The sequence below is a fragment of the Stylophora pistillata genome, chromosome 1 (assembly GCF_964205215.1).
Source record: "Stylophora pistillata chromosome 1, jaStyPist1.2, whole genome shotgun sequence".
NCBI classification, from domain to species: domain Eukaryota; kingdom Metazoa; phylum Cnidaria; class Anthozoa; order Scleractinia; family Pocilloporidae; genus Stylophora; species Stylophora pistillata.
This window is the reverse complement of record NC_142519.1, coordinates 18,566,274-18,707,612: the sequence shown is the minus strand read 5'-3', so window position 1 is coordinate 18,707,612 and position 141,339 is coordinate 18,566,274. Positions and strand designations below refer to the sequence as shown.

At 37.7% G+C, this 141,339-nt stretch overlaps 14 protein-coding genes, 2 long non-coding RNA genes, 1 other non-coding gene and 2 pseudogenes across 30 annotated transcripts in view; 17 read left to right on the top strand and 2 right to left on the bottom strand.

Annotated features, from left to right (window-relative positions):
- Window positions 1–1,099, top strand: part of LOC148741518 (octopamine receptor beta-1R-like) — a 2,030-nt pseudogene extending 931 nt beyond the window's left edge.
- Window positions 1,100–6,823: 5,724 nt separating this feature from the next.
- Window positions 6,824–8,772, top strand: LOC148741517 (pyroglutamylated RF-amide peptide receptor-like). Its single transcript, XM_088741788.1, has one exon. It carries the CDS (start codon window positions 7,200–7,202, stop codon window positions 8,118–8,120), a length of 921 nt encoding a protein of 306 aa, XP_088597914.1. The 5' UTR covers window positions 6,824–7,199; the 3' UTR covers window positions 8,121–8,772.
- A 3,714-nt stretch (window positions 8,773–12,486) lies between these two features.
- On the bottom strand, window positions 12,487–13,313 carry LOC148741516 (uncharacterized). The gene is made up of 2 exons (XR_015994255.1): window positions 12,792–13,313; window positions 12,487–12,617 (listed from the first exon to the last, which is right to left on the bottom strand). It is a non-coding gene; the product is annotated as an uncharacterized LOC148741516 (long non-coding RNA).
- Window positions 13,314–14,551: 1,238 nt separating this feature from the next.
- LOC111336614 (histamine H2 receptor-like) lies at window positions 14,552–15,817 on the top strand. The gene has a single exon (XM_022942739.2). It carries the CDS (start codon window positions 14,767–14,769, stop codon window positions 15,670–15,672), a length of 906 nt encoding a protein of 301 aa, XP_022798474.1. The 5' UTR covers window positions 14,552–14,766; the 3' UTR covers window positions 15,673–15,817.
- Window positions 15,818–17,000: 1,183 nt separating this feature from the next.
- On the top strand, window positions 17,001–20,238 carry LOC148741515 (histamine H2 receptor-like; annotated as a pseudogene).
- Window positions 20,239–23,069: 2,831 nt separating this feature from the next.
- LOC111336638 (octopamine receptor beta-2R-like) lies at window positions 23,070–25,284 on the top strand. The gene has a single exon (XM_022942761.2). The coding sequence runs from the start codon at window positions 23,262–23,264 to the stop codon at window positions 24,204–24,206; it is 945 nt and encodes a 314-aa protein (XP_022798496.1). The 5' UTR covers window positions 23,070–23,261; the 3' UTR covers window positions 24,207–25,284.
- A 1,538-nt stretch (window positions 25,285–26,822) lies between these two features.
- On the top strand, window positions 26,823–28,369 carry LOC111336635 (octopamine receptor beta-2R-like). Its single transcript, XM_022942759.2, has one exon. It carries the CDS (start codon window positions 27,340–27,342, stop codon window positions 28,201–28,203), a length of 864 nt encoding a protein of 287 aa, XP_022798494.1. The 5' UTR covers window positions 26,823–27,339; the 3' UTR covers window positions 28,204–28,369.
- Window positions 28,370–32,824: 4,455 nt separating this feature from the next.
- Window positions 32,825–36,338, top strand: LOC111336644 (transmembrane protein 72). Its single transcript, XM_022942769.2, has 4 exons — window positions 32,825–33,059; window positions 33,613–33,676; window positions 34,050–34,115; window positions 34,371–36,338. The coding sequence occupies exons 1-4, from the start codon at window positions 32,978–32,980 to the stop codon at window positions 34,603–34,605; spliced, it is 447 nt and encodes a 148-aa protein (XP_022798504.1). The 5' UTR covers window positions 32,825–32,977; the 3' UTR covers window positions 34,606–36,338.
- Window positions 36,339–37,944: 1,606 nt separating this feature from the next.
- Window positions 37,945–50,971, top strand: LOC111336620 (CCR4-NOT transcription complex subunit 6). Its single transcript, XM_022942747.2, has 6 exons — window positions 37,945–38,527; window positions 42,640–42,705; window positions 43,222–43,379; window positions 44,685–44,839; window positions 46,324–46,637; window positions 47,509–50,971. The coding sequence occupies exons 1-6, from the start codon at window positions 37,999–38,001 to the stop codon at window positions 48,003–48,005; spliced, it is 1,719 nt and encodes a 572-aa protein (XP_022798482.1). The 5' UTR covers window positions 37,945–37,998; the 3' UTR covers window positions 48,006–50,971.
- Window positions 50,972–52,581: 1,610 nt separating this feature from the next.
- LOC111336621 (annexin-B12) lies at window positions 52,582–67,190 on the top strand. Its single transcript, XM_022942748.2, has 18 exons — window positions 52,582–52,923; window positions 54,072–54,235; window positions 54,726–54,837; window positions 55,690–55,817; window positions 57,435–57,518; window positions 58,811–59,008; window positions 59,838–59,928; window positions 61,005–61,099; window positions 61,969–62,082; window positions 62,749–62,839; window positions 63,173–63,252; window positions 63,366–63,422; window positions 64,327–64,373; window positions 64,474–64,540; window positions 65,523–65,598; window positions 65,972–66,030; window positions 66,546–66,668; window positions 66,877–67,190. The coding sequence occupies exons 2-18, from the start codon at window positions 54,092–54,094 to the stop codon at window positions 66,934–66,936; spliced, it is 1,626 nt and encodes a 541-aa protein (XP_022798483.2). The 5' UTR covers window positions 52,582–52,923; window positions 54,072–54,091; the 3' UTR covers window positions 66,937–67,190.
- A 153-nt stretch (window positions 67,191–67,343) lies between these two features.
- On the top strand, window positions 67,344–79,253 carry LOC111336622 (tubulin alpha-1D chain). 3 transcript variants are annotated; one of them, XM_022942749.2, is made up of 7 exons: window positions 67,344–67,975; window positions 70,972–70,996; window positions 71,638–71,860; window positions 75,260–75,408; window positions 76,066–76,458; window positions 77,555–77,842; window positions 78,157–79,253. In XM_022942749.2, exons 2-7 carry the CDS (start codon window positions 70,994–70,996, stop codon window positions 78,457–78,459), a joined length of 1,359 nt encoding a protein of 452 aa, XP_022798484.1. In that variant the 5' UTR covers window positions 67,344–67,975; window positions 70,972–70,993; the 3' UTR covers window positions 78,460–79,253. The 3 variants fall into 3 exon arrangements, with proteins under 3 accessions (XP_022798484.1, XP_088597859.1, XP_088597866.1); XM_088741733.1 differs by having other exon boundaries at window positions 70,896–70,996; XM_088741740.1 differs by lacking the exon at window positions 70,972–70,996.
- Window positions 79,254–80,209: 956 nt separating this feature from the next.
- LOC111336624 (endoprotease bli-4) lies at window positions 80,210–90,640 on the top strand. The gene is made up of 8 exons (XM_022942750.2): window positions 80,210–82,311; window positions 84,480–84,671; window positions 85,170–85,358; window positions 86,095–86,277; window positions 87,375–87,545; window positions 87,706–87,837; window positions 88,234–88,402; window positions 88,898–90,640. Exons 1-8 carry the CDS (start codon window positions 82,164–82,166, stop codon window positions 88,914–88,916), a joined length of 1,203 nt encoding a protein of 400 aa, XP_022798485.1. The 5' UTR covers window positions 80,210–82,163; the 3' UTR covers window positions 88,917–90,640.
- A 4,625-nt stretch (window positions 90,641–95,265) lies between these two features.
- LOC111336641 (furin-like protease 2) lies at window positions 95,266–101,505 on the top strand. The gene is made up of 8 exons (XM_022942765.2): window positions 95,266–95,520; window positions 96,773–96,952; window positions 97,322–97,489; window positions 97,589–97,729; window positions 98,408–98,569; window positions 99,234–99,380; window positions 100,088–100,246; window positions 101,000–101,505. The coding sequence occupies exons 1-8, from the start codon at window positions 95,388–95,390 to the stop codon at window positions 101,026–101,028; spliced, it is 1,119 nt and encodes a 372-aa protein (XP_022798500.1). The 5' UTR covers window positions 95,266–95,387; the 3' UTR covers window positions 101,029–101,505.
- Window positions 101,506–103,685: 2,180 nt separating this feature from the next.
- LOC148741514 (uncharacterized) lies at window positions 103,686–106,707 on the top strand. Its single transcript, XR_015994220.1, has 3 exons — window positions 103,686–103,815; window positions 103,966–104,022; window positions 106,555–106,707. It is a non-coding gene; the product is annotated as an uncharacterized LOC148741514 (long non-coding RNA).
- A 476-nt stretch (window positions 106,708–107,183) lies between these two features.
- On the top strand, window positions 107,184–108,883 carry LOC111336643 (beta-1 adrenergic receptor-like). Its single transcript, XM_022942768.2, has one exon. The coding sequence runs from the start codon at window positions 107,741–107,743 to the stop codon at window positions 108,743–108,745; it is 1,005 nt and encodes a 334-aa protein (XP_022798503.2). The 5' UTR covers window positions 107,184–107,740; the 3' UTR covers window positions 108,746–108,883.
- Window positions 108,884–109,305: 422 nt separating this feature from the next.
- LOC111336625 (uncharacterized) lies at window positions 109,306–122,950 on the top strand. 12 transcript variants are annotated; one of them, XR_015994203.1, is made up of 8 exons: window positions 109,565–109,579; window positions 112,802–112,975; window positions 113,084–113,172; window positions 113,481–113,608; window positions 117,107–117,412; window positions 117,623–118,503; window positions 119,357–119,446; window positions 122,718–122,950. It is a non-coding gene; the product is annotated as an uncharacterized LOC111336625 (transcript). The 12 variants fall into 12 exon arrangements; XR_015994215.1 differs by having other exon boundaries at window positions 113,388–113,608; XR_015994213.1 differs by having other exon boundaries at window positions 113,084–113,177.
- On the top strand, window positions 111,138–112,549 carry LOC148741513 (adenosine receptor A3-like). The gene has a single exon (XM_088741684.1). It carries the CDS (start codon window positions 111,138–111,140, stop codon window positions 112,101–112,103), a length of 966 nt encoding a protein of 321 aa, XP_088597810.1. The 3' UTR covers window positions 112,104–112,549.
- Window positions 122,951–136,537: 13,587 nt separating the features above from the next.
- On the bottom strand, window positions 136,538–137,756 carry LOC148741512 (uncharacterized). Its single transcript, XM_088741669.1, has one exon. The coding sequence runs from the start codon at window positions 137,638–137,640 to the stop codon at window positions 136,843–136,845; it is 798 nt and encodes a 265-aa protein (XP_088597795.1). The 5' UTR covers window positions 137,641–137,756; the 3' UTR covers window positions 136,538–136,842.
- Window positions 137,757–140,969: 3,213 nt separating this feature from the next.
- The window catches only part of LOC148741511 (uncharacterized), a 2,010-nt gene continuing 1,640 nt past the window's right edge, over window positions 140,970–141,339 (top strand). Inside the window, exon 1 of the mRNA XM_088741661.1 lies at window positions 140,970–141,226. Within this exon, the coding sequence (XP_088597787.1) occupies window positions 141,053–141,226 (174 nt within the window). The 5' untranslated portion in view covers window positions 140,970–141,052. The remainder of the gene's footprint in view (window positions 141,227–141,339) is intronic.

Sequence of the window (141,339 nt, the reverse complement as noted above, 5' to 3'; positions counted from 1 at the left end):
TAGAGTGGCTTCCTTTTAGCGAAGTTCTGCTCTTCAAAGTTCTGATATCGATTCTCATGGTTTTTTTTGGAATTTTTGCCGGTTGCGGGTTAATTTTCTGCTTCGGATCAATGTACCATGTTATTTATAAGCACGAAAGAGCCGCCCACATCTTACCAAAACAACTCCGCCTTAATCAGCGATTTTTGTTCAAAATCCCGGAGAAGGCTGCTGTAAAAATAATGGCAGTTGTTATTGGCTTGTTTCTTGTAGCCTACTCGTTCGTTTTACAGTATCCTCATATACATTTTGAACAATCACGAAAAACCGTGTGATGATCAAGAATACAAATTGCCACTGCTTGTATTAAACTCCGCTATTAACCCCGTAGCTTACGCCGTCTTCAAGAGAGATATAATCAAGGAGATAACACGGTATATTTGCTGTGTCATGTGTAAAAAAAGAAACCACATTGAACCAATTCATGAAAACAACTCTTTCATCCTACGCTACTATAATGCCTAACACGTCAGTCAACTGAGAACTGCAAACCTTTGATAAACTTCTTCTCAACCAGAATTAGTCCATTTACCCACAATCGTTCCTTCCACAAGTTAACAGCCAATAACTAGATGATGAAATTAAAATGTTTACGGATTTTCTCACAGTGCGTTCATGGTGAGAAGAGAAGATCATGTAATGGTTGAAAAAGGTTTTTTTAATCTTACTGATTCTTACCCATTCTCGCTCCTTTAGATTTCTTTTCTTTCGTATAATTTTGCTAGTTTGTCTGTTTCATCTTATAGTATTGAATGTCAGTCTATGAGTCAGTCAGTCAGCCTATCAACCAGACTTAAGTTTGCCGGCTGTGAAACTTGAACTAATGCAAATGTTATTGGCTTATTTCTTGTAGCTTTCTTATTCGCTTTGCGATGTAGCTTTATGTACATTTTGAACGACGAAGACAGAAAAGTTGCGTTCAACGAAAATGTATATTTATAGCAAGAACAGTATCTCCACCGTAATTAAAGAACCTGACAAACGGCGGCATGATTGCCCTCTGATATACTCTTATATAAAGGAGATTTCATAAATATGAAATTAAAAGCTGCCTCAGGGATTATCGTTTCTCTTGCTTTTGCTAACTTCTTTGTTGGATTGAGCACAGTCCCTTTATTATTTTTCTGCCCCGAAGGGAGCGATTGGGACGAGTAATCTAACGATTTTGGAACTTATTCCCGTTCGCCTCCATCGTAAAGCTGCGCATTTTAGTCCTGGAGCGCTATGTTGCTGTCGTAGTGCCTTTGAAATATTTGACTTTTGTCCAGCGTCACCGCGTTTTTCTGGTGTTTTTTATCTCTCGGGCGACTGTTTCTAGCCAGCGTTCAATATTTAAAATACTTATTTTAACGAAAATGAATTTTTTGGCTTTTCTGCCTTGCTGTGTTTCATCTTTTGCTTGCTTTAATGATGGTGTTATCAAACTACCTGCGTCTTAGTAGAAGAGCTCCTGTCGGCAGTTTACTCCGAATGGAAGAATTCTTGCCAATTTAACTCCCCTGCCGTCTTTGATCTTCAAGTTTAGGACGCGCCTCACAAACCATGCAACTAATAACTGAACCATGAAGAAATTTTGTTTCTGGATTAAAATCGTATGAAGGCCCGGCTAAACGCACGCAACATTTCAATGCAACATCTCGGAACATTGTTGCGCGCAGTTTGTTGCTCACGTTTGGCCACCCAGTACCAACACTGTGCAACATGTTGCAAGATGTTGGACCGAGTTTGAAATGGTCAAATTTTTGTTGCAACATTTTTGGAAGTTGCACGATTGAGATGTTGCGCGCGCCTCGGCCAGCTCCTTCACAACTTCTCATAACACGATCTAACGATGTTGAGAGATCATTGTTTCGTTGAAGTATTAAGTGAACTTGACCGGGCTTTAACTCTTCTTGCTATTTTTAGCTTTGAATTCGTAATGAGAGAAGCTGTTTCAAATTTTCTTTGAAATTCGCTCTTACACCCATAGTTTCACTGTTTTTGCCATTCTCCCCATAGTTAATAGTATATTAATTCTTGCACCTTTGAAATTCCTCACATGTCAAATGAGTAGAGCTCATAAATGAGTAAAGCTCATTAATGAGTAAAGCTCATTAATGAGTGGAGCTCACAAATGATTATTAGCCGAAGCTGGCATCAATAAATTATTTCAAAGGTATAGTTTTAACCGGAAGGAAAAAAGCAGGAACAATAAGCGTTGAAAAAAATGCCAAGTTTATTGCACGTCCATCTTCTAGTTTTCATTCGAGTTAAGTCAGTCAGTCACCAATCAATCAAATCCTTTTTTTTTAACGATAATTGGTAAAGCTGTAAAGCTTGTGGGTTCGCGCGTTTAGTGTTACTTCAACTTTTTTCTCGTGCCAATCTTGACAGTTTATCATTGTACAGTCACCCTTTACAAAATGGAAATAATAATAATAATAATAATAATAATAATAAATAATAATATTTAAAGAGGATACTCCCATCACATTGAGTGGTTTTCAAGGGGGGTCCTCTGACAAAAAATACATTTAGATTAGATAGAAAAAAAATTACAAAAAAAATAATAATTTGTATACGTAGATGTAAAGAAGCATATAAAAGCACGAATATTAAAATACTAAAGTTAAGAATATGCTTAGGTTAAAAGGTAATTTTAAGAAATAATTATTTGAGTGTCTTTTAAAAATTAATGGTGGCATAGGCTTTTTCAACTCAGGCGGAAGTGCCAACCATTCGTTTGTTGCTTGATAAGACGTTATGCATCTTCCCCATTTCGTTCTGATTCTGCTAAGCCGTGGAAGGTGTCCATTTCTGGTGTTGTAACCATGTGAATTTAGTGTTGATTTAAAGTTCTCAAAGTGTTCAGGAATGTTTCCTTTTATTGCGTTCTGAACAAGTACACAACGATGCGCACGACGACGAAATTCCAAAGGCAACCACATTTATTCTTTCATTGCCTCTTCTGAGAGGAGGCCTTCTTGCCATAGACCTTTTTAGCAAACTTATTTTGGAAGGCCTGTAGCTGTTCCATTTCTGATTTTAACCCTGGTTGATCGCCCCATATTATATCCGCATAGTCTAAATGAGGTAGCACCAAACCATTGTAGTACGCAAGGCGAATCTTTTCGTCAAGCATATGGCAAATGCGATTAAAAACACAGATACGATGACCTAACTTCTTGATTAAATTTCAAAGTCTCAAAATAATTGAGAAGAATTTGCTACCTTTCTATAACATCAAGAAATGGTTAGATATTCTAGTCTTCTTGGATAGAGAGGAATAACTGGAGGTCCCGTCTCCTGCAGGGTTAGGGGACGTAGGAGACGTTAATTTCCCACGCAAGAGATTACTGTGTGATGGATGTCCTCCCCTGGGGTGGGATGGGTGGGTACAAAGGAGTTAGGTGTCAATTAGGACGAAAGTTCTGTTCCTTTCTCCTGCCATTCCCGTGGCGAATGAATTAAACTAAACTAAACTAAACTAAATATCAGGCCTCCAATTCCATTTTTCGTCAATTGTCATTCCAAGGTATTTAAAGGATTTCACACGATCAATGATCACATCATCATCAGATTTAAATTGAAAGTCCTCAAAAGATTTTAGTGCATTTTTACTTCCAGTCAGCATCAGTTTTGTTTTCTTAACATTCAAGGTCAGCTTGTTGTCATGGTACCAGCTGCAAATTTGCGTAAAACCAAGACTGAAGGACTCTTTGAGTTCAGCTGCAGTTGATCCCGCAAAAGGTAATACAGCATCATCTGCTTAGAGAATCATCCTAGCATCTGAAATAGCATTAGGTAAACTGTTAATGTAAAACTTAGTTTTGGATTTTTGGCTGGTCCCTTTCCATTCTGACCATAACTGGAAATGGATTTATCATTTTCCTTGTTTGTAGAAGAAGGCGGCTTCAAACCAAAACCAACGCGTTTGTCGCTTCACTTGCCGTGGCAGATGTTTGTGTTGGGCTGAGTACTGTTCCTCCCCTTTTCGTTTGAGAGAAGACAACTGGATGCGATCCTGAAGTTCCTTTTGCTAATAGGGTGGATTATTTAAGGTGGCTGTTCATGTAAATTTGCAAATTTGCAAATTTGTAAATTTGTGCAGTTCAGTCCTAGATCGCTACTTTACTGTTGTGCAACCTCTCAATTACCTATTATTTATTACGCGCGAACGTGTCCCCCAGATTATTTTTCTTTCTTGGGCCCTTTTCGTTCTTGTTGTTTGTCCCGATGTTGTAATATGGCTCGCTTTTAACGACAATCGTTCTAGATCTCTTCTGCTGTGAAAGTGATGGGAATTGTTATAGGCCTATTCCTTGTTTGTTCTGCATGCTCTCTGTGATGTAGTCTTATATACATTATGAAAGAAGAACAACCATGTAAAGATAAACAACTTAAATTGGCTCTGCTAGTTTTAAACTCTACCTATCATAAACCCCGTCGCTTACCGGCTCTGTTCAAGAGGGACATAAATGAAGAAGCAAAACGGCGCATTTGCTGATCTGGAAGATGAGAAACAACATTGAGCCTCTTAATTAATGATTCACGATTTTTTTCTAAATAGATACATTCCCTATTGTATACATTAATGTCGACAACAAGTAAACAAGTCATTGGGATCGATCGATCGATCGATCGATCGATCGATCCTAACGTCAGACACGCAGTCCCCTTGGGTTAAAATCATGTTGTCAAATAACATACAACTAAAAGTCGTCTAAATGTGGACGGAAATGTTTTTGGAGAAGCTCAAAATGAATTGCTAGCTTTATTCAAATAGAGTACGAGTAGAAATATTGCTGAGCTAAATTGCAAATGAAGGAGTTCGAGCGTTGAGGCTAGTTAAGATCAGGTGGTTTAAAAAAAAAGGAAACATTTCAAAAATTCTTTAGTGTTGGGAAAGCCAATTTTAATAAAGCTGTGTTTGAATGTTCTTAAGAAACAAGCCTGAGAGAGAAATTAATAGTAAACATCAAAAAATGTTTTCCAGAAAAATAAACTATGCTAAAACTAGCTTCCGAGCTGGCCCTTAATTTGAATTATAACATAGCGTGCGTGCTAGTCCTATATACTGAATTGCTATTGCGTCATTATGAACAAAATCTTTATGTACGCACGGCCGTGCTGACTGAAATGACGCGTGCAGTTTCAAACATCTACATCTACATCTATTTTAATACTCTTCAACGCTATTACACATCAAGAAGAATAAATAGCTGCAAAATTTCCGTCGTGTGAGTTTCTTGAAGTTTCGGAAAGCGATATCAGTAAATGGAAGACCAACCAAACTTTTCTTTGGCTTTCGACCTTCCCGCAAGTAGTCAAACTAAGAAGCACAACGAAAACGAAACACAACAGACCCGTTTCTCGAATTTATCGGAACAGGAGCTGGAGAAAATTTTAGCTGAAAGACATTCAGCAAGAACTAAGAAGACCACAAATTGGTCTGTGGCGACTTTTAAGGGTAAACGTCTCTGTTGATGACGTTTTTTTGGTTACCTTTGTTAACTCTACCGAAAACCATTTAATTACAAAATCAACAAAACAATCGGAGACGCTAAAATTTTCGGGCAACTTTCATTTCAAAAAACATCACAAAAACGTCATTCATCGCCCAAACTGTTTCGGTATGTTATAAAAGAATTTTTTCATGCTTTTAGTTGTGCGTATATCGAGTTATGGATGCACTTGGGAAGTTTGGAGAGCACTCAAGAAGCTAGAGTTGCTCGAGGCGTAGCCGAGAGCACCTCTTTCGCGTCTCTCGTGTTCTCCAAACTCCTCGCGTGCATTCATAACTCGATATACGCACGCTAAGCATGAAACAATTCTTAATTATATTATAACCGTTGTCAACATTATTATCATCTTTGTTATTATAATTTGTTATCATTTGATTATAAGTTGAATGTTACGTTGAATTAGACAATATATTTTCGAATAACCTTTCTCTTGTGGAATAGGTTACTCACACTGATGGGTGGAATGCGGCAGGTTTTCTGGCTTGCATGTGAGACAAATATTCTGCAACACTACCCTCTAGCATCATTATACATACGTCTAGTTCTTTTCAATGCCATCAAAATTCAAAATAGATAACTTTTTATTTTGATCGATCATAGTTAACATGAGACAGGCATTAACAATTGTGTAAATTAACGTTTATTAATTCAACTGTGTTGTGAAAGCTTACTTTACTATGCTGTTTAACTTTTCTCAGAAAATAAGCTTGAGAAACTTAGCAGTTGAAGCAATCAGCTCCTTATTTCTCTGGTTTGAGTGAAGCTAATTAAATTCAACAGAGCGCAAAAAAGGTTTGCATTAAACTGCACATGTTTTGAAAATTGTAAGAAATAAATTTTATTTAGTATCACCACAAAACAAAAATGCGTTTTAAAGTGATCCGTTATTCAGAGTAAAAATGTATATGATGCAAAACAGACATATTAATATTCTTCCGAGTTAAATTGCAAACGAGTGTTAGTTTTGATGACAGATGAGATCAGCTGGTTTATTTGTAAGAAACAGTTCTAACCTGGCATACAAGAAAACTTTGAATTTGCTGCATTTAACCCTCATAATATTAAGACTGACTAGCGTCAAATTGTTCCTTACAGTTTTACCGCTGAGTCAAAGTAAGTTGAGAATCAGAAGGGAATGAACCAAAGGAGCCCTTGATTGATACACAAATTCTCCTTCTCTTTACAATAGCAAATTATAGAGAAGAGTATGGAGAATGTTCATAGTTAGAATGCTAAGTTTTCAAGACCTGACAGTGTCCTCAAGCTGTGAGAGACAGGTTGTCAAATTCTCTCTCTAGCTATTCCTTTCGTTCATCAATTATATCATATTGACGCAAACTTTGGTAATTTGCGCGTTTTTAACCAGTGATGTACTGACGAATGTTTTCCTCGAGCTGGCCTCTCTTACAGTCAGTTTCCCTCCTTTATTTCAATTCTTACCAATGAAGGAATGGAGGTTGTTGACCTAACAGAAAGAGAGGCAAGAATTCATGCTGATTAATTAATTGTGATGTGTTTTTAGCGGAACTTGACACAAGGAAAAATCACCAGGTGTTTTCAAATTTCTTGTGAATTGTGGTCTGACATTAGTTTCTTACCGGAAGATTATCTTCTCAGCTTTCATTTGTGAAGTGACGGCCGCTTGAATATCGAAATATGAAAACGTGGCTTTGGATTCTTGGCTGGTCTCTTTCCATCCTGACCTGTTCTGGAAATGGATTTATTATCTTTCTTGTTTGCAGAAGACGGCGGCTTCGAACAAAAACCAACGCATTTATAGTTTCTCTTGCTGTGGCGGACTTTTGTGCTGGGTTGACAGCTTTTCCCCCGCTTTTCGTCTGTAAGGCGATAAATGGATGCGATCCTAAGGCCTTCTTAGCAAGCAGGGTGGATTATCTAAGGTGGCTGTTCATGTACTCATCTGTGACAAACTTGTGCTGTTTAGTCCTTGAGCGCTACGTTGCTGTTGTAAAGCCGTTAAGGTACTTGACTTTTTTGACGCGCAGACGCGTTTTCCAGATGATTTTTATCTCTTGGACCATCGCAGTGGTTGTTGTCTTAGCTTTTTTACTAGACTGGCTTGTTTTTAGTGAAATTCTGCTGTTTAAGGTTCTGACGTTAATTGTCATGGTTTTATTAGAATTTTTGCCGTGTTGCGGGTTAATTTTCTGCTTTGGATCAATGTACTATGTTATTTATAAGCGCGAAAGAGCCGCCCACATCTTAGGAAAACAACTCCGCTTTAATCAGCGATTTTTGTTCAAAATCCCGGAGAAGGCTGCTATAAAAATAATGGCACTTGTTATTGGCTTGTTTCTTGTAGCCTACTCGTTCGCTTTGCGATGTAGCCTCATATTCATTTTGAACAATCACGAAAAGCCGTGTGATGATCAAGAATACAAATTGCCACTGCTTGTATTAAACTCCGCCATTAACCCCGTCGCTTACGCCGTCTTCAAGAGAGACATAAACAAGGAGATAACACGGTATATTTGCTGTGTTATGTGTAAAAAAAGAAACCACATCGAACCCATTCATCAAAACAACTCTTTTATCCTACGCAACTATAATGTCTAACACGTCAATCCAGTGAGAACTGCAAACCTTGGATAAACTTCTTCTCAACCAGAATTAGTCCATTTACCCACAATCATTCCTTCCACAAGTCAACAATCAATAGCAAAACGATGAAATTAAAATCATGTTTAAGGATTTCCTTACGGTGTGTCCATGGTGGGAAGAGTAAATCACATAATGGTTGAAAATAATTTTTTTAATCTCATCGATTCTTACCTATTCTTATTCCTTTTGATTTCTTTTCTTTTGTATAATTTTGCTAGTTTGTCTATTTCATCTTATAGCTTTAAATGCCATTCTGTGAGTCAGGCAGTCAGCCTATCAATCAGACTGAAGTTTGCTGACTAATGGCAAATGTTATCTGCTTGTTTCTTCTAGCTTACTCATTCACTTTGCGATATGGCTTTAGATATAGTTTGAACGACGGAAAACCGTGTGATGAAGACTACAAAATACCACCATAACCACTCTCAGAACTTTGTGCATTTACTTTTTATCTAAAATTCACAAACGTAACAACCCAGGTCGACCCATCGTGTCGGCCTACAGTTGTCCCGCGGAACTTATTTCCAGATGTTTAAACAAAATTAAGTTATGTCTCCTATCGTCAAAACGTTGCAATCATACATTAAAGACAGCCAACCAACTTTAATTTCCTTGGCGAAGACGAACTTGTTTTTATCGTGGATATTGCATCTCCTTCTACTGTCATTCCTAATTTGGCGAAGGTGTCTTGGCCCTCAAACATTCTGAAACACTATACTCCGCCTAACCAAACGAGTGCTTACACTCAATTGCTTTTCATTCTGGGACTATTGTTACAAGCAAACCAATGGCGTAGCTATAGGTAGCAAAATGGGACCCAACTACGCCAGTCTTTTCGTAGGTTTTATTGAACACCAATTTTTCAGTCAATACAACGACCCCAAACCTGAACCCTACGGCCGCTACATTAACGACTGTACCGGCGCTACCTCCTGTATTATAGAGGAGCTAACTCAAGTTTTAACAGCAGTCAACTCCTTTCATCGGGCTCTAAAGTATACCTGAGAAATTTCCGACGATTCTATATCAACAGTTTGTGTACTAGAGTGTACTACAAACCTACAGACTTATACATTTACTTGTTCTATTCGTCTTCGCCGGCATCCATCACGTGTCCGTCTGAGTCCGTGTCATATTTGCCTGCCTCGGTTCGCACCTCAGCAACTGTCACTTCAACGATACAGTCGTCAACAATGTGGCATCTGTCACATTCCCACCTTCTGAAGTACCTTTAACAGCTCTTTTTTCGCTGCTGAGCCCTACTGGTTGATCTCCACAATTGAAATCGTTCCTTAGTCCCGCCAACAAGTCCACGTTGGTAGAATCTTGCTTCGAGAAGACGGCTGGTGGAAAAGCCCCTGCCTTGTCCTTGGTAGTTTCCTCCCGAACTGTCCTTTGTCCGACGGACGATACTTCTTCAAATATTTTTTCAAAGTACTTTCAGTCTCGGGGCTGATCTCTTCTGTTGGCATTTGCAAACTGCATGCTGGTCGGAGAGACGCAATAGTAGGATTTTCATGAGTAAAATACTTGGTTGCCCATTTTGTTACTCTCTTCAATGACTTTTTGGTAATTATTCCAAAGTATCGGGAATAATAAAAAAGGCGGTGAAGGTGTCACGCTTAAAATGGGAAACTGCAAATAGATTCTCCACAACTGTTTGATTAATGTGCACAATCCAATTTCTTCGAGATAATCGTTATTGATTGAAGCTATACTGTTGTGCTGTGTAGGCTGCGCATTCCATCTTCATGAAGTTTAATTGAGACTTGACTTTTAATAGACACGTTTCCTTCAGGAAAGCAGCTACCAGACTTAGGTTGTAATAGCACTTCAGTTTTCTTTATGGAGATCGAAAGGCCATATCTCTTTGTGGCATTACTAAGGCAGTCAACAAGAACTTGGACATCTTCTTTGGTGTGAGCAACAAGAACGCAGTCATCAGCGTAGAGTAGCTCTCTGTCCAGTATATTGGTCTTTGCCTTAAATCGTCGAAGGTTGAATATTCCTCCATCGTACCGCACATTGAAATTTATGCCTTTCTCGCAATTATAAAAGGCATCATAGATCACAGCGGCCATAACAATGCTGAACAGCAGTGGTGCAAAAACACAACCTTGCTTGACACCATTATCTACGTCAAAGGGAGCAGATTCCAGCCCACCGTCCACAACACGTGCTTGCATGCCATCATGAAAAGATCAAATGATGTTTATCACCTTTTCTGGGAAACCAACTCTGTGGAGGAGCATCCAAAGTCCTGTACGAGACACCGAGTCAAAGGCCTTTGTTAGATCCACAAAGACTATATAGAGGTCACGCTGGTGTTCTCCGCATTTTTCTTGCACTTGACGCGCGGCAAAAAGCATGTCCACCGTACTGCGGTTCTCCCTATATCCGCATTGGCTTTCAGGGTTCACCTCCTCCGCCAAAGCAGTTGCCCTTCTCCCTATTATACGTGCTAAGGTTTTTTCAGCAATATACAACAGCGAGATGCGACGATGATTGTTGCAGTCCGCTCGTTGGCCCTGTAAGGTTTATAATTTATGCAAATCAAACAGATTAGTACTTTTTTCGAGCGAAATGCAAATGAGATCTAGTTTTGCCGGATGTCCAGTTGAGATCAGCTGGTTTTCTAGACGACACTTCCTGATTCTCTGGCAAACGAGGAACTTTTGAATTTACTGTGCTCAACTATAAACCGTAAAACCGACCGACTAGCATATTGTAATTTCTCCTTACGGTATCACAATCAAAGTCATGAGAATCATGAAGGAAACGAACGTTAACCAAAGAAGCTCTTAATTGATAAACTAAGTCTACTTGTCATTTAAATAGAACAGCAAAGAGAATATTCATAGCAGTGCGTAGAATATTAACCCCTGATAGCAAACAAGATCGAGGGTGAGAGTTTATTTGTTAAATGTATACCTTTATGATTTAAACCGACAAAATGCAACAAGAAGGTAAACGTTTTCTGTTGGACATGTAATTTTAATTGAACAGGCAGACAGCAGCTGCTATGAACACCCCCGCAACTAGAATGCGAATGTTCAAAAATGACAAAAGGAAAAAAGAACTGCAATTTAAGCCATGAAATTCTGCATCTTCAGTGATTCTTCTGTTTCTCATTTCTCCTCTTTTTACATTTAAAAACAAGTTTTCACGCACGTGGTGACCCCGTTGATAACAGTACTTTTTACTGAAGGGTTTTCCTGGGTAAAAATTCGATTATAATTATTATTATTACTATTATTATTATTTTTATTATGACATGATGAGAAGTTCGTCTCATATCAGATAATAAGATCTAATAAATTTGCATAAGCTTTCTTGTCACATGACCCGGCCGGCCTATAGTAAAAGTGGGTGCGCCATCGGTTTTCAAATGCAATTTAACTCGGAATTCACGATTCAGGTAAAAGATTCTCCTTGAATCGCATAGTCGAATACAAATAAAAAAGAAAACAGCAATAAAATTGTTTGGTTTTATCCTAAATGTGCGCTCCAGTTCATTTAAAAACAAGGAAGAACCTCAGGCTCACTTTGAAAAACGCTTTTGTTTGTTTTTGGCTTCTTCAAAGGTGGCAATGGTTTTGAAACAATTTAAAAGGACATCTTAAAAAAATGTCTCCTGTTGTGGTGTTATAATTTGACAATAGTTTTTATGAATATGAGGACGCGAAACATTATTACTTGGCCTCGTTTTCAACTCGCAATTCTACGCGAAATACCTCGCTTCGTTAACCAATCAAAATGCGAGATTTTATTCAATTATGCGATTCTATCTGACACACCAATAGGAGTGCTGACAATGTCCTGGAGCTGTCAGAGAAAGATCATCAAACCCCTTAGTTAGCTATCTTTAGAAATTAATTTCTTGCTAGTCATCAAAATTTATCATGTCACCGCCAGGACATTATTATTTGTGCACTTTTCATCGATTAAAAAGCAAATGCTCGCAAAAACGTCTCCTTGCAGCGTTTCTCTCATGTAAATAGTATACCATTAACTTACCAAAGTAGGAATGGAGGCAGTTTGCGCAACAATAATGGTCCCGAGGCCTCTTAGATAATAACTGATGCGATGATGTTGATTAGTATTCAAATTCATGGTTAGCGTTATGAAGATGTTGTATTAATAATATAGAGCCATCCTTTCTTAGTAACAACAGATATGCTTATACAATAATGCCATTTCTTTTACTGCACCGTTATAAAAATTCTGTTCTAATATGAGACTGAATTTGTACAAAAATTGCTATTGACATACCCTGGCTGAACTAGCATGGAAGAAGTTATAAACCGTTTCTTAACAGCTGTTGTGCAAAAGTAAACTTTATTCTAGGATCTACCTCTCCCAATGCTGTTTTCACGCGCATGCAGCTGTATTCAAATTCGTCTCGCTTTCGACGAGTCGACGAATTCGTCTTAACAGGAACGACGATCGATCCTTGGGGAAAAAATATGTGTTCAAGAAAGACAGTTACTTCTCCCCTGATTAGTTAATAACTCCATAAGCTAAAATTAGGCATAAAAAAAAACAAACAAACAAATAAAAAACACGACAATCGACGTCATCAAACTTAGAAATGTAAATGTTATTGGTACATTCCTTCTAACTCACTCATTCGCCTTGCGATGCAGCTTTATATTCATTTTGAAAGACGAAAAACCGTGTGATGATAAAGAATATAAAGTTCCCCTTCTTAAATTAAACTCAGCCATCAACCCCGTCGTCTACGCCGTCTTCAAGAGAGATAAATATGGAGATAACAAGGCATATTGACTGTGTCACGTGGAAAAAAAGGAACCAAATTGAGCCGATCATGAATGAAAACAATTCTTTTATCCTACGCAGCCATAATGCCTAACGCGTCAATCCATTAAAGCATAACAGCTTATATGAAAATAAACCAGAATCTTTCTTCAGCTATAATTATTTTTTTCCACAATTCGACAATCAATTGTAAGGGCTGGAAAAATAATTGCATTTTGAGGCAGAAAAACGTTAAATGATGAAGAACATAATATTCCTCTCCTTCAACGGTTTTAACTGAACTCTGCTATCACAGTGACTCCACTGTTTATGCCGTCTTCAAGCGGGGTATCAAGAAGGACAAAAAGTTTTTTTCACATCATTTGGTTAAAGTGAAACAATTTTTTCAGCTAATCCAAGAACTCTAAAACATTTGTTTTTTAAGTTTGCATCAGTTGTTACTCGACTTAGACGTCGTCAAGTATAAATAGAAGTAAAATTATATTCCAGGATCACCTCGAGGTGTTTGTTTTCTAAACAACTTCGCTTTAAAAACGAGTAGACTGCTTTTTTTAGAGATCCGCTTTTCACGCGTATGATGCAAATCAGGCAGATAAGTACTATTCCTAATTAAATTACAAATGAGTTTTCGTTTTTATGCCAATTTAGATCAGCTGGTTTACTGTAAGAAACAGTTCTAACCTGGCAAACAAGCAACTTTTGAATTTCCTGTGTTCAAGCCCCAAACCCTGGCTAAGGCCACATTGTTCATTACGCTAACACCGCTGAGTCAAAGTAAGATCTTGAGAATCTCATAGCACGATCCAAAAATGTTGCAAGATGTTGCGTTGAACTGTTCTGTGCATTTCACCGGGTTAATTGCTTTGCTGATTTGAAGCTGTTCTGAGAGAAGCTGTTTCAAATTATATTTGAAATTTAGCCTTACACCCATAGTTTCACTGTTTTTGCCATTCACCGAATAGGTCATAGTGCATTCATTCTTGCACCTTTGAAATTTCTCACAAGTGGAGGAAACAAGTGTAGCTGAAAAAATTGTTTCACTTTATCCAAATTATGTGAAAAAAACTTTTTGTCCTTCTTGATACCCCGCTTGAAGAAGGCATAACCGCCGCCCGGTTAGCTCAATGGATAGAGAGCTGGACTGTAGTGCGGGAGGTCGAGGGTTCGAGCCCCGGCCGGACCAACACTCAAGGTCTTAAAATAATTGAGAAGAATTTGCTACCTTTCTATAACATCAAGAAATGGTTAGATATTCTAGTCTTCTCGGATAGGGACGAATAAATGGAGGTCCCGTCTCCTGCAGGGTTGGGGCAGGAGACGTTAATTTCCCACACACGAGATTACTGTGTGATGGATGTCCTCCCCTGGGGTGGGATGGGTGGGTTAGGACAGCAGGTCCACATCAGCTATTACAGCGGCCAATTAATCAACCTGCTTAAACAAATAAATGAACTTGAATGAACTTGAACTTGTGAAAAGAGTAGAGCTCATAAACGAGTAAAGCTCATAAATGAGCCAGTGGAGCTCATAAATGATTATTAGTCGTAATTGGCATCAATAAATTATTTCAAAGGTATGGTTTTAGCCGGAAGGGAAAAAGCAAGAACAGCGGGGGTTGAAAAAATGCTAAGTTTATTGCACGTCCACCTACTAGTTTTCATCCGAGTTAAGTCAATCAGTTAGTCATCAATCAATCAAATTCTTTTTTTAGACGATAATTGTTAAAGCTGTAAAGGTTGTAGGTTCGTTTAGTGTTACTTCAATCTCTTTCTCGTACGTTTCTTGACAGTTTATCTATGTACAATCACCTTTCGTTTACAAAATGGAAACTTGGTTTTGGATTTTTGGCTGGTCTCTTTCCCTTCTGACCATAACTGGAAATGGATTTATCATTTTCCTTGTTTGTAGAAGACGGCGGCTTCAAACCAAAACCAACGCGTTTGTCGTTTCACTTGCTGTGGCAGATGTTTGTGTTGGGCTGAGTACTGTTCCCCCACTTTTCGTTTGCGAGAAGACAACTGGGTGCGATCCTGAAGTTCCTTTTGCTAACAGGGTGGATTATTTAAGGTGGCTATTCATGTACGCGTCTGTGACAAATTTGTGCAGTTTAGTCCTGGATCGCTACTTTGCTGTCGTGCAACCTCTCAAATACTTATTGTTTATGACGCGCAAACGTGTTTCTCAGATTATTTTTCTTTCTTGGGCCCTTTCAATTCTTCTTGTTAGTCCCGATGTTCTAATATGGCTCGCTCTAAACGACAATCGTTCTCTTTTCTTAATTTTTTCTTGGATAATCATGACTTTCGTCGAGTTCCTGCCGAGCTGTGGTCTTATCTTTTGTTTTGGTTCAATGGTACAGGTTGTTTATAAACACGAACGAGCCGCCCGCATCTTAGCGAAACAGCTTCACTTTAATCATCGATATTTGTTCAAAAACGCGGAGAAGTCTGCTGTGAAAGTGATGGGAATTGTTATAGGCCTATTCCTTGTTTGTTCTGCATGCTCTCTGCGATGTAGTCTTATATACATTATGAAAGAAGAACGACCATGTAAAGATAAAAAATTTAAATTGCCTCTGCTAATTTTAAACTCTGCCATAAACCCTGTCGCTTACGCTCTTTTCAAGAGGGATATAAAGGAAGAAGCAAAACGGCGCACTTGCTGTGTGATCTGGAAGAAGAGAAACAACATTGAGCCTCTTAATGACTTACAATTTTTTTCTAAATAGATAACTCGTTCTATGGCACAAAACGTAAGACGTAGGACAAACATTCCCTATTGTATATATTAACGTCGAAAAATAGTAAACGAGTTGCCTAATTTTAGAACTAAAATTTATCGACTGAAACTCGAAGTGAACTGTTTCTACCTGTACTGTATTAAATGAGAACAAAAAATTGCTCTTTGACAGTTACTTCTCCTTGGTGTTTTTAATACTTTCACAGGCTAAATAACGGTATCGATCAAAGGACCCGACAAGAAACGTCATCCTTCTTATTTGCACCAAACGACGACAGCGATCCAAAACCAAAGTGTTTCTCGTTTTACTTGCTGTGGCGGATTTCTTTGTTGGGCTAAGCGCTTTTCCCCCCACCTTTCGTCTGCGCGTAAAGAATTGGATATGGCCCTAAGGTCTTCTTGACTGGCTTGCCAAAGAGTGGTTCTGCTGTTTAAAGTGCTCGATTTTTGTTTCAAGCGAGAAGCTTTTTTCTAAATAGATAACATTTTATTTTGAATGATCATAATCAACGTGAGACAAGCACTAACGATTGTATAAATTAATGTTTACAAGCAGGAAATAAGTTGACTAAAATTATTTGTTTGGGGAAGTGTTCTTACTCATGCCATATTTAAATAACGTTAGACTCCTGATCTAATTTGCGAATAAAGGAGTTCTAGAGTCGATGGTGATCGAGATCAGATTGTTTTGAAATATTATATGGATTCGATTGTGTTGAAAAAACTTACTTTACTATTTTCTTAGAAAATAAGCCTAAGGAACTTAGTTGTTAAAGCAATCAGCTCGTTATCTTTTTTGTTTGAGTGGAGCTAGTTAAATTCAACAGAGCGCATAAAAGGTTTGCATTAAACTGGAAATGTTTGGACGAATTAGTGTAAACATTGACAAAAATGCGTTTTAAGAGATCCACTTTTCAGAGTAAATCTACATAAGATAAAGTCAGGCAGATTAGTACTCGTCCCAGTAAATTGCAAATGAGTTTAAGTTTTGATGTCAGTTGAGATCAGCTCCTTTATTATAAGAAACAGCTCTACCCTGGCAAGCAAGCAACTTCTCAATTTGTCTTAAGACTGACTAGCGTCAACCAAAGAAGCCCCTGATTGATAAACAAATTCCCCTTCCCATAAGCACAGAAAATGTATACAGAAGACTATGGAGAATTCTTATATTAATGTTAGGGTTTAGAGAGTTTATTAAGACCTGACAATGTCCTCGAGCTGTTGGAGACAGGTTGTTAAAATCCTTATCTAGCTATTCCTTTTAGTTCATCAAAATATATTATGCTAACGCAAACGTGGTAATTTGTGCGATTTTTTGTTAGAAAGTACAGAAGCACTGACGAATGTTTCCCCCGAATCGAACGTGCCTCTCTAACAATCAGTTTCCTTTCTTTATTTCAACTCTTACCAATGAAGGAATGGAGGTTATTGACCTAACAGCAAGAGCGGCAAGAATTCATGCTGATTAATTAATTGTGACGTGTTTTAGGGAGAGTTTGCACCAGACAAATTCACCTGGTGCTTTCAAATTTCTTGTGAATTATGGTGTTACATTGGTTCCTCACCGGAAGATTATCTTCTCAGCTTTCATTTGTGTAGGGCCGGCCACTTGAATATCGAAATATGGAAACGTGGTTATGGATTCTTGGCTAGTCTCTTTCCATTCTGACTTATTATGGAAATTGATTTATCATCTTCCTTGTTTGCATAAGACGGCGGCTTCGAACAAAAACCAACGCATTTCTAGTTTCTCTTGCTGTGGCGGACTTTTGTACTGGGTTGACAACTTTCCCCCCACTTTTCGTCTGTGAGGCGATAACTGGATGCGATCCTAAGGCCTTCTTGGCAAGTAGGGTGGATTATTTAAGGTGGTTGTTTGCGTACGCGTCTGTAACAAGCTTGTGCAGTTTATTCACCCACACCCTTGGCCCAAATTCAAAGCAAAAGCGAAATTCTCGGTCTGGACAAGATACCAAAGAAAATTATTCAATTATTCAATTACGTCCGTGGACGGAGAACATGCAAGTTCGAGCATGAAGATTGCTCATTTGAATATCCGTTCGTTTAGTCTCCCTCGCAGCACGTCTCGTACCTCAGGGGTCAATCTTGGGTCCTGTGCTTTTTACTGTCTACATTAATGATGTAATCAGTGCTATTAGCCACAGTCAAGCCTCTGCGTATGTTGATGATTGTCAATTGCATTTTAAATTTCCCTTATCAGAATCATCAAGTGCTATAGTCGCCGTAAATCATGATCTTAGGAACATCAGTAGATGGTGTGCAGAGAATTCTTTACTCATAAATCCCGAGAAGACAAAATTGGTGGTTTTTGGCTCAGCACAACTTCTTAAGAGGCTACCTCATATCTCCTTAACTCTGCTGGGCAAGACTATCTCACCAGTTTCGTTTGCTAAGGATCTCGGGGTATATCTTGATCAATATCTTAACTATGATGTGCATATTACTAAAACAGCCTATAGTTGCATGAACTAGTTAGTACAGATAAGAAGAATTAAACACCTTTTAGATAAGAAAACACTTTTATTACTTATAAATAGCTTTGTTTTTAGTAAATTATTTTATTGTTCCTCAGTGTGGGGGAACACATCTAAGCGTAATCTACACAAACTACAGTTGGTACAAAATTTTGCTGCCAAAGTTGTATTAGGTTTAAGGTCGGCACACACGAGGGGACCAGTCCCTGCGACTAGTCCGTGCGACTAGTCACGGCGACAAGTCTTTGAAGGGTTTACACGAGGGGACCGGTAGCAGGGACTAGTCCCTTAAGGCGTTCACGCGAGGGCACTCAATTGCACAAGAACATAGGAAAATTAAGAGGCAAAAGATGTTTCTTAGTCTGTGGCGTTACACGAAAACAATTAAAATTTGGTGACTTTTCATTGTAGCACTATTAAACATCAACGCAAACGGACTACATTTATTCAGTCGGATTATTCATGCCTTTAAGTGTTCCGTTTTTGTTTTTTTTTTATTTCATTTTTAACAGACACAGTCAAATAGGGTAAAAATTCCATCAAAACGGCTCCAAGACATCTGCATATGTTTACAAAACTAGAAATAGTTTTTTATTCTTCAGCTGTAGAAATCTAGAAGTCAGGGAAAATTCATCATTAGAAACTGCAATGTTTGCAAATACCGGAAGTCACGCATCATGCTGACATCATATTGGCTTATTTACCGTTTAGTCGCAGGGAATGGTCGCACAAACAGTTCACACGAAGGGACAAACATTTGTTTCATGCGACAAGTTCCTGCGACTGGTCGCACGATTTCAAACCAGTTTGAATCCGTGCGATCAGACGCAGGGACCAAATTTTGGTCCCTGCGACCACAGAAATATGTAGTTCACACGAAGGGACTAGTCGCATGAAACTGGTCGTTAGGACAAGTCGCAAGGACTAGTCCCCTCGTGTGTGCCGACCTTTAAGGAAATCTGACCATATCTCTCAGGGGCGGAGATCTCTTAGATGGTTAGATGTTACAGAAAAGGTTTTATTTAATGATTTAGTTTTAGCATATAAAGGTGTAAATGGTTTAGCTCCAGACTATTTACGTAAATATTTTGTTAAGCGTTCAGCAGTTCACAATAGGAACACAAGGGGATGTAATGATTTTGTGATCCCCCGATGTAGATTGTCGACGGGACAAACGGCATTTTATTTCCGCGGCCCATGGGAATGGAATGGTCTACCTGACAACATTAGGAATACTAAAGATATTGATATTTTTAAGCGGAAACTTTTTAACAATATGTTCTATATGTAGTAAATTTGGATATACTTTGAATGATTTTAAATACATTAGATTTTAATTAAATTACAGTAAATAAGTTAGTTAACATTATGACTGAAAAGCCTTGTTGAAGGGAGTCTCAATAAAGTATGTATGTATGTATGTATGTAGTCCTGGAGCGCTACATTGCTGTTGTAAAGCCATTAAGGTACCTGACTTTTATGACGCGCAAACGTGTTTTCCAGATGATTTTTATCTCTTGAACCATTGCAGCAGTTGGGGTCTCGGATTTTTTAGTAGAGTGGCTTGGTTTTAGCGAAATTGTTTTCTTCAAAGTTCTGATATCGATTCTCATCGTTTTATTAGAGTTTTTGCCGTGTTGCGGGTTATTTTTTGCTTTGGTTCAATGCATTATGTTATTTATAAGCACGAAAGAGCCGCCCGCATCTTAGCAAAACAACTCCGCTTCAATCAGCGATCTTTTTTCAAAATCCAGGAGAAGGCTGCTGTAAAAATAATGGCAGTTTTTATTGGCTTGTTTCTTGTAGCCTACTAATTCGCTTTGCGATGTAGCTTCATCTACATTTTGAAGAATTTCGAAAAACCGTGTGACGATCAAGACTATAAATTACCACTGCTTGTATTAAACTCTGCCATTAACCCCGTCGCTTATGCTGTCTTCAAGAGAAACATAAACTAGGAGATAACCCGGTTTGTTTGCTGTGTCATATGTAAAAAAAGAAACCACAGTGAACCAGTTCTTGAAAACGACTCTTTCATCCTACGCAACTATAATGTCTAACCCGTCAGTCCACTGAGAACTGCAAACCTTGGATAAACGTCTTCTCAACCAGAAATAGTCCATGGGGGAGGGGGGTGGGGGTTCATTAATAGATAGTCACAGTGGTAGTCCGGAGATAAAAATCGCCGCGCACAAAAATTTATAAAATTGCATATTGTTATCAAATTTAAAGGGCTTGATTAAAATTGGTAATCTTTTTTCTAAGAGAAAATAAGAGAACCCATTATTTTCCTCTAGTTGTTGTGAGAACTTGTATTTAGGCCCTCGCATTTTTATATACAAACCCAATAATAATAATAATAATAATAATAATAATAATAATAATAATAATATTAATAATAATAATAATAATAATTTACATTTATATAGCGCAGACTTCTATGTGTATATTATCAGTCGCGCTTCACAATATCGTAAGGTAAAATTATGTTAAAAGTAACTAAAAAAATAAGAACTATAAAACCTACGAACCTATGCACTCGAACCCACCAAACAGGCCCCGCTGTACCTTAGGTAGGTCCACAGCTTTGCATTTAGTCCATAGAAAGATTTATAAATGTCAGCATGATGGTAATATTTTCACAGGAATCGTTATTTTGTCAGTGGAGTTTTCGTTTGTATCATGGTATTATTTTTCTGTGAATGGACTACTTAGGGTATGAATATTGAAGTAATACGAACTTCCCTATACTATTGTTGAAAACGAATGATTTGTTCGAATTGCCATTCATGATCTTCGGCAGTGGGAATTTTATCGACGTTATAATAATAATAGTTAATCTTTATTGAGGATGCCAACATCACAAAAATGTGGTTTACAGAGGGGTCCCCTAAAGGTAACTACATAAAATATAATTACCTAAAAATAAAAAGAAAAAAAATACATATCGAAAAATATGAAGATAAAACTACATTAATTTAAAAATTAACATGCGAAAAACGAAACAAATTAAAATAGTGCCTTCTTGATATCACGCTTAAATTGGGTTAAGGTGAGCACATCTCTTAGCGAAAGGGGTAAGGCATTCCAAGGGTCCGCTGCAAAATTTATGGTTATCCAGTGCCCCCATCTTCTGTGTGTGAATGATTTGCGGATATTTCGCTTGGATCGTGTATTATAGTTATGATAGTTGCTGTTAAAAGAGCGGTGAAAATTGTGCATAAAAAGGTTATTAACTACTTTAAAAATAAAAATAGCACGATGCTCCGCTCTCCGCCTTTCTAGAAGTTTCCAATGGAGCTTTGAAAGTGCATCGCTCGCGGAAGCAGTAGGAGTGGAGCGATAGTTGTGGGAGACACGACTTGATGCGCCGCAAAAGGCCTAGCTTCTTGTTTATCTTATTACGCATGTGCTCAATATGATCCTCCCAAGTAAGATTCTGATTGATAATTAATCCTAAGTAGGGAAAGCATTCTGCTTCCTTAAGCTGCTTTCCATCGACTGAAATAACAATGGAATCGATTCTACGTAGTCTCGAGTTATTATCTATTAGCATAAATTGGGACTTCTTGATGTTAAGAGTAAGTTGATTAAGTTTCAACCAGTCACATACTTGTCTGAGGTCCGAGTTCATCTTAGTTTCGATTTCTGAAATAAGTTTGGAGGAAAAATATAAAACGGTGTCATCAGGGCACAAAGTAATGCTACAAGATTCAAGAACGTTTGGTAAGTCACTCATATAAATTATAAACAATAGCGGGCCCAAGATTGAGCCTTGGGAAACTCCGACAGATACTGTGTCTGGGTCAGATTGAGCTCTGCCAGAGCAAGTAACTTGGTTTCTGTTGGAAAGGAAAGAATCAAACCAGTTCTGTGCAGCATCATCCACACCAAAGCGAGACAGTTTACGCAGTTACGTTAGACAGGCCACGTGTTTTTGTTGAAACAGATGAAAGTCAAGAACTTAACTTTGACACCACCATAAAAAAAAAATACAGGATTTCTTTGAATTAGTTACGAGTCTCAGCATCAACCCAGTAGAAATTTACTAGGTTTTTTTGTGTGGAGTGTTAGCTGCTCTCATATGCTATCATGGCGGACTCATTGTATATCTATGAAGTCAAATGTAATGCAAGCAAGAGTTGAAATTTCCATTAAGCTGTTAAACAAACAGTCATTTTTCAAAGCAACAGAACACCGTCTCCACCCTTATCAGATAACTGGAGTAAAAGATTTTGGCTTCCATTACACTAAGATCCTTGCTTCGGGGATTATGATCTTACATATTCATTTATTTATCATAAGTTTCTGGACAGTTATTTGTATAAAAACCACTCTGAATACAAAATGAACACCTGATTTTGGATTCACAGTGATATTGCAGGATGGAGCTGCTCTGATGAACTCGATGCATACCTGAGACATCAAAAACCTTCAGAATTATCGATTCGATATATCAAAGATATGTACAGAAAAGAAAACATATGTTATTTCAGTAGCTGCCGTGAATACTGAAAAGAAAGTGTTTCTGCTCTGGAAAATACGAATAACGTTTATTGCAAGCCACATTTTTACTTAGAAAGTTCTGGTATCTGTTTGACTACGTTAGCTGCGGTCAGGTGGTTTTTGCTGCACAGCGATAGACTTTAGATACCCTTGTCAGTAAGGAAAACTTCTACCTTAAAAATGCCAGCTTTCTAGATCTTGTCCACGTTTTCTTATAAAACCAACCAAAGTGAGAACAGGGAGTCCTAAATCTGCTTCTAAATCGTTTTGTTATGGGTGAAGCAGATAAAAGGGCGGAAGAGGTTTTTTGTTAAATACGTAACTTTACAAACGCTAACGGCAGCTGATTTGAACGCAAACGCGCCAGACTTAATTATAATTCAGAGTCACATCACGGAGTAAAACTTCAGTGTGTTGACAAGCAAACTAGCGCTTTTATTAACGAGCGCAAGACAGGTATAAGAAAAAATGTTCCGTAGTTAAGGAACTACCACGGTCTTCCATCGGTTCTTTATCGAAAGTTATCTTCGTTTCTCTAGCTATTTCGATTTGAGTAAAGTCACTCAAGAAACACTAAATGGAAACCTGGTTCTGGATTCTTGGCTGGTCTCTTTCCATCCTGACCATAACTGGAAACGGATTTATTATCTACCTTGTTTGCAGCAGATGGCGGCTTAGAACCAAAACAAACGCGTTTATAGTTTCACTTGCAGTGGCGGATTTCTGTGTTGGGTTGACTACTGTTCCCTCACTTTTTGTCTGCGAGAAGACAACGAGATGCGATCCTGAAGCCCTTTTTGCAGACGGGATGGATTTTCTGAGATGGCTGTTTGTGTACGCGTCTGCAACAAACTTATGTAGTTTAGTCCTGGATCGCTACATTGCCGTTGTGAAGCCTCTCAGATACTTATTGTTTATGACGCGCAAACGTGTATCTCAGATGATTTTTATTTCTTGGACACTCTCAATTCTTGTTATTTTTTTCGATGTTGTAATATGGCTCCTTTCTAAAGACAAGCGCTCTCTGTTTTTAATTTCTTCTTGGATAATCGTGATTTTCTTGGAGTTCCTGCCGTGCTGTAGTCTTATCTTTTGCTTTGGTACAATGTTACACATTGTTTATAAGCACCAAAGAGCCGCCCGCATGCTAACAAAGCAACTCCGCTTTAATCAAAGATTTTTGTCCAGAAGTGGGGAGAAGTCTGCTGCGAAAGTGATGGGAATTGTTATATGCCTATTTACGTTAACTTACACATTTTCTTTACGATGTAGTCTTGCACATATCCTGCAGAGCAAACAAACATGTAATGATAAAGAATATAAAATACCTCTCCTCGTTTTAAACTCTGCAGTCAACCCGGTTGCTTACGCTTTCTTCAAGAGGGACTTAAAAGAGCAGGTGGAACGATGCATTTGCTGTGTCTTCTGGAAGAAGAGAAACAACATTGAACCACTTAATGACTTACGATTTTTTCCTAATAGTTGCGATCGTAATGTCAGACGCACATCTCGTATAGAATAAAGTAATCGTATAGTAGAAAGTAATCTTAGCACAACCGGATTTGACAAATTTTGATAATAGTATGTTTCGGTTGAAATTCAAAATAAAGCATTTCATGCTACTCAAAATAAATTTCCATAAATTTGCTGAGCTAATTTGCAAACTCAGGGAAGACTGCCTTTGCTGACAGTTGAGATCAGGTTGTTTTTGAATCACAACCTAACTTTTACAATCTGCGTTTTAATTTTCTTAGGAAAAAGGCCCGAGCAAGAACTTAACCAGCTAGTTATCTCGATCTCCGTTCTGAGTGAAGCAAAAATTAACCAGGTGGAAACAGTTTGAATATTTAGTGTGCCTATGTTTTGAAAAGTGAAAGGAAGACTTAGCATTAGCACCGAAATGCGTTTTTCACCGACAAATTCACTGTGTATAGTTTCTAATTTATGCAAATCAAGCTAAATTTTAAATGAGATCTAGTTTTCTGGATGTCCAAAACGGTAAGACCGACTAGAATGAAGGAAACGAACGCTAACCAAAGAAGCTCTTAATTGATCAACAAAGTCTCCTTGTCATTTAAAGAAAACAGCATGGAGAATATATGAGCAGTACGTAAAATATTAACCCCTTATAACAAACAAGATCGAGGGTGAGTGTTGATATGTTAAATGTACACCAGTTTATGATTTAAACCGATAAAATGCAACAAGAAGGTACACGTTTTCTGTTAGATATACAATTTTAATTTAACAAGCACAAACAGCAGCTGATCTGAACAGCCTCGAAACTACAATGCGAACGTTCAGAAATGCGGGAAAAAAAGAACTGCAATCAAGCCATGAAATTCTACATCTTCAGTGACAGGTGTATCGTTCTCATTTTTCATTACTTTGTTTTCCATGTCTAAGATGACAGAAGAGGCTGTTTTGAATTTCCTGTTTAAAACTCCTCCACCATTATTCAGTTTTTCGTTTCTCTCCTTTTTAAATTTTTAAAAACAAGTTTTCCGCACATGATGAGAAATTTGTCTCATGTCAGGTAAGAGCTAATAAATGTACAGAAGCTTTTGTAAGAGTCCAAATAAATGAAAACATTCACACAGGGTGTGTAACTCCTTTGCGGTGTGGGCATACCATTATAAATTTCTTATCATCATTTCATCAGTATCACTTTGAACCAACCTTGTGATTTAAGTAATAGACCACAGTCTTCCGGCCTCTATAAAGTCGGGGGAAAGCTTATAAGTCAATCACCTTCGGCTCGTAATTTATGAGCTTTGCTCGTGTTCACCCAACATCTCAAGTGGCTTAATCATGTTATAGGGCCCAGAAAATGCGTCCTCTTGCTTTTTGTGACATATATGCCAGCTCTATAGCCTGATAAAGCGTCCGCTTGGATTGGAAACTGAATTGACCAATTTGACGATGTATGTGCGTAATATGTTCATTCATAACTCATCATCAATCCTCATATCATTGCTCAGTTTAATCGCAAAGCGATGAGTGCGATATCGGCTTTTAAGTGCAATTTAACACGGAATTCACGAGTCAAGTAATGGATTTTCCTTGAATCTCATGACTGAATAAAAATAGGAAAAAATGAAACAGCAATGATATTGCTTGTTTTTATTTTGAGTGCGCGCTTCAGTTCAGTTCAAAACAAGAAAGAGCCTCCGACTCACTTTGAAAAACGCTTTTGTTTGCAGCTGTGGTGTTACAATTTGACGATAGCGGTTACGTATATGTAGTTGCTAAACAATATCATTTAGCCTCGCTTCCAACTCGCAACTCCTCGTTAATAACTCACTTCGTTAACCAATCAGAATGCGAGATTTTATTCAATCAAGCGACTCCATCTGACACACCAACAGGAGTCCTGACAATGTCCTGGAGCTGTCAGAGAAAGATCATCAAACCCCTTATAGTTAGTTATCTTTAGAAATTAGTTTCTTGCTAGTCATCAAAATTTATTATATCACCACTGGGACATTATTATTTGTGCATTCGTCATCAATAAAAAACAAATGCTCGCAAGAACGTCTCCCCGCAGCGCTTCTCTCATGTAAATAGTATACCATTAACTTACCAGAGAAGGAATGAAGGCCGTTTACTTAACAATGATGGTCTCGAGGCCTCTTAGATAATAACTGATGCGATGATATAGATTAGTATTCAAATTCATGGTTAACGTTATGAAGCTGTTGTATTAATAATATAGAGCCATCCTTTCTTAGTAACAACAGATGGGCTTTATAAAATAATGCCGTTTCTTTTACCGCACTGTTATAAAAATTCAGTCTTAATTTGAGAATGAATTTGTAAAAAAATGAAATATTTGCCCTGTAAAGCAAGCTTCAGGATATGCAGTACTATTTTTAAGAATAAAGGCTGATAGTTTTTAAAGAAACTGTTTGGCGCTGCGTCGGTGGGGGTAACGAAATAATTTGAATATATCAACAAAGTTGAAATGGTAAATTGGCCACCGTTACGGTTATAAAAGCAGACGTTTCGAGCGTTAGCCCTTCGTCGGAGCGAATAGAGGAATTGTGGGTTGTGTGTGTGCTTTTAAATGCAGAAAATGGAGCTACGTGATTGGTGGGAACATGGCAACGAGAAAAACACGAATAAACTTGAGTGGAATGAAAAGCGTTCGTTGATACTTGTGGGATTTAGACTGCCGGTTTGAAAGATGAGCTTTAAGAAGTTGTGGTTTTAAAAAGGGGGTAAAGCGTAAATTGCTAGTAACATACACTGGCAGAAATAACATGGAGGAAGACATAAACCGTTTCTTAACAGCTGTTAGGCAAGACTAAACTTTATTCGGGGATCCACATTTCCCAATGTTTTACATTGTGCATGCAGTATTCAAATCCGTCTGTCTTTCGACGAGTCAACGAATTCGTCTTAAAAGGAACGATTATCGATCCTTGGGGAAAAAATATGTGTTTAAAGAAAAATAGTTAACTTCTCCCCTAATTAGTTAATAACTCCATCAGCTAAAATGAGGCTTGAAAAAACACGATAATCGACGTCATCAAACTTAGAAATGTAAATGTGAAAATTACCAGGCACTTCAAGGATTACAACCTCACATCAGCTGTTTATCTCGGGTCTTTTTTACAGTTTCGTTGGAGTAAGACACTTTTTTTGATTACTCGATGGCAACCTGGTTCTGGATTCTTGGCTGGATTCTTTCGATCTTGACCATAATCGGAAATGGATTCATCATCGTTCTTATTTACAGCAGAAGGCGGCTTCGAACCAAAACCAACGCGTTTGTCGTTTCACTTGCTGTAGCGGATTTCTGTGTCGGATTGATTGCTGTTCCTTCACTTTTTGTCTGCGAGAAGACAAGTGGGTGTGATCCTGAAGCTCCTTTGGCCAACAGAGTAGATTATCTGAGGTGGCTCTTTGGGTATGCGTCTGTGACAAACTTGTGTAGTTTGGTTGTTGATCGCTACGTTGCTGTTGTAAGGCCGTTGAATTACATAACGATAATGAAGCGCCGCTTAGTTTCCCACATGATTCTTATTTCTTGGGCGAGTTCCATTGTTATCCTTATTCCCTTTGTACTGAATTGGCTCGTTTTTAATGACAACTATTTCCTTTTCTCACTTATTTCGTGGATCTATATGATTTTCTTCGAGTTTCTACCGTGTTGCGTGCTCGTCTTTTGCTTTGCGTCAATGTCATGTGTCGTTTACAAGCACGAAAGAGCTGCCCGTATCTTGGCAAAACAGCTTCATTTTAACCATCACTTCCTGTACAAACGCGGGGAGAAGTCTGCTGTGAAAATAATGGCAGCTGTTATTAGCGTATTTCTTTTAGCTTATTCATGCTCTTTGCGATGTACTGTTGTGTATCTTCTCTATACAGAGAAAACTGCATGCGATGATCAAGAATATAAATTACCTCTTCTTGTTTTAAACTCTGCCATCAACCCTGTCGCCTACGCTCTGTTCAAGAGGGACATAAACCAGGAGATAAAACGTCGCATTCGCCGTGTGATCTTAAAAAAGTAAAACAGTTTTGCACCACTCTTTCAGTTCATATCCACTGAGAGCTCGGAAGCATACTGAGGATTGTGGGTTTTGGCTATCACTCTACACTTAGTGAAGGAGGTGAAGGACGATAGCAATAATTATCGAGAGCGAGCAAGGGCTGAAACAAAGATTTTTTTTAATTTAAGAGACATACCCCCTTGTGTATGGATTTATATTAAAATAAAATAATACTAAAAGCTGATATCATTTTAGAAATACAATTTTTTGAGTTTATGCAATATTTGAGTGCATGCAATAATGATGTCAGTTGAGATCAGGTGGATTTAACATTTTTCTCTATCAAAAATGCCAGCCGTTAGTCATTTTTAAGCAAGAAGCCCTCGTGATAACGAAGTATATTCAAAGGTTATCATGTAGTTAGTTATCTCTCTGTCCGTAGCTGGTAAAACAGATATAATTCAACACGGCGAAAGAGTCAGTTCACATTAAGTTTGATGTACAAAATTAAGGTAGACTAAAATATACATTACCCCAACGACAGTAAAATTTGATGTTGTGTCAAAATGTCCCCCAGAAATTCGCTGTGCGTGATCGGCATGACACGAGCTTGACGCAACTCGCGCAAATCCATTTTCTTAATGACTAGCCGCTGTACCGTGCTGTCTTGCTTCCTTCCCTTTTTCAACAATTTAGCAACGTGGAAACGGAGGCCATCTATTTTAAACTGATGAGAAATGGTCAATTTATTATGACATAAAGCCTCGCAACTGGAAATGTACTTTCAAGGTTAGCCTAGCAATTTTATTTTATCTTTTACTCCGTGATTTTGTTTTTTTATTTTTTTTGTTTTTTTATTTTTTTTGTTTTTTTTTTCATTCTTACTTCTCATAAGACAGTTATATTTTCCTTTTTCCAGTCTTATAGACGCTGGAAAGTTTTTTTCGCTGGTCTCTTAATATTTAAAATATTTGTTTTTTTAACTTGTCAGCAATAGTAATTTATTCTGGATTCTACTAGTTAGTTTTTTTATGCACGCGTTTGCATTTGTTTTGAAAGGTACCAAGAGTGAGGTACTATATAAATTCTTTTCTTAGCAACAAACAAAGAATGTGTATTACTGCTAAGAAACGGTCAGCAGCAATAACTGTCAAACTTAAAACAGAGCTTGCGTTCGATAAAGATCGTGGCTGAATGGAATTATCATCTTTTCATAAGCAATATTCTAGAATTAAAGGAAAAAGTGCTGTTCTTGAAACTTGAACCGTCAACCGTCAAAGACCCTAAATTTTGACTGTCAGCCGTCAAAGTCGGAAAAAATTAACCGTTAGCCGTCAAAGCTACTTCCCGTAGAGACCCTCCTTCAAGCCCTTCCTAGTGGTTTTAAGAGAGGAGGAAGCTCGGGAAAAAGTACCCTATTCTCACATGAGGTCCAGGTTATTGGAAACTTTACACCTTCTTTCTCTCATATAATGATTTCGTGAGTAAAATTTATGTGACAATTAGAAGTTTCATCGATGAATATGTCGTTAACGATACCAGCGACAGTCCCGCTTTGAAATAGGAGATGATTAAATTCAAAATTCTTGAACAGTCCAATCTCTCTCACAACCGATAAACAACGATCAAACTGGATTGATGAAAGGTAGGTTTATTGGAGACTAGATTAGACAGATTGATGGAATGATAAATTAGACTGTGGAAAAAAAACCCTTTTGGATTACTTTTTTTAGGCTTTGAGAAAGCATTCGACACTGTGGAATGAACCTTGTGCGTAGAAATTCTCGTCGTAAAAAAAAAAAACAAACACCAACAGCACAAAGGCAGTAATGATGTCTGATAACGAAGTTAAAATTATAACTTTTCCCTAAGTGTGATTTGGAGCTGGCGGACAAGGAGTAACTCTCGGACTGGTTTGGGGCCGAGTAACTCCTCCTCGCGGAATTTATATTTTGTTTTCGTTTTCCTGTCATTACAATAATTAATAATTTAATATTTATATTGCGCAAATTAACATGAAGATATGATCAAATGCGCATCACAACACTTTTCGGGGGACTTTGGCCAGACTGCATTAGCAGTTTACAAACATTCGAAAGAAACTTTTATTTGAAGATGCCCCCTCCCCCCAATTCCCATTAAACAGGCCAGACCACATCACAGTAATCTCGTGAGTGGGTTCTTTAACGTCCCCTGCCTAACCAAATTAACTAATTAATAGATGCAGGAGACGGGACCTACGGTTTACTCGTCCTTATCCGAGAAAACTAGAATGTCTAGCCATTTCTTGATATTATAGAAAGGTAGCGCATTCTCCTCAGTTATTTTAAGACCTTGAGTGTTGGTCCGGCCGGGGCTCGAACCATCGACCTCGACCTCCCGCACAACAATCCAGCGCTCTAACCAATTGAGCTAACCGGGATAATTGTGATAATTTTTATTTTCCCTTTTTTTTTTCTCCTTTTTTTTTCCTTATGATATATTGATACTGTAAGGAGAAATTCTAACTTGGTCACCTTGGGAGTTAAAGAGTCAAAAGAGCGGAGTAAACAGAGGTTCAAGGGCATCCATTCAATCCTTCCTCAGTGCTCTTGCTTGAGCAATTTTAGAAGCCTTCCATTCATTTTCATTTTGTCCAATCATGCTTAACATACAATTTGAATTTGATGCGGATGCTTTTCATTGGAGAAACCAAAAGGTTCCCTTGTCCAAGTCCGAACCCAATCAGATTCAGGATTTTGATTCAAGCCTGAGCCTGATCGGCTAAGAAATGAAAATTTATCGATGATTGCATTTGAAGAAGCTCAGGGAACATGAAAATGGTGCGAAGGCCCCTTGAAAATATAGGATGGAGGGAAGAGCATGCGCCAAACTGCTAGCCCAACTGTCAAGGGTCAGCTCAAAACATGGAACCAAAAGGCACCATGCCTATCTTCTCTCGCTCTGTTAAGAAACAAGCTTTTGTATTCGGAACATAGTGGAGATGGTACGTGACAGTAAGAGTTGCAATTTAATAAAAGAACAATATGCCATTCATAATGTTCAACTGAAGAGGAAAGAAGGTTTAGGACATGAACAAAGGAGACTTGTCACTGCTTTGCATAAATTGAAGAATGAAGGAATGAGTGGGAAAGGAAAACTGACGATCCACAAGTTACAAAATTGTTATGGTATTGCCATCAGAAGCAATTCTGGTAATCTACCAGCAATGAAAAGAGCTATTCGTGCAAGTTTGTTTCATTGTGCATTATCAGCAGGCAGAAAGTTGCAGTTGCAGCTCTGCCCAGATTGCCGAACTAAAACCAAATTTTTCTAGACTAAGTGAAGACAATCATCTGAGCAGCACAATAACGACATATGCTAATGTTCCTCGTTCCTTCCTATTTTTCTGGACAGTTATGTTTTTGGGTCACTATGGTCTTTTTTTTCTGATACAGTTTGGTAAGTGTCGACTGCACTTTTTTTTCGAAGTTATTGGTTCACAAACAAAGTCTTCATTATGAAGGGCGTAACCAGGGCTTTTGGATAGGGAAAGCGCAAAGTGACCTCAGCCCTTTGTTATCGTTAGGCACTCATTCATTATTTTCTTCAAATAAAAAAATAGCTACAGCATGTCTCTCCCAGCTCATTACTAATTCCTAATTTCTTCTTGGCTCCATTATTTTAGCCATGTATTCTACATCCTGTGGTGTTTTCTGTAGCTCAAAAGTCTATTGTGGTTTGGAATCATGGTCCTTTCAAGCTCTTCATCCTTCGGCAATATTACAAGTTGATTTAAAGGAGAGGAGTTCTTAGTACGTCTACTCGCCGAAACTGACTGAAGTTAAACTCTATGTCCGTTCGTAAACCGCCGTGAGGCTCTCGATATCGAGAATAAAAGAAAGACGCTGATAGTAAGCGTGTAAGGATTCGTGCTGGAGCTTACCTCCGACATCAGCTCCACTTTCCGAAATCATACGAAATTTTACATAGCCTGAGACTGAAAGAAGTTTCAGATGCAACAGCCAAAGGAAGATTTTGACCCAAGTTGAGAAGAAAAAGAAGAAGAGGCACCTTTTTCGATTAATTGTGGGGGTTTTTGTTCTGAATCGCAAAAATAAAGGAAAATTTTTCATCGCAGAACCTTATTTAGTTTTTCCGCGCGTGCTAGTCTATAGCGTCCTATTTAAGTTTAAAAAAGAAATCGTGACTATATGAAATAAACGTTCTTCGTAACCAAAAAATTCTGTAAAAGCTTCAATAGAATGTTCCAATTCTCATGTTATGTTACACAGTCTGTTCACATTCAGAGTGGTGCTTGGTACTGCAAATGAGAGACTTGTCCTATAGTTGTATTTATTTCTCTTATTTTTTTGTCAGAAGCACAAAAAATCAATTTTAGACTGAGAGGCGACTTTCGGACGAAATTGCAATCGGACCCTGTGAAACAGGGGCTCTGGGAAGCTTCTACTCTCTGCAGGATGTAGGTGGGAGGTATAAAGAAGGAGAAAGTCCTCTTTAGCCTTTCGAGATTCATACTAATGACCTACGGTAAACGACAAAAACGACCGTAGTCTCACCATTTGCTGTCCTACCATTTGTTTTACCAACGTTCTAACATGAGAAACTGGACACTAGTACTTATGCTATCTCTTTAGCAAGGAACGCCTTGTTATTTATTGGCTGCCACGATAACAACCATTTGTGAGTTCGTTGCTCATTTTATTTCCAAATTTGATTGTACTTAATTCAGCAGGATAGGTGGTGATGTACTACTGATTACACTAAAAGTAACAGATTATTAGAAGCTTTTGAAATGGAAATTAGGGAAGAACGTCCCTTTTTCATCAGGCATTTTACTTCGATTACGCGAATCGTTGGCCTGTTTACCAGCGCAGGTAAGTTTATTTTATATTTCGAATAAACTTCATTATGTTGCATTTTTTAGGAAATATTCAAGGGAGTAGATTAAAACATACACAGAGGTCTTGAGGTCTCACTGCATAATTTTCAATATGTACACGTTACGATACGCAAATGGATTCTTCCAATAACTAATTAAGTTAAGACGAAGCTAAGAGCATCATTGTAAATTTCTATGAATAATTCATCGGATATATACCTGCTTTGTGGCTCGCTTCAATATGTAATGAATTATATGGCATGCTTTAGTCGTAGATTTGTCTTTTGAGGAAGTGATTTTCTTTACAAACACCTGATCCGAATGTTTTAGTTACATACCGACCGGGAAGATTATGGGAAAAATAAATATTTATCAAGTATGGTGAAGTTGTTGCCATCATCATTTGCAAGAGGTCCGTACGTCGTGGATAGTTGAATTTAATCTTTTACCCCAATAGTTTTTGTGAAAGGTGGGGACAGGATCAACTAAGCAAGAGATCTTTGTCATCAAATATCTCAACATTCTTATTGTTTTGAAACTATATTCAGCCCTGTGGTGGACAGGTGTATTTCTGGCTGACCAAGATGACAAAAGGGTAGCCGCATACCTTATGTAAGTATCAGTTAACTTTTTTATTATATAACACGTTGCATCATGCAGACATTTTTTATTATTTCTTACTTATTTAAGTAATCTTCTGTCAAGAACATCAGTGACATATGTTTTTGTCTTCTGGACTGAAGCATCAGGCAACATGTTATCTTTTAGTTAATCAGTTAATGTACTTTGGCATTTTCTATTTTAAGATTTATGTTGTGATTGGTTAATAGTCACCATGATACAATGCACTTTGAGTTATGGTACCTTGCCTTTAAGATTTTTGTGGAATAAATATGAAAATAAAGTTTAAAAATTTCAGGGTATTAAAAAAAATGATCAAGTGTGTTGTATCCGAGATAAATGTCAGTATTCTGATTTTTTTCAGGATATGTGGTTTTGCTGTTACTTTTTTTGAGATAACGTTCATTTTGAACAAGTGTGCTTGTTGTGGGTAATGTATCAAAATAAATCTACATTTAATTTTTTTCCCTATATATAAAAATATATATATCTTATTAGATGTTTTGTTGTGTAGTATTGCTGAGTATTTTTATGAGTTATGCTGTATTTTGACAAGCCCATAGGGCTTGATTTTTCTGTTTATTCTCAGCCTCTGACCATAGCTTTCTCTTTAGTTTCCAACAATGAAAAACTTATTCTCATTATACTCTGACGTGTAATTTTAATGTCTTCTCATTTTTGTCAGGGAAGAGAGTTGTGGCCAGGCTTTGTGGAAGTATGTACTAGCTGTTGATAACTGGAAGAAATCACTCCTTTACACTTCTTTGTCTATCATGTGCTACTTGCATCCCAAGGAGTTCTGGCAAGCTGTAGTTGCTGGAGTGTTGCTGGATTTTACAGCATTGCTATATCTCATAAGAACTTTCAGAACCAAAAATTCCCTTGAACCCTATAGATATAAACAGTTAGAAGTTAGATAATAATTATTTGTCTCAAATCAAGCACATTCAGTTGAAATAAGGCATCAAATTTACATTGTATTTAATGCAAAGAGGGATTACTCATAGGAAAATTGTAAAGTACCATTGCATATCATTGCAAGGTAGTTTGGCTGTGAGTTGAAGACTGCCTTCAACAGACGAATGGATGGATTTAATCTTATAACAGATGTTTTATAAAATCAGGTGTATTAAGGAAGGGAATATTATTTATCAGTGTCTGCTGATGAAATGCTTTCAATGCTTAAACTATAGAGATATGAAAAATTGAAGAGAGCTGCAGTTCTGTACTACTCTTGACTCAAGATTATTGTTAACCATTTTAATCTCTTTCACCAATGTGACACTTAATGTTCATAATGCAACATATTCATTCCAAAAACAAAATATTTTGATCAGATTAAATGTATTTATAAATCTAATACTTCCCAACAAGATTTCTTATATTTCATGTAGACTTTACATTAGTGAATGAGAAATAGATCTAGCATATCAATCTAGGTAGCTTTTGTTTTGACAACAGCAGAACTCTGCTAACTCATACCCCCAAATGAGTCAAAAAATGGTTTAAGTTAGTGAGGGTTTGAGTAAACTGATCATAAATTACTAAAAAAATTAGTCAAGGGAAATGGGATCTTGTTCAGGTTACTGGAGGTTTGAGTTATCTGAGTTCAAGTAAGTGGGGTTCTACTGTATTGCTGTGAATTTTAGTATAGACTAAGAGACTAAGGCCCCATGGTCTTGGGTACCATAGACCATATGAATGGGGCCTAAGTAACTACTAAAAACTCCAATCCTACAAATTGGCAGATTTGATAGTCTGATTGTACAGGTGAGTGTAGTCCTGAGAAGGACTGTTGTCAGTTGTGGTGACTGACATTTTGACAATCTGAGCAAAGTCACTAGGCTCTGATGGCTACCACTCAGCATGTCACTAGGCTCTGATGGCTACAGCTCAGCTTGTTACTAGGCTCCGATGGCTACCGCTCAGCTTGTCACTATGCTCTGATGGCTACCGCTCAGCTTATCAAAACGTCAGTCACCACTACTATCAACAGTCCTTGTCAAGACCACACTATCACATGTTACCTCATTTACTGTGTACTTCATTATTTGTCCTTTTTCCAAGAAACTATCATGATAGCGTCTTAGTTGTTCATTTCTCCCAGAGAGATATTATTTTTTCCAAACTTGAATCCCACCATATTATACGATATTTTAAGCCACACGAAATGTATTTCGATTAAAAATGAAAACATACATGTAACATCAGGACAATGTATGTTAGAAAATATCACATTCCAAACAAAAGGATTCAAACTAGAATCAAATTCACTCTATGACTTGGTTGGATATAGAGAGTTGTATCATCATTAATTTTACTTCAAATTAATTTTTACAGTGCCAAATGGAAGAAGACCTAAATTCAAGATTGTTACTATTATTTATATTTTCATTTGGAGTATATCACCATTGCATCAATGAAATAAATTGATTTAAGAAAAACTCCATGCTTATCAAGGAATGATTAATTCCAAGGGTGTCAACTCTTTATCATATACTCATTAGAGATAAATTGTTGCTTGTGATAATGGATTCATTCAGAATATAATTATACATGATGTAAATTATTTAATTCAGAGCCCTCTCTACCTAATGTCAACCATATGCAATGTAAAATCTTTGAAAATAATAAAAAGAAGCTTTCATTTTAAGTCAGTATGAAAATGTTAACTTCAGTGGAGGTTTATCTGTTCCTGAGTTCTTGCTGTTCTTAGTAGTTGCATTCCCAACCCTCTCCTTTTTCCTTCTACGAGTACATGTCTTATAATATTTTTTCCAGGTCTTTCTTGTGGTGTGAATTCTTTTAAACCAGTTGATTTTTATTTTATTACTTTTTGTTGTGATCATCATTGTAATCTGAAGCAATGGAATAAATGTAGTTCAGTTAACAACTAGTACAGGGAACATTTCAAATTGCTACAAATGTGTGATGAGGGACTATAACTATTCCATCGTGAATTCAGCACCGATTGTGTTGGAAATGGGCTCAATCAATGCCGGAAGTGTATGGTGGAAACTGTTGAAAGGGAATGACCCCATGAAAGGGTAAAAAAAAAAGAAGATAAGGAAGAGCTTTCTTCCTACTGTCTACGTTAACAAAATCAATTTCTGACCTAAGCCTTGTAGAATAGAGTTAAACCTTTTTGCACCAAAATTGGCCCTGATGAATAAGACAACTTCATTGAAATATCTCGTAATGTCAAGGAGGAAAAGTCGAAAATGCAACCTCTTAGTTAAGTGGTTCTTTAAATAAGCCGGGGCAGTGTATAAAGTATGTTTGCAAGATATAGACCCTACCCGGAGGAAGGTCACGTCGAAAATCGCTATTAAATTTCAAACTAGCTATTAAATAACTCTTTTTTTTCCTCGATTCAGTGATATACGTCATATTGTATATGTCAGCTGCTGGTGAAATAGCCGGCTACTGAACTATCTTCAATGCCTAGTTTAGTCTTGGTATAAGCGGCGAGGCTTATTTTTTGGTCAATTCTAGGTCAATTGTCACAAAAAGCCGAGACAGAAAACTCAAGTAACGGGTATGTTTGGACCCTAGAAACTGAAGATTGTGTTAGCAAGACCTTCAACAGTTAAGCAGTGTTTCATTTTAGTCGATCATATTGCGACGACCTTGATCTTGAGATTTATACGCCTTTACTTTGCAAATCAAAACATTTAGTCGTTAGGCGTAAAAATTGACACTTAAGTCGTGAAATGGCCAAATTTTTAACTGTCAGAAGTCAAAGCCAGGCTCATTCTCGGTGTAAAAACCTGTGATGCTCACGAGTGACGTAAAACAAAAGCAACAAAACATCAATCAATCAATCAATCAATCAAAGTTTATTGTCTAACGTGAGGCATGGTTGCATTTGAGCCCGAGCCAGAGGCTCCTGTATAAAACGGTAGACTATAAACATTATAAACAAGAGCGTACAGCAAAACGGTACCTCATGAAACAAAGAAAACCTCGTCAGGTTTTTCCACTGAGGATGACCCCCAAAGGCATTACCCCATTGTGACCCTCTTTACTGACTCTGGAAAGAAGACGAGTGAAAAAACAAGTGGGCGAAAATTGTTAGTGGTTGCATTAGGTTTTCCCCTTGTTCGTCCTACTTTGAGGCTCGTTCTTACCATTTAAGAATGCCAGCCAGAACAGGAATAGATCGAGGTCAGAGGCTTTTTTCTTAGACCAAAATTCCCGTGCCCTTGCGTGGAATCCCGCGGGACAGAAAAACTTGCGTTCGAGAAACTAATGACGTCACTGCCAACTGATCCGAAGCCTTGTCTGAGGGTCTATCTCGGTGGCCATGTTGTATGCCATCTTTGTGGAGGCTACTTACAGGAGAAGATTGTCATGATTCGTTCGAAATGCCGAAGGATAAGCATGAAAATAATGATGTTCGAAGAAGTTATACTTTGATGAGTCCCGAGGATGTAGCTAACGGCAAAAAGTCGAAATGGACAGAACTGGAAATTACGGCTCCGATTCGTAATTTGAGCCCGTCATTATGGCGGCTGGATTTCTTAACTGCGTTGTTTTTAAACGACAACCACCTAACAAAGATTCCTCCAGAAATATCCAGGCTAGCTCAGCTCAAGCACTTGGATTTATCATCGAATAAATTGCGAAGTTTGCCCAGCGAACTTGGAGATCTGGTCACATTACGTGAGTTGCTTTTGAGCAACAATAGTCTGAGGGCTTTACCTAACGAACTCGGAAAACTTTTCCAGTTACAAACCCTTGGATTGCAAGGAAATCCCTTACCACAGGATGTTTTAACTCTAAATGAAGAAAAAAATGGAACAGCCAAACTTCTAGGCTTCTTGCTGGATAATTTAACAGGTAAGTAAACTAAGTGTAAACATCTAAAGGAGCGAGAGTTTTTGTGGTGTCAATTCTATATTTATCACTGTCAGAGTAAGATTCAGTCAGCGATCTTGGCCCAAATAGTCTCGCTTCTAGTTTTATTTCCACTTCAACGGTATTATCTGTTGTTTTTCTAAAGCCATGTTGTCTGTTGAACAGAGCTGATTTGTTTGCTCGCGAACGATGTTTTCTTTGTGTGTTGCACGAGGTTCGTTCGCATAATAGCGTTCACGAGGCATCGAATTTACGTCGTATTGATCGTTCTTTTCTAAGATTCAGTTGTACTTTCGTGAGCAATATCCTTCATTTTAAAACTCTTCAGCAAATTCTATACTCAACAAACTAAAATCGTTGCTTAATCCTGAAGTGAAACACCGTAAGTTTATCTTGATTGAGGTCGTTTTGTTTTAACACAAACGAAAGTAGACCCTCCTAACCTAACGAACAATAACCGTTTGAAACCGCCATATTTAGTGGTAGCCCCACTATCAAACTGCACTGGATTGCTTTGTGATAGCTGTTGAATGAATCTTAAGCTTAAAAATCGGAGGGTTGTCTGTCGTCATCTGTATAGTAATTCCTACGTGATTTATTTTCGAACACTGCATAAATGATGGTATTTTCGGAAGTCCGGAAGTGGGTTTGGAAAATTATTTTCATGTTGATTTTCCTTTTTCGTCATCTCCGCTTTACTTAATATCATTTAAGATTTGTTCGTGATCGTTTTGCCGTAATGGTTATCTCATTAATTGCAAACCTGTCTGCAAAATGAGTTTAAAGATTACTGTAGTTACCTTGAACTGAAGTTAATTTGGGTTGAGTGGGTCTATATGAGTGGGTTTATTTGACAGTAAGATCACTAGATTCGAAAACAAGCACTCTATTGAAAGTCCATGTATTGGTTCACGATTTTATTCTCTTATTTTAACAATTGAATTCAGTGAGTTTGCACTAAAAACTTAAAAAAAAAAAACAACAGTGGATGTCATCTTAATGTCCTTTCACATGCATCAAGGTTAGCATCTTCCAGTTAATTAAAGATGTAACTTTTCTTATTATACCCTATTTGAGAAAGGTTTTTTTTGCTAACAAAACAGTATTTCCAATGTTATTTTATGCATAGACAAATCAACTGAAACTTCATTGAACCTTTTTGTGATGGAATGGTTTTAAGTATTTTTTATTTGCTTTTGTATGTTGTAATATTTTTCTGCATCCCCAAATTTTATTTTTAGTTTCAGTTTCATTGACTCATAACATAATTTACTAATTAATGTATTTGTTGATGCATGTGTGTAATCTTACAGTTGTGGTTCTAATTAACACTAATTTGAGAGATACCCCTAAATTAAAGTAGGAGGGTAATTTTTAATACCCCGATCAGACTGAAAGTATAGGAGATGTGCTGGCACAATGACCTGTGAACTGGTCTTTATATTAACAGATCTGGGTTTGAGCTGTGACCAAAGCATTTTGTCATGCTTGTAGAAAGACGTAGAATTCTTGTAGAGTCTTTTTCAATCCAGTGGTTAAAAAATCAGCAACTTTCAGAAAACTTTCAGGAAAATTTGATAAATTATCATTGGCTACTTGCTGTGGAGCAACACCTTGCCCAGTGGGCAGCAACAGTAACTTACAGATGTACAATATAGGTTGCTCAATACTTATAAAAGTGGAATTGGCTCTAAAGAGTGTGGATTACATGGTTTGGAACGCTCAGTCTACTGTAACTGTTTTAAAATTGAAATGTTTTGATTGGTGAAATTATTCATGTTGGATGCATGTGAGAAACAGGTTATTTTTTTGCATAAACATGTGTATACCCCTATCTGTAGATATTTGCCCTTGGTGAAGGATATCTTTAAAAATGAGACGTGATGAAAGGCAAATTTTTACAAACCAAATGTAACTGTTAGAGTGATGTGGAGCTAGAGTTGCTCTCAGCTCTGCCTCAAGCAAGCTTTACTCTTCTCTCATGCCCCCTCAACTTTTTGGTGCTTCATATCCCCATGAATGCCCACTGAAGTACAAGTCAATTGTCAAATGTTTGAATTTCTGCAATTGCTATTGCATACAATGTTTTCTTGACTGAGAAAAGCTGTAACATTGTTTGTAGAATCCAGTTCAGATATCATTTTTGCTTTTAACAAGAATCATTGATTCACTTGAGGAAATTAAATTTTATTTCAAATCTATTATTCCCAGCGTAACATATAGTGTCTCAGTATGGGAAAATTGCTCACCCTCTGCAATGAATTCTCTGAAACCTATCCACGCAAGAGCTTCCCGCATTATAAACAACCTTCAACCATAGCTGGCTGATGATATCTGTCTCAGTAAATTGAATTGGCTACCCTTCTCTTACTTTTACCAAAAGTCCGTTCTTACGTTAATGCACAAAGTGTATTTTGAAACTTCGCATCAATCTGTTCGAGAACTTTTCTCTGAAAAGACAACTTCTAGGTCAACTCACTTTCCTAATCAATTTAATATCATTAGGTTTAAATCTCATACTAGAAGAAACACTTTACAGTACAGAGGCCCTGTAATCTGGAATTTTTTAAATAGACTAGTTAAAGTGCCTGGAAATTTTAATTCCTATAAGCAGATATTAAAGAAATACACCAGGGACATTGCGGAGTATTCTTTTAGCAAGGAAGCGATGTTGATCACCGCAAAAAAAGATGATTTTATATACTTTTTAGCATTTTAATTTCTGGTACTATAATTATAATTATTATCTCAATTAGGCTCTTGTAAATCTCAGTTTTTTATATACTTTTAAGCATTTTAATATCTGGTAGTATATTATTATTTCAATTAGGCTCTTGTAAATCTCAGTTTTTTTATATACTTTAAGCATTTTAATTTCTGGTATTAGAATTATTATTATTTCAATTAGGCTCTTGTAAATCTCAGTTTTTTTTGCATGCATATATATTGATTTCTCCCTGTACATAGCATTTATTCTTTTGTTAATATCTTTTGTTTGTCAAATTTTGATTGTGTACAGTATAGTAGGTCCACATCAGCCCATCGGCTGCCAAACAATCTCAACCTACTTATCAAATAAAGTTTACCTTACCTTACCTACCAATCAAATGTCAAGGTCATTTTCCCTATCCTTGATGAAAGGAAATATATGTAAGACTAGCTTCAATGTTTCTCCTTTGATCATTTCTCCTTGAGGAAGAGAGATTCTTTTACTTGGACTGACAAATACATGTACATTATCTTAGTGTGCAGCTTTATATTCAGCCAGATTACAGTGTACATGTTACGATGTCCATTTTTTTTTTTCAGATTTTTGTGCATCAGTTTAGATGTCCTTCATTTGGTTTATTTTTTTTTTTCAAGCACAATATGCCTCTGTTCACTTCCCACATATGAGTGTGGTAAACATCATTAGAGTGTATGATAATCATACTTAATCATATAGATACTGATGAAATACCAGGATTTCTCCTTTACTTAAAAGTCATATCTTCACTGCGTGCAGTGAAGATACTAATTTTATCTTTCATTTGTGAGGATAATTATTGGTGTGGCCATGGTTACCAACATAATTACCCAATTTCTGTTTCGAAAATGAACAAAAAAAGTTGTCTTTTATGTGGAAATTTCATCAGTATCTATATAATAAACAGAACATTACATGGCCGCGCGTGGATACGAATTTTATCTCCGAGTGCTGAAAGTATCTCTCACGAGTGAGCGCAGTAATATCCTCATGTCTGTAACAGGTGCAATGCACATGTTTATACTTTTTAACTCTTTAACTCCCAAAATCTAATAGTTAATTCTCCCTTCTGACTGCTACGCCTTTCCTTGTAAATTAGTTGTGTTGCTGTTAGATCAAGATTCTTGTACATAACATTAAACTACTTCTACCTGATCAGTTTGAGTATTCTCATTACCTTTTTTCTGGCTAATGTGTGGATATTGTAGTGAGAATTTAGATGTACATGTTAATCACTTCAAGAGTTAAAGATTTAACAATTACATACTGTTAATGTTTACAATGTATACCACATATAATGTTAGTACTTTGTTGGCAAGCTATTGAGATCATTTGGCTTTTGTTCTAGTTTGTCCTCGACCACCAGACAGGCAGTGGATTTCGCTACAACCAGATAGGCCAAGGAATCCTGCATGTGAGTTGTTTTCTTGTTTATGAAGTTCAGGATACTGTGTAAAGAAATGGATTGTCAGTTTGTTTTTTTTTTAAGATAGTATGATGGTATCTTGGTGAGGAAGAGGAATATTTGTGTGGTGCTTAAACCTTACTACCCACTCTGCACATTGATTCAGTTGTTTGAAAAATTAATCCATAATAATGGTGGACTTATGATGTTTTATACACAACAGTTAAGTTACTGTATGCTGTAAAAAGTTAATATGCTCCTGAAAATACAAGGTTTAAAACTGATACATTTTTTTACTTAGTTTGTCACTGGCTCTTACAAAAAACAAATTGTGCAAATTTAACATCATGATTTACATGTAATACTGCAAGAACTGAATTTGAGTCAAAATTATTTTGTCCAGTCCTTAACTTTTCCCACATGTTTCTCTGTAAGTACAATATTGTAACTTAATATCACTTTTAATTAACCTTGTATTGTCCTCATAATGATCTTACAGTAACTGTTGGTTGTCTTTGTTTTCAGTGACGTTTAGTGTCATGTGCTATAATGTCCTATGTGATAAGTATTGTACACGACAGATCTATGGTTATTGTCCATCATGGGCCCTTGATTGGGATTACAGGAAGAGTGCAATTCTGAAAGAGATTCTTCATTATGGTGCAGATATTCTAAGCTTACAGGTACAGTTCCATATCTTGTTCAATTAAAATCAAGTTCACCATACAGAATGTGGGGCTTTCATGCCTAATTTTGTTAAAAACATCTGATTTATAATGGCAAGTCTAATTTCATAAAATGGTCACCTGAAATAAGGATTTCATCACCAGAAAAAGAAAAGAGGTAGGGAATTTTATGCAATATTATGTAATGTTTTCAGAAAAATGTTTACATCAGACCCCTAAACACAGGTTGCCAAAATGGAGGCTTCTGCTGCAAATTCAGATGCAAAAATTTTCTACTGCATGCCATAGTGATCAAAATGGTCACAGGTTGAGGCACTGAATGTGTTTAAAAAGCACAGCAGGTGCAAAAATGCTAGAAAAAGGAAAATAGAGATAGAGTACATGTAGCCAGTACTTCAGTCTGTAGATACAACGAAATGGTGCTGGGTAACCTGAACTTGGATGGCATCCTTTGAAGGGGAAGTAGTACTAAGGCTAGTTGCTTCGTGGTATGGAAGTTAATTAACACTACCAGACTGTCTTCATTTAAGTTTGAAAAAGTATTTTGCAATTCAAAAATTATCTCAAAAACCACAAAATAAATACAGCAGTGCCCCACTTAACTTTCAGTCAAACTCCTGGATAACTTGAACAAAATGTGATTTCTTCTGGATTTAACCCCACTGTTCAAGTTATTTATAGTATTCTCAGTTTACTGGAACTCCCCATTACTTTTCCTTGGCTCAAACCTACACTGATAATTCAAACTTAAATGAAAAATGTAGTCAATGTTAAGCTTCAAAGTGTCAGAACATAGCTGATTGGCACTTCCCAATCTTAATTCTGGACTGGTATGAAAGCTGTAATATGTACAAAAACATAGTACTATAACCTTAACTTAGTACTTAACTATAACCTTAACATTCGCTCTGACGAAGGGCTAAGGCTCGAAACGTCAGCTTTTGTAATCGTTACGGTGGCCAATTTACCGTTTCAACTTTGTTAATATATCCAAATTATAACCTTAACTTCCCAAACTTAACTTTCTGAAGAAAGAGTTCCTATGAAACAAAATGTAAGAAGTGTAGGAGAGGTAAAAAGATGATGCCTATCAACAAGATAATTTAATTTCACCATCAACACTGATAACTCAAACCCCGGCTAAATTGAAGGGTTTTTTGTTTCCCTCGAGAGTTTGAATTAACAGGGTCTTAAGACGTGTTTTATAATCACTTCAAAGACTTTAAACATGTAGAAAAAGTGTTGTTCACTAAGTAGAAATAAGAAAACAACTACAGACTTTTCTTTTGGTCCCTCTTGCAGGAAATTGAGACAGAGCAGTTCTTTAACTTTTTCCTTCCTGAGCTTCAACAGCACGGCTATAATGGAATTTTTAGTCCCAAGTCCAGAGCAAGAACAATGGCAGAAGAAGATAGGAGATATGTTGATGGCTGTGCCATATTTTATAGGACCTCCAAGTGAGTAATCTAAATGCAACTTTGATAAGAGTACTGTTAAGTAAAGATACTAGGCTGGGTGTTAAAGGTAACCTTTTAATGGAGCAGGAAATTTTGGTGAAATTTTTTACTACACTACAAAACTGAAAAGACCAACAGCAAATTCTTAGTTTGGTGAATTTCCCCTGGACCTTCTTTTGCTTTGAAAGCTTTTGGCATGTTCAACTTCAAGTCTTGTGGTTGTCCTTAAACTAAATCCATATCTATGGTGAAGATTTGTTTTGAGATATTACATTGTATGTAACTTGTACCCAGCCTTTTTTTTTTTTTTTTATACCCCAACTTCAAATTTAATTTCATTGGTGCTTAAGGTTTGGGGCAGTACCCAGGGAGGAGAGAGGAAAGGGGAGGCAATGAGGTCTGGGACTGAGAAACAATGATCTCACAACTTGCAAAGCAGTCAATTTACAGGCTTGTCAGTGCTCCTTAAGCCACGCAGACTGCTCAAATCCTTTACGTGCGAAATTGGTCTTGCAAGTGGGTTGAAAATGTATCATGGTAAAACTGTATATTATGGATATGCTCTTTTCTCTTGTCTGTTTGTTGATTATGCTTTGGTGAAGCCAGTTCCAGGATGCAGTGAACTTTAAAAAACAAATTCAAGTTCATGTGCAAAATTTCTTTATCGGGAAGTGTAAGTTGCAGCGCAAAGTTCCCAGCTTTGATAAAAATCACACAAACACCTTCACAGAGTTCACTTCCCAGCACTTCTAATGAAGGGTGCATCGAAGAAAGTATTTTTAACATGTCAAACCCTTCATCTACCTCAGCTAGTATGGGAAAGATTTTAGTTCTTGTCATTCGAATTATCTTAATAAGTTTTTTAAGGAAAGTTTCTGCCTGACTTCTAATCATCTGAATTCCTCTCCTCAAATGTTCAGTTTCAAAATAGTAACTTACAGAGTTGTTAGCCCTTTGCAAACCCCCCGAGACTGGAGAGCTAGTAGATTGCTCTTTGTCTGGCCCCTAACCTTTGACCTGTCTGGCATGGGTGACCCTACCAGGATCTGAAGAGGTCCAGTCAGCATAGCTCTCAGGCTCACTCAGAGCATTTAAGCCCCCTGACCTGACCTGATGGGAAATACAAGAGGGCTGCCCCAAGAACACCTGGTGGTGGACAGCATAGAAAGAAATTAAGGAGATGGGGACCACTAGGGGAGGTATTAAGCTCATGGCAAAAGGGCAGCAGATGTGTAAGGAACATGTTGCTACCCTAAATGCCACTCGGATATAAAGGGCATAAGTGAGTGAGTGATGGTAAGTGGCTCTGATCTCTCAAAGCTGGATGAAATACAGGGGGGGGGGGAGGAATTCTTGTGATAGAGTGGTCTTCTGTGAAAGACAACCAGCAATACTCCAAATTAGCTCAATTAGGGTTATAGACTCTTTGGATATCTTTTGAGAAGCCAAACTCCTTCTCTGATTACATACATTTATCATTTCAGATTCAGCCTCGTCAAAGAGTACCTGATTGAATTCAATCAACTGGCTATGCAAAATGCTACAGAAGCAGAAGACATGCTCAATAGAGTCATGACAAAAGACAACATTGGAATCACAGCATTACTTGAGCTCAAGGAGGGCTACCTTAATTATGGTAATGATGTGAACATGCCACGGCAGCAGGTGCTTGTGTCCAATGTGCATATTCACTGGGACCCGGAGTTTAAGGATGTGAAGTTGATTCAATCAGTGATGTTGATGCATGAGCTGATGACCATCATGCAGGAGATTAACCCTGGCTTTATGGTACAGGGAGGTAAGTTGAATAGATTTTGTCTGATAAAATATCCATGAATAATTATCTTGAACCTAAGAGAAATAAAAGGCGGAAGTGCTGTGAAAACGTTTCGCACCCAAAGCTCTTACAGCTTTGCTGCTCAATACTTCAAAGCAAGCACCAAACCACCAGCTTTACAGGCTGATCTGTAGGTAACTTTCTTTTACAATAATTTATGTGGAAGAGACTGTAGCTTAGTGATTCGTACAATGGGCTCTGGAACAAACGATCCGGGTTGGATGCCCAGCTGTGTTTCGTTTACTCTCACAGTATCTCTCTCCACCCAGGACAATTAATGGGTGCTTCCAATTTGCCAGAGAAACCTTACCAAGTTTTATGGGTACAGGTTACCCAACAACGGATTGGTTTCCTATCCAGCAGGGGTGGTAATGAGGCAATTCATGCTTCTGGACGCTAGATAACCATCCGCAGGATGTGTCTTTGGGGCCAGCTTGATATCTAACAAACAGGAGATGATATCAGAGAAACAGATTAGCTGATAACAACAAATTACGTGAAGTACATAACTGTACACAGCTAGAATAGATAATGAAGAATTTTTATTTAAAAGTTTAATTTGTATGACTAGTCTAAAGCAAACTCTATGGCCGACGATATGATTTGTGGTTTCACTGGACTGCTGTGTTGGCTTCCATTCGGGTTGTTACACTTTAGAGTCTAAAACAGTCAGTACTACTGAGGATTTTCCCTTTCTCGGGGCTACCCCCGTGCCTAGACAAGGTTCTCACCAGGGCTACTGCATCGCTCCTTCATTACATGTTTAATGCCACAGTACGCAAGGTGTACGATTAATGCTTAAATTTTCATGGTTTTCATCTCCTCGTGTTAGGTAAAAATGGCACTGCACCAAGCAAGTCAATTCCATTAGTGTGCTGCGGTGATTTAAACTCACTCCCTGAGTCAGGGGTGGTTGAATTCTTGGACAATGGTAGAGTCCGGATTGACCACGGTGACTTCTTGGACATGAAATACGATGGTTTTTTGTCACGCCTTAGCAATAGCAAAAACGGAGAAAAGTGTGGAGACCTGACCCACTGCTTCAAGCTCCAACGTGCCTACTCTGAAGACCAGATGTCTTACAGTAACCTTACCTATTCATTCACAGGTGTCATTGATTATATTCATTACACATCAGACCTTCTCATTCCACTTGGCGTGCTCGGCTCTGTTAGTCAGGATTACATCAAAGAGAACAAAATCATCGGATGGCCACACCCACATTTCCCGTCAGACCACCAGTCACTGCTCGTGGAATTTGAGGCTCTGAGCTTCAGCAATGGGGTACCTGTTTATGGATACATTCCAGGTTCTCACCACCCCAGGTAGTGTTAGATTCTCGCGCGATAACGATGTTGTAAATTTGTAACAAAAGAGTTGTAAAGAGGCTGAGTTGAAGCAAGCCATTTTTAAGGATCTTGTTACAAGACGTGTTTTGTATTCTATCAGGAAAATGTTCACCGGCATTTTTTCCCCTTATTCAGTTTTATAAACCCGTTTGGATTTTGGTTTTGGTAAAAGGAGAACGGAAGGTGCTTTAAAGTTTAGTTAGTTGGTTTCTTGGCATAGTACTGTACGCACAACTTCAGTTATGAAGCAATATTGTTCAACTTTAATTTAATTTAACTATTTTGACAGTAATTTAGTGCGTTAGCTTAGAAGTGTTCAGTATAATATATTGCAATTTTAATTCTTTATCTGTAATATGTAGTGTTATTATGATATTTAATTTCTTCGCCGTTATGTATATCTTCCTTTGTAAACCATGGACGGACAAAACGCGCGTTAAGACGAAAATGCCACACAAATGGAGTTATCCTCTTTTTAAGAACTTTTTATTTTAAAGAAGAACTTGAATATATCAAAGAAAGGGAGGTAGTGAAAAATATAGATTTCATCCCCATATCTTACCATGTATGTAGCCTCAAATGGCATTTTTCAATGAATGCGGAAATTGTACAACTTATTTCAGAAGAGCTCGTTCACTTGTAAAATTTTATTAATCCTCCGCTTGTCGCTTAGAATGGAACAGTCTTCGATGCTGTGGTTGCAATTGCATTGTACTTGGACACAAGAGTGAATTGACACCTATAAGCGTCTTTACTGTATGTACACGACATTGTACAGTATCGTCTCAACAAATACATTCGTGGACTATATCTTTAACCAACTTGCTAAAACACTTTCATTTTCCTTTACCATCAGCCCAACTCTACATTTTATTTGGGCGTTTCATTTTGTTTTCTCTCTGTTCTTAGAGATTAATTGTGTACCATACATTGAATATTTTGGGCCGAGGACATAAGGAGATTGTAGGGGACGCAAAGAAATTGTCTACCATCACCACTTACAGTCTTTGGGAAAACAGTCAGTTTTTTTTTTTTTTCTTTTTCGTAGATCCTAATTACATCTTAGCGAAGATCAAAATGTATGCTTTATTGGTTTTAGTTTGTTTTGTTAGTTTTTGTTGTGGTTTTTTTGGGTTTTTTTTCCCGATTCTTTTTCACTTCACTTTTCGTCAGGAAATCGTCGTAATATGCAGCCGCGAAATATATCAACGCCCAAAGCACAAAATGCTTCGGTTTACGTGCAATACCTGCATCATAGATTTTCATTTTTAGATCTTACCAAGGTTTCATGCTCGATACTGTATATGTAACATGTTACTTATAGTGCATCAGGTTATTGAAACTCTGTAGATATTCTTCCCATGTGAAGCTTCATCCGATCGTCGTCCAACTTTTGACCGATCGATTCGCACGCTAGTGACATGTTGCGTGACATGTGTGTGAACCATACATGTCACGTAACAAGCCAGAAGTCAGCAGATCTTCGTGAAAAGCTAAGAATAGCCAAACAGTCCTGGATTTGCTTCACATGGTTGGAATAAGTGTATAAACAGTTTTTTCTTTCTCCACGAAAGAGAAGAAGGGTTGTATTGTAGAGCGTTTTTATGGTGTTATTTATGTGTTGTAAACCAGTGTTTTATTTAGAGTTTGTCAGTCATTGCTTTGAAAACATACATGCAACTTACTAAAGGCGACAGGTGCAATTACAACGAGCTAAAATTCTTCTTATCGCTCTACAATTTCAACTTCATCTCGTTAATGAAGCTTCTGTTTGCTCGTGGTTTAAGAACAATCAAGTAATTTAGTTGTAGACTGCTTTTCTCCTTGTTTGCGTTTCAAACGCATGTACACGTTTTCAGATGTGGGTAACCGCCCTTTTATGGCTGCTTGTCGTCGGAAATTATGCTGTTGACAGCTTTTAGAGCTCGATTTATTTTACAGTATGGTGTATTATCAAAATGTGTGATAAATTACGGTCCCTTCAACGTTTGTCGGATGTGTGGGTGTTCGTAACGCCCCATTATTGTAACCTAAATGGACTTGAAAACAGTGTATGTTAAAGTATTACCAGCAGACGAAGGCTTGTTGATCGTTGGTGAAGCCGAATAATTGGGTTGAAGGTGCTGATTCTTCAGTACAGTTGGTGCAAGTTGAGTCCAACTCGGACCATGCGCGAGAAAGGATGAGTTATCCTGAGAGAGGAAATAATTATTTGTATTCATTTGTTCTGGCTGGTCAGTGATAAATGCCTGGATTGTTCATGAGAAGTTTTTAATGATTTTTGTTTTTAATCTTGAAATGCATTCAAGTACAACTTAATTTACAATTTTTAACTAGCGTGGTTCTTTTAATCTGGAAGGCAGAGAAGGAAATGAATATTCGGTATGTTTGGTTTGGTTTAATCTTCATGGTTAGCTCTATTTAGTTGTGTAGGATGAGTTATCGGAGTTCATTTTATTCCGCACTGTGTCATCACATTAATGGTGAAATACCCAACATTTTTCAGTGGCCAGTTGAACATTGGGATCATTATTTGTTTATCTAGACAATGTTGCCTAAATAATATTTGTTTTTCTCGCGAGGGACAAAATTCGCACACTGTCATTATTATTGCAGTATGTTTTGAGCAGTTGTGGATGCGGTGAACTTGATTTTCGTGTCGGTGAACTAATTTTGAGCGTGTTTCATAGTATGGTACGTACACTGGGTGGGGCTAACTAGGACTGGCTTTTATACACAAAATAGAAGTGTGCGATTTTTGTTTTATTAGTTTTACACTGCGCAGTTATTGCTTTTTTTGATCACCATTTGTAGTTTACAGTGAGGTGGTTGGTTTGTAGACAGGTTACGAGGGCCATTGTAGATTGTAACTCGTACTTTTTAACGGAAACTGGCATTTATGAGAAAAACGGTAAACTACTGGAATAAAATCAGTGAACAAAGTCAGCCTGGAATGTATCTCGTCTGATTTGTTTCTATTTTTGTTTTATTTTGATTTTCTTATTTTTCTTGTTTTTCTTTTTGTGTACCTAGTTTTTGTTTCTATGTCAGTCTGTTATTGGTATCGCTAAAATTTCGAAGGCCTCGTTCCTGGCCGAGGCTTCTTTTAAATTTATTTAATTTTTCCTTTTATTTTATTTATTAATTTTTTTTTTGTGCAGATGACAATTGGTTTTAGACAGGAACTTTGAAAGCACTTGAGAGGGAATGAATTTGTTCCTCATCCCTTACCCGGGACATCAGTATGCATATTCTCCATACTGTTCTCTGTACATTTCCTAAGGTGCTTATTAGGAGACTTTGTTTAACAATCAAGAGCTTCTCTGATTTAGGATCATTTCCTTTATTCTCGTAGCCTTTTTGTTTGATTCAGGCTGATGATGTAAGGAGAGATTGGATGTTGGTCACTCTTGGCGGTATTAAAGGGTTTATGTACGGATATTCGTTATAGTCTGATCAGTTCATTTAATACGTAGAATGAGACGTGAACATTTGTATATTAAACGTAGAAAAAAAAAATGAAGGCGGCCGTCCATCGTCGTTTTCCTTGAGGAAAGGAGGTGGAAAAGACGTTGTCTCATCTTCGTCCCCTCCCCTCCCTAGGCTTTGGTAGATTGTGCTCGAAAAAAGAGCATATTATGCTATTAGCAGTGCTCATATTTTTTAGAAATTATGCCAAAATTATGCTATTTTCTGAAAATTATGCTCTCTGTCACCGAAATTATGTTACTTACATTTTACACTGATTTTAAGGAAAATAAAGATCATCAGTGGCTTAACTCTATCAATTTTGACTTTAATGAACATTCACATAGTCCACCTTCCAGTCTTACAGTCTTTAGGATCGCAAATACGCACGTGCGCACCTCGAAAAGCCAAATGATTAACAAATGATACGTTCTCTAGAGATTAAAGCTCTCGGTACGGCACTGGAAGTGCTTGAAGTGGTGGAAGTGGATGCACTCGAAGACGACGCCATCTTTGATCTGAGGCCTGAGGGGCCGAGCCGCCGATCCATAAGCGTGGTGGCTTGAGTCTCAGTCTTATGCACAGGGTAACCTCTGCCGCCTGCCGGACCATATTTGACCATGGGCCCTAGCACACCTCAATATTTTCCAAAAACAATACAAAAATAAAATACAAACTGAATTATTCTAGAGCTATGATGGTTTTTTTTTTTTCAATGCATAAAAGCTCGGATTATGCCAGCAGTGCTAAACTGAAATGAAAGCTGAAATTAATGCTCGTTTTGCTGAATTGTGCTTAAAATTATGCCTACCCCTCCCCTCCCCTCCCCTCCTACTCCCACGCCTTCCTCTCCATCTGAAACTGATCATGAGGCAAACATTGATGTTGACTTCGGTAGAACGACTTTTCATCCAGAAAAGCCAGGACCAACGCTCCATAATCTAATTCAAACTCCAATCAGTGGATGAAGGACCAGTCCTTGTATCCTAGGGTAGGGTTTCCACAATGAGCCTTGCGAAGAACCGCAAGAATCTCCGCAGGAAGTGTTACTTTGTCACCAGTGCCCCTCTGCCCGTCGAAACGAGTGGGCATGTTCAGCAGAGAAGTGTGATACGCATCGAACGTTAGTCTTATTACGGTATTTTTTTTTTTAAAGGGTTTCATCTGAACTTGCTTGTTAACAGGATAGCATCTTCAAGTTGTAGTCATGGAACAGTTTAACTAGCGGTTAATCAAGACCTCATACTCCGTTGCTCATTTTCGTTACCTATGTTAAACAATTCTTGGAGCTAACACCCGTTCGTTTGATCTACTCCCAGTCGTACTGTGTGAATCGTGACTGAATTAGTGATTTGGAAAGCACCGATTGTACCGTTTCATATCTTACAAGTAAGATACAGGATAAGCAGCGAATACCAGGGCATAAAAAGGTAAAATATAACCAAGGACTTTATATTGTCTGGGTGGAATTCGTGTTCTTATTACAAATATTAATGGTCTGAGTTGATCAAATGATCAAAGTTTATTTTTGAGCATTTACTATTTTTTGAAACATAATTCCCTCCAATCTTCACCACCGCCACATAAATTTTCACTATGGCTCTCTTTATGTAGAAGCCTTTATTTCTAAAATGATGGTAGAATTCACATTTGAGTTCGGAGCGTAGCGCTGAAATTGACGCAGGTCATCGAAGTTATTTTGTGGATCAAATGTAGTCATAATCAATTTTTAGCTCTTTGTGACGATTCTCACTTTGAGGCTTATACTTGAAATCAGTGATGAATCACGATTTTAGTAGAAATCGCAACAAATCTCAAGAAAATTTCTAGTTTATTCCGAAATGACGAACATGCAAGGAAAAAAGCGGGGAAAGAGTACCACATAACCCCAAACATTAATTATGCATTCCACTTCTTTGTCTTTCACGACAAAACTTTAAAAACAAAGTCTACTAGTCTGAATGCATAATTAATGTATGGGGTTATATGGTACTCTTACCAAAAGCGGGCGCAGTTAGCGGAAGTGAAGTTGAACTGAGCCAGATTAAATATTACGGAAAGAGTACCATATAACCCCATACATTAATCATGCATTCCACTTCTTTTTCTTTCACGACAAAACTTTAAAAACAAAGTCTGCTAGTCTGAATGCTTAATTAATGTATGGGGTTATATGGTACTCTTGGGGTTATATGGTACTCTTGGGGTTCTATGGTAGTCTTGGGGTTATATGGTACTCTTGCCAATATTACCTGATGACAAGAGGTATGCCACCAAAAAAACCCAACAAAATTTGTCACTCTGTTGATTCAAAAATTGCTATCTTGAAATAATAACCCATAATATTTTATGTTTGATTGATTGTTAGACCCTTAATTATATTGTCATCTATGATAACACTCAGCTAGCATCTCTTAGTTCATTTGATAAATCAATATAGAGGCCAAATGGTTGCCTCTCAGGTTTTTATGAGTGTTAAAAGTAACGATGTTAGGTTGTAGGAGTACTTACGAAAATCACTTTAAATTAATGTGAACTTTTGAAATATTTAAAAAATAATTTATTCGTTTCCTTTCAGGAATACAAATTGAAAAAGAGATGAGTTACCCACCACCACCCCCAGGGGGCTATCCAATGTATGGGGCACCTCCAATGCCAGGAGGGGGGTCCCAGTATCCAGCACCTGGTCCAGCATTAGGATTTGACGGCATAGCTAACCAACCTCCAATGGGGGCCCCTGGGGTATGTAAACTATATGATTATTGAGAACCAAAGTGCTAGCTACCCATAAAATTTTCTTATGTGGGCTTGCATTGCTCACAGAGTGTACATGAAGCTACTGACCTATTTGAAAGGCAGATAATACTAATTTCCTTTGGATAAATTGCTCTCCAAAGGGTAATTGAGTTTGTTTTGTCAACATTTGTAAATTAATGACCATGTTAATCTACTCAATCATTTATTGACAGAATAGCAAATGTTGTTTATCTTCTAAGTATCATAAATCTCATTTATAAAAGGTTGTTCAACTTTTTTGAAGAAGAGCTTGCTATGTAGGATCTGTTCTGTTCTCGTTTTGGGAAAATTAAGTGCAGAAGGAGATTCTCAAGGCAAAGGACTCAGATTTTGCGCATGAATACTCTTTTATAGAGCATTTTGAGAGAATCTTGCTTTTGCTTACCATTGGCACATGTAATAAATGTTAATAAGGGATTATACATGTTATATGCAGTACCCTCCTTCTGGACCAACAATACCAATGCCAACTGCTGGGGGACCTACTGGTATGTATCCTGGAATGTCAAGCCATATGCCACCAGGGATGTCCCATCAAATGCCACCAGGTATGTTGAAAACTCCCTTTTAGTCATACCACCTGGTTGAATGGGCAATATTTTATGCAAAGGGAAGTGCACTTTGTAAGCTTCTACTCTTTGTATAGTTTTTGTACACATTTGCCCACACTTTGCACCCCTTTCAAGGTTAATAGGTACATGTGTACCTTGTGTCAATATGCCTGACCTATGGTAGGATCCAAGGTTTTAGTTTTGAGCTTTGGGCAGTATTTTCTTTTAGCTTTCTAGGGCTAGACAAGCTGCAATGCTTGGAGTTTGTTTCTAGACCCAGAAATAACAATTAGGTATCAATGAAATTGTTGGGAAACCTGACTAAGTGCTAAAGGTAACCCGAGATGGACTAGTTAACATTTCATCTGCAAGGAGTTTGCAATTCCCCCAATCTTTCTTTTTGCTTTGGAAATTAGAGTGAGTAAAAGCAATTAGGTCCATATCAGTCTCTGAAAATTTTACGGAGTCCTTTTTTTATAATTTTATTCAATATGTTGGCGAAAAGGATTTTGAGACAATCTGTGCTACAGTCTAGAAATTTGAGGTGTCTGCTGATAGTTTTGTGCATTGTGATGGACAATTTAAAAGAAAATTTGTTTACAGCTAAATTTATTTGTACACCACTCCTCTAATGACTATATGACTGTTTAAGTTTTTGTTACATGATTGACTTGGGAAAAACATATGAATATCATTAAATAGATATAGTTTTTTGAAATAAAATTTTTTTACATTTAAAACTTGGTTTACAACAAAGAGCGCAGTTATTATTCTGTCATCAAGTTTTTTTTTTTAATTTTCCATTGAATCATATCCTTCTGACTTCTTCCCAATCTGTAATTACATCAGGTATGCCTGTTCCAAGCCCTAATGTTGGCATGCCAGCTCCTGTTCCACCCACAGCTGGTAATTATGGTGGATCAGCAGGACCATCTATGCCACAGCCTGGATATCCATCTGGCAATCTATCATTTGGGGTAAGAATCAGTAGTTGGACCTTCTGACAGAACTTTGTGTAAAATCGGTTCTTATGACAAGTCTCATGTTGTTTCATTTTCACAATTAACCCATTAATGGCCACAGCTTTTGTGGAAAACTGTGTTTTGAAGCTAGTCGAGCAGATTTCGGGTCACTGTTGTGGTTTTAAAAGCTCAAACTTACCAAAAACCCCTTGACAGCTAGTGCACTCGACGGCCTTTCGATCCAAATGCAAAATGGCGGCCTGAAAATCTCGGGCATGTGCAGACTTCTACTTTTCTCTCTTTCTCCTGCCCTTTTTTTCCCCTCTCCTTGCCTGAAGTTTCTCCTCACTTGCTGGAAATTGAGTAGGCTTCATTTTGGTGTAGAGATTTTTCAGAAACTACTCATTATTTTCAAAGCACATGCTCGGAAAGGTAGGTGGGTAGTGAAACACGATTTTCGTGCAGATTTTCAGGTCAAAGTGACACGGTTTTTTGGCTATTTCTCCAATCTCCTTCACTCAATTGCGCTCATTCTGGTATCGTCTGTAAGATATTTTCAACCTGTTCAAGTAGGTGCTCAAATTCGTGCTCCAGGGTTAAAAGTGATGACGTCACAAGGCGTAGAAAGGGTGTGGGTCCCCATGGGCGCATATGGGCGCACTGGACGTCAATGGGTTAAAAGAAAAATGTTTTGATTTTGCAGTGTTGATCTCCTTTATTTTCAGCATTACAGGTAATTGATTAGAAATAATTTTTGAATTGGCAGACCAATCCTTTTATTAATAGAATTTTCAAGAATTCCAAGCAATTTTAGGCATTAATTAGAGGCACTACAAAGGGTAAATTTTACAGGTTAGTGGCTGAAAAGGAGAACATTGATTTGATATGCAAATGATAAAAAAAAAAAAAATTATCCTCATGATGGGTGAGCTTCATGCACAAAGCTACTTGTAGGAAGTGAGGCAAATTAAGTGGGCTCTTTCCCATAAAGGAAACTGATCACAGGAAATGCTCTTAACAATTTTCAGATCTTATTTGAAATTTAGTATGCATTAGAAATTCATGTTAGTGTCTGACTTCATCAAATTAGTTCCTTAGCTGGCCTATTGAACAGGTTAATGTCAGTACAGTGTATTTTGTGACTGGAATTAATTTTTACAGCTAACAAGTGATTTAGTCAAGGCAATTAATATGTCTCATATTTATTTAACACTATTCTGACTAGTAACTGCCAACAGGAAATTGTTGTTGGTCTACATGCTGTTGAGTATGCTTGCCATTGAGTAACTTGTACAATACTTAGACACATTCTTACTCACCGTAATTTACATCTGTGTGATTATCACCAGCAAAAAAACAGCGAATTGAAGGAGGTAAATAATTTGTGACCAAGTAGCTTTTAACCTCATACTGAGGTTACTTTTTGTGCTTTGTTTCTAACATGAGGGAAAATGAAATCATAATGCTATGTATTATTAATAGCAGAACAAGAGCATCAAATCTTACTAAAATACAAATTTAAAAACCATGTACAATTTATTATAATGGAAAACACTCTAGTTTTCGTTGTATAAAATCTGAAGTGTGTATTAATTGTTGTGACACAGCTTAGCAAGAATTTTCAAATTTTAGGGTGCAGCAATGGCCACTACAGCATTTCCATCTCACTACAGGAGTCAGTTTGGTTTTCCTCAGCCCCAGCCTAATTTATCCATGGTGAGTTTATATATCTTATTAACCAAGCGCGAGGGCCATACTGGGAGAATATCGGCCCGAGGTCTTGACAGTACGGACCGAGTGCAGCGAGGTCCGTACAAAAAAGACCGGAGGCCGATATTCTTCCAGTATGGTCCCGAGCAAGCTTGGTTAATAAGAGATTTATTATACGACTGAAGTTCAAAGGGACACAAGTGCGGTATCATTCGGGACCATTCAGGACAGTGCCCGGTCCAATACTTAGAGAATATTGGACCGGCAATAGAGCACAATGATTGGTTGATTTCTGTTATTGGCCCTCTGACTGCCCGAGTCGTGTAATAAGGTGTCATTATTTGGCTGTTAATGTCCAACCATTGCTTTATTATCCAGCAGTTCAAATAATTACAACTACAGTGCTTTGAATATTTGACAACTTATGCCAGCTTTGAGGTTGATCTAACTTTGTAGCTGATTGTGTTACTAGTCATCGTGCAGAATATGATCTTCTCTTATGCTAATAACCATTCTGTTGTAAGACCTACCTTGCTGTATCACCATTGTTTGACTTTCAGTTGAGTTGTGTAGGTGGTCTTATTGGTAAAGCAGCTGCTTTAGCTAGGGATGCAGTGAGTCATTAAGCTGTTAGTCCTTAGAAACCGCCAACAATAGAGCTTCATTCAAGTACTGGTAATAAAAAAAAAAATCCGTAGTTTGAACCCAATACATTAACATGTAGTGTAGAGAGCTGTACAGCAAAAGTCACTAATGGACACTCATCATTGCTAGTCTAGCATGTACTTGAACAATTGTCCATGGTAGCTGTCTGCTTCAAGCCTAATTAGCATATATAGCCAATCGTCTACAGCTGTTTGACACTTGATTATGACTTAGGCTTTAAAATATGTATGAATAAAGGCTGATAGTTTCGAAAGAAACTGTTTGGGGCTGCGTCGGTGGGGGTAACGAAATAATTTGGATATATCAACAAAGTTGAAATGGTAAATTGGCCACCGTAACGATTACAAAAGCTGACGTTTCGAGCATTAGCCCTTCATCGGAGCGAAATATGTACCTTCAGCAGGTTGGTTCTCCAGTCAGTTAGTCATGTAGTGGTGTGCATCATGCAAATCCAGTCTTGTGATTATAATTATGATTGGGGTGAATGGAGATAACCGATACATTTACAATGTAGCTGGTCAACAGATGCCCTTGCTGAGGTACATGATTGTGTGTACACAACAAACTTTTTGCTTCTAAAAAGATGGAAGGTTAAACATTTTGTTTTGGTATGTTTGTTTCTTTTTGTGAAGGGTCCACCCCCAAGTTTTCCTCCGTCAGCTCCAGCTATGCCAACCCAGCCAAGTGTACCACCAGCAGCTGGTCCAGGAGTTTCATCAACTGTGACAACATACTCCTCATCCTCACACTCATCTTCCTACTCATCCCATTCCTCCTCTTCCCATTCCTCCTCTTCTGGGAGTTCCAGATCAAGCATAAAAAAACCTGAAGTATGTTTACTAGGTTAAGTTGAGCACAAATGCAGGAACTACCATTGCTTAGGTTGGTTTTTATATGCCGTTCAAGTGGAAGCTTGTGGCAGATAATGCAAACCAAGATAATGAAGTTATTAGGGCAGGGGGGTCATGTTTTTTTTTTTTTTTGCGAGACCATATGCAGGCTGAGGTGAATTAAGCACAAATCTTTTGTCTGTGGGTATGACTAAGGAAACAAGAAATAGAAGATGAAGCAGAAGAAAGTACCAGCACAAATTAGCCACTTGCTTTAAGGCAAAGAACTTAAAATGTTTTTCATAGTATGATCAATAGCTATAGCAGGCAGGTCCATCAAAGGGAATTCTTTGTTAAATAGCATTATGTACAATGAAGCTTATTTTAAATCATAATCTCAAGACACCTTTGTTCCTGGAGTAATAATCATTATGGTACATGTAAATGTATATTGTGTACCTCAGGTGTTGTGAATAGCATTGAGCTCATCCTGTACTGTGTGGATTAATCCTTGAAATTGATTTGGATGGAGAGGAATAATATAATGATGATAATAATTATTGCCTCGATGTTTTGGCTTTGGTTGTTTGAATGAAGCTGTTACTCCAAAGTGGTTTCATTGTACATTTTGTTTGCCCTTGGAACTTTTGAGTTTTCTCTTAAAATAGCTAATCTTGTGGAAATGTGTCAATCCGTTCAACAATGGGGTGGGGGGGGGGTAGGAATTTTCATTTGCTATTTGTTTTTTGTTTTGTTTTTATACGTGTTTGTTTGGTTTGGTTTTTTTTGTTTGGTAACTTGTTTTTCCAAATTTTTTATCTTTCAACAGCAATCAAGAGGGCGACCTTCCATCAAGCCGCATGCAAACTTTTGTGCTCAGAAAGATGCTGAAGTACTGCGGAATGCAATGAAAGGCTTAGGTGAATATGGACTGAATTTTTGAATGGTATTGTTTTACAACACTATAGACATCCATCTTATTAGACGTTTTGTTGTGTAGTATCGGTGAGTATTTTTACGAGTTGTGCCGTATTTTGACGAGCCCGTAGGGCGAGTCAAATTACAAATAACGAGTAAAATACTCAGCGATACTACACAACCAAATGTGTAGTAAGAGATTTATTATCCAACACTCCAAATTGTTATTTCAGTGCGGGCGAATTTCGCGGATATTTCTGGAATACAAATATCGCGTAATATTTGTACTCGTCTTGGGCGTTATTTGTACTCTGCGAAGTACAGTTGAATAGTAAAGTCTATTATTATTCAAATTATGTCGGATATTTTGACAGGGCACCATTAAATAATAATAATAATTAAAAAAAGAAAACTTTTAGATTTTAGACTATTGTTTGTGTATCTTTTTATTTTATACACGACCCCACGAGCTGCACAGCTTCAATACCTATCGTGTCTAAATTAAGGTTTTACTTACTCACTTACTTACTAGATCGATTTGCACCATAAATTGGTAGTATACATGCAGAAGAATTGCAGTGAGGTCTCTGTAGATAAAGTTCATTGTTCTTTTAATTTTCCTTTTCAAAAAATAAAAAGTGTCTTCCAGTACATGTGCATGTGTTTTTGTATGAAGTTGAAAATCAGCGACCTGAATTCAAGGATTCGTAGAATAAGGAATGAATTGAAAATGCTACATGCACACGATAGTTGTACTGAAATTGTGCGTAAAGTGCTGATGTTTGGTGGAAGATATTTGAGAATGGCTCACTCAAATTTATGGTTGGTCCATAGGAAATACAGTTAATTTATTATTTCAGTGCTAAACTTTTGTAATATTTTCTCTGTCTTTTCCGTCATCTTATTAGAATGTTTTTGTAGAGTTTGAGACAATGAATAAAGGGTTTGTCCAAGGAAAAAAAATTCAAACCTTTGGAACTAATTGTGTGTTTTACCATGGGCTTTTGAAGTGGATGTAACTTCCACAGTGTATCTAAGTACCGGTAGTCATAAGAAATTTTCTTTCATTTATCTTTAGGCTGTGATTCTAAAGCTATCACTGGTCTTTTGTGTGCAAGAACAAACGCTCAGAGACAGAAAATTGAATTAGAGTACAAGACTATGTATGGAAGGGTAAGTCCTGCAGTCCTGCTTTATGTGACGTTAAGGAGTTTTAAAAAAAGTATTTCTTAGGAAACTAAGAATTAGAAGCTCAGGGTTAGAGATAGAGAAGTCGTAGCGTGAAACTATTCTTCATTCTGGTGACTCATCGATTTTAAACTTTTAATTCCCAAAATCTGGTTGTTGACTCTCCCTTCCAGTGGATGCATAATTTTATTTCCTTGTAAATTAGTTGCGAGGATTTGGTGTTCGATCAAGATAACAAGTTATACCTGATATGTTTGAGTATTCTCATTACCTGTTTGGTGGATAGTGTATGGATGTCATAGGGAGAAGCTACATGTTAATCACTTGTGGGAGTTAAATGGTTTAGGGTACAATTTTTACAATAGCTTTCGTAAGAGTTATCAGTGTTCTATCGAAGTAAATAGGAACTGTGTGAGTGATCATTGTACGTGGCTCTAAAAGGAGAAATATCCTTAAACTGCGGAAAAGTTGATTTTATAGAATTCTGCATGGAATGGATGTCTTTCTCGGCCCCGTATTCCCTTGTTCGACAGTTTCGATCGTCTTAAGGGCCATATTGTTAAGATCGTTTAGGAGTAAAATGTCTTCTCTAAGAATCTATCATTTCTAAGCATACAGTAAACTCGCGTTTGGAGGATATTGATAAATGTGGCCTTTTCCAGTCCCTTGGGATCTTGCCATCCTTGACCGTAACCTCTCGTTTCGCCTTAATTTTTCAACTTTTTGGTTTTTGTCTTCAACAGCAAAATATTTTGATTTGTAGTTTTCCATTACATGTTCTGAAGGGCAGTCTATTTGACGTTATGAATGTCTTGATATTCATAACTCTTCAACTTATATCGTTATGTTTGTAGGATCTTTTAAAGGATCTTAAGTATGAGCTGGGTGGTAATTTTGAGACTATAGTCATTGCTCTTATGATGCCATTGGCGGACTATGATGCAACGTCACTGAGGAAAGCAATTAAGGTGTGTTTTGTGAGCTTACTCATTAGACGCTGATCGTCGATCAATTCAAAGCTTTAACATTCCCCCTGGGCAACCCCCCGGGCAACCCCCCGGGCATTTGAACTTTTAAAGATTGGTTTGTTCAAATACCCGTCCCTTGGGGCAAAAATTGCGTCCAAATGCTCTACCCAAGAGCTGAATTTGATGGTCATTTATTTTTGAAGGCAATATCAGCGACCGTGAATTTCTACTCATTGACCAAGCTTTAAAACCAAGACCTTGTACATTTTTTATCCTGACCTATTCGCTCGCGATAGTGAACTCTTTACCTTTAAAACCCTCCATTTTGAAAGGTAAAACACGTTTATTCCGTTGGAAAGACGAGATACTACTGATTCAAACTCCCCACCCCAGCTAGGCAAGTTTCAAATTCCCCACCCCAGCTAGGCAACTTTGAAATTCCCCACCTCAGCTAGGCAAGTTTCAAATTCCCCACTGCTTGGGCACAGACGAGAGTCAAATACCCGTTGGTTCGCCGGGAAGTGGGTTGGACGATGTTGAAGCTTCGAACTGATCGGCGCATGACCGCCGACAGTGTTCGGAACTCTCAAAATAGACATGCAAACTCTCCCATGTTGGATCGTTTTGATGAATTGAATGAAACAAGTTTCTGGTACGCTTTTCTAGGGTATTGGGACGGACGAGAGCGTGTTGATTGAAATTTTGTGTACAAGAACCAACGCCGAGATCGTTGCCATCAAGCAGTCCTACCAGCGGTGTGAGTTCAAGCGTGCACGTTTACGTTTTTTATTTATTTCGTTAGTTTGTTAAGATGTGGTTGAACATGAATTTCAAAAGCAGGGTGCAAACGCTAGTTACCGCGGTACACATGTCGGTATACGGATTCTCTCAGAGGTACATAGAGCAGATTTTTTAAGGAAAAAGTGAAAGAATTCTCTCCGTTTGTCACATTTACATTCCAATTGAGCATGATTTTTACACTTTGGCATCATATTAAACCCGTACGTTAATGGTTACGCACCCCGCCACCCCCCCTCCCCTGCAATGCTTTGCTTAATAACTTAATTTTGTTTGCCTTTTTTTCTGGAAGTGTTCAGCAGAGATTTGGAGAAAGATGTGGCAGGAGATACCTCTGGCCATTTCAAGAAGTTTCTCATCTCTTTGCTACAGGTGTGTGGATGAGATAAACTTTTGACCAATGGAGTATAAGTTAATGTATGTTAGTTTTGCTTGTGACTTTTCGGTTGTGAATTTAATTTTTCTTTTCACGGTTTATTTCTTAGGCTTACAGAGACGAAAGCCAAACAGTTGACTTGGCGAAAGCCGCAGCAGACGCGCAGGTTTGACCGCTGTACTTCTTCTTTGCGATAACTGAATTAAATTCCACTGTGGTTTGAGGTAGTAATTGGGAGGTAACATGCAAAGGTGCAGGAACATGACTGTGACTGTTACAATTGAATTGATATAGTAAATTGACCACCGCAAAGAGTTTGAAAACTAAGCTTCCAAACTCTTTACGGTGGCCAAGTATACTTTTCTCAGTTGATAAAACCAAAATTACCTTGTTACCCCCACCGACGCAGCACCACAGTTTCTTTAGAAACTGACCCCCTTTCTTCATTTGCAACTGTAAAAGATTTACGGAAGTTGGTTTACACACTGTTCTTGGTTCCGTTCAGATATTTCGGCCGTCGAAAGTTTCATTCTGTTTAACTTGCGTATTAAACGTTCTCTTTCGTCAACGGACACCGGATGCTGTATAAGGGCAAGTAAAACTTGGTTCCTTTGAAGAGAACCCATCAGAATTTTTATAAAACTTTATTCTCTTTGAAAAGAGCGGACCATGTCTCGGTTTGCCTGTTTTAAAACCTCAGCCTTGTTGATTTCAACAGCACCATTTGCAATCCGTGTAACTTCTTTCCCATTTTTCACCGTCCATCCCCTTTTACTCGTTTTGAGTAATTGATTTCCCGTGGTCAACTATAAGTTTGCGTTGCCCTTCAATTGGGAACAATTTTCAACGACCCAAAAAGCATGCCACCGGATTAATGGTGGAAAGGCGCCCATGAGAAAAACACCGTTTTAAATCGAGCTGTTGTTCCTTACGGCCGAAGTTTACTTTTCCATCATAGCTGACCGAAAAGGACTATGCTATCTATTAATTGCATTCAGCTTTTTTAGCTGTAGATGCTGAATCGTGTATGCTCGGTCGTACGAATAACCTTACGAACATATTGAATACAGGTTTTGTATAAAGCCGGTGAAGGCAGATGGGGCACAGATGAGTCAAAGTAAGTTCGTTGAAGTGAATTATTCTGTTTTCTCCCATGCATATGACTTTTTCCCTGTCATGCATTCATAGAATTTACCCGTTCGATTTTTCATTTTCAGATTTAATACCATTCTTGTCTCAAGAAGTTTTTCCCAGTTGAAGGCCACTTTTGATGAGTACTCTAAGGTGAGCGTGGTCACCGTAGTCGTGTTTAGGCACTATTCAGGTTTCAGGTTCGCTTTGAAAATTACCTGTTGGTCATTAAGATATCATAATTTCGACAGGGTAAAAATACGTTCTGTGTTAGGGAAACGAGTTGAAAGATTTAGGGGCGAAGTGATAAAGGTGGGGTGAACTTTTTTCTTTTTTTAATAGCAGGTGAACTTGCAAAGGTGCAAAGGAGGCGAACTTGAAATGACGCGAACTTGCAATGATGCGAAATCGTCATGAACCGAATCGTCCATTAGGGCTCCACACTAACGGTAGCCAACTAGCCACAGACTAGTAGAAATTCAGTTTTTGCTAGTGATTTTCGATTTCCACCAGCCAGTTTGGCTGATAAACAAACTGAAATTGTTGTAGCATCTAAGTTGTCCCTATCCACTTTGCTAGTAAGTTGAAAAGTTAGTGTCGAGCCCTGTCCATACTGTTCTCCATGCATCTTCCACAGTATTGATAATTTGGTCTTCAAATTTAGAATTTTTATTACAAAGAAGAGCTTCCCCAGGTGGTGATCATTTTCTTGAATCTCGTGACCTTAATGTTTGATTGATGCCGTGATACTTGAACGAGAAATTGGATGCAAGTCATTCATAGGTGTTGAAGGGTCAAATGGAACAGGTTCGTTTTCAGAAGTGGCAGATCTGTTTGTGGCCTAACTCATCCTACCCTCTAAACTGAGCAAGTCTGTCAGCTTTTCTTCTATTGGGCTTACTTCTACAGCTGTTATAAAATATGCAGGGTGCCCAAGTGTCTAATAAAGGCGTCTCGTTTAAAATCAGGAAGGGAGCCCAGTTCACTGGCTCTTACAGTGCGCTCACCACAAATCGACGTTTGCTTGCAATATACTTTAATCAGAATCCATTCTCAGTTTAAATCGGCCAGACCTGATGAACGGAAATCACTTTTAGTTACTGCTCTCTAATGTCACTAACTCTTGTCTTTTCAGATAAGTAAATATGACTTTGAAGATTCAATCAAGAGAGAGATGTCGGGAGACTTGAGAGATGGAATGTCCACAATAGGTAATACCTGGCTGTATATGATCATAATAGATGGTGACATATGTGAACGTGAGGGCAAGTTCCGTTAGTCACAATTTCACATTTGCTGCCGGCGTGTTCTAGATAACGCAATTCTTTGAGTGAGTTTTGCCTTCCTTGAAAGCTGAATTTTTAAATTTCACGTCAGCAACTCATAGTGGAACCTAATAGAAATTACAAAATATTCCGCTCTATGTCTAGTATAGACATAAACTCCAGGGCTATCACTTAATCATTTGGGTAAAATTTTGAATATTTTCGCAACTAAACGTGTAGTCCGTTTCCGTGTAGGTGAGAAGGCGATCTATCTGTTGGGCTTTGTTAACGTCTCTCGCTTTCCTTGTCATTATTTCAGTCCAAATTGTGAAAAATGCTCCAGCATTCTTTGCTGTAAAACTGTACAAGAGCATGAAGGTAGGCCACTCACTTAATATTAAAGCCTAGTTATCGGATGAAACTTTGGGTTTAAGTTCTAGTCTTTCTGTTGAGTGAAGCAAGAGATTTATTTCTTGGTAGCTATTGGATGAAATAAGTATATTTTTCCCGAAAAAGCAAGTGCGCCTCTGAAAGTTAAGACGTGTTAACACGCAAGTGCAAAGGTTATCAGATGCTTGTGTTTAAGACGTTGGTACAACATTATCGCAACGGACTTCTACAAAAAAAGATTATAAATGAACAATAAAAATGATGAGAGTTGTTAAAGTGATGATGACAGTGATTATAATGATATTGATCGGAAGAATTCAGTTAATGACAAGAGTTCGGTACGCTTTGTAAGAAGTATAGCAGCGATCGTTCATATTGGAAATCTAGCCACAATAGGCATAAACGACCTTCGTTTGTTTAAAATATTACTGACACAAACAAGAATATATTTTCTTTTTCTTGTCGTGGTTAAAAGCACTCTAATCGTTGGCGTATTACAACAGGGTCTTGGAACAGACGACAGCACACTTATTCGAATCATTGTTACACGGTCAGAAGTCGATATACTGGACATAAAAGACGAGTTTGCTAAGTTATACCATAAATCTCTGGCCAAATTCATATCGGTGAGTGTTCTCTGTGTTTTTTATTCGTAAAACACAAAGTGCGAGATGTTGAAAGGACTTTTTAACCTGTCGCCTGTTAAATGCATACACGCCGCCGAGAATTGATTGAACCAGAGCAGACTTAATGCAACTGCCCTATATAAACGTGTCACTTAAAATGCCAAACAGACCTTTTAAAACTGAGCACAATTTCTTTTTGCCTTTTCAGGACGACACACGTGGAAATTACAAGAAAATACTTCTCAACTTGATTACCGAAAACAGTTAGGGAAAGACCCTTCAAATTCGGAGAAAAAGGAGAACTCTTCTTGTACCTCACTCGCAGTTATTGAGTGGTGTATGATGTATCGGGTGCTCGAGTTATTCAGTAAAAATGGGAAAAAGTCCTGGCCATCCCCAAAAACTAAGTGATTGTTGTAGAGTTTTTCGGCCTTTTTAAGTGTTTCAAGCGTTTCTGATCATCAAAGAGAATTCATTAGATTGTTGTATTATGCCTTTCAAATAAAACAATTTTTTTCTTGATTTGACATTCTGAACATCCTTTTAACTTTCATTTAACGTTTATCTTCCATAACATTAATAACCATTTTTGTTATAAATTGTGTGCGTTCTATAGTATAGCTGAAGTATTCTAATTTATCGTTTGCTTTGGTCCAGCTTAAGCATCTCTTTGGTTAAGCAGACATAAGAGCATGATAATTCGTTACTGACAAAGTGAACTCAACGTCCTATCATTTCTCCACCCATTTTCTCACGCCCAGTGTATTTCAATCTTCTAACACAGAGCGAATGCTTTGGTCTGTATCTGGTTTGATTGATATGCTATATAGTTTATATATTGTTTGATCAGCTGATTTTTTTATAGAAGTGTTTCTCGTTGATATTGTTGTTGAAATTTTCTTTTGGCTTGTTTTATATTTATTTACTCTTTGTTTTGTTTTGTTTTTTTTTTTTTTTTAATTACAAATAACACAGAGGTTCAGGGAAAAGAACGTGTGGGATGTGGTTCGTAAAATTTCATTATATTTTTGTTCAAGAGACGAAAAATCTATAGCTGCATATGCGAGACTGATGATTGTATAATTATGGTTCGTAAGTATGCAATATGGCTGCAGTATGCAGTACGACTGCAGTTGTTGGGATAACTCTTGAACTTGAAATCTTACTAATCCTGTTACAAGAGATGAGCAGCGACTTCCTCTAAATTCTCTGTTATTTTTTACCTCGTTTGGTATTAAGCCTGATAACCACGATTGAACATACTTGGAATAATTGTTCGTTTCCTTTGATGTGATTGGATACTTTGTGTAAGTGACATCGGTAATAGTAGTAGTAATGTTAACCTCACGTATACTCGAGGATGTAGTATATTGCTCAGCACATTTTTGAGATTTGCCTAACGTGCAGCTAGAGATTTCGTTTGACGTGCTTCGTTACTGTGTTTGTAAAGCGCGACCTTTAAAGCCTGCTAGTCATCGGACTGTAAAATAATGCGGGAAGTAGATGAGATAAAAGAATGAACTAATTAATTCAAAACGTGTTTCGTATGGACGAAGATTATTCCCATTACAGGTTGTTACGCCGCAAATTTTAATAGTGACGCAAAATGTCTTAACAATCGCCACAAAGTGTAACACTAACACAAAATATAATAACTCTTCAACGCGAAATGTAATAACTTTTCTAACAGATTATGTAACAACGCAAGATGTAATAACTTCTTTTAAGGATAATCGAAAAACAACCTGTGATACAAAGTTTTTAATGCTTTTTTGTTATATCTCAAGAACATTCCAGTATATCGTGACAAATCGTTGCGTTTAATAATCAAACCAACTAAAGTTCGAACGTGAACACGTCAAGCTAGTTTTTACAGCCCTCCTCTGTGTTTCTACCCTTGAAACACGCAAAAAGTGGGGTGACCGAAATTTTCTAAATTCAGACGAAAAGCAGTCGATGGGTTTAAAAATCTGTGTTTTACTGAAGTGCCGAAACACACGGCGAAATTGTCAAAACTTGACATGTTCATGCTCCAGACGTAAATTGGTTACACGTTAAAATATGACATTGTGTCAAAACACGTGAATGTTTGGGCATGTTAAATTCACATAAAAGTGTCTTGCTCACAGAAGCTCGAAAATTGTATTAAGTTTCCTAGACAAGAATTCGGATTATCTAACAACCCTTTGCAAAATATCTACTTCCAGACTTGACAGTCTATAATAAAATTAATGAACTTGAAAAACTTAAAAAAAAGTGATACCACGAATCAAAGATTTCGTGAGCAGAACGTACTTTACGATGCGGTTGTCGGGAGTGGAGTCTTTATAGAAAGAGTTCAAGACACTCAATATTTACTCTTACATTCTTAAATTGTTTTAATCTTTTTGGAAGACATTTTAATTTGTAATTCTGATCTTGAAGGCCATGGAACTAGAAAGGACAGCTTTTGAGAAAGAAGTGTTATCCTTGTATTGTAAATTCTGAGCACTTGAGATGAGTTAATGCCAAAAGTGTCAGCTAGGAATTTGACATCGAAACCTTTTCTTGTTCTCACTAATGTTATCAAGACTCCATCGTTTTCAGTCTTTTTAGGTGTCTCAGTTACTCTTTTTTTTTTCTTAATGACTTTTTGGTACTCTTACGACCCCTCCAGAGAGGTATTTTAGTGGCCTTTGGTTCTAAAAATTCAAAAACCAAATCAAGCTTAGGCCTAGTTACACCTGCATAACAATAAAAGTTTTAAGACAAGTTGCCTGTTCAGTGAAAAATTTCTCTTCTCTTTCACTTGACTTGTATTTTCAGTCTTCATAGCTGTGTCAACAAGAAAACAAGCGTCCGTATCAGCAGGCGATGCCGAGTGCTCTCTTGTTATGTAGACTCGTTCTCCAGAAGGGGCTAATTCTCAACTGTAACTTCATTTTCGTCACCATTTCGCTTTGTCTTCCTTTATTGTCTCTCCTTGATCTCTGTACATCTGATCTTTGAGGGAGGTCTTTTAGATTTACTTTCACAATCGTACCCTTTCATGTACAACGTTGGTGTAGGACATTCGGTCGTTCTATAATCTTGTGCAAAATAATTTGAACAGACCTTCGTACTCGTGGTAACCTTGAATTGATCACGATTAATAGCTCTGGCCCGCGACAAAACATCTTTCTTATTCGAGTAGAATCCTAATATCCCAACGTAAGGAAGAATCTTTTGCCTTTCTGGGTACCTTCGATCGTTGTCACAACCCCACACAGCACAATGATCACCACGAGGCCAATTTCCAATAATATTTGCGTTTACAAGCGTAGAAATAAAGCGAAAGTAGACTGTAAACACATATTTACAACTGAAATTTCTTTATTGGGTAATTTCCAGTGATTTATACCTAACTCTGGAATATTTCGAGACAATAAACTTTACGCAAGGAGTGAACTTTATCGGTACATTTTATCACATATTTCACGGTTATTCGATCAAAAACTTACGCTTAAGAGCATGCAAGTCATTCAAAAGCTATTACATTTTGCGTTATTCAATAACGCGTCAGAAAAGATATTATATATACAAGGCTAAAAGATTAAGACTGAAAAAATTATTAAAATGTTTAAACCAAACGTTTTCGGCTGTTTGCCATCATCAGGGTGATGGCAAACATCACCCTGATGATGGCAAACAGCCGAAAACGTCTCGTTTAAAAGTTTTAATAATTTTTTCTTAATCTTTTAGCCTTGTATATATAATATCTTTTATTAAGCGAACATTATGGGCGTCAGAAAAGTTATTACATTTTGCGTCGATGTTATTACATTTTACGTTAGTAATACATTTTGCGGCATAACACATGTATTATTTATAACTAGTGGAACTGGACCTTCGACTGGACGATGTTTCCATCTTTGAGAGGACTAAGAAATCGAGAACTCTTATTTTCACGAGTTGACCGCAGTAACTATAATAAATTAAAAATTGCCTCTGCAAAGTACATCCTAACCTTCTCCCTTTTACTATTCGGAAAAAATGACCATTCGAACAAAAAATAAGGAGCTCCAAGAAATTGGTATGAGATGAGTCGAGATAGTCAAAATAACTTAGCGGGGCGATTTCCTCTGATGAATAATTAAGCACTTGTAGCCAAATCAAATTCGCGATCCTGTGAACACGTAACTTTATTGTTGAGCGCCTTGACAAGTTCACGGGTGCCTTACTATGCGACTGAAGTGGAAAATCTTGCAGATAATCGCTTGATCGCGGAGAGAGCGTTGCTTAGTTTGCGGTTCAATTACAAGGTTGCCTTGGTTTTCATCTTTAGGGAAGAGTTCACCTGTCAGAACATGGTAAGTAGATCCACAATATTTGGCCTCATTTTTCACCTTCTTTTGAATTGTGCTCGTTCTTTTTATTTTCAATTGATGCCAGTCCAAGTGAGGCTAAAACTGTCACTTTCATTTCTGTGTTAAATTCATTTCTCTCCTGACTATTTGACGGTGACTAAATGCTATGGATGCAAGCGCTTGGGGCCAAGTCCGGAGAATATATTATTTTTTGGCAAATTGTCTTCCAAGCTATGTAGTGTGTCATTGAGGGAGGCCTTCGATACAAGATATAAGATAGATGCCACAGGAAGCTCCGTGAAAGACTTGTTGACGCCATCGCCTTTAAAAGAATCTTTTTATTGTAGAATGTCCTCTTGGAAACAAAATGTTCTTGTAGATATCTACAACTTACTGAAATCGTAACTAATGCTCATTCATAATAATTTCCCTCGGTCTTATGGTACAGTTAAATCTACGCCTTATTTGTAATTGGCGTTTTAAAACAATTCCAAGGTAATATAAGGTGGCGTGATACCCGGGAGTAAAGCGAAGACGATTTCCTAATGATTTCATTGAATTTCTCAAAGTTACAGTATGTAAGTCGCCACTTAGTGCAATGTACACAATTCGGTTAAAAAGATATCGCGGCTTTCTTTCGACAGCGAGAGTGTATTTCAGTTCACATCGGACAAGCCGGAGTTCAGATTGGTAATGCGTGTTGGGAACTGTACTGCTTGGAGCATGGAATCCAGCCTGATGGCCACATGCCTAGTGATCAGACCATTGGTGGCGGAGACGATTCCTTTAACACTTTCTTCAGTGAGACTGGTGCAGGAAAACACGTTCCCCGAGCTGTCATGGTAGATCTTGAACCTGCGGTTGTTGGTATGTTTCAAACGAAATGAATTGTTCTTTTTTAAGTCGATTAATATTGAAAATATACCTGTACGTTTTATTGTTTGTTAGTTTACTTAAGCATTTCAGTCACACAATCGATTTCACGCGCGAGTTAGTTTTGCATCATTTCCGTGATATGATTTCTTTTGTAAAACGCGCCGAGGTTCATTTTGAAAGAAATCTAACAACGCTAATCTGGAAACTAAAGGAGATTTTGGAGGTGATTTTTTTGGTGAACATGGGAGGTTGAAGAGAGGAAAGATAGGGGATAAGACGGGGGATATTGTAAAGAAATATTGTTTGCAATTTATCATGATTGATTTCCTCAAAAAGCTGATTGCATCTCAACTTGTATTATAATGCTTCTGAAAAATGTTTTTGTTTTGTTTTATAGCAATTCATTTGCTTCTGAATCACAATTTTACGAATATTTTCTCGCGTCGAATCTTTTTCTGGCAAAAATCTCTTCCTTTTCGATTCTAACGTTTGGAGATTGGCCACAAAGATAGAACTTGAACCAAGTATACTGAGTTCCTTAATTCTACACCAATTACTCATCGATGCTGTATCATAAGTGGGCCATTTCATACCGAAAGCCCGACTAAAAAAACATCAACAACGAATTGCTTATGATCGTCATCAAGATGTTTCAGAAAAGCCTGATCGTGCCAAGAATAGATTATGCGGGTTTGAATTCGTGTTGAAAAATTATGATAGACTTAAGAAATGAGAGCTTTTGTAAATGATTATTTGCGTACAGCAGGTGCCATCAACAATGTTTGGATTTTCTCAGGATATTGGATTGTAAAGCATCGTTTGTTTTCTTAGAGATTTTTAACCTCCGGAGTTTAATTAAAATAGGTAGCTCGCCTCTTTTCATGTTTTATTTTCTTACTTCACAATAGACCCTTCCACGGTTTTTACGGCCATATTGTTTGGGGGTCAAACAAAACCTCGTTGCGTAACAACAAGCAATATATTCTTTTGTAATTATTCCACGCGCGTCGGTACCTTCGCTCAATATCGTAACTTTATAAATGGAAAATCGCTTATTTTCGTCTCCAAATCTAGTGGGAACATAGATAAGGCGTTACTAAAAGTAAGTGCCGAATTTTTGGCGAAGTACCTTTTTATCACTGCGTTTTATGGGCCGATTGATATGTTGTTTGAAGGTGACCTCGTGGCCGCCATGGTGCGAGAATGGCATTTTAAAAAGCACTTCTTTCGGTTGAGAAATTAAAATATGTTTTTTAGCCATCGATATTGTGTAGTTTTAAATTTTAGGATTTATGGTGGGAGTAAGTACTCAAATAAGGTTCTGAAAGCATCTGTATTTTGCATGCCAGTATAGAGTCGAACATCAGCATCTCTGGTTATTTGTGCAGACTGTACACAGTTTTAACCCTGGGGAATCGTCTCCACTTTTCATCAATTCGTCACTTGCAGTGATGATATCACTATTATCAACCGATGTTGATAATCGCCGCCTTTTGGGTGACTTGTATTTGAATGCTCAAAAGGAGTCAAAAAAGAGTAGGTATTGGATTGCTTACTGAAGGCTTCCCTTCTCGAAAATGATTGGAGCAGACAACAACACTCTCCCTTGACTTTCCTATTGAGAAATATTTTCTTCCCTTCTGAACCTGTCGAGACCATGCTTCAATTAATGATTGCTTGGGCTTGTGGAACGATAACTTCTGTACATGTGAGTGGATGACCCATTTTTTCGGATCTCCTCTATTGTTGTTACAGCCGCCGACAGAACACCCATCTCCAAAACCCATTAAACCAAGGGTTTCTCTTTGCCGAGTTATTGGTTTTTCAAGAGTATGTTAGCCTGTCTGGACGAAAAAGTTTAAAGAGCACGTAAACACATTTATTTCAACATTTCCTCTGCACAATTAAGTTACTTAAATACAAAAAGTCATTCGGAAAAGCTATTCTCTGACCTTCTGGCATTATGTCGGCCGCGAGGTCACGTCCAAAGAAAAACGATCTCAATGTGTCTCCCATAAAACGCAGAGAAGAAAAGGTTTTTCGCCGAGAGGAGAAAAAGTCAATCGCCTTTATTGATGTCTTCCCTTTTTCAGCGATGAATATTAATTTTTGTTCCTGAACAAAGCGAAAATTGAAACGAGGGTAGCGATGCGCGCCTTCTTATCATAAGAGATTCTATGGCTCGTTGCTACGCAACGAGGTTTTGTTTGACCCCCAACCAATATGGCCGATAAAACCGTGGAAGGGTCTATTTAATTCAGTTAGAACCTTCTTGCTGTAACGTTTTCTAACGATTAATTAACAATTTTAACGCAAACTTGTCCATTTGTTTCACTTAGTGAGTTATTCATCGTTGTTGAAAAACACCACATTCGTTAAATTTATGGCATAATAAGAGGGTTTCGAAGGCGTCATTTAACAGCAATGGCTCATTGATCATTATGGAAACAGTTGAATTTTCGAGTTTGTCGTAAACAATGTTCTTCAGATGCGTTTTTCAATTTAAAGCAGTTTACAATTCGGTTTCGAAAAACCAACACCATAGTAATTCCACAACCAATCACAACAGATACTTACATTATCATTTGCCGATGAAGACAAGAAAACTACTTCAAGCGCGGAAAAACGCGAATGACAATTTGCGATTGTTTTTAGTTTTGCATCTGATAGTTTGAGAGGACAGTGCGAGTTTTCTGGAACAATCAGGGAGAAAAGTTAAGTAAAACGAAAGCAGTCCAAGATTACTTTCGACACTCAGCCGAAAATAGATTGTTCTACGAAACTGGCACTACTTTTCAAACCAATCAGATTCAAAACCAGACCAAGTAGTGATTTGTCATGTCACTCTCGTTTTCACGCAGTTCAGGCAGTTTCCTCGATTTTAATTAGTGTTTTCGTTAACCCAGAGTGGTGTTTACCTTTCTCGATGCAACGAATTTGTGAAAACTAGGACAGGTATTATAATTATGCAAATCGCGCAAATCAGCGCAGAGGTATGAAAGAGAGACCTAGTTTTAATCTGGAATAATTAGAGGGCTTTGATACTTGACGAAGGGCCTCGTCTCCACTTGTCAACTTACTTGCCGATGCACCTTTGCAATTCAGCTTCCAGCTGCTATTAAGGTATTTTTAATAAACGTTTACTGCATTCTATTCTACTCTATTCTGAGTTTCCCGATGGTTGCTTATTCTTAAGGAATACCCAGTTTAAAAAGTATATTGAGGATCCCAAGTATAAAAGTCCCAGCATAGTCCCAGTCAGTAATAATGCATTTTGCTAATTCCTGGGCCATTTGTTTTTTCATCGACTTCTCACGGTATTCAGGTTTAAATGGATAGACGCTTTTTCTTGTGTTGTCTTCGATTGCTTATTGTTTTTCCTCTTCCCAGATGAGGTCCGTACTGGTTCATACCGCAACTTATTTCATCCCGAACAGCTGATAAGCGGCAAAGAGGACGCCGCTAATAACTATGCTCGTGGGCACTACACTGTTGGAAAAGAACACATCGATCTTGTTCTCGACAGAATCAGAAAACTGGTATGTTTTCAACTTGTGGCTCCAGGAATCAAAACGCTTCTGACACTTTTAATACTTCTTCAAATTGTCTTCTTACTTCGTTTTTTAAACAATTACGTTACTGAGGCAATAAAAGCAATACCATTTGACCATCATCTTTTTCGTAAGAAAAGACGTAGAAGACAAAAGAAATATTGACACCGGTGTGAAGGGGTAAACTGAAACTTGTGACAAACCGGGAAAACAAAAACAAAATGTAAAAGGCTAATGAGAGGCAAGGCCAAGAAGTTCAAAGAAGCGTTTTTGCAGTAAAGTCTATAGAAATATGCTTAAAAAACATTGCGATATGTTAGCTTTCAATTTCGCACAAGTCGTGGCTCATTTGCCATTGTAGAACCAGAGCTGGCGCCAAATTGAAACCATTTGCTACCTACTGCTCTGGCCCAACTTGAGTTAGATCCCACATCAGGTATCACATGTTGCCAGAGCTTGTTGTTCTTTTTTTGATTCTGAAGACATTTCGTGGTTTTTCCTGTTGTATTTCCTTCACAAGGAAACCAACTTATAAGGTTCCTTTTCGACGAGGAATCAGGGGATAAAGAGCGTGTGGGTGGACATGCCACTGCAAAATGTTACTTATCTAGTTTTTTATTTCTATTTTCATATTACATTCCATAGGCAGACCAATGTACCGGTCTTCAGGGATTTCTCATTTTCCACTCTTTTGGCGGCGGAACCGGCTCTGGGTTTACATCTCTTCTCATGGAGCGTCTATCGGTTGACTATGGCAAGAAGTCTAAATTAGAATTTTCTATTTACCCCTCCCCCCTGATAGCCACTGCAGTAGTGGAGCCGTACAACTCGATTCTTACGACTCATACCACCCTGGAGCATTCTGATTGTGCCTTCATGGTCGACAACGAGGCCATTTATGACATCTGTCGTCGCAATTTGGATATAGAGAGACCCACCTATACCAATCTCAACCGACTGATTGGTCAAATTGTGTCCTCAATTACGGCTTCTCTGAGATTTGACGGAGCGCTGAATGTGGATTTGACGGAATTTCAGGTGAGTTGATGGACAATGTGACGGTCAGACTAATAAGCAAAACGAAACATCAGACGAAGTCGTCTGATTTTGGAGGTTCACATTTGACTTCGAAGCATTCCCTTTCCCCCAAAACAATGTTGGACTCAAGCCGAGGAAGAAAACGCATTATTATCCAACTGTGCTTCGTAGAGTACAAATAACGCGCGAGACGAGTACAAATATCACGCGATATTTATACTCCAGAAATTTCCGCGATCCGCCCGCACTGAAATAACAATTTGGCGTGTTGGATAATAAATTTCTTATTAGACGATTAGTTGTGTAGTATCGCTGAGTATTTTTACTCGTTGTTTGTATTTTGACTCGCCCTACGAGCTCGTAATAATAATAATAATAATAATAATAATGATAATAATAATAATAATTTAAAATTTATATTGCGCAAATTAACATGTGGATATGATCGAATGCGCATCACAACACTTCGGGGGATTTTGGCCGGACTGCATCAGCAGTCTGCACAACTCTGCAATACTGCACAACTCGTAAAAATATTCAGCGATACTACACAACTAAACGTCTAATTAGATATATATATATATATATTACATGGGGGGGGGGGGGGGGCGGTGGGGAGGGAAAGGTGCATATCGCTTCAAACAGACAGGGGAACATTCAGGCGTCCAAAGACTTATGCTGATTGCTTTAGGGAATTAACCTTTACCACTGACTATTACAATCTATAATAGTTTCTTGAAACTGTATGATTATTCATTTATGATCTCACTGCGGTTTCAAGTTCTTTGTAACAGACGAGGATTCCAACCTTTTTCCTTTTTATCGAGCGCCTTGGCATTTCTGGTGCGTGTCCTGCATATCGTTAGAGTCAGCTTCGTGAAGAGTCCTGCTGTGTGGGGAATCTAAAAGCGAACTTGCACGGTTTAGGCTTGTTCGTGCGCACCGAAATAAGGATAAAGTTTATACTATATGTCCTTAAGTTTACATGCCTGTCCAAAACCTCAATGTGCAACTCCCACTTACTATCGAGAATTCGTAGTTCTTTAATTTTATCATCGATCGTCGTGTAAAACTTTACGCATTTCACACTTAATAGACCAACTTGGTGCCATACCCTCGCATCCATTTTCCTCTTGCCACATACGCGCCAGTTATATCAGCTGAGAAAGCCTATCACGAACAGCTGAATGTAGCCGAGATTACGAACGCTTGTTTTGAACCAGCCAATCAGATGGTCAAATGCGATCCACGTCATGGGAAATACATGGCATGTTGCCTGCTGTTCCGTGGAGATGTGGTACCAAAGGATGTGAATACCTCTATAGCTACTATTAAGACAAAGAGGACCATACAGTTTGTCGATTGGTGCCCAACTGGATTTAAGGTAATGAAGATCGAGTAATAAGGGAAGGTTGTCCCATTCTAAGGACACAAGAGGAAATGAAATTTAGAAACATCGTCGCAGTCACTATACGTGTGTAGAGACAACACAAGTCAGGAAACATACGTCAAGAGAAGTTCGTCGAAGAATTGAATTATGTTTATTCACATATTTGCTCGTCTAATTTTTTGTCTTATTCTCTATTTTTTTATTAATTCGGATTGCACTAGATCTTCACCCTTTAAATCACCGTTCTTGCTTTTCCCGGGAAGAGAACATTTTTCGTAATTCCTTATTTTCATTGTGGTTTCCTCCAGGTTGGAATCAATTACCAGCCTCCCACGGTCGTTCCAGGCGGTGATCTAGCTAAGGTACAACGTGCCGTTTGCATGTTGAGCAACACGACAGCCATTGCAGAGGCCTGGGCTCGATTGGATCATAAGTTTGACCTGATGTACGCGAAGCGTGCGTTTGTCCATTGGTATGTGGGTGAAGGCATGGAGGAGGGAGAATTCTCGGAGGCTCGCGAAGATCTCGCTGCCTTGGAAAAGGATTACGAAGAAGTGGGAGTGGATTCTCTTCAGGAAGAAGGGGAAGCTGTTGAAGACGAAGAATATTAAAGCTAACATGTCTTATTCTTGGCTAAATTAAGTTTACTCTAAGTTTCGTTCAGCATTTTATCTCGGTTGATGTATTGATTTGATGAATTTTTCATTGCTGTGGTGTTACTCTACCACCGGGTGTCTCCTTCGAGCCTCGGTTTTAATTCATACACTCAGACTACTTGCTAGGGAACTGCTCGCGCAATATCCTGTACGAACTATCCTCAGTTATGATCCATCCATTAATTTTGGCGCGATTTTATTGCTTACTTTACGTCACGTGGTGCAAAATCACAGGACAGTTATCACGCAATAACCCCGTCCGCGTCGATATTTGTCCTCCGATTTTTTTCCGTGAAAAAGAAACATAGCACAAGAGTTTCAACTTTTCCGTTCTCCTATTTACATGGAAGGAAACCAAACTCGATTTTTTTGTTTGCTTGTTTGCTTGCGTCAATCACGCGCATTCGCCATCAGATCACCGCTGGCTTTTTTACTGTATTTACGCGCAGTTTAATTGCGATGTGAAAATTAATGGGAAGGTTATAAAATAAATAAACCCCGTTCTGGCTTGCTGGTATGTCGGCTGATAATGTCCTTGGCTAAGAGATTGTCCTCAAAATTTCATATTTTTCCTCGAAGCTTCGCTTCTCAGCCAAATATTCATTTTTCGGACAATCTCTCAGCCGCGGACATTATCAGCCGACATACCAGGCGCCCGAAGGGGTTTATTTACTAATTAACATGCCTTGCATCCTCGCGCATTGTGAGCATAGAGTTTGCTTATAATTAAATCTCACGGAAAGTTTGAATTGGAGAATTTTGTATAATACTTTGAGGAAAAAAAAAAAAGAGTCTGAGCGCAGAGAAATCCAAGACACAATATTTCCATGTGATTTATTATTTTTAATTGACGTGCATTGTGTGGCGTGATGAATTTGCACTAAAAATTTAAAGTGGAAATCTAATGAGAACAAGATCAACACTTCTTCATCTCAGGGGTACTGAGACATCCGGACTATACGCCGTCATGATTAATTCTCGACATTAGCCGGATGTCTTATATTTCCACAGTGAGCTCACCATTTTTCGTCCGAGTTCTTGTTTGATCTCTGAGTATTTTATTTGGTTTTGGTTAATCGTATAGTTCCTTTTCCTGTTTCGTGGGACATTTAGTATTTCTTCAGTAGACGGTAAGAAAACTCACGGAATCGTCTCCACTTTATATGCAACACTGACGAAATCACCGTGGTTTGTTGCAGAGGCCGATTTTGAGACGACACCACAGTTTTGCCACGTGTGTGATAATGTCGTTCAACAGAACTTGAGAAATATCTGAAAAGCTTTTCATCGCATCATCCGTCAATGATTTTTCTATAATGAAATTAACTATGTGCGAAACAACGTTGCTTTTGAAAGATAACCATATCCAATTTTTTCATTAATCTCCAGCGTAGATCTAGAAATTTAATCCTCCAAGGAGACCAAACGTACAAAGCGACGTTAGGCAAACTGGGCAGTCATGATTATCAACGTAGCTATCTTAAGTGTATCCATTAGGTACAGGAAAACGTGATTTCAAGGACGCATCTGTTAGTTAAAAACTTTGCTTTTTATATAAACTTTGCTATTTTTAAAACGTTCACCTTTGCTCTTGCCAATGTTTATAGAGATCATCTGAAGTTAATAAAATCATCAGTTGAATTCTCAAAGAAACCGCCACATCAAGTTCCCGCGAATCTTGTGTAGTTCATCTGTTCTTGTTATTTGGAGGCTCTCCTAAATCCATAGATGACTTAAATGAAACATCCTGCCTGTTGGGCAGGAAGACATACCCGCCTTTCGAATCTCGGAAATGGAGCAACTTTTGTCCAATCTTGATAATGGGTGGAATCAACAGTAGATGTCAAATCCTACGGGCTAACAGTCCTTTTTGTTTTTTCCTTATTGTTTGTTTGTCTGTTCCTTCGGATGGGAAAACAGATGGTTTATCAGAGTTTAAAATTATTCTAAGTTTCTTTATTTACATCTTTTGCGACGTAAGATTATCTCAACAGACAGGGGAGGAACTTCCTCTGAGAAAGGACAGTGTAGCTTATGTCTTGCTCTGGGTCGTAGCTCAGTCGTGAATTTGTCATGTCTGTCGATATGATTAACACATTGATAAGTGACGACCAAGAGGACATTAAGTGACGTCTTATTAAACCACGCGGGCATGCAATAAAGACAACTTATAAACTCGGAAACGTGCGGTTTGATGCCCGGATGTTTTGTTTCGGATAAAGAAAATCTCATGCAATTATTTGAAGAATTAGGGGAAAGTATTACTTTCTTTAAATAGACCTTCACTGAGTATCCTACGCAAAGAAAGGCTGAATTAAAAAAAAAATTGGCTTAAAATCCTATTTAACTGATCCTAAGCTGGTTCTCAGCCTAGGGCGAATGTGATGTAACAACTTTTAGTCACGAATCGATCATAATTTGATTTTAGCGGCCCGTTCAACTTGTTTGTAAGTCATGCAGCATTCTCTCCTAAACCATTTTATGAATGGCTTTTAAATATTCCAGATTATGCCAAATTTATCCCTCAGTCTCCCCCTTTTCTTGGAGAATTGAGAGTAAATCAGAGTCATATTTTCATGATTCCCCTCTCTCCTAGATAATATAATGAGTCTCCAGAATTTACATTTTCTTCTGGGTGCAGAGTAAACGTTAAACTTCTGGCTCTTTCGAGTTTACAGTCATTTGTATTAATACCCCAGTCAGACAAGATTTCACTGATCGTATATTTTGGAACTTAACGCATCTGCTTTGCTGTATTTTGTTTTAATTGGCTTAATAACTGTTGCTTGACATAAATTCACGGTCTTTAGTCTCAAGTCTATTTGAAGCGAGATGGAATGCGCGCCAAACGCCCATTTAACTCCAGGATGACATTGCCCTAATCACATAACATTTCTGCTAGATATGATTAATTGCGTTTTAATCGCAGTTCTCTTAGCGAGTTCCTTTGTTGAACTTCAGCGCGTGCGGAGTTGTTTACTACCTCACTAAAAGTTTTCGCGCTTCGTCAATCACTAACAAATCCAGGTAATTTTTTTGCATTTTTATTGACGGAATCAGATCGTATCATACTCTTTACTTAGCACACTACTTGAGATTGTTTTCTTGTGTTCTATGCAGTACTTAAAAACAAACACTTTTTAATTGAAATCCTTTTTGCCCTTACAGACATTAAACGTTCCGACTTTTTTTCTTTGAGTGGTTTTCGATCAGCGTTTCTGTCTTGCTTATCCATTTTCTGTGTTTAAACTAGATTACGATAGTTACGCGTTTGCACACGAGGTGACCATTGCTGCGTTGCAGGAAAGCATCGCTGCGCTAACGAAAGGAAGAAAAATCACTCGATGATCTTGAAGTCTTCATCTTCAACATCAAACCTTATCTATTCTGGGCTGCTTTTCTTCCGTTAATTTCTCTCTCCTGGCGATAGACCTTTTTTTTTCTTCTTTGTGTTTTTCCTAATTCAATTTGTCAGTCATTCGAGCTCTTGAAAGCTTATCTAGAATTTGTGTCAATAAGTGCCTTCAGTGCGAAGGATACTCTTCACTTGGAATAAAGCCGAGCGACCAGCTGGGAGAGGAAAGTCTATACGTTCTGAGTGATTGCGAAGAGCAAAGGTGCTGAGGTCGTTATAGTGCACAGGAGAGTTACTTTGAGCCATGCTACTATTCCAAATCACCGTTTCATTTTTTATCGCTGAATTGAGCTGTCTCCGCCATCCCATCGTTTATGGAAAGGAGAATTTGAAGACTTCGTTGGAAAAAGCTGACCCGCCAAAGCACAGAGAGAAACGATGGCTATGGGGCGGTAAGACTGGGTCTTGTGTGTTTCTTACCTTCATTCCTTGAAAATCTATGTCATTTTCACAACTGATTTGCTCAACTCGAAAATTAATTTACATAAGCGCTGTTCCGGAGTGTAAACTGAGGTTATACTTTATCGGTATGGAATAAAGCCAAAATATGTTGCACTTGAGAACTTCACTGACTCACGAGCGCCATCTTCTTGATGTTAGTTTAAGAATCATGCTTCCGTTGAGAAAGTTTTCTGAAAAAAAAACCAGCATACTTTTAACTTTGTTGAACCAGAATATTTGCAAGAATCTTGACCACTTCATTTTTTGATCCGGGCTTAGTTATGTAAACCTTTCTGGGGCTCCGTAGTCAACCACAAATATGGACTTTACTTTACCACTACTTCTTCGCCTAAATTAGATAAAATTGCTTTCACGTACCATTCTTCACCAACTGATCATCTATCTCAGGACAAAGATTAGAGACGTTTGCTAGAAAACAAAAAATATTTGTCAAAGGTTTTCTGCTTTTTCACCAAGCTCCACCCTATATGATGTTTGGAGGCATCTCAATATTTCGATTTTTATCGCGGTTATAGCAAGTCACGAGATCTTTGGTACGAACATTTTACTTGACACTACTTCCATAACTTTTCTCAATTGACCTAGCAAATTAACCCCTTTTTCTTTGGTAATTTCTTCACAGTTCTATATTTTGCCATTCCAAAGGAATCTTGAAATTTAATGCTCTTTAGATGCCGATATGTCTTGGTTTTTCCTCAAAGAATTTTCGAAAATAAAACATGTCCGTCAGTTTCTAAAATAGATCGTGACACATCTCGATTAATTTAATCAGATTTCCGTTCTATTTACATGAAATAAATGTGGCGTTTTTAAGATTAGTGTAGCGTGCCTAGATCACTCTCACTTAGACAGTCCTTTGGAACCGTTCAAAGTTGAACCTCTGAGAAATCACATTTAGGCGGTGCCTCTTGATATTCGATAGCTTAAGACTGAACCGTTCGGCGAAAGACCTTTTAATTTGCAATAATTACTCTTACCTCATTGAGTTTTGCCAAATCCTGCAATTTGTTTGTAAAGTTAAAGTATGCATGCAAACTGTCCTTCTCAACAAGTATCGTGTGTGTGCTCAAGAAGCCGATAAAGAGTATATATGAGTCAAGTGAGGGCCATGTACTAAAGCCGCGAGAATATTCGTGTAAAGGGGCATTGAAAAGCTAATAGATTTCAACACAAGTGCATTGCCTCTAATCCCTCTTAATCAAAAGGCGCACAGTCTAGGCAGGCTTGTTCGTTTTTGGCAGCAAATGCACCTTTTTGTTATTCGTTGCACTACTATTCAAAGAAGTCATGTTTTTTTGTTTTGTTTTGTTTTGTTTTTTTGCAATGCAGAGTATGAACAGATTGGGGTCTTGTCATACTGAACTTTGCAGTCAGAATTCGATCAGTACTATTTCCTAAACAATAAATCTTTTCCAAAGGGCGGATTTGTGCTAAACAGAGGTGTTTTTGCATGCGTTTTTAATCAAAGGTTTCTAAATCCTTTGGCTGTTCTTGAATAGTTTTCAAACGACGTGCAAAATTCGCCAAAAATTTGTAAACAGGTCTTATCATTGGAATTTTAGGCATGGAAAACAGACCCAAGAAATAATATTTTCATTGCTTTTTAGATAGTGCAGGAATGTCATTTGCACTCACGGAGACAAGTTCAAAACAAAAGATTAATTGCCATTCTTAACGATAACAGTTTGTTTTAAATGCAAGTTAAAAGTTTTGTTGATGTTGATCTATATCATGAGATAGATAATCGATTAAAGCTTATTTCCGGAAATGAACTGAGAAGAGGGTCTGCTAAACAGTGCTCAATTATACCGGACACATTTCATTTGTGCACAACAGGGCCTATCAGAATAACACGACCAAGTGTTTTGAACTCTTTCGTGGAATTCATACTACGAATACACACGGCCGCCATGATTTGACTCCTGCGTGTACATTACTGAGCGCGTGCTTACAATATAATACCTAGATGACACTCTCGTAAACAAGACCGGCGATCGTTTTGAACAGCAGGGCGAACCCTAAAGGCTTAAAGAGAACCTCTTTCAAACGTGTGTAACTATGGATCTTTGTCTATTTCACTTTCCTTGTCTCTAATTAGGGTGTGGTTTCATTCCTGGATGTGAACAGTGTAACGATGGACTTATTTGCAAGAAATGCAGACCAGTTTTCACCCCTGTGGAGTACGAAAGGAACAAAAAGAAGATCATTAGGTGCAGTCGCTCCTGTCCTCCAGGGTACAATCTCACATCTACAAGGGAATATCCCAAGATATGTATTAGAACACAATTTGGTAAGTTGAATCAGTTGCATTCCAAGATCCTTTCTTGAACCTAAGACAAATTCTTGGACATTTGGACAAGTCAGATATGCATGGTGGTTTATAGCTATCTGTTGGTACTTGGGCAGAGAAATGATGGTGCATCTCCATCAAGAGAAGATAAATCCTCACTGTGTCTGTTTTCTTGCTGTACAGGTCACAGTGATCGTGTTTCAGTTCCTGTGCTGAAACAGAGAACATAGATGGCTGTCAAATTATGACTTTATTAATGTTTGGTGAAATATACCAGATAAAATAGTCACGGAATCCATGCAGGTGAAGGAGAAGTTGATTTCACGTCTGTAGGTCACTGCAAGACTGGCAGCAAGGTTTAAATTATAAAAGACATTTTCCCCAAACCCCCAGTTTAAAGGCAATGTATTTAGCCTTAAAGGTGGTCACCCTTCAGTTAAAAGTAATGATAACCAAAGCCCTTCATTTCCTTGAAAAGTCATTGTTCTGTTATTTAAGGTTGTTCTGCACGACACTGTGAAGACTGTCAATCTCACAACCCAGTTAGCTGCGCGAACTGCAGTCAGGGATACTATTCACTACAAAAAAGGGTTATGGGAAACGTGAAATGCGTAAAAAAGTGTCCAAATGGTTTCACCCCTAACGTGAACACTGATGGGAAGATGATTTGCAAAGATTCGCAGTCAAGTAAGAATGATAAAGTTAATAGTTAGTTATAGTTAGGTGGAGGATCCTTGGGGTGTTTAGCATTGCAGAGTTGCACAAGTTATGCCCAAAAATCCTCGGACAAAGTTATGTTGTTTTTTTTTTTTGACAACTCTGAGTTGTTTAGCTCTCGATTTTTTGATTTGCGAATTGTCAATATAAAGTGAAGAAAACGAAGAAGAAGAAAACTCAGAAGATGGGGAAGGGAGAACATGGCGGGCTAGCCGTTACATGATGCTTTTCATAAGGGAGATCGGTATTCATCAGAAACCACACAATTTTTATCTCTGCCATTTAAAGTGTTTAAAAAAATTACTGCTTACCTCCTTAACGTTTTGATATTCTAAATAGAGACCATTAGGCTCGAAAAATTTTATCATAATTTCCAAGGTAATGAACTGTGGACGCCGGCATTTGAACACAACTTCTATCTTAATCGCAAACACAAAACGCGACACGTCGTTCATCAACAGCAACTGCGGCTATAGCTAAACCAGAAGGAAACATGATCAGAGTCAAGAGTTATAATTTTATATATACTTTTCAGGTTTCCGGACCATACTTTTCCCTTTAATGATGGATTTGTCTTTTTACTGGAACTGGAGAGAAGTTAAACGTCAGTGAACATTAGATGATTCTCTCTAAAGATTGAATAACTGTAGTGTATTTTTCAAGAACCCTGCTAACACACAGGCTGATTCAATTTTCCCATTTTCAGAATGCCAATCGTTTGTGCCTAACTGTGCTTCGTGCTTAGATAGCGTACGCTGTCGAAAGTGCAAGAGTGATCTGCATGTCTTCTTTAACAAAAGCGGCATGGCTTGTGTTCAGAACTGTCCGAAGGGCTTCGTCCCCGCCGACTCCAACTATTTCGGAAAGTACTGTAAAAGGCCACTTGTCGGTAAGTAATACAATCAGATCATCTTTCCTAAGATAAGCCCTCAATAAAATAATAGACCTAGATTTATTCTGTCGATGACAACAATGTAGAGAAAAAATGGACTTGAATATAATAAACTCGTCAAAATTTTTTATGAAATAATTGTGATACCCCGTGACTAAGCGCACTTTAATTCGTCCAAAGACAAATTGTTTGTTTTACAGCTAGAACTAAGGTTATTCTAAGAAATATATCGCACTTTGCATGCTTTCACAGGCCAAACAGCCCGCATGGTAGGTTTGGAGAACGCTTGAGAATACTCTTCTTCTCCCAATACTACGCCGCCTGAGTTGTTACGCCAATTAGCGCATACACGAAAGTACAGTCAATCGGATTTAACATTGTACACCAGCGATACTGAAGAATAACTTAATTATCATAACGTTTTTTTTCCAACAATATGCCGCCTGAGTTGCTACGCCAAGTAGCGCATACATGAAAGTGTACAGTCAATCGGATTTAGCACTGTACACCGGCCATACTAAGAAATAACTTAATCATGATAACTTTTTTTTTCCCAACACTACTCCGCCTGAGTTATTACGCCAATTAGCGCATACACGAAAGTACAGTCAATTGGATTTAACATTGTACACAAGCAATACTGAAGAATAACTTAATTATCATAACGTTTTTCTCCAACAATATGCCGCCTGAGTTGCTACGCCAAGTAGCGCATACATGAAAGTGTACAGTCAATCGGATTTAGCACTGTACACCAGCCATACTAAGAAATAACTTAATCATGATAACTTTTTTTTTCCCCAACACTACGCCGCCTGAGTTGTTACGCCAATTAGCGCATACACGAAAGTACAGTCAATCGGACTTAACACTCTACACCAGGAATACTGAGGAATAACTTAATTATGATTTTTTTTTTCTCTTAACCGTTCGCACTAAACGGGAAAAATTTTTCATCAATGGTTGGTCTGAGCTCAAACAAGCCACGATGAATTTCAAAACTATTAAAAATATTAAGTGGGCTTTAAATGTTAACCCAGGTCAGCCTACGTATGGTACAAATTTCTTGTCTTTTATTTCTTTGGTATGGAAAGAGTGCCGACTAGTTTCAAACTGTGAGAGATGCCCTGACAAGATCAATTGCCGCAGATGTGAGCCAAGGTTTTACAAGCTCAAAACAAATCCGTTGTCCCGCGCAAAGTGTGTTTCCTCGTGCCCACCAGGGTTTAATAGGAGAGGAAGGAGATGCCAACGGATTAAGGAAGGTAACACAGATCAAAGCGATCGATGAGTGTTTAATTGTAGCTTGTGATTTATTGGCGAGTAGGTTTGCAACTGTCTACCTCGCTCTGTTATCAAAAATTATCTTAAATTGCCCATTTTATTTACAAACACTTCAACGACGTCGTTTCTATCGTCTTTTAGACGGATGCTCTGACGAGTATTGTTTGGCATGCAAGGAAGGCTGGTATCGCGTCAATTACAACAAAAGACATTGCCAGCGCAAGTGTCCCAAAGGCTTTTACACTCTGGGAAAAAAACAGAAATTCTGTCTCCGTAAGTACAAAAACTATATGTTAAGCTGGTTGCCAAGCAATGACATAGAGATTGGTTCACAAAGAAATGACCATGCAGTGACGATTCTAAGACCTTTGAGTTTTTCCTTCACTTTGGAGCCAGTTGTAATAAAGGGGAGGTTATTTATATGAAAGCACTCAGGAGATTCACCAACTGGATTTCTAAGGCTCACTACTTCGAAGCCGAGGGCAGATGGTAACTTAACGTATTTTCAGTAAAAAATGAAAACAATTACATTAAAAACGAAGTAAATTATCAAAATAATACAGAGGTAATGAATTCAAAATACGTTGAGATAAACGTTTGGTCAAGTTATTCGCTAAATTGTCGACTAGCAACAACATATTCTCTCCTTTTTCTACGTAATTTGCATAGGATGCTTAGCCCGATGTGAAGAATGTACGAACGGTTTTGACTGCAGCAAGTGTGATCCGGGAACTTTTAAACTTGTCCAGGGTTTGCACACGTCTTGTATGACAAGCTGCCCCTTTGGCTACACGAGCCATGGTAACAACAAAACCGGAAGAGTCTGTACACTTAAAAGGTTTGTGAAATACCATACAAATGGAATGCTAAAAGAGGCCAACAGAGCCTTTGGCAAAGGGCACCCCTTTAAGATCCTTATTGTTCATTGTATGAGCATGTTACCTGGTGAGGTGCAAATAGGTGCGACGCCAACTGTAAAATTATTATTCAAAGTCTAATTTTGAAGGTGAGCCTTTTCTCATACTCCGTTACGCTTGCATGCTCCTCAAAGGTCGTCGGATATCTTTATCAACTGGAGATGGTTTGACCTTTCTTGATGATTCAATGCCCTCTCTCCACTCAAATCTGAGTAGTATTTTCCCTTACTATCCAACTGTGCTTCGTAGAGTACAAATAACGCGCGAGACGAGTACAAATATCACGCGATATTTGTACTCCAGAAATATCCACGAAATTCGCCCGCACCGAAATAACAATTTGGCGTCTTGGATAATAAATCTCTTATTAGACGTTTTGTTGTGTAGTACGTAATAAGATATTTATTTCTATACAGGATCACACGACCAAGCTGACGCTGTTGTGATGACATCAGACCAGGGCGGGCCCAGCCTCTCTCCGCCATGCATCAGACCTATATATAAACGTGGAAGAAAAAAAAAAGGGAACATGCATGTCCAGTTAGATAGCTGCTAAAAATGGGAGTTTGGCTTGTTGTTTGTTTGTTTGTTTGTTTGTGTTTTGCAACTAGTTTAAAGCAGATGTTCTAGAGTACATGCATGTGAAACGTTTATTTGGGAATTTGTTCAGAGCTTTTTTCAGCGCCATTCGAGAGATAAACAGTGATGAGAATACCTCGGGATATTTGAGTTGTACAAGCCCACTAACTAGCTTCTAATTCGCTGAAGGTCCAGTCAGGTCAGCTTAGTATCCCCATTTTAGACAGATAAACCATATTCATTTTGGAAAGAATTCCCAAATGATGATTTAGCAAGTTTATAGTAAGTAGTAAACCATTTAAAGTTGTGAGACTAACTTAAACTCTTTCTCACCCAACTCTCTCCTTCCCTTCCAATTAGGCCATCATAAGAGACGCTAAACTATTCTTCCACAGCACAGACTTGCTATTTCTAACTAACTAACTAATTATTGTAGGGCAAGGAAACAGGTCGTTTAAAAAATGATGGAAAGCGTTGAACAGACAATTATTGGTTTAAGTGTATTCTTCGTAAATTAGACGTATTAAGCCGATACCACACATAACAACAAGGACAACAACGACAAAGAAGAAGTTCAGCTCCCGAGAACACTGTATGCTTTGATGTCAGATGATGCCTTTCCTCCTTAAACGTTTAATTTCTTTTATTACACGACTCGGGCAGTCATAGGGCCAATAACTAAAATCAACCAATCAAAATGTTCTATTGCCGGTCAATATTCTCTAAGTATTGGACCGGGCACTGACCCGAATGATACCGCACTTACATCCATTTGAACTTCAGTCGTATAATAAATCTCTTATTAACCAAGCTTTCTCGGGAACGTACTGGAAGAATATCGGCCCTCGGTCTTTTTTGTACGGACCTCGGGCCGATATTCTCCCAGTAAGGCCCTCGCGCTTGGTTAATAATAAGATATATGTATGTCACTGATGGTAGGGTTAGCTGCCTCTGATAAAAAAAAAAGTATCTGAAAAGGCAAAAAAGTTTTGTCTTTTTTTAGAAATAACTTATGTATAATCATCATTGCATCGTCATTCCAAGAAAGTTCGACAAACGAGGGGAGATTTCATCTCAAAAAAGTTCAAATCTCCAGTTATACTGTGAAAGAATAGCTCCTCCCAGGATTTTAGAATTAGAATGCAGTAACGTAACAACTAGTGTATAAGTTGTATACCCGCGATACATTGACGGGTGATAATAAAAGTGAGGAGCCACTAACTCCTTTATAGTGCCTTAAATAATCAGAGATGAGGTGCAGATATGGGAATTTTTAGATTTATCCTTGAGCTACCCTATTCCACCTCCCTTCTTCCGCCACCAAAAATAAATATATAAAAGCTGGCCCTATAATAGTGATATGTGATCGTGTCTTTGCAAGAATTTGGTATCAGACGAGTTGTAAAATAAACCCAAAGGTTTGATAAGGATGGGTGGGTGGGGGGGGGGGGGGGAGAGGGGGAAGGGGATTCAGACCCTCTGTTCCTTCCCTCTTGATCCGCCACTGGTGATGAACACGTGCTGTAATCTCGTTCCCAGATCCTACCATGTAACTGAAAATTAAATTTAGTAATCTCGTGCCCAGGTTCTATCGTGTAACTGTAACTGAAATGTTGGACCTTACAACCGTTTGGCCGTGGAAGGTCTGGCAATGAGAGTACATATTTTAATCATTTTTATCATCGTAACCTGTCTTACCTGTTAACATTGCGCGACGATTATCAATGTGTCACTTTTCAAAATGGGGAATACCACGTTTTCTGACAGGTTGCATTATTTGAGAAGGTCGCTTATCAGTTAAAGGTGCGCTTTTAAAGTTTGGCTGGACATGTTGAAAGAAATAAATAGTTTAAAAACTGAGTGAAAATACAGCAGTTCAGGGGCGTAGTGTGAGATTTTGAAGGTGTACGCACAGGCGCCTCAAAATAGGGGGGTCTGGGGGCATGCTCCCCCAGAACATTTTGAAATATAGGGTCTTGGAAATGCCATTTCCAACTATTTCCGCAGAACTTTTTTATCATGATAAATGCGACGGAAAATGCAGCAGTTAGTTGTTTATTTCCCCTATCTCTATAGTTTTAAAGCTAAAAGGGTGTTGGCTTCAAAGAATTGACAAGTCTAGGAAGCCAAATAATGTTTCTTGTCGTTTATGGATTAATGAAGAGGTACTGGAAAAACAAATACACACGCCAGTATAATTCGAAATTTAAAAATCGGTCCTATTTAATCTGCCTATAAAGTTGTCCATTCTACAGAAACCGCCTTAGTTCAAGTGCAGAATGATATCCTACGCGCTGTTGATACAAACCATTCTATTGTTTTGCTACTATTAGACTTATCTGCGGCCTTCGATACAGTAGACCATTCTATACTGTTGTCAAGACTAGAGCAAAGATTTGGTGTAAAAGGAAAAGTAATCCAATGGATTAAGTCTTATCTCATAGACCGTGAACAGTTTGCACAAATTCAAACCTGTTAGTCAACGTTACGCAAATTGGTACATGGTGTTCCACAAGGATCTGTTTTGGGCCCATTATTGTATGTACTATATACTTCTCCAATAGCTGATATTATTAAGAGCTATGGTCTACAATATCATTTATACGCTGATGACACGCAAATTTATGTGTCTTTCTTCTCAAGTTCGCAAGATGAACTATCAACAGTTAAATCTAAAGTGGAATTGATTCATGGATGATATAGAACGGTTTGAAGCTCAACCAAGATAAAACCGAATTGTTACTCATCAGTTCCAGGTTTCGTCAAGTCCTGTACTCAATTTTTCTGAAGTTGGTGATGAAAAGATTAGCCCAGCTCAATCTACAAGAAATTTAGGAGTGTTTTTCGATCAACATCTAACAATGGATGAGCAAGTTAAAAAAGTCTGTCAAGCTTCGTACTATCACCTAAGGAACATAAGTAAGATACGAAAATATCTCAGTCCGGAAACTGCTGAAATTGTGATTCATGCTTACATTACATCTAAGTTGGATAATTGCAATTCCCTTCTTTATGGACTACCTGACTATATGAGTAACAAGCTACAGTCTATACAGAACGCTGCTGCGCGAGTTATTACTTTGACAAAGAAATGGGAACATATTACACCTGCATTAAAGAAACTCCATTGGCTACCTGTTAAGTATCGCATTATCTTCAAAATACTTCTACTTGTCTATAAAGGTTTACGTGGCTTAGCTCCAACCTATATTGCTGAACAGTTGCATCAAAGGAATTATGGCTTTCGTGTACTGCGTTCCTCATCACAAATGCTCCTGATGGTTCCAAGAACATTTCGAAAGAACTATGGTGACCGTACCTTCTCTATTTCCGGTCCCAAGCTTTGGAACGATTTACCATATTCCCTGAAAACATCTGAATCTGTTGCAATTTTCAAGAAGAACCTTAAAACATACTTGTTCAAAGACGCTTTTTAATTTACGATTTTTTATAATTTAATTGCTATGTTGATTAGTCTATAATTTTGTAAAGCGCTACGGAGAACTAGTCGAGCTTAGCGCTACATAAATGCTTTTTTATATATTATTTATTATTTATTTTATGATAACTGTGACAAATGCTATAAGGGAATAAAAAAACATATTTTCTAGATTTCAACTGTACGCACGGGTGTACGTGCGTATATGGATGCCAATGTAATAAAATATGTATGCTCGATTTTATAATTTTAGTTTACTTGATAATGACGTTCTGGAAACGTCGAAACGTCGTGTCATGCTTTATAATATTTTATCGCAGTTTTTCATTGTCAAAAGTAAACAAATAGCCAATAGAAAATTGAATAATTCAATTTGCGCTAAAATAACCTTATTAAATAGAAATGCCTTTGTATACTGCTTTACCCGCTTTTCGAGCTGAAAAACTTAACGGTAAAGGTTCCGCAAAAAAACTGGATTGTTTATCTGTGATTTCAAGTGGAAACGGTGAAGGGTTAATGCTCTTACCTTAATAATTCTCCACCCGCATGGTAACCTTAGGAAAAGAATGAAATCAAACCGGATACAGAAAATCAAAGACACGGACAACAAACAAAAGACGCAAATACAAAATAAAAATTAATGATTAATTATATTGATGTTTCACCTCCTGTTGAAAGACCAGAACATGTGACCCAGCTTCCTTTGCACGTGACGAAAGGTTTGATTTTCAGGAGAGATCAGCGCATGCGTTAAAAACAAGCTGAGACTCAAATAAAGCCAAGCCGGTGCACAACCGCCCCTAACCTTCATAAAATATACTGAGTGGGGAGGGGATAGGGGAAGTGGTGCACAAGCCTTTAGAGCCAGTCTAACTTGTTTTCAAACGGTCTATTGGGTTCATGTTCTTGGGCTCTTTATGATCCAAGATTTTGAAGGTACTAGTACTGGGGATGAAGAGGTGACACACAAGACCAGTCAGTTGGTACAAGCCATTTCTTACATTCCAAAGCCACTGTTTTAAAAAGAGGATGAGTGTAAACCGTTCGGCACGGAAATAATAGATCATTCTCGTTCAAATAAAAATATTTTTTTCAGGGTTGGTTTCTCACTTCCTCTCATCTTGAAAGTGAGGAGTTTTGTAAAGTGGTAAAGGCCAATTAGTCGAGCAGAAAGATATGATGAGTACGTGCACTCAAAGCCAAACTGAACATGCTGAATCGAATATTTCCTATTTGGGGCAACAAATGAAGAGGTGAAGTAGAATGAAATCATATTACAACGCAGTTGGGTTGCAAAAAGGTCTTTCGACGTTTGAAATGCGTTTCACATTTCATCCTGCCGACAAATCTATACAGCGTTTCTATTTTTTTTTCTCAACCTCTTTTTATTTTTTTTCTTCAGAGTACCCCGCAGTTGAATGATCATTTTTTTTTTAAATCACAGTTGATTATGAGATTTGGAAAAAATACAATTTTATAATTTTCAAGTTTCAAGGGATCGCTGCGAAAAAAAATATTTAAGTAGTGTTTTCAATAGTGTTAAAGCTGCGTTTGCAGTTGCGTCCGTCTTGTCTGGCTTACGTGCATGACCTCATAAACCTTATCTATAATGCACAACCACAATATTCCAGTTCCGATTTGTGTTAAATCAGTCAATTGTTTGTTCGTTATGATTGACAAAAAAGCCGCTTATATTGCCAGCCGATAAAATTATGACCTCTCAATTTTAAACAGAGTGGGTTCTGAAAGCATAATAGAAATTACAATATACTTCACCCTGTCTGAGGAAGCAAGACAAGACCGTCAACAACAGCAAAACAAAACAAACCTCATAAGATGGAAAGCTTACACATTTTGAACAAAACGCAACTGAGAAAAAATAAAACTGGTCGGGGAAAAATAGGCTTGAATGAGTTATGTAGAATCAGTATAGAATAAAAATTAATTTCTCAGATTAGAATGATAATTTTAATGGCAAACATGATCTTTGGGGAAGACAAATTTTTGTTTTTTTTTATTCTATACCAGCATCGAAGACAAATATGACTGAGGAAGGCGCTGATCACAAGGGCTAGTCCCTTCCTTTCTAGCCAGATCCCGTTTACTTGACTGTTTGTAATTAGCTCTTTTGAGAATCGCGTAACAAGCTAACTACGATCGGCCTGAAAGAAATGTCAGATAAACAAAAGCTAGAACTTTCTCATTTATAAATGACCTTTTAAGATAAAAAATGAGAGGCTTTTATGCGAAAGGTAAGTAGCTGAGTCAAGCAATCTGAACTGTGTTGGTCTGAGTATGCCTGACACAATAAATCCCCACTTTCAGCTCAGTTAAGACTCATTACCTTAGGTAACAATAATCACCGATGGTTCTTCTTATCTGCATCATCGTAAAATGAAATTTGTGAGATCTGTCAAGAATTTCCTACGATTATCAACCTTAATTTTTTTTTGACGTCAAGAATGAAACATCTAGAAAAAAAATATGACACCACCAGATTTTTCTGATTCTCCGGGAGTTCATCAAAACAAATGAAATTAAAAATAGTCGTTGGAAAGTGTTAATTACGATTGCATATTGCTTTGTACCACAAAAAGTATTCTCGTTGAGTATCCTTAAGAAGTAAAATTTCCTAAACACCATTTTAGAAAAGGAAAAACAATTCGCTTCTGATGGCGCCAGTTTTAATTAACCGCATTGACACTAATGTTAGTATCCTTGACAAGAGGATGTGATAAGCACGTAATATATAGCTGCTAACCCTTCTTACTTAATTAACAGAACTGCCTGCGGTCCATTTGTCTTCAGGTGCATAGGCAGGGAGGATACGCAGTTCAACAAATCATTTCTGTGAGAGAAAACGACGGCAAGGAACCAACATCGTCAACATGGAAGGAAAGGCTCTCGTCATTTGTCTCCTTTGGGCCGGTTTCGTTGCAAACAGACCAGCAGCAGCTATGGAGAACATGAAAAGTGAGTCCAGAGAAACACACCTGCCTCCTTTGCTCTTGAACAATCAAGGTAAAAGATATAAACCTCTCAAATATATAGCGTCGTCGGTTTAGATCACCTGGACGGTTCCTTCCCATATCTTTCAATTCTCTCGTTAAGTCCGTTTAAAAGACGAAATCTTGGGATTCGCTTCATGCAGGTCAGAAAATTTAATAGATTTATGTTTTCTCAACGCAGTTTTTTTTTTTTTTTTTCTGGAATTTTGTTGTTTTCCTTATTTTTTTCTTAATTTTGGCAACCGGTTCATGGAGGTATTTTTCACCGACAGATTAGGGTTGACAAGCCCATTTCTCGTTTCTTTAGAAGATATAGAAATACCAGATGAGGTCATAAGTGACTTTGCATCAAATTGCTTCCAACTGAAATGAAACTGAATTCTTCCGGAAAAAGTTGAAAAACGAAAGACCTTTTACTGTCAAAAGTTACATTTTCAACCCTTTGCAGTATGCATTTTTCTCCATCAAACCGTCTCAGTGCCTTTTGAGCATCTTGTTGGTAAAGAAACAAAACATGCAGCCGGGGTAAATTCATTTCTTAGCACAGCAGTTTTGATCCTACTCTTTATCCTTGTACGTGTCGTTTTACTTGACCTTAATGGAAATTGCGTTTAGTGGGTTTTTCAGTTATCATTGCGCTAGATCTCTTATCTCTAGAAAAGTCTGTAAAATCGAGATCATCGTTAAAAACGATTATTTTCCAAATAATCGAAGTCAAGGGGTAACTGACCTACACGAGATGGCCCCACTGTCTCTTATAAGTTAGTTATCCACATTATTTTTTAGTTTGCTTAAAAAAGGCGGTGAAAGGTGTCTGTACGATCAAAATGATCTGTTAGCCTCCTACTGTTTCGAAAAGTAAGAAGACATTTCGAGCTATGTAAGGTTTCAGGATTTTGAAAGATTCTAGAATATATTTACGATAGACACCTCATTATACACAAATAAAAATGGACATGTCTATTCCTTTCTGCCTTCTTAAGAACCTCCCACTCACTCCCTCTTGAACACTTAATTCCATTTGCCATAGCGTCAAAATAACATTTTATGAGATGAATATAATACAAACAACCCAAGTACACATGAACTTAACGATGATCTAGCTAGTTACCTCTATGCCGCAGCAAATACCGAAGAAGTTTGAAGTTTTACCGTCACAAAAAGGTTCAATATCTAAATTTGCAGTCTTTAAACTGAAACAAGAAAAAAGCTACTCCTGTTCCCTTGTTTAAATCAGAATTTATGCTCTTCTGATCGCATTTCAGTTTGCAGTGTTAACGTACCAAATTGTGCGTCGTGTCTCGACCACAGAACATGCCAAAGATGCCAGGACGACAAAATTTTGCTTGAAAGTTATTGGGGTGCAAGCTGTGTGGACAACTGTCCAGACGACTTCACTGAGATACGAACTGAGGACAATGGCGTCATCTGTAGAACAACCAAAGGTACAAGCATTATAATTTAATGCAAAGACACTCTCAGGAAAATGTTTTTTTCTAAAAAATTGTTGAGATAATCCTTTTTGGTACAATGTATATATGAATATATATGATTATGCATCACACATAATCCTTTTTATAACAAAGAAAGTATCAAGCCGTTTAACACAAATCTTAAAGGTGGTTATCTCGAGGTCTCTTCGTTTAAAACCGCGACCCAAATCAATCTTCGTTCTAATAAACAGCCCTAAAAATAGTCTAATCTTATAATTGGATTCACGAATTTTAGGTCATAGTATTTTGAGGGACGACGACTCTTCTTCCATATCGTCTTCCAGTATGGATGATCTAATTCTATGTCTTGGTTACAAACAGGATGCAGCAGGATACTGCATTGTTCCCAGTGTGAGGAACAGTTTGATGACATTTGCGACAGATGTGAGGACGGGTATCTACTTATGCAGCCAGGGACTGGCGCCAAGGTTCAATGCGTGGCTTCGTGTCCCGCTGGGTTTGTAAAACACGGGACAAGATGCAAGCCAGGTGAGCTATGGAGTTGTTCATAAATTTTTAAAAGGTCTATCCTCTGTACTGGGATTAAGAAATGGTTCGATCGGTGGTATCTTTCGTCTTAATTTACAGAGATGTGCGAAGACTTCTTCTGTTCTCGCTGTCAAGATGGTTGGGTTCTGCAGTACAAACAAGGAACCAAGTGCCTGTCTAACTGCCCATCCGGGTTCTTTAGGAAAGAAGACATGTACAACGGTCAGCCGTATTGTGAAAGTAAGAAACAGAATGTGTTGATTTAACCCTGACTCTTGGCTATGTCGTGATTTTGAGAAAGGCAGTTAGCTCTTAATTGGCTTTTCTTCTTCAAAGAATTATTCCAATCCTGGTCTTTTTCATTCTGCAAAAGATTAGCGATTGTTTGATAGTAATCGTGCTGGACTTGATATCGGAAGGTTCTGCCCCTAAACTTCTCGGGCTGGCCGAGTCAGTGTGTTGTGTTCTCTCTGAGCAAAACACGATGCCCTCACAGTGCCTCTCTTAAGCCGGGTTTATAAGAGGGTGCCAGTGAACTGTCAGGAAAACCTGACGGAATACCGATGGTTTATTTGTATTGGATCAAAGAGAGAAGATACACTCCTGGTAACTTCTGCCTCAAAAACCGGGATTGGCTTCTGAAGTGTTATGTAAGTTAGGCTCATAACTTTGAAACGTTTATTTGTTCGCTGCGAAAACTAAAACAGTGTCACGAGAAAGCTGGATTGTCAAACATCTCCTCGCGAGTCGACAGCACGGATTTTCTCCTCTCCCCTCCGGCCCCCAGGAAGGGAGAAGGGGAAATAATGGGTTATATGTACGAAGAGATATATAGCTGTTGAAAGTCGCACGTGGTACGTTAAAAGATTAAAGGAAGGAAAAGTAGATTAAGAAACAATCTCTCTCTCTATGGTCTAGTGTGCAGAGCAAATTGCAAAAGTTGTCAAGACTCGTACAATTGCGACGTGTGTGAGAGTGAATTCTACCTCATCAAGGATGTTTTTTCCAAGTGCTTACTCAGTTGTCCAGCCGGATTTCTTGCTGGTTATAGTCTGGACTCTGGTAAAGTGTGCAACAAAGGTAAGCGAGGAATAGATCATTTTTTTTTTACCTTGTGAGCGATGAACCAAGAGGAAATCAACATTAAGCCGATATGGAATGCTATACCCTTAAGCGTCATCCTCACTTCCTAATTTTTCCTCAGTGTAAAACATTTGCGAAACAAAATTAGCTTTTTTCTGATCCCCTTCGGATTTCTTAAAACAATTACAAGAAGTGATATCAAATTATCTTAAGAGAGATTAAACTGATTGTTACCAATTCGGGACCAGAACTGACTGAACTTTCCCGTTCGTGTAGGAGATAGATCAGCAAAATAAGATAGACGGGCTGGTCTCTGAGATTAGTTTGTTGAACTTTCCCGTTCGTGTAGGAGATAGATCAGCAAAATAAGATAGACGGGCTGGTCTCTGAGATTAGTTTGTTGAACTTTCCCGTTCGTGTAGGAGATAGATCAGCAAAATAAGATAGACGGGCTGGTCTCTGAGATTAGTTTGTTGACACATTGAGTAAAACCTTCCCCCATCTCCGCAGCCAAAAATGAATAGATAAATGAATGAAAAGGTAAATCGACAGAACAAGCGAAAGAGTCAGTCGTAATATAGTAGACGTTTTACAAAGCTACAAGCTCCTTAATGAAGGGTGCTTTTAACATTAATTTTTTTTTTTCTACTCGTGTACTTAGACACACGTGGTTGCCTGGACAAAACATGCTCACACTGCCAGGATGGTTGGTATCGAGTTCGTATCAGGAGAGACTTCCACTGTCGCCAAGAATGTCCACAAGGATATTTTGAGATTGAGAGGGAGGGGAAACCAAGGGTTTGCGGACGTAAGTATTAAGAACGTCAAAAAAAGCAACAATAACAACAACAACAACAACAACATCTGATAGGAACTATGGGCGGATTCATGCTGACGTCATTGTTTACATTTTTGCTCATTTGCATACGGCTTTGCGTAAAGAAGGAAGCATGTTAGATACAAATTGACTTCAGGCAGCTAAAAAGCTAGAAAACCTTAGTACATGGTGAAATTTTTAGCTCTTTGGGTGTAATATTCAAGGAGAAATAGTCCTCAAAAACTGCAAAATTTCTGGGTGGCAAAAGCGCTAATGAGCTCATACATTCTATGTAAAATTTTGAGTTTTTAAACCCGTGTTGCACAAAAAGTATTCAATGCATCAGGCTCGTATTCATTGGCCGAGTTAATCGTACTTTGACCTTTCGATATTCAGAACTGATTTATTTTTAGCTCCATCAGAAACTGAATTGCTTATGCTAATGAGGCAAATATTGTAAACAAGGACTCCCCTATACGCGAAGATAAAGAAAGATGAAGAACATAGAGAGAGAGGGATGGGTAGCTGCTTTGAAACTAGAACCATTGCTCCAGTTACCTTTCAGACAATATCTTTCACGCTTTATTTTGATTTTTCAAATTGAACAAACAAAATGTCTAAACTCCCTTCCTCGACCATATAACGTCAAAGCCTGATAAATTTTACTAACTTTTGGATTTTTCTTTTGGTGTTTTGAGGGTGCTCGTATAACTGTCAGAAATGCTTAAGTCGCCGGGAGTGTAAGAAATGTAAGGAGGGCCTTTTTAATGTTGTGCGAGGTGGTAGACTGTTTTGCGTTTGGCACTGTCCTCGAGGATACATTCCTCAGGAAGATGAAGAGAAATCATGTGTGAAAGGTAAACCTAAATCACCTCCTATTCAGTTGTTACAAATTTATACCGAAAGCTTCCTACTATTTTTTCTTAAGCAAAAGTGCAACGTCTTCCGTGTGTTTTAAAATAGTGCTATCGCATAACTGTTACCGATCAAATTTAGAAGGGGCTTCACTTGAAAAACGGGTATTTTTTTGGGAATAAAATCTGCCTCAGCGCATCTGTTACAGAAATGAAACCACGTGGTGGAATTGATTAGCCCGTTTTAAAGACCACTTTAGCTTACCCTGTGAACAGTCGGCACGTCGTTTTGTTACCCAAAGATCGTTAATTCGACAAAGGTCGACAAAGGTCGTTAATGCGACACCTTTTACTGGCCCCTTTGTCAAGACTGATTTAAAGGTGTCTGTAATATTTCCCAAGAGTCTGCTTTACATTACTGTGTTACTGGCATTTTGAGTCTTGACAGGTTCTTTTACTTATCGAAATAGTTTGAATATATCAACAAAGTTGAAATGGTAAATTGGCTACCGTTAGGATTATAAAAGCTGACGTTTCGAGCGTTAGCCCTTCGTCGGAGCGATTATATCGTTTGTATAATCAATATCTTATATCAGAAGGGAGGGGGGGTAGAGGTTACATTTACCCGGGAAGCTCTTAGGAGCCCCCTCCCCCTACCAGTGCCATTTTTGTAGTAACGTTTGTCAGACTTCACTGCACTTTAAACCTTATGCTTTTAACACTTAATTGTCCTAATCAAGATTTGTTTAATTTCAGCAAATGACAATTTTTCTGGACGCTTATAAGCTGAAGGATGAAACAGCCGCAGTCATCACTTTCATGTGGATTCTAGAACCATCTCCATATCTTTATTTGCAGTTTTTCACAAAAAAGCGTCCTGCGATGGTTGGCTGTTTGATTCTCTTAATGTTTTCGATCATGTAACTCTTAAATGGACTTTTTACTCAGTTTGCCTCACTATGTAGAGTCACCATTGCATCAAATGTTAAACGGCACGTTTCAATTTCTGAACAGCTTGTCTTTGTCAGGTGATGAATCAAATAATCAAGGGTCACTATTTGAAGATACGTAGCACTTTTTTTTGCTCTAATCGGCCCATTTTGATCTTTGCATTGTATAATAAGGATCGAAATAGGCCAATGATAACACAACTAAACAATCCTCATTTCAGCGCAGTACTACTTGGTGAAAGTGACATTTTTGAGACCTCATTACCACTCGGTCCAAACTTCGCCATTAAACAACTATTTTGATTCAGCATTGATGGGAAAATGTGCTTATATCGTTTTGAGCAACGCTGAAGATCTAAATCCCGAGGAGAAAAGTAGTAGTTCTCTCATAGCCTCAGTTCCTTTGACCAACAGCACAGTTCTGACATGCTCTAGTTACACATGATAACGATACCCATTTTTTCTGACACCATGTTTTTTGGAAAAACATATGCACACAGAAAAAATGCAAAAATGGGAAAGAAAAGAGCTTCTGTTCAAACCGACTCACCAAGAGTGTATAATTTATTAAACCGTCCATAAGACGTTCAGATATGGTTTCATCATAGAAGTCTTTACATAACACTCGATGCAAGACTGGAAGCCGTAACTTCCATAACTTATTGACTTCCCTCCCCCTTACACACGATTTGTGTGTTCTCCCAGTGCTGAGGTGGACAGTTTCTGTGCGCATGACCAACCCTGAAACGCGCACCGTACTGATAAGCATCAAACTCTAAAATAAGAAATTCAGCACTTCTCAACTCGCTCCCTCTCGAACGACAATGTAGACACTTACCCAGACGATCGCACTGTAAAGCGTTCAGCTTTAGCGTTTTGTTTCTTATCAGCTTTTTGTACATGTTATTAACTTTTTGGTCACTTGGCAATGTGTGGAACTTCATTGTAGGTGAATTCCTCCAAATATTTGTGCATCCAGGCACACAGCGGTTTGCTTTAACCATTTTTTTTTTTTTTAATCGCAGTGTCCTTAATCTAAACAATATGGCGGACGCGTCCCCTAAACCAGTCCCAGAAAGCTTTTCGGCACTCATTCAAACTTAGTTCCCCACGCAACCTTAAAAAGGCGAATAGGACTGTGTAAGAGAACAACGCTCTCTAAACTTTTTCAGGCACCTGATAAACCATGCCTCTCAAGTCTCTAACTTAGATATATCCGCAAAAAAGGGATACGCTTCATAGAAACGTATTTCCAACTTAGCTATTGTGTGCGCCATGGAAACTGCAACGCGCCGTAAACTTTTTTTAAATAAGGCTCGGTTGTTCAAAGAGCGGATGACGTTATGCAACAGATAAATAACTATGCAGCGGATAAGTCCTATTAATGGTATCGGTTGAATAGGAACCGTACACTTCAAGACGGAAACTCTGTGGTAAATCGGCGTTTGAAAGAATAAAAAAGAGGGAAATGTTCATAACATTTTTTTGATGCACAAAAAGGCGGTTTAGTGTCGAGTGCGAAGATTCTTGTCATCCTGGCCCCGGTTGTTCGAAGGGTGAATAGCCCAGTACGTTTTAATTAAATACCTCCCCTGTAGATTAGAACGATAAATATTGCTTCATACTTGATTTAAGAAACTTCGACTCGACGTATTTAAAGAAATTCGAGACAATTAGGCCCGCAACCATTTAACAAGCGACATTCCCCACAAAAGGCCACTGAGGCCACAGCCTAAGATGGCCATCATATCAAACTGGAGACAAATACCATGAATGTGAAGGTGTAGTCTGATCGTCCGGGTGAGTGTAGTCCTGAGAAGGACTGTTGTCGGTGGTAGTGACTGACGTTTCGACAACCTGTGCGGAAGTCATCATCAGAGTCAAGTGAATGATTGTTGTCAGTATAATGTTCTTATTCCGGTAATGACATCACCTTTCCTCGTCGCCCGTCTGTGTTCAGTCATGACTGAACACAGACAGGCGACGAGGAAAGGTGATGTCAGCAATCACATTGCTGAACACCATCGACTTACCAACCACAATATTGACTGGGACTCTGCGCAATGCCTAACCTACAGCACTGACTATTTTCAACGACTGACTCTGGAAAGCTGGTTTACTAACTTAGAACAGACTCCCCTAAACAGATGTCAACAACTACCCGCTCCATACAAACGACTGATTCACGACATAAACATCACAAACGACCGAAAAAGAACAACCTAACTTTACCGACAGATCGAAACAGACCAATCACGACCGACTTACGTCACTTGAGTCTTACAGCCAATAACATCACGGCAAAACCAACCGATCATTTCACACGAACTGGAATAAGAACATTCTACTGACATCAATCATTCACTTGACTCTGATGATGACTTTCGCACAGGTTGTCGAAACGTCAGTCACTACCACCGACAACAGTCCTTCTCAGGACTACACTCACCCGGACGATCAGACTACACCTTGACATGTTACCCCCGGGTTCAAACCATTTACTGAAATACCATCAACATTTTCCAGGTATAACAAACGAAGTAGTAATTTCCGTGCCAACTTCATGGCAGAGGTTGAGACCATTTCGTCGTTTTCCCAGGCTATTTGGAAGTACTGTACTTTGTGAGTAAATATATATTGCTATTTCTGTGGTTTCGAATAACACAAACATCGATTATTTATAACGAGTCGCACCAGACTGAATTCATCATAATTCATGATCGTTTGTGTTAACTTCAGTTGAATTATACATTTATTTATTTAATTAACCAGGCTAGCTTAGTTCAAATGGGACCGTGAATAGAGGAATGGAAGGAATCACCTCGTGAGGTAAGCAAATCTTATGTATACTCGAAGTTTTCGAGTAAAACTCGTAGCTCCCATAGTCATGATTTTTTTTTTCAAAACTTAGTTGTGAAACTTCGTGTATACATTTCAATCAGTTTCTCAGTATTGCACTGCGCATCATGAAAATCACATAATCAGGCAAATAAGCGCGCGCATTCCGAGAACACGGTATTACATTCAGACCGTGGACCAGGTAAAGAGGTAGGATGGTCATCTTCTTTTAAACGAGCGCGGTGACCGATATCTTTTATTACATCATAAAAATTTTTCGAAGTGAAAAAAGATATAGTTAAAAGCGTTCACAAGGCCCGTTACTCAATGATAACCTTGAAAGCGACGACTCGAAGAACGTTTGAGTCGATGTCGTTTAAAATTGCGTGGTTTTTTTCACAAATTATATAATCAAATTTCTCCATACGCTCGAGACTTTCTACCCATCAAGGTTTTTTTAATTGTTTTCCTAAAAACCCTTGCTTCCAGCCACCATAAAGTGTACTGTTAACCCCTGCGCGTGCGATTAGTGCCAGTACAGGCATAAATGGGATGAGTTTGGCCACCATATCTCTCAAAAAGGCACGGTAACCAATCTTTTTTTCAGAAATTGATGGGGTTACAAACAAATTGTTCGATAACTTTTTTTTTCTGAGGAATCACCTTAAAAGCCACCTTAACGGTTATCAAACTAAACCGAACGGTAGCAGAGTTCAGGCAGCGTTTTTGCCAATTGCGTTGATAAAACAGTGGAACGAAACAAAAATTCAACACGTCGGAGTTAAGTCGAGTGGCGTAATGAGAAGCCTAGCTAGTCCATACAGTTGTGGAACAAGTTTAAATGTGTCACTGAAACCAATCGGTAAAACGAAATGCCTAAAAAAAAAAGAATACTCGTGTTTCATAACCAAAACTGCAGATTAAAACAGTTGATTTTATCAAAAAGTAAATAAATTTTAAAATAATTCAAAAGAGAAAACGTCAAAATGTTCTTCTGTAACTTCGAAAAACCAGCTGTCAACAACTCAGTCAAAGGTTTGACCTTCGTAAAAAAAATTTCGTCTACCTCTTACTGGGATCTTTGCATTGGCATCAAATTTTTTATATTTGTACTCATAAATGAACGTGTGAAAATTTTCTTTGTTGTTTTAAATGCCAGCCGGAAAAATAAAAATAAAATTAGGGAACAAAGTAAATTGAGATACAATGAATATATGAAGTTCATATATTTTAAACTGCGGTGTTAGAAACGTATGATGCACGATCCTCGCAGTAGATAGCGCTATTTATGCAATAGCGAAAATCAGACCTGAAAAAAATCAGGCCTGTACGGGACTCGAACCACTGACCTCTGCGATACTAGTGCAGCGCTCTACCAATTGAGCTAACAAGCCAACTGGGAGCAGGCCGTTAAGTTGATTCATAATAAACCCGTGAAAGTGATAAATGAGATACAATGAATATATGAAGTTCATATATTTTGAACTACCAGTTGGCTTGTTAGCTCAATTGGTAGAGCGCTGCACTAGTATCGCAGAGGTCAGTGGTTCGAGTCCCGTACAGGCCTGATTTTTTTTCAGGTCTGATTTTCGCTATTGCATAAATAGCGCTATCTACTGCGAGGATCGTGCATCATACGTATCTAACACCGCAGTTCAAAATATATGAACTTCATATATTCATTGTATCTCATTTATCACTTTCACGGGTTTATTATGAATCAACTTAACGGCCTGCTCCCAGTTGGCTTGTTAGCTCAATTGGTAGAGCGCTGCACTAGTATCGTAGAGGTCAGTGGTTCGAGTCCCGTACAAGCCTGATTTTTTTTTCAGGTCTGATCTTCGCTATTGCATAAATAGCGCTATCTACTGCGAGGATCGTGCATCATACGTATCTAACACCGCAATTCAAAATATATGAACTTCATATATTCATTGTATCTCATTTATCACTTTCACGGGTTTATTATGAATCAACTTAACGGCCTGCTCCCAGTTGGCTTGTTAGCTCAATTGGTAGAGCGCTGCACTAGTATCGCAGAGGTCAGTGGTTCGAGTCCCGTACAGGCCTGATTTTTTTCAGGTCTGATCTTCGCTATTGCATAAATAGCGCTATCTACTGCGAGGATCGTGCATCATACGAAAGTAAATTGAATAAGAGTATTCGTTTTTTAAAACCTACTTTTCAGTTACTGATCAACTTAAAGAAAATTTTCTGGTTTGTAGATTGAGCTCGTAGGTACTATCATTACGTCTGCACGGACTAGAATGAATTTTAACTTGTTCCGTCCTTAACCAAATAAACCATCTCATGGTAGATGAGTTGTGCATAAATCGTTTATTTTTCATTCATTGAGAAAAAGGTATGCTTTGCCGTGAGAGAAATGACCACTATCTTTTGAGTCACAAGTACCATATTCGTGGGAAGCTAAGCTGAACCTCACAGCTGAACCGGAATTTGAAAAGAAGTAAATCCGGTATATTGTTCTTCTTATTATCATTTTTTTTGTTTTTGTTTTCGTAGCTATCCGATCGATCCATATTTAGAGAGGAAGCCTATTCTTCTCTTAAACGACGCACGCTTTCTCAGATGAGCGACGTCCTTGTACTCAGAGTGAAACTTTCTTTTCCTTTTGTGCTGCGATTGTCTAAAGATTAAAACTTAATTATGATTTTAGTTCAGTTTGAAAATCAGGTAAAGTGTAAAACTTAAGGTTGACTTCGACAAAGGAAATAATTATCACATTTGAACTTTATTCATGTGCAAATTCTCTTTATTCAAAAAAAAATTTTAAAACACCTAACTAATGTTTTTCTTTAGGGATAATACAATCTACAGAATACATGCAAGGATCTGTAACATCATTGAGATCTATTTCCTGTGAATCAAATAATTGGTGCCACGGAGAACACTTAAAACTTTCCCCACCTATTCTTTTTCAAAATATCAAGAGCTGGTCCAACATCATCTGATTAAATACGAATGAGGCTTGTGGACAATAGTCTAGATAAGGAATTATCAGAGCTTTTGTTCACCTGATTGACATAAAAACATTTCAGTCAGTGGTTTGTTGTTGGGCTGCCCACTCGAGGTAATTCAATCCCCGACCCTTTGACCAATCGGACGTAACCGGCTGTTGAGGAGGAAATAGAAAAGTAAATTTAATATTTTTCTGCCACAAAGTTTGTTCAAAGTGAATCTTTCGCTTTTGATTTTAAAACGTCAAATGTTTACCAACGGATCACTGAGTCAATGGCAAGTTCTTTTTCTTATATTACCAATCGAGTTATCTATCATCCTTATCAGAAAATCGCAATCTGACTATTAAGAGCGGCACTGAAACCTCGGACTTTTTGTAGAGGGCCTAATTTCGTGAGCTTTTATAGTCGCTAAAAAGGATTGCCGACTCATTTTGGTAACCATTCTTCCATAAACAACAACACTAGTTGGACTATAGCGTGTTAATGATCACGTTTGTAAAATTAAAGGGTACTGAAAAAAAAAACAAAAAAACACAAAAAAAAACAAAGAAAAAGTTGATTTTGCGAGACCAGGTAGTTACAGCAGTAAAACTGTTTTACCGCCCTTAAACAGCTTCTAGACAATCTTCCAAAAGCAACGCAGCTGACAGGTGTGTTTCTTTTAGAGAAACTAGAAATATCTTTAAATAACAAAGACAACCTTCGTGATAGGTAGAATAGAAAGTGACATGCCGAATGCAACAAGCAACCATACGCGCGGATTCATTCGTATTCAACAACCGTACGTTTGGTATTGGGTTTTGAGAGGAATCATTGCATTGTTAAGCATCGCTGGGAATGGACTTGTCATCTACTTCGTTGTTTCTAAACGACGCCTGCGTGTAAGCAGCAACTGGTTCGTGCTATCCTTGGCAGTTGCTGATTTTTGTGTCGGTTTGTTTACAACGCCGAGTGAACTTATTTGCACATTCTGCTATCAATGCGATTGGCGTTTCCAGTTCTCATTCTACAATTTTCTACTCTTTGCTTCCACGTTAAACTTGTGGGCAATGGCAATAGATAGATATATCGGGATTGTACATTCTTTACGTTACACATCTCTCATGACAGGCGGACGGGTCTTCGCACTAATAAGCATGGCGTGGGGAATCTCTCTTATTGCGCCGTTTGCGCGTTTTATTTGGTGGTTTAGTGACTCCGTTGAACTGAAAAAGGTTGACAAATACTATCGAGTTGCACTCGATCTTTTTTTCGGTGTTTTTTCGTGTGTCGTACTGTTATTCATTTACCTCCGTGTACTGTTCATTTCTCGCAGACTCGCGAGACAAACAGCCTCGCATATGAAAGACATCAATTTTAACCATGGTCAGGGTGAAGATCTTCACTTACATGGCGTCTCATCCAAGCGTCGTCGACGGCCCCGGAGAAATTCAACTTCAATTGCGGTTCTCGGATCAGTGATTTTCTTATTTGTTATTTGCTACAGTTTAAACATCTACATTTCTTTTTGTGCGAATTTTAAGCTTCGTTTAGTAAGTCCTTTAGTCAGTTTAACTTCTTTCTTACTGTTACACTGTAATTCGTGCGTTAATATTGTGGTATATGCATTCATGAAAAGTGATATTCGCAGAGAACTAAGACGCTTGTGTCGATGTGGAAGCTTAACGGATCTTCAGTCTCAATCAAGGGAATTCTCTCTTAATCAAGCTGGAAATACGAGCGGTACATTGTGACTTGTTAATTAACTATATGGTCACTTTTTCGTAATAGCTAAATTATGTTATGTTGGATCCCGAGTGATTAGGGTTCGTATGAGACAAAACATATTATGCTGTATGATCAAAAGAAGAATTAAAACGTAAAAAAGAAAAGTCAAACTCATTCACATGTTTATTTTATCATGGCCGGACATATTATGTCACCTGAGTTATGTTAAGCGTCAGAAAATAGGCTGACAATAGAAGCTCTTGATTTGGGAAGTAAAATTTTGAACGTGAATAAGATAGTGATTAATTGAATAATCTGTCTCTGCGGCACTTAACCACGAGCAACTTCTTATTGCTTTTTTCGATTGAAAAAAAAGTCACTTCCGCTGAAAATATTATTATTTTCTATGCGATTAGGAAATGACAAAAGTGAAATCCAATTCGGTTAAAACATCAGCAAGGTGAGATGAATATAAAGCCGGGTTATTTGGTGCTATTTAAGTCTGGGATCGATAACCTTTCGTTCATTCTAACTCATTCTACGGTCTAAGTAAATTAGGATTACTCGATTTAATAAGTATGTTCGGTTTTCGTTTGCCGCCGGTCAGTTAAACGATCAATACGGGCCCTGTTGAGCACTGTGACTCATTCAGACCGCCGAGATCTACGTCACACGGTGAAAACGTCACAGTGCTTGACATTTGTAACAAAGAGTAGCTTTAAAATACTACCACAGATAGCCCTTTCAAGATACTTGTTATTCAGAGCGCAAAGCAGATGAACTATTTCTAAAACCGAGGAAACGGCCCTAAATCAGCCCGAAAGACTCGCTCCATGTAAAGGAAGAACCACTCAAGCAAGGTAAATTTGTTTTTAATTTATTCAAAACTAGTTCAGACGTTTGGTTGAGATCCCCTTTTTATGCCCATACAGATCCTTATATTTCGTCCTTTGTGCCACGTAAACATATTTGCTTATCTTGCGAAGGCTCAAAGTGTGAGCTTGGGCTACCCGTGATGTTATCGGTGATTTTTTAAGATCAAAGCCACAAAATATATCTCTATACTGCCATCGCCGGATCAAAAAAGGAAACAGAGCCCGGCCGGAGTGAAAAAAGTTAGGAGATGACTACTCCTTTTGGCTTTTAAATCCGTAAGCTAGAAAATGATTTCTAATGAATGGAGAAACTTTCACTTCGTCCGAACAAAACTGCATGCTCTCTAATCCAACTGCGTAGCAAAAGAGCTCACACATTTCAACGTACTTTAACGTCATTTCTATATTATCCTTGTCCTGCAGTGTTATTTCGAGTTTTATTTTAAGTGCTATTTCCGAAATCTACTTCTATCGAGGCCCAAATATTTTGAACCGCTTCCTACGTGCAGTTTTTCCCATGCTAATACTGGTTTAAGTTTCGTCCTTGTAGTCCTTTGCCATATTGAATCTAATAGTGTATCATCACCTGGTAACCAGTAGATTTTCCTTCTAATTTTATTATTTTTTTTTTTGGTTACTAGATTGCTTCAATCCTTTGTCAAACTTACCCTGAGCTGGATCAGTTGACTGCTCCCATAACTCTGTTAATAAAATAACATTATGCTTCAGTCAAAACAACGCTGATTGAAATCCCTCATTGTTTGCGCACTTTATAGTATTGGACATTCATTGGGAGTCATTGAGAACACAATATCTTGTTGTTAGAACAAATGAATATGCGTTTGTCAAGCCTTCTGAGCATCGACATCGCCAACGAATCAAAATTTTTAAAGGAGCTATGGTAAAATCACTTCCGGAAACGAAAAAAAGGGCGGATGATGTTATATATAAAAAATGCCAATATTCAGATTTGACTGTGACCCCATCAGGGCTCTCTTAAAGCCAATACCTGATCTCCTGATCTTGAGAGATCTCAAATTACTACAGTAGAATTTATGCTATAATTACTATCGAACGCAGAATAGTATAATACTAGTTTTGTTCCTTTTAAGAGACGAGAAGGGAGTGATTTCCTGACATCTAATTATTAGATGGCTTTTAACATGCGGTAAAGAAGGCCCCACGCAAACTGGATGCGATAAGAAAGTTACGTGATAGCATCTTTCCTGAAAGGGTTTTGTTTACATCGTTTATAGAATAAACGTACCTTGGTGATTTAATCAGACTGTCCAAAGTGCTACATTGAAACCGTGAAACTTGAAAACGTGAAGAATAGAGAGCAGATTAAAGTTACCAATCGTCGAAAAAAAAAAACTGCATAGTGACATTAACGAAGAAAGTACGCTGTGAAGTAGTTTGAATCTCGTTTAAAGCGAAGACAAGAATTCTCAAACTGAACAACGTTAACTGAAACGGTAAGATTAGACACACCTGGAAGTTACGCTCATCTTAGAGATACAGAGCGTCGATATCAAAGTTCTTTATGGAAAACATTTCGCACTCAGGCAACGACTCAAATAATTCAATTTATGTTCTAATCGAGCCTCAAGAAACCTGGTATTGGACCATCAAGGCTATTATTGCTTTTTTTGCCATTGTGGGCAATGGCCTCGTCATCTATTTGATCGTTTCAAAACGTCGCTTGCGTGTCACGAAGAACTGGTTTGTGCTATCGTTGGCAATTGCGGACTTTTTTATCGGCTTGATTACGACTTCCACTGGAATCTTTTGTACGTTTGGGCATCAATGCGACTGGCGATTACAAATTGGAATTTACAACTTCCTGTTGTACGCCTCTACATCAAACTTGTGGGCGATGGCCATAGACAGATATATCGGGGTTGTATATCCATTGCGTTACATGTCACTCATGACATTCAAGCGAGCCTCTGTGATGATAGCCATATCTTGGCTTATCTCCTTTCTTGCCGCATTTGTGCGTTTGTTTTGGCTCTATGGTGAGATAGACAATACGATCGATAAATACTATCGCATGGTCATCGATCTTTTATTCGGTGTTTTCTCGTGCGTGATGTTGGTGACTGTATATGCTCGTATTTTGTACATCTGCCGAGAAAAACTTAGACAATCAAATACTCAACTGGATCAAGTTATTTTCAATCACTCCTCAAGTGTTCCACAATGCCTTAAAAAGGCCAGAAAAAATTCATCTGCAAAAGTTCTAGGATCAGTAGTTTTCTTGTTTGTAACTTGTTACAGTCTTAGTATCTTTGTTTCATTTTGTTCCAATTTTGGAGTATGCCATCTCAGTCCTCTTGTTAAAACTATAGCGTTGTTGTTGGTACATCTTAATTCTGCAGTGAATTTTGTTGTGTATGCGCTTATGAAGAAAGACATACGCCAAGAATTACAACGCTTTTGGAGACCGATGAGATGTGATAGTCCAGCTAGACATTTTACTGAATCTCGAGAAGACACCTTGGTCTAGAAAGAAGGACTGTTTTAGTTTATGACGCAAATCAGACTCAAAATACATGAAAGCAAACCATTTAGCATAAAGGTAAATGATACAAAGACTGAGAGAAAAGATCACAAAAAAAAAAAAAAAAAAAAAAAATCGACAATAAGTCCGTGCTAAAAAGGAAGCAGTTTGCATGTTAAAGGGGTCTAAATCAGTGTGTTTTAGCGTGAATTTTAACCCTGAAAAACTTGCTGTCCGAATAAGTTAAAACATTGCCCTACCTTGCGAAAGTCCTAATATCGTTAATGAATTAAGTTAAGAAGATGAGCTAAATACTCACTTGCGTTAACTTTAAAGAGCGCAAGCTTGAATTTGTCATAAGTCGTCTATCAGTTTCAACGAGAGCGGTCAGTTATAATGCTTGGAAATGGTTTACATGACTACAATTTTTTCAATAAAAGATTGTTGCCCTGCCTATCGTGTTATTTTTCCACCCATTCCAGTTCATTTATAATCTGTGTATCCTAGCGCAAGCCGTTTCACATTTTTCAGGGAAGATGACATACAAACTTCATTCTCGATTTGGTTTTCCTTTGCACTGTAAAAACGGAATTCGACTTCCATTTCCAAAATCGTTCATTTTCGGTCTTCCTAGTTTAAACACTTGTGTCTGTTATCTGTCTGCTCCGTCTGATTTCCATTTCCGTTTCCATTCAATGACTCAGCCCGACTTTGGACACCTATGTCACCTGCTTATGTCCGTCTGGGGACGTTCGGCCGTACGGTCCGAGAGGGTTGCTCTTCCTCCTGGGGCTGGGGGAAAATCGTGCGTGTGGGGATAATAGACTGGGAACAAACGAGGTGAATCCAACATGGCCGCGGCTAGTTTTGGTGAAATGGTAAAAATTAAACATTTTTACTGTGGTATCACTTGAAAAGAACGTTCCTCAAGCTTCTCTTTGATTGGAAAGTTTGTGTTTTTTCGGTATGGTTATATTTGTATCTAGGAATGGAAACAAGATTGGACCAAGACAAGGAATTACTCAGTCTGGCAAATTTTTTTACGAAGATACCTGGAATAAAACAGCTAGGAGAGGTAAGGTGAAACTCAGATCTGCTTTGTTCTCACATTTCATTGATTTAAGTTAAATATCTCTTAGTTTGTTTGAGGGCATGTTGAAAGCCATCTAATAATTTCAGGTGTCAGGAAATCACTTCTTTAAAACTTATCTGCCAGAGGGCCTGTTCTTTACTGATTGTTGTTGTCATTTTGATGTTTTTTAAATTGAAAAACTCTCAATATTTTGGTAGCCGTATTTGTTCACAGACTCATATTATTCAAACTGCAAGAGATTTGACTTAACAAATAGAGAAGCCTTGACTGTGTTCTGCTCTGTTTTAAAGCAAAGAGGAAGCGGCTAAACGGTCGAAGGTTTCTCCCCACTTCGTGAGTGCTCTAGTGGCTTCCTAAGTCTATGTAATTTCGAAGGCTTGCTTCTCTGCGATGACTGAGGATCGCCATGGTGAACTAGGTGAGATGGACCTCAGTATGATCGCTGTCACTCTGACATCATCATAATTTTTATGACTTTTGACAGTTATACCAGTTTGGTTATATTTTTCAGGATTCTTGTTTTGAACATGAAACTATACATACTCTACAAGTGTTAGCTGTGTTTGATTTGTATTACTGTGTGTAAGCTTACAATCCAACTGAGTGTGAAAACCTTTAAAACTTGGAAAGTCCATTTAATTTTCTCTTTGAGGATATCCTCTCTGCTCAGGTTATAATATCACCAGTTGTGGTGTTTGGCATGTTTACAAACCCTTGTTTGGTTCTTCTGTTGCCACTTGCCGGCCTGCTTGTTCCCAAATTTCACTTTCAATTAATGAAAAATAGGTGATGGAGAAGTCCAGGCAATGGTTGGACATTGTAGAAATTGGGGAATGGTGTGAGAGCTTTAGTTCAGCTCTGTGTTTTGTACTTTGATAGAGCATGTTCTTTGAACCAAAGACAGTGGGTATAATTATATCTATTGACAGAGGGTGTGTTGAATGAGTTCAGTTTTATTCAGCTTAGAGATGGTAGGATCTTTTGGTTGGGGTGCTTCAAGTGCCTTACACTGTACATAGTTATATACATACATAATTATATACAAACTTTATTGGAACTCCCTTCAACAGGGCTTTTCAGTCACAATAAACTAAACTTATTTACGATAACAATTTAAACTAAAATTATTTCTTATAAAACATATTCTTAAAAAGAGTCTTCTTAAAACTACAGTATCAATTTCTTTCACATTCTTAATATTCTCAGCTAGCCCATTCCATTCCCGTGGACCCCGGTAATAAAACCCCCTTTGTCCCATTGACAGTCTACATCGGAGAACCACAAAACTATTACCTCTCCTTGTATTCCTACTGTGGACTGCTGAACATTTAACAAAATATTTAACTAAATAATCTGGAGCTAAATCATTTACACATTTAAATGCTAAAACCAAGTCATTAAAATAAATAAAACTTTCTCTGTAACATCTAACCATCTAAGAGATCCCCGACCCTGAGAGATATGGTCAAACTTCCTTAACCCTACTAATACTACTCTGGCTGCAAATTCTGCACCAACTGTAGTTTGTGTAGATTACGTTTAGATGTGTTCCCCCACACTGAGGAACAATAAAACAATTTACTGAAAACAAAGCTATGTATTATAAGCAATAAAAGTGTTTTCTTGTCTAAGAGATGTTTAATTCCTCTGATGTGTACTAACTGGTTCATGCAATTAGAGGCTGTCTTAGTGATATGTACTTCACAGGTAAGATATTGGTCAATATATACCCCTAGATCCTTGACAAACAGAACTGGTGCAATAGTTTTGCCTAACAAAGATAATGAAATAGGAAGTAACCTCTTAATAAGTTGTGCTTAGCCAAAAACCACTAATTGTGTCTTTTCAGGGTAATTTATAAGTAGAGCATTTGTTGTGCACCATGTAGTAAGGAATGGACGCAATTATATAATATATTATAATAGCATGGAATGGACACAATTATATAATATATTATAATAGTAAGGAATGGACACAATTATATAATATATTATATAATAGTAAGGAATGGACACAATTATATAGTATATTGTAGTTAGGAATGGACACAATTATATAATAAATTGGCCTTTAGTAGTCATGAAGTCTTCCAGACAGTTAGTGTACCTTTTAGTTCTTGGTGTGAACAAACTTAAGGGAGTGAAAGTAAAGAAAATGCTGTCAATTTAATTTTTTCAAAGTTCACTGGAATTTGATTTGTGGCTATAAAACATAGATCATTTTGAGGGCTTTGAAAAGGAGACCTTGAGCATGGATTTCTATTGCCTAATTTTTCATTCATAATTTGGGGATTCAAACCTTCAATTTCAAAGTTGAATTTGGCCATCTATCATTGCTTAATGTGAGGGGTGGTTATACTTTTTGCACTAGAGATAATTAAGATAAACGTGTTGTAGATCATGATAATTGAAATTAATGAGAACAAAAAGGATTTTTGTAAATTTTTTACTGAACCTGAGATTGATCACACATGGTCACAAACAGCTGCACTCAGGAGTCATTTAGGCCAACAAGTTAAAAGGATTTATGTCTATATTTTGTTGTCAGGGCATTGAGAACTGATTGTTATTTTGGATGATCACAAATTAAGCAAGCCTTACTTTTGACAACTTAGAGAGGGTGGACTTTAAAAACAGGCGATATTGATTAAGAATAGAGCAAAACGTTAGGCCATATTGCAGCTTAAGATACAAGACTGCACATGCATAACCAAGTCTAACTTTGGCTAGGTACTTAAAACCACTAAAGTTGAAATCAGATTTTAACAAGTGAGACCTCTCAAATACTATGTTAATAAGTCTATACCAAGTTTGCTAGCAAGTTAGTGGTTATACCATACATCACCCTATTGCTGAGTTAATCATAATTAGAATGAGAACAAACAATGGTTTGACAGACAATTTTTCGCTTGCTCTGCGCTTTTTGAAAATGCTTGAAAAACAAATTCTAGTCACAAATCAAAACACCAATCGAAGTGTCAAACTGTTCCTTGTCCTTGAAGATTTCATTCTCCTTTCCAAACAAACAGCAGACAGTTTGCTCTCTCTGGAAAGAGAACATTTATTTAACAGGCAGTCAATGTGAATATAACAGTCTTTCAATCAATTATAGTAGACTCAATTACTGCAAATTTGGGGCATCATCAGCCAAAATTTAGGCATCCCACCTCCAGTTAGCCCAGTTCACCTCCCTCTCTTAGATGTTTGCAGAAGAATAATGGGACCATATTAAGGAGGCATAGATATGTTTTAATTTTTTTATTTATGGCCGAAATGATAAAAATCAGTTAATTGTGCTGACACTCTTTTCTAAACTTGTGTCGAGTTAGTATAAAGTGAATTTTGGAAAATATTGAAGAGCACTAGCTAAACTGCAAATAGTACTTAGGATCAACTCTGTATATCAATAAACAACTTGTAATGCTGTTTTTAGGAAAATGCTGTATTTTAGGAAACAAGTGGAAACATTTCAATGTTACTCCACAATATTCTAAGAACAAAGTCTAACACCCAGAGGCAATCCATCGTTTTTCCCATTGTTTTCTTATTGCTTTTTAGAGAATTGTATGCATAATAAAGTATGGAGTTATTTGGAAATCTTTCTAACAATCATTCATGTATATGCTCTTCACTGATTTTTGGGGGTTTGCACTTTGACATGGGTATCCAAGCAGTTCAAGGTTTGCAGTATACCTTTGTTAAGCTAAGAGTAGTGTTTAGAAGCTTGGTATCCGATGTACTTATCGCAAGTTCATTAGTTTGTCTCTTGTTCGGAGCAACTGGAATTCAGTTTTTACAAGAACAAGTGGAAAACGCCCTTTCCTTAATGATAATACCACTTGTAGTTCTTAATGAATAAATTCCCCCTAATACCGCTGCAAGGCATTTTTACAAGTAGGGTCTTTTCACTCTTTCAGGGACACGGCAAGTGTGAGAAAGGTTAAACAGTCATCGCTGGACCCTACCTTTATAAAACGAGTGTATTTCGATGAAGCCTCGATGGATTGAATCAAGCCCCTTGCAGTGGACATCTCTCAAACAAAGAAGTTTGAAATGTGCATGATGAGAGGCGTGTCTGAGTTTACAACACAACATCCAGAGAAAACAAGAACCACAAAGTGGAAAATGATGCAAGAAGTGTTAGGAATTTCTTGCACTACTGTCATTAAGAACTGCGCAGTCTAGAAGGTCTGCCTGCGTAGGAAGATTCGTCTTTTTATCTGGCAAGTTATTCTTGTTTTTTCTTCTGTTTTTTTGTTTTTAATGCAATTTATTTAGTTGGAAAATAGTCTCGAGGAAGACTTTCCGTGGGACATTCTACAGATGTTCCAACTGTATTTTCTTTGTGATTTACCCGGCGATCGTTTTACCAAGAAGAAATTATTAGATTTGAATGAAGGCATTCAAGCCTTTTTTCTTATTTTTCTTTTTAGTAGCAGTTTCCAGCGTCATTGTTGTGAATATGATCTGGCCTTGCTCAAGCCAACGGGATGCTCGTAACAAGTTGTATTTTGTATCAATAATCCATTTGAGTGGCTGGCTTTCATTTCAATGCCAGAGTTTGTTACATTTTGTTTCTGTTCTCCTTGATTATTATTGTCTTTAAATTTACTATCATTATCATTATCATTCACTTATGTCAGTTAGATGTCCTCATTGTTAACTGTGAGTGCCTTTATCCGATGGGAAAGCTGCAGAGTTCCTTGGTCTTTAACGTATTGCAAATTGAAGCACTTTATAATACGTTTAATGCAGAATACTTAAAGAAACGAAAAACAGATCGACATTACGGGCAGTTCAAGTTATCAGGTTGTGAATTACTGAAAAACGCTCTTTTGGGAAATTGTTTTTTTTTTTTTTAAGTTTGAGTTCAACTGAGTTCGATGCAGTATTTTCTTCAATTACTAACTGTAGTTGTGTACACCTCTCCGTTGAACTTTATAGAGTTTGAAATCATCCTACCGCTAGTCATCCTGTGTCGTTTTCAAATTTAGCGAAAGTTAACGGAGAGCTCTCCGATGATAATCGGTCGGAAAACTGATTTGAATTACAAAGAATTTTAAAACATTAATATTCATATTTTGAGATCAGTCTTGCACGTGGAAAGATCCCTCCGAACGTTTAACTTCACGAAATGTCAGCGTCTTTCAGCTACTCTGGGACCAAGAAATGCATCATTTCAACCCAAGTACCTTGGATATTGTTCATTTGGTCAAGAAGGGAGAGTGTTTCTTCAAGTCTGCTGAAGCGAGGGGTTTGAAATCGACGACGAAGAAGGATGGATGAATATAATTTCGTCACGACTTTTCCCAAGGTGAATAACTTTTGTATAAATTATGTACATTTGGAGAGAAATTTAGTGTTCGTGTTTCTCGTTGCTGCTCTAGTAAAGTTAATTCTATGAGTTAAATGTAAAAAGGAAGAGCATGTTACACACAATTCAGTTTTAAGACAAATCTTCAGAAGTAGGTGCCATAACAGTTCTTGATGAATCACGTGACTCTTAGGACCGCAGCGAGAAATGCGTACTTTATTGATAATATACTAATCTCATTGTGACTCACGATTAATCTGTAAATAGTTCCTTCTATATTAGTATTTTAATGATAAATCTGTGTTAACGCGCCTGTTATTTCCCCTTCTTCCAATCTCTTCGCTTAACAAAAGAGTGCCTGTCTTTACTCGTTTGATCGCTCAATACCGTATTTATTTATTTTCTCACTTCTTTACTTAATTTTATGCTGTATACAGTTTCGTTTCTACAAATATGTTCTAACTTGCCAGTTATTTCTCCTGCTTCCAAACGAGAGTCGAGTTGTGTAAAATTGCTGACTCTGGATATCAGATTGCGTGATCTTGGTTGTGATACCCTCGTCTTGTACTTGTAAAGTTGAGTGCCAAGAGTCGCAGTGAGCTTAGCGGTCGTTGTTCTATCTCACAGAGCTTTTACCAAGTGATGGAAATGAACTTTCGTGTTACTTTTGTTCAATAAGGGACATTAAAGTTGTATATCGAAAATGTGATGGCTCCAATTGCGTCTTGCCATCCCGACATTGGTCCTAATCATTCACAATGAAAACGTTCTTACCACAAGATACTATCTTGAAATAAATATCTCTGAGATAAGTATGCACGTTTTCATAATATGAATTTCTTTTATTTCTCAGGGCATCGGGACAGTGTCAGGCAGAGAATGATGTTATCACTAAATCAAGGAATTCAAGAGATGAAAGGAAATCAAGACAACTTCCAGAAACGTGAGTTACTTGCTTGTTTGATTGTTTTTACGATTTAGCTATCTGCGCTTGTAAGTCGGATCTGCTGGTCTGTAATGAACGTTAAAACCTGGATTTATCGAATGTCTACAATTCCAAACTAGCAAGAATCGAAAATTCAGGAAAACTGCAAACGGAGAAATGATTCAGTTTTTTTAAATGTTATATTTTCGGCGTATTTTGTTTTTTTTTTTTAATCTAGATGATTTTCAATCGTCTACAGCACAGGCAGGTTGAGTAATCAATACTTCCACCTTGTTTCTGTTGATGTTTATACACAGGAGTTTCTAAAAAACTTTAGTTTCTGTTTAGCTCTTGAAGCAGAAACCAAATTCAGTCTGTTTGAAAGTCAGTGCTTCTTAAACATTTGTTCAGGGTTGTTTTAAGATCGCTGAACTGTATGATGTTCCTTTGCTTTCTTTTCAAAATAAGATCTTGTGTACTTCAGAAAAAACCTTCGAGTGTCATTGTCCTATTCTCTAAGCTATTTCCCAATTTTTTCTCTCGAATTCTATTCTAAACCTCTGATGAGTTTGATAGTCTGGTAATAGTCTGATGAGTTTGATAGTCTGGTAATAGTCTGATGAGTTTGATGGTCTGGTAATAGTCTGATGAGTTTGATAGTCTGGTAATAGTGCTGCTGAGACCAAATTTAGTGTTTGCCAGATTTTTCACTTTCTGGAATCCTTACTGGCTACCCACTACTCCCACCAACTTTGAAATGAAAATTCAAAGTGGAAGTCTGTTATTTTTAGACTTGTTTTCCTCGATTCAACGTCCCCAGTAGTCACATCACGAAATGGCCGCGCGTAAGTCTGTGACGTCATATTAGCCCCAAAATTTTAAAACAAGGCGTACCTAATCAAGAAGTGGACGGAAATTGCCATACTTGAGAAGATTCAGGAGAGTTTAAACATCGTTTTAAGGCCGGAAATGCCACCTTAGAGTTGTGTTGTGCAGGACTGAGTAATTATTCTTTAATCCGAATGCAGAAATATCGCTACATAGGCCAAACGAAACGGTTACGAAAGCTAATGGATAGCATTCGAACGCCCACATCGCACAAACTCACCCCAAAGAGTCTATTTCGTATGTCGTGATCATTTTACCAGCCGATTTTTTTTTAAAGGAGTATCCACGACGATTGGGCACGAAAAAGGAAAATTGCCCCGGATACCATAAGTACACTATGGAAAACACTTTTCAGCTGGCTATTATGGAAAACACTTTTCAGCTGGCTATGTTTCTAAGAAGTCGCCAAAGGGCGAGTGTTGTTGAGATCGTGAATGTTTTGTTCGCTATCACCTGACGTTTTCTAGACCTCGGGGAAATGCAACGATTGAACTTTTCGTTGGTTAAGTGTATTTCATATTCTCAGTTATCTATTCATTCATTCTCTTTGACTTATAATCCGCCATGTCAGATTTAAACACGAACAATTTGTTCTGCTGGAGTAAAATCGTAGCTTTCCTTTAAAAAATTGCATTAATGTAGGAATTAATTTCAATCAATGAATATCAATAGCTCTGTATTGTTCTATGTGTGTGAAAAATTGTCTACTTCTCTAATTTAACCACTCCTGACAAAAGCCATAGAAAAGGCCATTAAAGTTGAGCAGACAAGCTTTTCAGAGGGCTACCAAACTGTGTTAAATCAATTTGCACCAAAGATGTTGGCCAGAGCATACCTATACTCGGCAGGTTTATGAAATTTCATATTAAGCACGGTGCAGGTAGTTAATTCCACGGTATAGGAACAGCAAAGCACTAAGAATACTTTTATTGACTGAATACTTTTACTAAATGAAAAATTATCAGTAGCAATTATATTTCTGAGGGCAGGTCAAATTGGCTCCTTCATGATATGCATGGCATGGTTACACTGATAATTTCAAAGAGGAAAGTTGGAACATGTGCATCTATTTACTTATATTTACTGTATACTATATTATTCTGTTTTCTAATTCTTGGTTCTAGAAGCAATTTAGTAGTCAGTTACTTATTCTAAATTGTTGTGCTAAATATGGGTTAGGTCAATTTATGTTTACTACTTGATATCAATCCTGTGGTAGGTCTGAATTGTATTTTTTCTTTTCGTTTAGGATCTAAACTTTAATTGTCGGCATAAAAAGTTGGCTTTGAAGAACATCAATTTTCGTCTCAGTAGCACTTTAAATTAGGATTTTGTACCTCATTCGATAAAACCTTGAAGTTCAATTGTCAAGTGGTCAGCCCTTGTAGGTAAAACCAACTGTAAATGGCATGCTCCAAGAAAGGTGCTCTGATCCAGATTTACGGAAATTTTGAAGGTTAACTTTTAATATCTCAGCGATTGAGGCTAAAAACCAATTTTACAGAGTTTGCTCTAAAAATATATTTGGTTTTCTCTAAGTTTGTCATCAAGCGATGTATATTTTATCGGCACGATTCAATTGAAAATCTAAACTGTTAAATGTCACCAAACTGAAGAGTATATCCCAAATATTGAGAATTCTCAATTTATGCCAATAATTTCTTTTTTGATCTCGGAAACGACTTTATTATTTAGTGAGGAACATCAATGCAGCCTAGTTGTTGTGGCCAAAACCAAAATAAAAGCAGTTGCCATTGTGTTCTCAAGCAACGGTTTGACAAAAAAAATAGGTGTCATTTTTATTACCATTGAAAGATTATTCACAATGTTTGCGTGCAGCGATCTACATTTACTGAAGGTGTGACCAGAATTTTTGGATTCTTTGACGTTTTTAGTATTTTTTCCCAATCTTAAATGTTGGGTAGTGCACAGTGGTTTTTGGTTTGAAATATTTATACAGACGAAGCAAGCGATAGGAAATACAATCATAAATTGTTGTTTAAAGTCGCTTCATACAATTATTTTTTAGATTTCGGCGTGAAGATCTCAGAGGTTGCTAGCGAACATTTAGATTTATTGCTCGAACGCAAATTTATAATCTGTTCACTCAGACATAAGAACTCAACTTCTGCACGCAAGTAGGAGAAAGGAGAGAATGAAACTTAATTTCAACCATCGATGAGGACATTTATCGGCTACTATATTGAATTTCACGGTAAATCCAGGTTGCGTAGACGCTTCCATCCCCTTATAGACCGACACGACGCGACACTAAAAGATTTAAACATTGATCTATCTTTATTTTACATCGGGAAATGGTTTTAACTTTGATTTTCTTTTAGCGGCCCTCGCTGGATTTATCATATTTGCTAATTTATCGTTTCTTGTCATTTCCTTGCAGATTGACTGGGGCATGAATCAACCAAGATTTATTCAGAGGTTTAAAACATTTCTCTTGAGAGCACGGCGAGTCGGAGTCAAGAGACATTGACTTGAAGCCAAAAGTAAACAAATGCTATTTCGCGATTTTGTGGGACTTGATAAATTTGGCATGGGCTGTTAAAAAATTTCAATTTTCCCGCCAAAAAACTTAAGAAAAATACAGGCGCTTTTAATACGCATGCGCTAATTTTTTTTTTTTTTAAAAAATTTATTGTGTCAGTAACATCTTTTCATATGTGGCCAATTCTTTTTTTGATCGAGGTTGTAAGTAAGCTTTCTTCCACTATCAGTCAATAAAGTTGTCAGTTTTATTGTCTTTCAATAAGCCACAAAAGTATCATATTCCACAAAGCTTTTATTTGTGTTTAATTCTCTCTAATTACAAGTTAATTAACTGAGTAATTACTAAAAAGGTGTCAAGAAATCTTTTTCTTATATATACCAGGAAATTTGGACCAATTTGCACAGAGTTTACCCTGGCAACATTTTCGGCAAAAATTTTAACAAGAGTTCGTTTAAAATTTACCGCCAAGAAATAAATAAAAAGCACCTCGTGCAAAATATTGAAGTAAACGCCAATTTGTCCTCTATCAGAAAAAATTTAAAATAGTCAAGAAAATTCCGTTTCGTTGCTGTCAAAAGAAATTCTAACTCAATTTTGTCTACCCTAATTTTTTTTTTTTTACTTCACCTTTTTGCACGAGATGACGTGTGGAAGTTGTAAACGAAAAAGCATCATGGCAAGTCAGAGGAGTTGAATATTCGGTTTTAAACCTTTTGCTTGCCATGATGCTTTTCCGGAGAGAAAGATCCATCTTTAAAGTCGACAGTTCTCGAATGAAACACAGAACACAGGTTGGAAAAGGATAGGAAAAATTTAAACTAGATTTTTGAAAGCACGTGAGGAATTCAAGTTTTGGAGCAAAATGTTTGAATTTAAATTTAGCCGTGGACGCCCAGACAACAGACAATAAGGCTCTAAGATTCTTTAACCAAATCCGCGAGGTAATTTTAGAAAGGAAGTAGTTTCTGGTGCTGGAGCAAACTCTTAATTTGATTTTAGCAACAAGAGCCAAGACAAACAGCAATTTTTTTTTCACTTTTTTTTTGTTTTACTGCCATTATAAACTTAATTGTATTATGAAACTACAGGCAATATATTTTTTTGCATTACCGTGTTACACCGAGTGACTGCCTATAAGATCTTCCTTCCAATTAAAATAAAGAGTAAATGAAGTAACTAACTACTTTAAAACAAAATGCCTGGTCTGAAGAGCCAAAAGTGATGCGTTTTTTGGATTAAAACTTAATTTAAAAGATTTAGTGGATTACCGAAAAGGTTTGTCTGCAAGAAAAAACTTGCATGTAAACCAGAAAAAACGTCAACCGTCGTGATATACGAATCAAATAGTTACTAGCTTCTAAACGCGAGGACACAATAAAACTCAATCTTTAATTTTGCATCAACTACTTTGCATTTTTTGTTTCGCACTTCGATGATAAAATCAACGAGCTTTCTACTCAAATATCAATAGTTTTATAGGATGTCTACGTTCATATATTTCAAGTTTGTTTTTTAATTTTACTTATTCTTCATCTTGAAAGAAAACAAAACAGATTACAACTCACTTGGTTCGAGAAATCATTGAATTAAAAATTTTGTGTAATTAGAATTTCTGATATTCACAGTTGTCTGGTAAAAACGTGCTGATAATGAGGCTATTATATTCCTTCATAACAATTGAGGTTGACAAGATTTATGTATAACCCCATATTTCAATATGCATGCAACTACTTGATAAAAGAAAACTGTGTGTTTATGCGGAAACCTTTCCCTAACGTTTGCCAATATTCATCTTCATTGATTCCTATCTTAGCGTTGATTTTAGTCCAAACTGGGAAATAATTTTCCGTCGTTGTTTTACATCTAATTCTTCTCGAAATATAAATACATACATTTCTTCGTCAATGTGTATTGGTCTACATAATAGTAAATTTGGATTTGATTTTTTTCTATAGCTAGCAAAAGTTCTAATCCATTTTCGTCGGATGAAATATACTCGAAATATTTAGACCTAAACTTCTCCGTTAATTTAAACTAGTCTATATAAAGTAAATTCCCAGTTAATCTGTTTCTAAAAAAGCTCTACGACATTGCTAACGAAGGAAGTCTACTAAACTATTTGGAATATAATTTTCCTTCGTTGTTTACATCAAATGAATTCTTCTCGAAATAAGAAAACCTCTGTTTCTTTATCAATTAATACCGTTTTGTCCGTAACAGTTAATTCGATTTGATATGTTTCCAACAAAAGGTCTGCAGCATTTCCATCGAATGAAATCTACTCGAAATATGAAAACCCACATTTCCTCTACGATTTCTACTGTTCTACGTGGCGGTAAATTTGGATTTTGATCTGTCTCTACTAAAAGCTCTACGGTATTTATATATTGTATCGAATGAAATCTACAACATGTACCTATATTTCGCTTTCAATCTATGCTGGTCCATATAACAGCGTACATGCATTTTGATTTAATCAGTTTCTAGAAAAGCTCTTGACCAGGCATTAAGAGTTTTAAACGTTATTTCTACACTAAGATCTACCTCAGTTGATCTCACAATCTGGTGGATTTAAGTTTTAAGATGGCACTCAGTACTAATTTTTCTATCCATTTGTGACCAAAAAAGCCTTTGTAACAAATTAATTTTTATTCAGTAATTCCGAGAATAATATTTCAATTCAATCAATTTGTTTATGGCCAAAGTTTTCTCTTGTTAGCATGATGTTGTGCAATCGTCCGGTCTAGTCTGGACCCTGAAAAGACTTGTGTCGAGAAAAGTTGATTGGCCTGAGCAGAAATTGCTATCCTAGTCAGGCATGGAGTTGTTTTGCAGTAAGGTAAATAGCTGTCAAACTAGATTGGTGTTCATCCGATGATCAGCTCAGTGCTAAGCTTAGTTTGTTCTGTTTGGTCTCCTTGGCTTTCGTGTCGTTTGTAAGTTACTGGTTAGTTGTTGTCATCCGTCAAGAACAGTCTATAGATATTTTACTTACGTTGTTAATAAGCTTTTCAAAGTCAGTCGCTGAAAATAGTAGAATGTGGGTTGACCATCGAGTAACGAACCAGACAATAGTGTGGTTTGAAAGTCGTCGCTTTCAGAAATGCAATTTTTCAAATAGATCCTGAAACAGTAAAGATAACTTTAACTACTCCAAAAAATTTGAATTTCAATCAGTCTTTGTCTAAGGTCTTTTGTTACAGTGCCACCTTAACAACTATCACCTTATTGTGTCGTCAGTTGAGGTATATCCATGATACAAACTGTTAAGCAAACGATACCATGAGCGATTAGACTTCGAAATTAACGATTTCAGTCGCGGCTTTCTTAGGCCAGGTTTAATCAATTTCCAGAAGTTACTTTGGTTATTTCGATGGAATGAGATATCAGAGATAAATTGCACCAATTATCGCGAATAGTTCAAATAAATCATTCGATCGCTCAAGGTCTGCATAACAATCGGTATCATAAAATATGGTAGGTGACTAATTGAAAACTATTCACCTACCAGGTAACAAGGTTTATCCATTCCAAGACTCAGTAAAAGAATGAAGACTTCGTACAATAATAAGACCAATAAAGAGCCACCATTTTTGCTACAGTTACTCAACAATTTTAAAATTCTTATCTTTGCAGTATCCACCAAAAATTCAGTCATTCCAATGTTGCCTCTTGACCAGTGACTATTTGTCCTTCCTTACTCGACAACTTTGTTTCTCCTGAAAATATAATTTATGAATATGGTCAGCAAATGATTACTGACTCGGAACGAAGATGCACAATCTTGGCACCTTAAGATTTAATTTCTATTAAATTTCTTCACATCACAGCACTGCTATACAAGAAAGGGAAAAACACAACAACTTTACGAAATGTAATGTTAAATGAAGCGAAGGCAACCGAGTTGTCACATATCCGCGTGGCCATATTCAACGACAAAACTTCCTCCTAATTTCATCACATCATCGAAAGATAGCCATTTCTCTTGAAATATTTTACAATCATAGGCTCTGCTTTTCTCAAAGCCAACACCCTAATTCAATCAAACTTCGAGTTCAAGAGCCGTTCGACTAAGCAATCGTCTCGCGTTTAGTCTTTTAACCGAGATGATAGGACAGGGTTTCTCTCTGAAGAAAATTAAAGCAATATTTTCCTGAAGAAATACTCACTTTGTGTTCTTTGTAACTCCAGAGTGCCTCTGTTACTCTCATGTAATGGTCCAACGCCGTCTTCTTTCCAGAGTGCAACTTCATTTTCAGTACTTCTGGGGGCACGTCTTCTCAATTCGAAAGACAGCGTGGTTTGCTGAAAATACTAGAATTCCTGATGAATATGGATTAGCAGCTGTAGTCAATGATTGGCTGATACGTCACTGATTCAGTGCGGAGTTTTGTTTGCACGCTTAGGAGCCAATTGAGAATCAAGAGGAATTAGAGGCATTGTGAGATGAATTTGCATGCAAGGAGAAGGAAAAATAAATTTCAACTGCACTATGTAGACTATTCTGTTAAAAAGAAAAGAACTCTGACATTGAAGAACAATTATAAATAAGTTCCCTGGTAAGCGTTGTGAGACTCAAACTGTTGGATTTATTTCGGCAACGTCCCGTGTAATCCATTCTTCGATATGCGCGCATTTGTGTTTGATAATGAAAATAAAACAATGGCGAAAATTACAGTTTATCTTTGGCACTGACGCTTTGTTTTAGATTAGTTTGGGGCTATAAGGAAACCTTTCCCTTCTGCAAAAGATTTGTCGTAGATTCCGAAAAAAGGTTTTATATATTACATTGTTTTGATAAATGAAGTAATGCTGGGGAATGTTTGAGGGCGAGGGAATGGGAGGGGAGGTTGTGGAGTTTTATCGTTCGACAGTCCCACCTTTAGGGCTCTTTCATTTCTGTCGATGAAATCTAGGGAATGATGGAAAAGCTGTGGACGTTACATTGTTCTAGCGGATTAACAATGTGTTTATTTAGCAAAATTAAAAAATGGTGAAAATACACTTTAACTTTTCTCGATTAGTGAAGATATTCATCGACCATTTATGAATTAATGACAGTATTTAGGAATTGATTTTCAAGAAGACCTTTTATGTTTCTCTGATAATCACCAATGTAATTGTACTAAAATATTCCTCTCATCTGGCTGAGAAAACATTGGGTGAATGAACCCCATCACTCCGCCGCTAGGATTTAGATATTCGATACCATGATTCATCACCTATTTTCAATCGCATTTGATTGGCTAAATCATGTCAAGATACCAACCATGCCTCTGGTGACAGAGCTGAATAACGTCTGCGCATGTCAAATATCCGTCTATAAGCCCATAGCAACAATGTGTGTTAATGGCGATGGCGGTAATTTTTTAACAATCTTGAAAGCCTTGATATCCTTAGTTCATTAAAACCGCTATTAAAAAACAAACAGATTACCACTGAGCACCCCTCAGTTCACATATCGACGTCATTGTTCACTAATATGTATTTTCGTCATCGAAATACAACAGTATACCACTAAATTTTAGCATGCGTACAAGGAAAAAGCCATGGTGGGCAAAAGATATTTCGTACCCCTCTTGAAGTAGTCTAAAACGAAAGTTTTAAGCTCACCCTCCGTGCTTGTGTTTTAACCTGGAGAAAAAGCTGATAAGCTTTTCAATTTTTTCAATTCTACTATTTTTAGGGTGGTGTTGCTATCATAACATGAGCCATTGTTTTTCTGTTGCCGCAGCTAAAAGTGGAAAATTTTCGATGATATTCTCTAGTTGGTACACTGTAAAACTTACGGCGGGATAAAGGTCCGCTTCAAAGCTGTCTCAAGACAGGAGATCGCCAACAGTTCAATATGTGTATCAGGTGGTATATATTAGTCATGAATCTGAACCATTCAGCATTTCAGCACTCAGGCTCATGCTCCAAGGTGATCATCCACTCCTCTTAAAATGCGAGAAATTAAATTCAAATAGTGAAATGTGGCGTGAATCTGAAGCCCTTCCTTCTCAACACCATCAAAAACAAAACATCTTTTTTTTAAAAAAAACTGTTTATTCACTTTTCCCTAAACCTTTTTAAAAATCACATTTAGAACTTCTTAAAAAACACTTACAATGGAACAAGTTTAAAATTATGGCTATAAATATTTCCAGTGCGAGAACATGAGAAACCTTAGTGTTTCAAATGAGAAAAAGTCTACTCATAAAAGGTCTAAAAATTAACCCAGTTAATTTTACCCTTCGCAAACTTACTCATTAGAGGATTACATAAATGCAATAAATTTCTGACAGTACTTTACAAGCATCAAATCAGTTACATTATATTTTTGTCAGCAAATACGATTAAATTCCACCTAAAGTAGTATGTGCTACACACGTTTTAGTTCTGAAAGAAACGCCCCTCGAAGATTGGCTGATAAATGCGCAAGTGACGAGGGTCGTTATTTCGGAACTGAACCAGAGTACGTTCAGTCTCTTTGTTAACAGTTTCTAACACTGCATAAAACATCAATGTATAATATTCTTATTTTAATCCAAAAACAAACTGCAGAATCTCTCAAAACACTCGGAAATGACGTAAAGACAAAGGATCAAGGTGAGGGACTTAGTTTCCATATCTCACAGCCATATAGACGTGCCTTTGCGCTAATGTTAAGGCGGCTCGATATCGTATTTCCGGTTTGGAAAGGGACAAGTCGTCCTTCAATTTACAAAAAAAAGCATCACGGTGTTTAAACTTAATATGAAATATAAATATAGAGGCAAGACCGATATAACGTAGATAAGTAAATTTTAAGACGGAGCACTATATTTCGGCTGGCCAAACCAGCCTTCTTCAGGTGCAGTAGGAATTAACAGAGAATTGGGGTCATGCTTCATAGATAGCTGTATGATGCATCAAACACCATGCTTCATAGGTAGCTGTATGATGCATCATACAGCTATCTATGAAGCATGACCCCAATTCTCTGTTAATTCCCACTGCACCTGAAGAAGGCTGGTTTGGCCAGCCGAAATATAGTGCTCTGTCTTAAAATTTACTTATCAACATTGTATCGGTCTTGCCTCTATATTTATATTTCATATTCGTTATTTTGGGCCGATCAGATCATCGCTGATCCAACGTACAAGAGTAGGAGTATCGTCCACGGTTGCCTGCTGAACATTTCACAGTTTAAACTTAAAACCGTACAACTCCTTCGGTAAACCTCAAAACCAAATGGTAATTCAAAACGGCAACTGATGCGTAATTAAAAAGAACTCTATTCTTAAATTGTCTCCAGTTTTCCTTAGTCCTTTTCTTAACCACCTTAACGGATTTCATAAAAATCATTTTGATTATTTCTACGAGGGCGAGTTATTTAAATTATACTTTCCTTCAAAATTTTTCTATCTCGAATTGACCCATTTGGGCATTCCCTGCGTTTGGCCGCTATGTCGAACTCCCCATGTAGGCCATAGTAATATGCAACCCTTATAAGCTACCACTAGATCAGTTCTGTTTACGAGTATCCCAAGAGAATCTAGAAGTAACAATCCTGTAAGGCGATATATGCTTACAGGACATCCAATTCGAGGTTTCATTCCTTTTCTACCAAAACATTAAAAAATGCCATGTAAAAGTAACATAATTCCACTGAAATTAAGGCTTTGCAAACTTAGAGTGATTAGCTTTTACAGTGAAACACCTATGAAGAACTCGGTCTCTGAGCTTGACCTATTGCTTGTCATCAGTAGAGAGAAAACCTAATTTCCTCAGGATATTAAAAGTGAGATGTAACAAAAGTTGTTAAGTTTATAACCCTCCCAATTACAAATCACAAAGTAACGGAGTTGTGTGTCTTTCTCATGTTAGTATTGCTTGATGGAAGGCTAACTCGAGAACAATTGCATACACGGTCTAATGGACGTATACCTAGGGATAAAATGAAATATATGATTAAAAACATATTTAATCAAATCATTTCATGATAATTTATAAAAGTAATTCGACTTCGTTTAGTATTATTTGGTATGAAATCATAGGCGTGATTCCAAAATCAAAAGTTCTCTTCATAACTCTGTGTTTTTAATTTAACAAGAACTCGGAATGTTAGTGTAAGACCAGGAGCGTGCTCGGACATTACAGCTAGGTGTTACTTCACTTCCAAGCGTCACTTACGTTCACTGAGTTGAAGCTTACCAGACATTGTTAACAAGGTCCTGCTGAGCTCTCCAAGGTTTGCTGCCATAAAATCCTTCACCCTTTACAGACAGCCGATGCGCCTATCTGAGGCAATCATGTGACTGTCTGCCGTTGAGCCAACATTCAACACAACGTTCCCTTCACAGCTTAAGCCGAAGAATGAGAAAAGAGGGACTCATGATTATTACATCCACGTGTTGCAAATTTTTATTAAGGAATTTTAAGACTTCTTCTTCTCTACTTTTGTTTTCAATTACGCGGTATACTTCGTTGTGATAAAGTAACCTTTTTATTAACAATATACTCCTAACTTCCAATCAAAAATTTGTTCACCCGACTTTTATTCACCACACCTCCCCTGTATGTACACATGGTCTTTTTTGGACGACTGCTTTTTTAGTTGTAAGTAAAGAAAATACTAAAGGTAACTTGATGAAGAAAGAGGACATGGTTTGTAAATTTTCCAGGAGAACCCTGTGTGGTCCATTGTCAACAGTAACATGATACATTTGATCTGAAGTTCGGCCAGACCTCATAATAAATATTGGCCAGGAGAAAATATCTAAAGAAATGTGCAGTATTGACTTATTTGGATGAGATTGACCAAATGTTATGATTTATCCGTGGCAAGATCAGATCATTGATTTACCAAAGCTAGCTGAAAGCTGAAGCAAACAACTGATTTCTGAAACACTGATACCTAATTGGCTCCTTAAGGAGTATGCTGACATTCTTGCTTATCCTGAGTCTTCGATCATGAACTGCAGTTTTGCCGAAAACAGACTCCCGCCAGCATGGAAGATGGCCAATGTTGTCCCAATACCAAAGGTGAAACCTGTTGAGGATATTAGTAAACATCTTCGCCCTATCTCCCTGACTCCGGCGCTGTCTAAAATTGCGGAAGATTTCGTGGTTGGTCTTCATATTGACCCTGCTGTGATGGAGGTTATTGACCCCGACCAGTACGGAGGAATTCCAAAATTGTCCACCCTTCATGCCCTAATATCCATGGTGCACAACTGGTCCAATGCCACTGACGATAGTGGAGCTGCCGTGCGAGTTGTCCTATTTGATTATAGGAAGGCGTTCGACTTTATTGACCATACCCTACTCGTGCGTAAGGTCTTCAGTCTGTCTATTCCTAAGAGTGTCGCCTGCTGGGTTGCTGACTTTCTTACAGATCGCCGGCAACGTGTCAAGCTATCCAGGGATTGTTCCTCGGAATGGGGCCCTCTCCCTGCTGGCGTCCCGCAGAGCACCAAACTGGGCCCTTGGTTATTTCTCCTAATGCTAAGTGACCTGAGGGTCCGTGGATTCCATTCCTGGAAATATGTGGATGACACTACTGTAACCGAGATCGTGCCGCGAGGAGAGTCAAGCAACACTAAAGTGCTGTCCACGCTGTTGAAACGTGGTCGCGCGATCAACGAATGACCCTAAATGCCGATAAGTGTAAAGTCATGAACATCAACTTTAAGAAGAACAAGCATAATTTCGAGCCAGCAACCGTTAATGGGAAGGATCTCTCTGTAGTTAGCTCTGCCAAGATCTTGGGTGTGACTGTCTCTAATGATCTTACGTGCAATGATCATATATCTGAGGTTATCAAGAAAGTTAATAAGAGATTTTATTTCCTGGTTCTCCTTAGGAGAGCGGGAGTGGACCCTCGTGACATATTCAACTTTTACTGCACTATTAGACCTGTCCTGGAATATTGTTCGCCCGTTTTTCACCGTGCATTGCCCAAGTATTTAGATCATGATATCGAACGAGTACAGAAAAGAGCGTTAAGTATCATCTTTCCAGATTGTTCTTACAGTCTATGCTTGAGAAGCTATAATTTAGACACTTTGCAGTCTCGGGGCCAGGAAGACTGTTTGATGCAATCTCTAATGACCACAAACTATCTCACTTATTTCCTACCAGTCATGTAAACCTTTATAACCTAAGGAGAATTAGAAAGTACGACCTCCCTGGCGTGCGCACTAAGCGTTTTCAGCGGTCCTTTATCCCGAGCATGTACCGACTAGCAAACAACACTGTGAATATTCGATTGATCAAGCCTGCTTAGTTTTACTCGATCTCAGTGATATTTTATCTTTTTACAGTTTCTGATACAATTGTAATTTTTATTATATTCCTACACGTATTATACTTCTGTATGCATCTATTATAACATAGTATATCATTGTAAAAATATTATGCAATTCAGCCTCTTGGCTGCGATGTAATATTTGTTTGTAAACAATTAAACTAAACTTAAACGGAAAAGTCATAATATTCTACAAGAACCCAGTTCAATAATTGCTTCATCTTTCAGTCATCAAGGTTCTGTTCCCGCTTATCACTGATAACCATAAATCACCATCTGAAAGCTTATGTAGGAAAGCTATCAGTGCTATTTTTAGCAAATAAGGGTGGACACATCCATATAAATTGTATTAGACAGTATTGACAGATCTAAATGTGAAAGAACTTATAAACACATCACATGGCAGGGTCTAAACCAATGAAAAGGAAGAGAAATTGCACTGGATGATAAAGTGTGCTTGTGAGTTTGAATGAAACAATGATTTCACTGCTGAATGGATTTTGAGAATTCTATCTGCTGAAGAAGACTAACAGGTGAAGTTTGCTTTAAGGCAGCTTAGGAGAAGTTCTGTCCCAGTGGAAGATATCGCCTACATCTATTGCTGCCTAATACGTTCCATACTTGAGTACACCTCTGCTGCATTTGCCAATTTACCGTCCGACTTATCTAAGACCTTAGAGTCAGTGCAGAGGCGTGCTCTCGCCATTATTTGGCCAGGTCATTCGTACTCAGATACCCTAACGCTAGCCGGTATTGAAACCCTTGATGCACACCGTCGTGCTGCCTGTGAATCCTTTATGAGTCGTATTCATATTGACAACCCCCTTTAGACTGCAATGTATGCTGACGTTTGTAAATCTTCAGACCGCTAATATTTAAGATCAAATTGTACTCAGCATCACTCCATAAAGTCCACCGATCATTTTAAGAACTTTGTGACAGTCAAGTACCTGCCAACTTAATTATACTTGTTCTTCTATAATAAAGTTAACATTAGTATAATTTCAGTGAGCAAAGAGTTTCCAGCAATCTGATTGGTCGAGTGGTTCCCTGCATGACGCTATATAAACTGCTCCACGCAGTTTATATAAAATGTTGAAATAAAATTAAATGTTACTAAAATGCTATGATTTTAGAAATTTCTCTGTTGTTCAGCTCTGAAATCATACTAACAAAAGACAATTATTCACCTCAGGTTTGAGGAATATTGTCAAATGATTCCCGAGACGGAGTCTCGAGGATTATTCGACAATATTCACCAAACCTGAGACGAATAATTGTTAATTATTATCATTTAGTATTATTATTATTATGTAGATGCTGCTTTTACTTGTATGTATAGCTTAATGCATTTTGTATAGTTTTCCCCCTTTTTTCTCACATATTTCTTGCTAATATAATTTATCAGCTGTAATTCAGCATTCTCTGCAAAACAACAACAACAACAACAACAACATTGACTTTATTTTTTTAAAATGAAAGAAATAAAGGCTTTTGTAGCCCGCAGTTAGCAAAGCTATTCTAGGCGGGCTACCTAAACAGACACTGTATAGGCTCACACACACACACACACACACACGCACGCACACACACACGCAACAATGAAATAAATAAATAAATGAGCAAATAAAAATAAATAATAAATAATAGTAGTAATAATCATGTTAAAGGTTTTAACTGAGCCAGTCACACAAGGGAGTTTTTAACAGGTCAAAGAGAAAGCTAATCAGTTGAAATACAAATATAAGCTAGAAAGGTCAAGGTAGCGCAAGTCAACATTCATCTCCTCAATTTCAAGAATTTTCAAAAGCAAGTGAGTTAGCTCACGTTTAAAAGGTGCTTTCTTTAGCTTACGAATTTCAGGGGGGATGCCATTCCATATTTTCGCACCAACTCTAGAAAAGGAAAACAACTGATGATTTGTTCTCGCCTGTTTTATATAAAAGCTTCCAGCTACTGAGAAACGAGTAGAGTAGGAATGAACCTGTTCAGAGTAAGTAAAAAGTTCAGAAATATTGAGAGGAGCACAGCGATTTTTGATGTCATGTAACAGAGAGGCAACCAATTTGAAGTAAAGCATTTTTATCGGTAGAATTCCCGAACGACTAAAAAGAGGAGCACTGTGAGATGTATAATCGGAAAAGTGCATTAGACGAAGAACCCGCTTTTGTAAAATGACGATTTTGTTTAGATGAGTATTGGCGGCTTGGCCCCAAGCAACGAGACCATAGGAAATATACGGTTCAATGAGCGAGCGGTAAATGTTTATAAGAGTAGTGAGCGGTACCAAGTGTCTTAGCCTTGCAACAATACCGATACCTTTGCTTATTTTCGTGGAAATGTAGTTAATATGATGCTTCCAGGAGAGATTACCGTCAATGAGAACACCTAGGTATTTAACATATGTCTTACGTTCAAGAGATACCAATTGCTCCGAGTTATTATCAAGTATTTTAAGGTTTACTTCTCGGTATAGTTTGTGTTGATAAGGATGAAAAATAACGAAATTAGATTTGGATACGTTAAGAGATAATTTATTTGAATTCAGCCATTCACACAACTTTAATATCTCTTCATTGACGACAACTTCAAGTTTCTTTAGATCTTTTTCTGCATATAGTAAATTGGTATCATCAGCAAATAGGTAAAAGTCAAACTTTTTAGAGGAACGATGCATGTCATTGACATAAATTAAGAAAAGAAGCGGACCAAGTATAGAACCTTGAGGGACTCCACACACTATTCTCTCTTTGCTAGAGACAATAGAACCGATTTGGGTTGATTGCATCCTGACAGACAAGTATGATGAGAACCAGTCATTAATCAATCCTCTAATTCCATAATGGTGTAATTTATGCAACAAAATCGAATGATCAACTGTGTCGAAGGCCTTTTTCAAGTCAATGAAAATGCCACAGGAATATAATTTTTTATCAATGTTGTTTTGAATTGTATTTAGAATATCCAGAATTGCATGTTGAGTTGAGCAGTTCTCTCTGAATCCATATTGCGATGTGAAAAATATATCATTTTTATTTATAAAAGATTTTAGGCGTTTGTACATTAGTTTTTCGAATATTCGATTAAACACGGACAGTAACGATATTGGGCGATAATTGTTTGGGTCAGTTTCATCATCCGCTTTATAAATTGGAATTACTACAGCATGCTTTAATTTGTGGGGATAGATACCAGTTGAAATGGACATGTTCATTAGTTCAGCTAGGGTATGAGATAAAGCTTGACGTGCGGACTTCAAAAGACGAACTGGACATGAATAAAGTCCGTAGGCTTTTTTTGATTGAGTACTCAAAATTTCCATTTCAATTTCAGTAGAAGTGACAGCGTCAAAGAAGAAAGAATTGGTGTAATTTGAATTCCCTAGGTAATCCTTAAAGTCCCTGGTGGATAATGGTATGCTATTTGCAAGTTTAGGTCGTTTTTAAACTTGCAAAAGCTATGTGGTGAGAAATATCGGCTTCGAATTTGTTGATTATTTAGGTTGCTATCAGGATTGACACTACTTTGAGTATTCAAACTAAAAATATCTAATTCATGGAGGCTACGGAGCTTATCTAAGTACTTTTTCGTTGGCAAGTTACTGTTCAGGCTATTATTGAACTGACCATGCGTTCGGATGATATCAACATTTGAGAAAGGAAGGTTTTTTAATAAAGATTTGTTTGCTCGGCAAACATATCTGTCACTTAGGACTACCATTGAGAGTTGTTATTACGAGATATATACTTAGCTTTGGTCTCCGTTTTCCAGACTGAGCAGATCACCAATATTCTTGATCTTGATGGCTCGAGACGTAGCATCTTTCCGTAAATAAACAAAGGAGCCCTTTGACCAACAGTACTGGTAATAATGCTGTTCTTTAAACTTCTTCGCCTCGAACAGGACTGTTTGCATTCGGGGTGACAAATGATCAAAAATTCTAACCGCGCTTAACGAGGCATCCTCAGGGAGTCCAACGGAAGCCGGGTCCAATTTGCATGCATCTTTACGATGATTCATGACGCTTTCTTTGGCTAAACGCCTGACAAATCTACAAACTATCGGCTTTGGCTTTCCATTGTTATTCCTGCTGGGAACACGATGGGCGGTGTCGATGTCATACATCGATAGATCAGCTCCCGTTTCTTTAAAAATGTTTAGGCAAAGCTTGCTTATCGAGGCTGCGGATTCATCTTGCAGCCTCTCAGGCACTCCCACAATTTTTACATTATACTGGAAACTATGTTCTTGAATTTCGTCAATAGCATTTCCAATAATATCTACCTTGGCTTTCAGCTCTTCGAGTTTGGTGCTTAGTCGCTGGAGTTCGTCTTTGGCCATGCCGCTAAAGAGATGGAAGTCGTCGTATTTCTTGCTCAAGAACTCTACACATTGGGCACCTTCTTCGCTGGGCAGAACTTCTTCGCTTCTCTCGCTATGTCGCTGTATCAACTCCTTCAATCTAGCTACCTCGTCCGACATTGACGATAGTTGCGCTTTAAGTATGTTATTCTCCTTCTTCAAAGCCGCAACTGACCCAGGCATTGCACAAAGGTTAAACGAAAGGACACACACAAAAAAATACAGAATACAAAAATAAGAAAAAGCAAAGAATATAAAGAAACTTAGCGGAGCTCAAAAATCACAACCGTCTTGACCAACATCCGCTGACCATTCGGTCAGGTTGGAATAAACATTCTTATCCTATCTTATCCTTATCCCCAAAACAATTTGCATCCATCAGATACACATCTTCAAGAATTATTCTATATATTAACTGTGCACATTAAAATCAAATCATTCCTTAAGCTCCATTTAACCTCTGCATTGACTATAACACAAATGCCAATGACTTAAATAAGAAAAAAAATGCAACATGTAACTACAAAAGAACAAAACAAGGTTTAAAATCTCACATGGCAGCAGGTGTTGAACCAATTAAAATCATGGCCATTAGGACTGAAACTCAGGATGTGTACTTTCTGAGTCTAGTTCTCAAATCACTCAGGAATGGCACAGCTTGTGAAGTAGACCAAACTTTTTCATCATCAAAATAAATCATAAAGCAATTTTCATACCCATCTTGCACCAGACTTTGTCGAAAGGGCTGCCAAGCTGCTGGATTAAAGAATTCTGCATAAAAGACAATGAGCCAAAGTCTTGATAGTTAAAGTCAAATTGATGATTGTTCCTCATTAGTTCCACAAAACTTGGATCTTGATTATGTTTCTACTGCTACCAGAACTATTCTACTCCAAAACTTTTTACCGAGTACACTCCCCAGTGCATGAATATACCAAACTTGGCTTCATCATTCCAAGAAGGGAGGGGAGAGGAGTCCAGTATTTCCTAGTATTCACCACTGGGCAAAAATGACTTGTGCTAATCTCATCTCTAAGTGACTTTAAAATCCAAAGCAAAGTGTGCATTACATCATATTCCTAAGATTATTTCTATTTGTGTATTTTTAATGTATAAAGTGTACTTTGCAACTCTCCCAGTCATAAACAATAGCAGCCGAAACAAAAATGGGAAGCCCTAGTTGTTTAACAATGGTACAATAAGACCAAGATTGAGGATTGAGGAGGGGAGGGGTGGGGGGGGGGGGACAGCAAACAAATCCTTCACTGGTCTTTTAATGTTGGACTCTTTTTAAGTGGAAAAGGTAATCCATTCACAAAACATTGTTTTAATTTGTTCCATGAAATTTAATGCACAGTGATGATTTAAATAAGAGGAAAAATAGCAAGACTTTAGTATTATAACCACATACAGTGTTACGATGGTACAAATAATGAATTGCCTTTGGGACGACTATGTTTTAGATTTGTTTGGGGTTGTAAATAAAAACAATTAAACCACTTCCTGTTCATTAACAAACAATCACTGAGGATTTCGCTGAAAAAATGCACTTTTAAATCATGTGATTAGCATAATAACATATGAGTCCCAAGTACTTTACTTATACACACAACAAGTCCGACGAGAATAGATTCGAGCAAAAGCGGTTAATAGATACAGTAAAGCATGTGAGGTCTTCTGACGCTGGTAAAAACACTGGAACACTGGGTCAATAAGTTGTTGCTGTGGTAGACTCAGGAGCTACTCGGGCTCATCAGTTGATTACCATAGATCGTGCACAAATCTTAACGGGACAAATCGCCATCCACATGTCGTATAAAAATAAAAAAAAGCCTACCTGATTTATTTTACTCAGCATTACTCACGAAAGAAGACTGTGTTTTCATCCAACTGCATCGAGAGCGTGGTCACATGTAAACATCGGACGTGAAAGCCTGGAAAGAGAGAACCGAGCCGCGTCTTCTTGCAAGAAACCGCGAGAGGGACTCGCTTTACCCGCAGAGAAGACACAACACACGGAAATATGTTCCTTTTTGTTTTCTTTTTTTCTTTTGCATGTTCCAGAGTGCTACTCTTTTCTTAAGTATTCTACTTTGAGAACAATAAAGACGAGATTATGTGGAACTACTCTGAGGAGAGGAGAAAAAGGACCTTCAAACTGGCAAACATTGCAAGAGCACTAACAGTGTTTGATGGCTACATCAAACATCGCACTCTGTTTTGATTGTGAGTGTCATGTTAGTGATATTTAATTTGTTATGTTAGTGATTCTAGCGCTTTGTTTTGCTTCTGACTATTACATTTGTTACCCTTGCACCCTGTTTTATTTGTGATTGCTATAAACTGCCTCACCCACTCTTGTGTCTCGTTGCTTACATTAGTTACTTTCAAAATGTGGTCGAAATTTTATAGTTACCTCGTGACTGGCGTGCAGTGTTTGTTGTTGTTGTTGTTTTTTTATGATTGTTGCGTTACTAACTTTCTCGAAGTGTTCTGTATTCGATTGCAAGTTGATACGCCCACATCGTGTTTATGATTGATTGTTGAATTTCTAATGCGTGCACTCTATTTTCTCTTTTTCGACTGTTGCGCACGCATTGACTCGCAATTGTTTTGATAGCAACTTTCGTAATCATTTTTGTATTTGATCGTTATGTTGGTGACTGACAAACCCTGTTTCGTGCTTGTTACCCAAGGGACTAACGCACACTTTCCTTTGTTTGACTGTTACTTCTGTCACATTAATGAATTACGCACTCTCTTTTCTGACTCACACGTTTTGCTTTGTGTTTGGTTGGTAAGTTAGTGACTCGAGCACTTTGCTTTGCGTATGATTTTTACGTCAGGAACTTGCGCGCTTTTTTTTTGTGTTTGATTGTCATTTTTTGTGACTTGCGAGCCTTGCTTTATGTTTGCTTGATACCTTAATAACTCTCGTACTTGTTTTTGATTCCACTGTTATGTTGGTAGGTCGCATACTTTGCTTTTTATTTGATTGTTACGTAAGTGACTTGCACACTTTACTGTGTATTTGACTATTACGTTTGTGAATTGCTCGCTTTGCTTTGTGTTTCATTGTATGTTTATGACTTGCGCGCTTTACTTTGTGTTTGACTTATACGTAAGTGACTTGCGCACTTTGCTTTGTGTTTGATTGTTACGTTTATGGCTTCCGCGCATTACTTTGTGTTCGACTGATACGTAAGTGACTTGCGTTCTTTGCTTTGCGTTTAATTGTTACGTTTATGGCTTCCGCGCATTACTTTGTGTTCGACTGATACGTAAGTGACTTGCGCACTTTGCTTTGTGTTTGATTGTTACGTTTATGGCTTCCGCGCAATACTTTGTGTTCGACTGATACGTAAGTGACTTGTGTTCTTTGCTTTGTGTTTGGTTGTTACGTTTATGGCTTCCGCGCATTACTTTGTGTTCGACTGATACGAAAGTGACTTGCGCTCTTTGCTTTGTCTTTGATAATAATCTTTATTTAGCAATAATTTCCATAAAATCCTCTATAATAGAGTACCGAAGCCCTGACGTCACGTTTCCATGGTTGCATTTCTGCTGGATCTAAACAAACTCACATGTGTTTAACATGGCGGCGTTGTCGATAACATCGTTCGCAAAATACTTCTCAGATGAGCCTAAATCTTTAAACCGTGGCGAAAACCATTACCAATCTGGACACGTTCTATCTTTTTGCTATTGTGATGGAATTATCAGAGGGTCAGTGCAAGCGAGCATGAAAAGTACGACGTATAAAGTCACAGTAAGTGTAAAATTTCTATTACTCGATGTCTATCCGTTAACATCGCCAAACCAAAACTTATTTAAATTAAGTGATTTCGAATCTTCGTTTAAAGGAAATCTTGAAAAGTAAGC

What these genes read in the sequence shown, in the direction of transcription:
- LOC111336621 (XM_022942748.2), top strand. Translation starts at nt 54,092, where the DNA reads ATGAGTTACCCACCACCACCCCCAGGGGGCTATCCAATGTATGGGGCA. An exon ending in CACTGAGGAAAGCAATTAAG is followed by an intron (nt 62,083 to 62,748) that starts GTGTGTTTTGTG and finishes ACGCTTTTCTAG; the next exon opens with GGTATTGGGACGGACGAGAG. An exon ending in TTCTCATCTCTTTGCTACAG is followed by an intron (nt 63,253 to 63,365) that starts GTGTGTGGATGA and finishes TTTATTTCTTAG; the next exon opens with GCTTACAGAGACGAAAGCCA.
- LOC111336644 (XM_022942769.2), top strand. Translation starts at nt 32,978, where the DNA reads ATGGAAATTAGGGAAGAACGTCCCTTTTTCATCAGGCATTTTACTTCG. An exon ending in TGGCCTGTTTACCAGCGCAG is followed by an intron (nt 33,060 to 33,612) that starts GTAAGTTTATTT and finishes AACTATATTCAG; the next exon opens with CCCTGTGGTGGACAGGTGTA. An exon ending in AGGGTAGCCGCATACCTTAT is followed by an intron (nt 33,677 to 34,049) that starts GTAAGTATCAGT and finishes GATTTTTTTCAG; the next exon opens with GATATGTGGTTTTGCTGTTA.
- LOC111336620 (XM_022942747.2), top strand. Translation starts at nt 37,999, where the DNA reads ATGCCATCTTTGTGGAGGCTACTTACAGGAGAAGATTGTCATGATTCG. An exon ending in ATATTTTATAGGACCTCCAA is followed by an intron (nt 44,840 to 46,323) that starts GTGAGTAATCTA and finishes TTATCATTTCAG; the next exon opens with ATTCAGCCTCGTCAAAGAGT. An exon ending in TGGCTTTATGGTACAGGGAG is followed by an intron (nt 46,638 to 47,508) that starts GTAAGTTGAATA and finishes TCCTCGTGTTAG; the next exon opens with GTAAAAATGGCACTGCACCA.
- LOC148741513 (XM_088741684.1), top strand. Translation starts at nt 111,138, where the DNA reads ATGGAAAACATTTCGCACTCAGGCAACGACTCAAATAATTCAATTTAT.
- LOC111336624 (XM_022942750.2), top strand. Translation starts at nt 82,164, where the DNA reads ATGCTACTATTCCAAATCACCGTTTCATTTTTTATCGCTGAATTGAGC. An exon ending in GAAACGATGGCTATGGGGCG is followed by an intron (nt 82,312 to 84,479) that starts GTAAGACTGGGT and finishes GTCTCTAATTAG; the next exon opens with GGTGTGGTTTCATTCCTGGA. An exon ending in ATGCCAACGGATTAAGGAAG is followed by an intron (nt 87,546 to 87,705) that starts GTAACACAGATC and finishes ATCGTCTTTTAG; the next exon opens with ACGGATGCTCTGACGAGTAT.
- LOC111336638 (XM_022942761.2), top strand. Translation starts at nt 23,262, where the DNA reads ATGGAAACCTGGTTCTGGATTCTTGGCTGGTCTCTTTCCATCCTGACC.
- LOC148741512 (XM_088741669.1), bottom strand. Translation starts at nt 137,640, where the DNA reads ATGCCTGGGTCAGTTGCGGCTTTGAAGAAGGAGAATAACATACTTAAA.
- LOC148741517 (XM_088741788.1), top strand. Translation starts at nt 7,200, where the DNA reads ATGAAAACGTGGCTTTGGATTCTTGGCTGGTCTCTTTCCATCCTGACC.
- LOC111336635 (XM_022942759.2), top strand. Translation starts at nt 27,340, where the DNA reads ATGGCAACCTGGTTCTGGATTCTTGGCTGGATTCTTTCGATCTTGACC.
- LOC111336643 (XM_022942768.2), top strand. Translation starts at nt 107,741, where the DNA reads ATGCCGAATGCAACAAGCAACCATACGCGCGGATTCATTCGTATTCAA.
- LOC111336641 (XM_022942765.2), top strand. Translation starts at nt 95,388, where the DNA reads ATGGAAGGAAAGGCTCTCGTCATTTGTCTCCTTTGGGCCGGTTTCGTT. An exon ending in CATCTGTAGAACAACCAAAG is followed by an intron (nt 96,953 to 97,321) that starts GTACAAGCATTA and finishes GGTTACAAACAG; the next exon opens with GATGCAGCAGGATACTGCAT. An exon ending in AGAGAAATCATGTGTGAAAG is followed by an intron (nt 100,247 to 100,999) that starts GTAAACCTAAAT and finishes GTTTAATTTCAG; the next exon opens with CAAATGACAATTTTTCTGGA.
- LOC111336622 (XM_022942749.2), top strand. An exon ending in TCGACAGAATCAGAAAACTG is followed by an intron (nt 75,409 to 76,065) that starts GTATGTTTTCAA and finishes TACATTCCATAG; the next exon opens with GCAGACCAATGTACCGGTCT. An exon ending in TGGATTTGACGGAATTTCAG is followed by an intron (nt 76,459 to 77,554) that starts GTGAGTTGATGG and finishes CACACTTAATAG; the next exon opens with ACCAACTTGGTGCCATACCC.
- LOC111336614 (XM_022942739.2), top strand. Translation starts at nt 14,767, where the DNA reads ATGGAAACTTGGTTTTGGATTTTTGGCTGGTCTCTTTCCCTTCTGACC.